The sequence below is a fragment of the Alexandromys fortis genome, unplaced genomic scaffold (genome assembly GCF_014885135.2).
Source record: "Alexandromys fortis isolate MF-2015 unplaced genomic scaffold, M_Fortis_MF-2015_v1.1 scaffold_159, whole genome shotgun sequence".
NCBI lineage: Eukaryota > Metazoa > Chordata > Mammalia > Rodentia > Cricetidae > Alexandromys > Alexandromys fortis.
The window spans coordinates 2446301-2589001 of NW_026068031.1; the positions used below are offsets into that span (position 1 = coordinate 2446301).

Genomic DNA, 142701 nt, shown 5'->3' on the forward strand with positions numbered 1-142701 from the left:
AGTGCTGTTTGCTTTCTGCTAGCGAATGACATGTGACCAAATACTGCCTTCCCACTTCAACTTGGACTTTCCAGAACTCAAAACTATCAGAAATTTCTTTATTGCCAGGAGTTAGTGGCACACGCCTTTAATCCTGAAAGACCCCAGCTTAGCTGCTGTAATGCCATTTTGCAAGGCTTTCACACAAACAAGTGTAAGTTCAAGGTAAAGTCGGTACTCCTAGGCGGCCAAAACAGGATATCTATGGTCAGATATCAGGCCTAGGAGGGGAACAAAAAGTTCTAGGAAAAACTAAATGTGCCCTAGATAGAGCCAAGTCAGCTATTATCATATCTTCACGTCCCCGAGGAGCTTGTCCCCAAGTGAACCCATCGCCTCATCTGAATTGAGGGCACGCAAGTCTTCCAAAGAGACTGTGACGCCCGCAGGTACCTGTGTACTCTCAATAAAAAACCTCTCGCAGTTTGCAGCCCGTGGTCTCGGATTGTTCCTTGAGTTCGGGGTCTCCTCCTGAGGGAAGGTCCTCTCTGAGGGTCTTTCAATCCCAGCACTTGGGAAGCAGAGGCAAGTGGATCTCTGTGAGTTCGAGGCCAGCCTGGTCTACAAGAGCTAGTTCCAAGTCAGGTTTTAAAGCTACAGAAAAACCCTGTCTTGAAACACCCCCCCAAAAAAAATCTGTTATAAATTATTCAACGTTACATATTTCCCTAAAGTAGCAAAAGTAGCCTAAAATGAAAGTAAGAGTTGTTTGTTTTACAAAAACACTGCTACCTAATCTACACAAGGGCCGGACTTTGCCCCATCTTCTTCACCTAGTGTCTGTGTCTCTACCAATCCACGTGAGCAGAATCTCGTGGCCTGACTTGACCCCACTGCTACTCTGACCTCCCCTGTCAGTCTGCAGACACCAGCCCGTTTTCTGTCTCTATTTTCCCTGTGAAGCGCGACCGAAGGCTCGGGATCTCCCAGAGACCGACCAGGACGGCTCCACAGCAGGCCAGGCTCCGCTCCGGACTCGCGTGGAGCTCCCCAAGGCCTCTGGTTCCAGCTCCAGTCCTGGCATAATGGCAACGCTGAGCCTGGAGCCCGCGGGCCGCAGCTGCTGGGACGAGCCGCTGAGCATCACAGTGAGAGGCCTGGCCCCCGAACAGCCCGTCACGCTGCGCGCCGCCCTGCGCGACGAGAAAGGCGCGCTCTTCCGCTCCCACGCGCGCTACCGCGCCGACCCCCACGGCGAGCTGGACCTGGCGCGCGCGCCCGCGCTGGGCGGCAGCTTCGCGGGGCTCGAGCCCATGGGGCTGCTCTGGGCCATGGAGCCCGATCGGCCGCTCTGGCGTCTGATCAAGCGCGACGTGCAGACGCCCTTCGTGGTGGAGCTGGAGGTGCTGGACGGCCACGAGCCCGATGGCGGGCGGCTGCTGGCGCGGGCGGTGCACGAGCGTCACTTCATGGCTCCCGGGGTGCGGCGCGTGCCCGTGCGCGAGGGCCGTGTGCGCGCCACGCTTTTCCTGCCTCCAGGTGAGCAGCCCCCAGGTCCGTGCTCTCAGCCTAGACTGGTCTCTGTTCCTGAGTAAACCTGGAGGAACAGTCACATAATTGTGGTACTTCCGCATTCCAAAGCCTGCCAGTCGTTTTAAATGGAAAATTTTGTAGCAAGTCTCATCCCTTAAGGCACCGCGAATACCTCATTTTTATGCTGAAGAGGGCATTCAACTTTAGAGTATTGAAATCCACTAAATGCTGCCATGTGGGTGCATTTCAAGTACCGATGTAATCAATAACTTATGCCTGTAGTAATAGTGACTTTGGTCTCCTTTCACATCGAACTTTCAAAGATCCTTACACCCACAAATGAAGACTATGTACCCTAATCATTAAAACGCATATGAATGTCCCTGGCGGTCCTCCCCCAACTGTAAACAAGCTGAAGATGCTTCTCAGCCTAGGGTGACTTTTGCCCGTCCATGAATACATTTAGCAATATCTGCAGAGATTTTTGTTTGTCAAAAATGAAGGCAGGAAACGCTGTTGTCCATCTAGCTGGTAGGGTCCAAATACTGAAAGCCTCAGAACAAACCATCTTGTTCCAAATGGATACAGTGGGCTAGGGAGATCGCTTAGTTGGCAAAGTGCTTGTTTGGCAACCATGAAGACTCGAGTTCAGGTCCTCAGCCCCTCAGGACCCATGTTAAAAGCTGGGCCCCATATTCGATGCCTATAACCGCAGCCTGGAAGAACAGACAGAATTCCTGGGGCTTGTTAGCATACCATTCCGGCCTGCCGGTGAGCTCCAGGTTTAGAACTAGTCTCCAAAAGTAAGGTGAAGAACCATTGAAGCTGGGCAGTAGTGGCGCATGCCTTTAATCCCAGCACTTGGGAGGCAGGGGCAGGGGGATCTCTGTGAGTTCAAGGCCAGCCTGTTCTACACAACTAGTTCCAGGACAGCTAGAGCTTTTACACAGAGAAATCCTGTTTCAAAACAACAACAACAAAAGAACTATTGAGGAAGATACCCAATATTGATCTTTGACCTCTACACACACACACATACAAACACACACATACACACACACACACACATTTGCCTAGGGGTGCCCTGGTGAAAAGGAGATGGGTGTGTGCTGGGCTAAGGTTCATCTGGTGATCCTATCTGCAACAATTGGAACATTAGGTATTTCTTTTGTATAGTCTGTTCCTGGGTGGTACCTGAGTAGTCTCTGATGAGCTTGTCATAGCTAGGCCCTACAACACACACATCAGGACACACTCACATTCGCACACACGCTCAAATACTCACATGCACATCACATACATACACAAGTGGATTGCAGTGATTGGAATAAAATGGCTGCCATAAATAAGAGGTGTGGTCTTATTGGAGTAGGTGTGGCTTTGTTAGAGGAAGTGTGTCACTAGGGAGTGGCCTCAAGCTCTCAGAAGCTTAAGCCAGGCCTTGTGACTCAGTGTCTCTTTCTGATGACTGTGGGTCCAGATGTAGAACTGTTGGCTCCTTCTCCAGCACCATGTCTACCTGCATGCCACATGCTTCCCACCGTGACAATAATGGGCTAATTTGAACTGTAAGCCAGCCCCGTTAAGTGTTTTCCTTTATAAGAGCTGCTGTGGTCATGGTGTCTCTTCACAGCATGGAAAGCCTAACTAAGCCATGGATACTGTTCTGATACTGGCAAACCCTGATCTGAGAGAATAGGGTGCAGTCCATGTAAAGCGTGGAAAGACAGTCACTGGCATACCCCTCCCATCACAGAAAAGGGCTAGAGTCACGGCGGTACACAGAATTTTGAAACTGAATGTGGTGGTTGTTGTACAAAGGAAGAGAATGTGCCTCTTTCTTACAGCCCTTTCTAACCTGAACTAGAGGCTGCTTGGTACAGCGGGAACTCTGCAACCGAAACGGAGTCCTATTCCATTTCTCTGTCTCCGTTTCTGGAGACTTCCACATGACTTTAGAAGGAGCTCTGTAAATCACCCTGACTGATTCAGTCTTCCATTAAGAGTATTTACCCTAGCCACTGTCCTGCTGCTGTGAAGAGACACCGTGACCAAAGCAATTCTTCTGAAAGAAAGCATTGAATTGGAGTCTTGCTTACCTTTTCCAGGGTTTAGTCCACCATCATGATGAGGAGCATGGCAGCGTGTAGGCAGGAGCTGGAGCAGTAGTTGAGAGCTACATCCTGGTCCATAGGCAGAGAGGGCAACACTGGGCCTCGTGTGGGCTTTGGAGACCTCAAAGCCCACTCCCAGTTACGTGCTTCCCCCAATAAGGCCACGCCTCCTAATCCTTCTCAAATAGTGCTACCCACTGATGACAAAGCAGTCAAGTATATGGATCTCTGGGGCCCATCCTATTCAAACCACCACAGTGTTATAAAGTCTTTCAGTAAGAACAAGTAAACGACATGATTTCCAAGTAAATTATTTAAATAGTGTGGTGGCATACATTTGAAATTCCAGCACCCCGGAGGCAGGGGCAGGAGGATCAGGAGCTCAAGATCCTGGGTTACCAGGCTGGAGAGATGGCTCAGCGGTTAAGAGCATTGCCTCCTCTTCCAAAGGTCCTGAGTTCAATTCCCAACCATCTGTAATGAGGTCTAGTGCCCTCTTCTGGCCTGTAGGCATACATGTAGACAGAATATTGTATACATAATAAATAAATAAATTAAATATTAAAAAAAAAAGATCCTGGGTTACCAAGCAAGTTTGAGGCTAGCATGCACTGCATGAGACTTAAAGAACAAGAGGGAAATGAAGAAAAAAAGAGAACGAGAAAAGAAAAACAAACAGAAAATTTCAGAGAATTTCATTGTCTACTGTGTGACCTGAGCTGGTTTGAATGAGCATGGCCTCCATGGGCTTATATATTTGAATACCTTGTCCCCACTTGATAGAGCTGTTGGGAAAGGATTAAGAGGTGTGGCCTTGGGCTGGAGAGATGGCTCAGTGTTAAGAGCATTGCCTGCTCTTCCTAAGGTCCTTAGTTCAATTCCCAGCAACCACATGGTGGCTCACAACCATCTGTAATGAGGTCTGGTGCCCTCTTCTGGCCTGCAGACATACACACAGATAGAATATTGTATATATAATAAATAAATATTAAAAAAAAAGAGGTGTGACCTTGTTGAGGGAGATGTGCCACTGCGATGGCTTTTGAGGCTGCAAAAGGCAGCAATATTCTCCGTTCTCTCCACATTGTGCTTGTGAATCAAGAAAAGAGCTGTCAGCTACTGCTCCAGTACTGCCTGCTGCCACGCTCCCATATCAGCCCCTCCCGTGATTATCATATATTCCAACTCTCTGTAATTGTGAGCATCAGATTAGATCCTTTCTTTTATTAGTTGCCTTGGTCGTGGTGATTTTATCACAGCAATGAAAAAGAAACTAAGACAGGATCTACCAGAATTTGGGGCATACTTTATAGCATGATAGAAATTACTCTTATCCAGAGAATACAGTGTGGCAGGTACTCTGAGAAGGACATGCAGGCTAGGGCACCAGGGAGAACACATCTGAGACAGTCTAATCCAACTCAGCCTTGGGTACACATTGGAAAGACTGGAAGGGGTTGAACCTAAAGTGAAGTCGGCAAACTGAGAAGTTGAGCAGGTCAAAGTCAGGAGAGAGAGAGAAAAACAGCACAACCAGCAAAAGAAACAGTAGATATAAATATTCAGGGGTCAAAACAACTTGGCAGGTGCAGGGTGCCCTTCTTTAAAGGTAGAAAAGATGACAAGGAGAGGGGAAGACCCTCTAGTAGCCCCGGGTGAACATATAGAGCATTCGCAGATACTCTCCGAGGAAACTGAAAAAAGTGGTTGGAAGACATGTGCTATTTTTAAACTTTATTTGTTATTATTTATGGCAAATTCTGGGGGGGGCATTTTGTTCCACTTTTCTCTGTAGATTATTAAAAACAGCCAGCCAGACACAGTGGTGTACACCTTTAATCCCAGGAGGCAGAGGCAGGCAAATCTCTGTGAGTTTGAGGCCAGTCTGGTTTATATAGTGACTTACAAGCTAGCCAGAGCTACATAATGAGACCCTGTGGAAAAAAAAAAAAAAGAGCCAGATGTGGTGCCACACATCTGTAACTCCACTGTTGAGAGGCAGAGGCAGGAGGGTCAAGGCCACTGTATACAATGTAGTAAGATCATGTCTCCAAATAAATAAAGTAGGAGGGGTCCTGATTCTCAGATATTCCCAGCCACTGCATCCCTGACTTCAAAGATTTTTTTCTTGTTAATTGCCAAAATCTGAATCCCCAAATCTCTTTTGAGCAGCTAAGTGGTTGTGATGTGCTATGTTGTGCTCCGCAGGCAAGGGGAGGTTCCCTGGGATCATCGATTTGTTTGGAAGTAGCGGTGGGCTGTGTGAATACCGAGCCAGCCTCCTGGCTGGGCACGGTTTTGCTGTACTTGCTCTGGCTTACTTCAGATTTGAAGACCTCCCTGAAAATTTGAGTGATGTGCACCTGGAATACTTTGAAGAAGCCGTGGCCTTTCTGCTTCAGCATCCAAAGGTGAGGCCCAGTGCTGTCCTTAATACAAAGGAGGGGAGGGGACTCAAGGCCAGAGCCAAAAGCCTTGTCAGGTCGCTGGGTGTTAGAGAGGGGAAGGGAGAGCCAAGCAGTTCCTCAGCAGTGGCTAAGACTATTCCTGTGTCTACCCATCTTTCCTATCTCTGAATATTTACTGTTTAGTTTCTTTCCTAACTACCATAACTCTAAAGCACTGCACTAAGAAACCGCTAGCCATGGGCTAGATAGATGGCTCAGTGGTTAAGAGCACTGCCTGCTCTTCCAAAGGTCCTGAGTTCAATTCCCAGCAACCACATGGTGGCTCACAACCATCTGTAATGGGATCTGGTGCCCTCTTCTATATAGCAGGCAGGTAGGCATACATACAGGCAGAACACTGTATACATGCTATGTGATGAATATTATTGTACAAGCTAGTTTTATGTCAACTTGACACAAGCTAGAGTCATCAGAAAGGAGGGAACCTCAACTGAGAAAATGCCTCCCTAAGATTGGGCTGTAGGTAAACCTGTTGGACATTTTCTTAATTAGTGATTGATGGGGGAGGGCCCAGCCACTTCTGGTGGTTCCATCTCTGGACGGATGGTCTTGGATTCTATAAGAAAGCAGTCTGGGGCTGGAGATATGGCTCAGAGGTTAAGAGCACTGCCTGCTCTTCCAAAGGTCCTGAGTTCAACTCCTAGCAACCACATGGTGGCTCACAACCATCTGTAATGGGGTCTGGTGCCCTCTTCTGGCCTGCAGGCATACACACAGACAGAATATTGTATACATAATAAATAAATAAATATTTAGAAAAAAAAAGAAAGAAAGAAAGCAGGCTGAGCAAGCCGTGAGCACAACTCCTCCATGGCCTCTGCATCAGCTCCTGTCTCCAGGTTCCTGTCCTGTTTGGGTTCCTGTCCTGACTTCCTCTATGATGGATTGTGATGTGGGAATGTAAGCCAAATAAACCTTTTCCTCCGCAAGTTGCTTTTGGTCATGGAATGATAACCCTGCCTGACTAAGACAATTATTATGCTTTTATAAAGTATCCGATAGCAGAACATTTATTTTAAATATTTTCTGTGAACATAAATGGAATGAAACAAACCTTTGCTGCCATCTAAACTGAGAGTAAGGAACATTCTAATGTTAAGGGTTAAGATGTTTTGTAAAGACTTCAGGTACTCTCATTTTGCTGAAGTTCAGGGACAACTCTAGGCAGAGCTATTAAAAACCTAAATGAGCTGGGCAGAGTAGTCTGCACCTTTAACTCCAGCCTTTGGGAAGCAGAGGCAGGAGGACCTCTGTGAGTTCTGGGCCAGCCAGATGATCTGGGATTGTGATGGTTTTATTAAGGGGAGATAAGGCCCTAGAAAAATAAGAGATCAAGAGTGGTTCCTGGCCTAGGACCTTTGTTTTACATTACCACACAATGGCCTTCCTTTGGCTGGACTCTTTCCCATGGGGTGAGGAGTCTGAAGAGCCAAGGAAACTTGTCTGCTTGGAACTCATATGCTCTTAACCACACTCTGGTGGTGCGGAACTTCCACATCCTCTGGCTGGCATCTCTGACCATGTGTCTAAGCCGTTGCCTCTTCCCTTTGTTGACCAGAACACATGCACCTAACTTTAAACATGTCAGCTGTGTGTCCACACATGATGGAGGCCCTTTAAGGTGCACGGAAGAAGCAGTGATGGGAAGAGAAGGAAGGTGGGCTGGGATTCAGGATCTGGGGTCCATGGCTGACTCTTCTTGTTACATCAATATAGAACTATGAGTGAGATTGTTTTGTTTTGATACAGGGTTTCTCTGTATAGCCCTGGCTATCCTGGAACTCTCTCTGTAGACCAGGCTGGCCTCAAACTTCAGTTATCCACCTGCCTCTGCCTCCCAAGTGCTGGGATTAAAGGCATGCACCATCACTGCCCAGCAAGTTCTAAGAGTTTAAATTTAGCTTGGTCATCCATACATACATGGATATACACATACAGATGAGATCAGGAACAACGAGATCTTTGTAAAACAGAGGGTGCATTACAAAATTAGAGCATCCTAAGTAATACCTGTGTTGGCCACACAGGCGTTGATAAGGACAGTGGCCGTGCTGTTCCTTAGGAAAGCAACCATCGAGAGGCACGGGTCACCGCCTTTGGAGAAACCAAGAAGGCCGACATTCGGGCCTTTCACCTGATGAGGAGAGAGAACGAGTTGTGGTCTATTCATCAAGATAGAGAAAATATGTAACAGTTTGTTCATTAGTTTAGTTGATAAGGGCCTTTATAAACATCAGATGGTGCATATACTCAGAAATCAATTCATTTGTTTATAACGGGCACGTTTCAATTTTGTAGAGTATTGAATAAGGAGGACAAAGAAGTTATAGCCGAGACAGGTACTCGGGGATTATAAACTCACTGCACACTTTCCACTCGTGGTACACTTGTTCTCTCTCCTCAGGTGAAAGGCCCGAATATCGGCCTTCTTGGTTTCTCCAAAGGTGGTGACCTGTGCCTCTCGATGGCCACTTTCCTAAGGAACATCACGGCCACCATCCTTATCAACGCCTGTGTGGCCAACACAATAGCTCCTCTGTATTACAAAGGTCTGTCTGTTCCTGATCTCGGCTGTGACATAACAAAACAAAAGACCATGGAGTCAGGCCTTTTGGATTTGGGGGATATTTGGAACAATCCCCTGGAGGAACCTCACCACCAAAGTCTTATTCCACTGGAAAGGGCCCAGGGACCCTTCCTGTTCATTGTGGGCTTGGATGATCATAACTGGAAGAGTGAATCCTATGCTCATATAGCCTGTGGACGGCTACAAGCCCATGGAAAAGGCCAGCCCCAGATAATCTACTATCCAGAAACTTGCCACTGCATCGACCCACCTTACTTCCCTCCTTCCAGAGCTTCTGTGCACGCAGTGTTGGGTAAAGCACTGTTCCATGGAGGTGAGGCAAGGGCTCACTCAAGGGCACAGGTGGATGCATGGCAGCAAATCCAGACTTTCTTCCAAAAATATCTCAATCGTGAAATACCTGAGAAGCGCAGCAAAATATAACATTACAGCTTTAAACCAAAAGCCACGTGTGAAAGCTCTAATCATGCGAATTCCTTTGGACTTCCAGAGTACTAAGGAGGCTTTTTTTTTTTTTGTAGTCTCATTCACATCCTTGTGTAGACAAGGATGACCTCGAACTTCCGATCCTCCTGCTTCCATCTCTTCAGTGCTGATACTATAACCATACACTTACTCTATCATGGTTTTCTGGGTATACACAAAACCTCTCACCAAGCCAATTCTAACTAATAAAAAAAAGTTTCCTCAGAGGTAACAGTGAGAGTCAACTGTAAAACCTTGAGTAATCATCCACTTTGTATTCTAGCTTCCTGTGATGTGAACTCTGGGAGTTTCTGCTTCAACTCATCCCTAGGCAGGCCTGCTGCTGGAGAGACACTAGGGATGTCTAACCTGAACAGGTAGACAAGATTCCAACATCTGTAAAATAAGTGCAAAACTTAGAAATCCGTTCTCCCAAATTCTTAGTCATATTAAAAGCATCAAGTGATATAAAAGTCATCTCTTCAAAGATGCCTCCATAGTAGATCTCCACCTCAGGCTCTGCCGGTCACTATGCAGTTGCTCTTGAATAAGCTGCTAATCTCTCTAACCCTCCATTTCTTTATCTGTATAGTGGGAAAATAACAAATACTGCATTGAGATGTTATGATTAAACCAGACAATCCCCACTTAAACAGTTGACCTGCTTTTTTTTTTTCTGATGAAGCTATTGGAAGCAAAAAGTGTTGAGAAGCTCGTCTGAAGGTAAAGGTGTTTGCTGCTCTGTAAGGAAACCTGTTGACCTGAGTTCAATCACCAGACCCCATGGAAAGGGGACAGGAGAGAAATGGTTCTACAAAACTGTCTTTCGACCTCTATAAACACACATACATCACACACACGCACACACACAATTTTTTTTTTTTTACAAAATCTGGTTGGTGAAAGAACTAAATTAATCTACCCCATATCCCATGGATTTCATTGATTGTTTGACTCTATTTGTCCTGAGATTTTAACCTTCTACTAAAACTGAATTACATTGTATGAAGTTCAAGCCAACCGACAGCCACAGAATGAAGACTCCGTAAGCCAAGTTGGAGAGCTTAGATTCAAACATTTTAAAAATGATTTAAAAAAAAAAAGAAAGAAAAACGCTAATAATTTTCCCTAACACTTAGTGGCATGCAGCAGAGGTGGTAAATCTGAAATGAGTTCAGTGAGACTTTTCAAAAGGAAAACAGCAAACAAGTCGGAGTGTAAGAAGTCGAGACTATGGTTAACAGACTCTGGAGAGAGGAGAGAAGAGGGCAGGAAGAGGTGTGCGTCCTTCACGGCAGGGTGCTAGGAACAGTGATAACGTGCTGTGTCTTTTCAAAAGTTAGAAGAAAAGATTTTGAATATATTTTTTTGCCATGGGCATGATAAATATTTGTGGAGATATGGTTAACCTGGCTTAAACATTGTACGATGTATTTATGTATCAAAGCTTCACACATCAGTCCCTTTCTGTTGCCATGACAAAATACAGTGGCCAAAAGAAACTTATGGCTTCCAGTCCCACAGGGCAGGGAGGGCACGAGAGCAGGGGCTGGAGCAGGAAGCTAGCTAATCACCTTTCTATCCGCGTGGAAGAAACCTGCACGTGCACACACGCGCACACAAAGACAGAGACAGAAAAGGAGGGTGCTGGGAGTGGGGAGGCTACAGACTCTCAAAGCCCGTCCCCAGTGACATTCTTACTCCATCACGCCTTCATATCCTGTAAGTTCCACAACATCCCCCAAAACAGCAACTGGTGACCAAGTATTCAAATATGTGACTCTATGGGGGACCTTGTCCCATCCACATTATCACAGCATGGTACTCCCAAATATGTACAAATTCTTGTTTTTAGACACTTTAAAATAAATTTTTAAATAATAAAACCAAATAATAATCAAATCCAACCTATTGTCATCTTTTCCTTGATAAACGCAATATTCTTGAATGCACATCTGGCTGGCTTTTGAAAAAGGCTAATGGACAATCCCAAAAGTAAATACATGTCTGGGTTAACCACCGGCTATTTAAAAAGATCTGTGCAGCTGCACTTGGTGGTCCTTTAATCCCAGCCTCTTGGAAGGCTGAGGCAAGACTTCAAGTCCACAGTCTTCCTGGGTTACAGAGCTAGTTGAAGTCCAACCTGGGTACTTAATTGAAACCTAGGCTCAAAATGTCAGAATAAAGGAAAGTGGCTGCAGATGTAGCTCAGTGGTAGAGCACTTGCTTTGGTCTAAGTCGCTATACGTTCTAGACAACTGAAAATGCAGACTTCTTTTTTTCTTATGTATTATGTATACAATATTCTGCATGTATGAGTATTCTGCATGTATGCCTGAAGACCGGAAGAAGGCACCAGATCTCATTTTGGATGCTTGTGAGCCCCCGTGTGGTTTCTGGGAATTGAACTCAGGACCTCTGGAAGAGGAGTCAGTTGAGCCATCTCTCCAGCCCCCAAAAGGCAGACTTCTTATATCTTCTAAAGTATCATTTCTTAAGTTAGGCTATTTTATATGCTCATTTTATTTAAATTTTTTTTAGATTTATTTTCTATGTGTTTGGGGTAGAAGCGTCACTCCAGCCCCTGGCATTCATATACCCAAAGAGTCTGGGATATTCAAGTTGGGACTCCAACCCAAGCCTACTCCCCTGGAGTTGCTTCTGTCCATACTCTGACTTCAGCAGCGGGAGATTCCCATTAACCAGGAATTAAACTTAACAATATGTATGAGTGTTTTTGCCTGCGCGCGCGCACGTATGTGTGCGTGTGTGTCTGTACACAATGTGGGGCCACATTTTACTCAAAACTTAGCAGGAAACACAGATTATGTATATAATAGGCACATTCCTCACTGTATGAGTTTCAAGAAGTGCAGAAAAAGTAGCATTTCTCTCAGCTCGTTTCCCAATCACAGCTCTCTTCCAAGGCGGCATACTGTGAAGTGACAGTCTTGCCCTAACTTCTCTTTGTACCCACTTAAGTGCTTTTCAGCCCCTGATCACTCTGAGCAGTCACGTCCACTTTGGCAATACATCCGGGACTTTCCGTGACCCTTACCATGTCCAAGATATAGAACCAAAATGACTTCTGAATGTATAGCTTCAGCAAACATTACCATGTTCCCCCGACCTACTCCTGACAATGATGTGACGGTTCTTCTGGGTTTTGTCTTTTGTTGTCATTGTTTTGTTTTTTGCCTCCATAAAAGCTGTGCCCCTAGCCTGGCGGTGGTGGCACACGCCTTTAATCCCAGCACTTGGGAGGCAGAGGCAGGCGGATCTCTGTGAGTTCGAGGCCAGCCTGGTCTACAAGAGCTAGTTCCAGGACAGGCTCCTAAACCACGGAGAAACCCTGTCTCGAGAAACCAAAAAAAAAAAAAAAAAAAAAAAAGCTGTGCCCCTGAGCTTTGAGCTCAATAGTTCTTTGTGGCAATTGCCTACTCCCAGTCACTAGCTAAAACAAAGGACTATTATTTGGCCTGAAGTGCATGGTGGTCTGTAACTTTCTCAACTGACAATGATACTGTTGCTAACTTGATAAAAACCCCTTCTAGAGCCATTTTTATACACATATAAGAATAGGACATGTGGTTTTATTCTGAGGGTTCAATGCCTTCTCAAAAACAAAATCTACTAAAGTCATATACCATAAGTGTTTGGGTCTTCTTACATATACAAAACAATGTACTAATACCTGTGCCTGGCGACAAGAAGACAGAGTGTATTTTTTCAGAATAGCCAAAGTTGAGCCATGCAGATGTCTCAGTGAGTAACACTTGCTGCCAAAGCTGATGACCGGGGTTTGACCCCCAGGACTCACACGGTGGAAGGAGTGAACAGGCTCTCCTCTGACGTCCGCACACAGCACCCACATACCCACACCCCTAAGCAAATGAAGGTAATCAAACTTTAAAAACCACCCTATCAACTGAAACAGCCCACCAGAGTTTGTGCCTTCCTCAGCTAGACCAGTTTTGAAACTTCATGGCTTTCAAGCCAGAGGACTTCCTCTGTACGTTTCTGTTACGTCACCCTGCTGCCTGACCGCTCAGTTCCGTGTCTCATTGAACTGTTTCGATGTGAACTGTGATGGTCTTTCTTGGACATAACTTGTCCTAGTGCCTGGGTGCCTCCACTGAGCACGTTTAGGGAACAGTGTCCCCTGGTGGCCAGAGAGAGATTTTAGAGCCTGTGGCCTGCAAATATTTTCTGTCAGAAATCACTGCTTCCCTTCCCCCACCTCTTCTCTCTGAACAGCAGGCTGGGTATGAGATCTGGAATCTCGCATGCTGTCCCGCGTTAGGTAAAACATAAACACGGTCATCCTCATCCAAGCCTCGCTGCTCTTTGTGCAGCCCCTCAAACTTGGAAAACAGAGCCTCAGCTTTCATGAGACAAACTCAGCTTTAAAAGCAACCCCGAGACAACAAATTATCTTAGTGGATAATTGTGCGATCAGTCGCGGTCGCTGAGCTGTCTATGAAGGCGTGAGCTGCGAGGTAGCCAAGCAAGCTACAGTTCCACCTGAGAGTTTGTTCTCGCTTTCTGCTGTGTGGGTTCCATCATTTGACATTTTAGCCATGCTCACCAGAGGCCAGATTTTCTGAACTTCGGGAAACTATTTCAGTAATATTTTAAAATTTTTCTCTCAAATTCCTTTTACCCACTGAATAATTACAAACCAACACAAGCCACATTTTCTGATGAACAACTTTTAGGGTCTAGTTAGTGATTTTGATGGATAAAAAAAAGACAAGAAAGAAGAAAAAGGAAAAGGGAAAGAAAAGCTCTATTGTATAATTCATTTGTTTCTTAGGGGGATGTGTTTAGCCTCAGAAAATCTGAAACCCGAAGCATTTTTTATAGTTTGTTTTTTTTTTTTTTTCGTTTTTGAGACAGGGCCTCTCTGTGTACTCTTGGCTTTCCTGGAGCTCACTGTATGAGCAGTAACGAAACCACTGGCACAGTTCTTCCGTGATTAAGGGGAAGGTTTTGTGTTGTAGAAAAGAGGAAGAGAATAGCCAGAGGCATCTGAGGGAGTCTGCCTTGGCTACCTCTTGGACAGAGAGAAGCAGAGAGAAAGGACAGGGAGAGGAGCAGACGCAGTTGCTAGGGCTACAGGAGCAGAGAAGATAGGAAAAAATGGTGGGAGGGTCCTGCTTGTTATAAGGGGTTCCGTGGAGGCGGAGGAGGGCAGGCTAGCTGGTACGGCCTGGGAACCAGCATGGGCTCTGATCTGTTGGAGGCTTGTCTGAACAACAGGCCCTTTCCAGAGGTTGGGAACCTGTAGGACCAGATAAGAAAGTAATGTCTTTTCCTGGCAAACAGAAAGCCATTTTACAAGGTTTCTGAGGAATGAGGAATGCTTATTGGGTCAGAGTCCAGCCTGAGCTGAGTCCAGACTGCCATTCTGGGGCTTAGGATCTGACACTTGCTATTGTTGACCAGGCTGGCCTCAGACTCACAGAGATTCCTCCTTCCTCTGCCTCCTCAGTGCTGGGGTTAGAGGCATAGGCTTTCCACACACCTAGCTCAGTGTTCTTGATATGAAATATGTCAGATATGCTGAGTTAATTTGCAGAGACACGCACACATCTGACAATATGACGTTGGCACAGCGGTAAATGTTTGGAGTGGAGGGTTCAGCACAGATGTACAAAGTGAGGACCTGGTGGCTGTTCCAAGAGATCGTTGACGAGAGGTTTGTGATGGAGGAAGGGCGGCCGGGTGCCGGGGACGGAGCCCCGCCGCTCTTAATTCAACAGGTTTGTTTTTTCATTATTGTTTGATTGGGTTTTTTTTTTCTTTTTCTTTTTTTGAGACAGGGTTTCTGTGTAGCCCTGGCTGTCCCAGAACTCACTCTGTAGACCATGCTGGCCTACGAACTCAGAGATCTGCCTGACTCTGCCTCCTAAGTGCTGGGGTCAAAGGCGTGTGCCACCACCCCCCGGCTGAGGAGAAGGCCTTTATTGTAGTTATGAGGGAGAGTACAGACAGAGGCATCTACAAGAGTCCAGAGAAGGGAGAGAAGGTAGTAGACTAGATATAACCTGCATATTGAACCAGACTATGAGAACAGAGAGAAGAGGGAGAGAGGAATATTCTGCTGGCCATCTAGTAGGTTTGAGGACTGGATTCTCGTGCAAACAAAGTTGGTAAGGGATTTTTGACAGGCAAAGGGGAAGTCTAGCTAGTAGGATGGGCAATGTGATTGGTCTTTGGAAAAACAGAGGTTGGATATGTTACAAAGATATGTTTTTATTTTATTTAATGGATATTTTATCATTCCTTATTTTAAATGCGATTGCATTATCTTTCTCACACTGAAATTTGTTATTTTGAAATTTAAAAAAACACACCACAGAGCAATCAGACACACACAAGCAGTAACATTGTATTAGTCAGTCTGAGCTGGCATAATAAGCGTCCCTGGGGGCTGGAGAGATGGCTCAGAGGTTAAGAGCATTGCCTGCTCTTCCAGAGGTCCTGAGTTCAATTCCCAGCAACCACATGGTGGCTCATAATAAGCGTCCCTAAATTAAGTGGCTTCAAGAACAGGAATTTATTTTCTCACACTCTGGAACCTTGAGCTAAAGATCAAGGTACTAGCCAAGAGTTCCTGCATGGTTTTTTTTTTTGTATTTTGCTGCCGATTCTCCTAGTGTCTCTTACTCTTTATTTTGTATTTTATTTTATTTTGGTTTTCTGAGACAGGGTTTCTCTGCATCGCCCTGGCTGTCCTGGAACTCACTACATAGACTAGGCTATCCTGGAACTCACAGAGATCCTCCTGCATCTGCCTCCCAAGTGCTGGCATTAAAGGTGTGCGCCACCGCTGGGCTGTGTCTCTTATTCTTACAAGGACATGTAATTATAATCCCATTCAATCTTAAAATCCCTGTTTCTAGACACTGTGACATGGACATTAAGACTTCAGCATATGAATTTTGAAGCGACACAATTCTCTGGATAACAACTATTACATCTTTATAATACCCTTTTAAAAACGTGTTTCCATACCTTCATGTGCACTATATAGGTCTTAAAGAGGATCCTATCATTTATTTTGCCTGGCAACTTGAATTTTCACTTAAAATACCAATACCTGTCTGGCCATGAGGACTGAATCAAGCTGTACTGGGCAATAGCCCCTGGCCATAAAAAATGGCTTAGCCCCTACCTGACCATTCCACTCCCCCTGCAGAATCAATAGGCCCTGATAGCGACCCTGCTCCCAGTATAACCGCAAAACAAACAAACAAACAAACAAAAAACAGCTGTAACTTCCCAGTGGCTACCCATGTATTTATACATGTCCATCAGCCCTTCTAAGTGAGCTAAGCCTTCATTCCAGGAAAAGGCTGGAGCCTTTGCTGTTCCAATATTTTTACTCTTTTCATATGAATAGATGTATTTTCACACCATTTTAATAGAACCATTATCCCATCATTTGTATGTTTAGTACTACTTACCTCACAAATTCTCTTTTGTGAACATTTGGGTTTTCCTTTTCCTGTTTAAGACTTGGAACATATGTGTGTGCTGGGGTGTTTACACATGCACTTCGTTGACCGATCTGGATGAAGATAAACTTCTAACTTGGTCACAAAGGTACAGAAGGTTTTTTGGTTTGGTTTGGTTGGGTTTGGTTTTTTTCGAGACAGGGTTTCTCTGTAGCTTTGGAGCCTGTCCTGGAACTAGCTCTGTATGTAGACCAGGCTGGCCTCAAACTCACAGACATCTGCCTGCCTCTGCCTCTCGAATGCTGGGATTAAAGGCGTGCGCCACCTCTGCCCGGCTGGTACAGTTTTTAAGCTCTTAAATACACATCACTAACAGCCTTCCCAGAAGGTGGCATAAATTGTTCGCAGCTGTGTATTTGTGCAACTCTATTCTCTGTGCCCCTAGCAACTCTATTAAAATATGTTTAAATTTTTTGACTTCTTAGTGAAGAAAAAAAGATAACCCCGGTTGCACAAAACCAACATTTTGGAATACTTTTAAGTGTGCAGCTGAGATTTCAGGCGCCTGAGTTTTCCTCGGAGGATCTAACGTAAGGAAAAGAGAAGTTCAGAATGTAGCTCTAGGTATACTGAGTTAGACTGCAAAGCAAATTGCCGAAGACAGCTGAACCTTTCCCGTCGGTTTTCCAGGGAAGGACTTAAAAAAAAATTCTTTTATATCAGAAATGCCAACGCTATCAGGAGGTTTTTAAGTTCAAGCTTAAGGCATATTGGCACTGGGAAAGCACGTCGACTATTCCCCTACTAGTCGAGTTCTGGTCTACACCAGCATAGGCGCTGCAGAACGGGATTGGAGGACCCGGGGGGTCCGCCAGCCGTCCCACAATGCCCCGCTCGCGCCACCCTAAGGGCGGAGAGAAAGGACCGCTGCCAGTGCGGCCGACTGAGCGCTCCTGAGGTGCGCCTGCGCACTGACCCCGGCGGGCCCTAGCAACCAGAGCAGTGACGGTAGCAACCGCCGGAATGGTGAGTACCCTCCAGGCCTCGCAGCCAAACCCGGGAGGAGATTGGGAGTGGAAAGAGGGGCAGCTGTGGGGTGTGGAGGGTGGCGGGGCGCTGGCACCACGGATGGGAGTTAAAAGGGAATGCTGGCTCCGTGAAGCCGCAGGCCCGGGGCCGGAGCAGCCGGGGCAGGCGGTGGTCTGCGGAGAGGGAGGCCGGAGGCTGACAGGAAGTTGGGTTAAGCTGGAGGGACTCTGAGAGAAGAAAAGGAAAGACAGCTGGAAATTCTCGGGAAAGCGCACTGGAGTGGGAAAGGTGATGGGATGGGGGCTGTGGCAAAGAGATCTCTTCGTGTAGCCGTGATTTTAACTCTGCTCACCCCCTGGCGGGATGGAGGGGCGGGGGGCTGAGGGCTCCTGCTGCAGCGGCGTTGGTAGGCTGTGGTGTGCCCGGTTGCTCTGTTGGCTTTGGGTGTGAGTCCTGTTACTAGGTGATGGATATATGGATATATTAGGCCAATGTTCCTCCAATATGAATAGTTATGAGTTCGATGGAATGCAGATTATTGGTTTTTAATATGACTGGGGTTTTCAGGAATGTTTCGGCCATACACCTCAAGTAATTCAGACTTTGGGGAGCACTCACCACGCTTTGAGAAACGCTACTGGTTTAGGTTTGCAGTCTACCAGTGGTCTGGGCAAAGTTCTCATGAAGCCACGATTTTAACTAAAGATGCTTGTCAACATAGAAAACACTCGCTCTTTTGCTTACATGCTTGGTATTTCAAACTATTAGTTTGAAAACGATTTCAGATTCAGCCCAGCCAAAACTATTTAGCAAAGTACGAGGTTGCTTTCCGACTGGAGCTATTGATAAAGGGTGAGTACTGGGGTCTGAAGATGTAGCTACGTTAAGAGAGTTTGCCTAGCATGCATGAAGCTACAGCATCAACCTCCAGCGCCGCATGTATCAGGCATAGTGGCACGTATCTGTTATCACTGCACTCAGAAGGTGGAGGCCGGAGGTCATCCTCTGTCTGAGATAAATACATTGTTGGGGGGGGGGGTGTGGAGTAGAACTATACCTCGCTGGTGGAACTAGACCCTACGGGTTGGATCTCTAGCACTGCACGAGAAAAGAAAATAGCAAAACAGTATAGTTATCAGTGTGTGGTATGTGTGTGTTTCCAGGGCTATATCAATGCACAGAAATTAAGCCCAGGATGTGAAAATCATGAAGTCGTGTACTCCCTCGTACTGACTGCATACCGGTAGGCCTGATCCCTTCAGAAATGCAGGCCCACATAGTACTTGAACTTTTTAAGTATGTGCCACCATATCCTGGGACCCACATGCTGGAGGACGAGAACCAATTCTCAGAAATTGTCCTCTGACTTCCATGCACTGTTACTCACGTTGTTACACACATACAATTGAAAACAAACTCAGGTTTCTGGTCTTTCTGGAAAATAAGAAGTGCCATGTTTCACTATGGACATAATTTTTGTTCACATTTAATATTATTGAAATATACTTTTAGATAATTGATGCCATTTTTTGTTCTCTGTTTTTGAAGACAGGGTCTTCTGGGTAGCTTAGGTTTGCCTTGAATTTGTCATATATTCTTGGCTGGTCTCAAACTTTTGATCCACTGCCTCCTGAGTGCTAGGATCATGGGCATATGTCACCATGTTTGGCAACTCTTCTTTCTTAATGGTTTATGAAATAAGGGTATTATTTAATTAGTGGAGTTTTTAATATTTGGGGAAATGTAGTATTTTTTTCTGCAAGTTCCACCAGCCAGAATTGTCTGGAGCTGAGTAGGAATTATATTCTTTACCTGAGCTCCACTCACCTGGTCAGCTCCACCCCTCATAATGTCCACTCAGGAATCTTTGGCTCCTGTCTGTAAGAGGAACCAGTATCCTATAGATCCTATAGCAACTTATATTGTAATAAGTAGCTAGATTGCCTCCCATTCTGTTCTAGCAGTGTTGTGAAAGTGTTCTTTTATGTGTCCCTTTTGTATGGGTCCAGGCAAGGACTTCACCAGGAAACAAAAACAAGAGTGTGCAGTCAAAGAGTCTATGTGTACTTCATTTCCACGTGCAGAATGAGTAGAGCAGGTTTCACTTCCCCCACCACTGCATACCAGTTCCTCTTTCTATATAATCTGGGCAACTTTTGCTAACCTAAAAATGCATATGTATAATATATTATATATATGCTATATATACATTTTTAGATTGGTATAATGTGCATATATGATATTCTTTTGTTTTACTTTGAATTTTTCTGATTTTCAATTAATACAATTTTTCATAGTTATATTAGTTACCTGGGTTTGGCTATTTATGTCTTGTTAATTCAGAGTTTAGTTTTGCTAATTAAAAATTTTTATTTGTGAATTTTGGTAGTTTCTTGTATATAGTAGATGCTGTCATAGTCTTTTTATTGGTTTCAAGTGGAAACACCTTCTCCCGATTTGTACTAACAGTGATTCATTCTTTTGGGTTTCCACATAGACTGCCACCTGCACTTGGTGACGGTTTAGTTTCCTCTTCAGATCATTCCGATTTGTACTTCTTTTATTACAGCATTGACAGAGCAGTGATAATGGGCATCCTTGACGTGTTTGGGAGCCTAGAGAAAAGTATTTTAATGTTACTGTGCAGGTTAGTCTAGGTGGACCATCTTATTTAAAATAAATGTCCTCTACTCATAGATGCGTATAACCTGAAACCATTTACAACCTCAGTGTCCCAGTTTTTTAAAGAACTTTTACCTTCTGTTGCATTATTTACTTTGCTTATATTTACTTATCTTTTTATAGTTATTTATTTTACATGCATATAGTATACCTATGGTTATATATATCAGATTTGTGCATATTTTATATACATATATCTACTTGTTTTAATAGATGTAAGTTCTAGAAAGACAGAAATTGTTTTGCCCAATAATTTGCCAAAAACAAATAGGAAGCCAGGCATGATGGTGCATACCTGTCATCTCAGTGTTCAAAAAAAAAGAAAGAAAAATACAACATAGAAGAATGCTTGTTACATAGTAGACACACAATGAACAGTTGTTAAACTAAATGAATTCCCCCGAGTATAGTATTTGTTTCAGCTTCTTTTTGTTGTTGTTGTTGTTGTTTTGGCTTTTGTCAAGTGGGGATTTTCCTTTAACTCTTAACTGAGAGCTTTTAGTATCCAGTGTAGACATTTATGTTTTCCTGCACTTTCTCAGATAAATGTGACCCCCCACACGCTTTAATCCATTAGTTAATGATTGACAAAACAGATTGATCTGTTTTGCTCCTTGCATTGTTGGGATAAACTTTAGGGGAGGGCAGCCCCTGAGACAGTTTCTCTGTGTAGAAACATAACTGTCCTAGAACTCACTCTGTAGACAGGCTGGCCTCGAACTCACAGAGATCCACCTGCCTCTGCCTCATGAGTGCTGGGATTAAAGGTGTGTGCCACCACCGCCCAGCAGGATAAACTATTCTTGATCATGGTCATTATACATCACTAGCTGATGTTGTCTCCAGAATCAAATCTGTATTGAAAAATAAAGAGAGCTTGGTGATGTGGTTCTGACACCGGTTTAAAATAGCCTCATAGATGTGCAGCTTTCCCACATTTTTCTGGTTTTTGAAACAGCTTGTAAACAAAGACTACCTGTTCTCAAGAGGATGTTAGGACTCACCTGTAAACTGTGCGGTCTTGGAGCTTTGGGAGGAGAACAGGCTAAAAGCTCTGATTGGCATTTGAATGCTTTAAATATTGGAGTCTGTTCAGAGGGTTTGATAGTTGGGGCCCTGTTTTTCTAGGAATACATATCTTGTTTAAGTCTTAAAACTATGGCCATATTTTGCTCCTAAATATTTTAATTTTAGAATCTCTGTAGTATGTAGTTATTAATACTTCTTTTTTTTATTTGTATATCTTTCATTTTTGCCCAGTCAAGCTTGCAAAATATTTAAGAACCACCTTTTAGTGTTATTAACCTTTTCTGGGTTTGACTTCTTTTTTATTTTTTCTGCCTTCTTTTGAGTTTTCACTGATATCTTTAAAGTATGTCGAATGCTTACCTCATTTCTTCCTTATTCTGTCTTTTCTGGCTATACACATGAAGATAGCAGTTTCTTCCTATCAGATTTTGTCCTCCCCGTCCCTCCAGTGGGCTCACCATGGAGGGGCGCCACAACATTTTCTTTTTTCCTAAGAGTTATTAGTACAGTATTCTACTTCCTAGATACAGTCGTAACTGTTTTTTTTTCTTTTTGCTCTTGTTTATGGTTTGTTTCTCTTTTAAAAAATGAGCCCCAATAGTAATTCATAAGGACATCTTCCTTTGTGTTCATTCAAAGCTGTAAGTATATGAAATTGAATCAAAGATGCTATTTTCTTGTAAGATGAAACCTTTTATGTTCTACTATGAAAGAAGAACAAATTGGAATTAAATTATACCAGATTCTCTTTTATCACTTAGAATTTTTATTTTGTACTGTATTGATATTTTATATTTTAATAAATAAAACTTGCTTAAGGACATCCTATGTTATTGCACTTAATTTTTATTATGTTTAGTGTGTGTGTGTATGTGTAAGTGGTCAGGGATACCGATCCCCTGGAGCTGGAGTTAGAGATGGTTGTGAACTGCTTTGCATGGATATGGATGCTGAGCACCAAATTCAGGTCCTCTGATCACTGAGCAGTCTCTTCAGCCCTCTTGTACTTAACAGAGCTCTTTACTGACTACCATTTTACATATATTTACACATAATAGTTTTTTGTCAGGTTATCCTTTGTAGACATGAAAAAGGAATATATATTAAATAAAATTAGTACTTTTCTAAAATGTTACCACAGTTATCATGCCACAGCAACTGTAAATTGTTCCTAATTAGAATATACATTCATTTTTCAATGTTAAGATATAAAAAAGGGCTGGGTGGTGGTGGCGGCTCTCACCTTTAATCCCAGCACTCAGGAAGCAGAGGCAGGCGGATCTCTGTGAGTTCGAGGCCATCTTGGTCTACAGAGTGAGTTCTAGGATAGCCAAGGCTATACAGAGAAACCATGTCTCAAAAAACAAAGAAGATGTTAAAAAAATGGTATAGATTCAGTGAAATAAATTTATTTTAATATTAAGTACTGGAAGCACTTTATAAACTAAGTTGGAGTGAAGTGTTTGGCCATCATACAGTAATTTCTGTATTTTCTCTGAGAGGTATTTAAAGAAATCATTTGGCTCTCGGGAGGTTATCGTGCTTGTATCTTAGAGTTTCAGAGAAAGAATTGAATGCTTTATGGTAGAAGCCGAGGCCGGGAGTTACTGCAGTAAAAGTGAATCAACAAACCACAGCCTTTCCCTTTTTTTTTTTTTTCTTCTTTTTTAGGCAAAAGCAACAACAATTAAAGAAGCCTTGTCCAGATGGGTGAGTACACGGGTTTTTCCTCCTTTTAGAAACTACAGGGGAAAGTCTGAGCTGTTGTTTACATCTGACTATTCATCACAAGAGATTCTTTTGATCTGGGGATTGTTTAGCTATCTTGTCTGTGGTGATAGATGCCTGAGCCTACACAAGTAATGAAATTGTATAGGAGTTAACATATAAAAGATGCACACACACACACATACACACACACACACACACACATCTCAGGCAGCAGACTGGAGAAGTCTGGATAAAGTGACAAGTGTTGTAAATAGCAGTACCCTGGTTGTGATATGTTACAGTTCTGCTGAACATTACCACTGGGGAAAATTGGACAAATGATCTCTGGGGATTGTGGTGCTGGGGGTGGACGGAGCCCAGGGCTTTACGTATGCTAGGCAACTGCCCTACCATGACACACACACCTAACTCATGAATCGCTGTTCTCACCCCTGAACCAGGCGTCTCTCCTGCTCTATAGCTAGACTTTGAATAAAAGGCTTTCAGTAGCCTGGGCATCTGAGAAAATAGACAAAAGTGAGTAGAGTAATGAGGTACTTGAATTTTTATTCTAGTGCCTGTAACTTTCTCTATTCCTTCTAACTGCCTTTTAAAGAGTTCTTCTTGGGGCTGGGGAGCTGCTCGGTTGTAAAGTGTTCACTGCACAAGCACGAGGACCTGAGTTCAGATCCCTGGGGCCCACAAACAACACCAGGTGCAGCAGCTCCTGTAAATCCCAGTGCTGAGGATATGGAGACAGGACATTCCTGGGGATTGCCTCCAGTCTAGCTGCATCTGTGAGCTCCAGGTTCAGTGGGAGACCTGTCTTAAAAATGAAGGTAGATTCTGGGGATGAAACTAAACTGGTAATGGAGGATATGTAGGGTACCACTCGTCTACGAAGCCTTAGATTTGATCCGCAGCACCACATTAAATGGTGCACCGTGGTGCATGTCTATAGTCTCGGCACTCGGGTGAGGGCAGGATGACCAAAAGTTCAAGAAGATCCTGCCTGCCTCAAAAAAAAAAAAAAAAAAAAAAAAAAAAAAACCTAAGTAGATATATAATAAGAGAGCAATTGAGGAGGACACCCAGCATCAATCTCTGACTTTCACAGGCACAATCATACACGCATACCAACACACATGAACATACACATATACCACACACACACACACACATTTCTGCTGGGTTAAATATTTCACAAAATTTGTTAAAGAGTATAGACTAGACTCAGATTTAATCTTCCTTAAATTGCATTTTAGGAAAATACCTTTTATTCATAATAGCTAGATTTGGTTTTATTTTGTTTTTACTTCACTTTGTTTTGGTTCATAGATTTTATTTCTAGTTACATTATGGCCAACAGTCATTAAGATCTTTGAAGACATTAAACATATTCTTTTTTAAAAAAAGATTTTATTTATTATGTATACAGTGTTCTGTCTGCATGTACACCTGCAGGTCACCAGATCTCATAGATGGTTGTTAGCCACCATGTGGTTGCTGGGTCTCGAACTCAGGACCTTCGGAAGAGCAGACACTGCTCTTAACCTCTGAGCCATCTCTCCAGCCCCCTAAACATATTTTCATTAATTTAACCCATAATTCTCTTTTTAACATATAAAAGTCTTAATTGGCATATGATTGTATGATTATGGAGTTACAGTGTGACATTTTGATACATATTTAAAGCAGATAATTATTATATCAAGGTAATTATCATATCTCTGATCTCAAAATTTTTATTACCTGTTTGTGGTAAGAACATTCATAGAATCTCCTTTTATAGTTCTTTTGAAATATATACCTAATCTATGGCCGTACCACCCTGATTGGACACAATCTCATTTGAAATATACAGATTTATCATAACCACTCTCCTATGCCAGAGAACACTCCAGCTTGCTCCTCCCATCTGACTCATTTTGTCTTTCCTTCATCCCGTTCTTCCCAGCCTCTGATAGCCATTATTCTACTCTTGACTTCAAAAAGATAAGGTCAAGTCTTACAGCCTCCGTGCATGGGTTAGAGCATGAAATATTTGTCCTTCTGGGCCTTTTGCACTAATGAATCCTCTAGGGCCATCATGTTGGCACAAATAACCCAACACTTACTGAAGACCTACTAAGTGTCAGTTTCCAATGACCTAACCTATAAATGTAATGAAAATAAGCACAGAAAAGCTGGGGAGATTACTTGATTGGTAAAGTGTTTGTTGCCCAAGCGCAGGGACCTGAGTTCAAATCCCCAGAAGCCATGCAGATTGCTGGGTCCAGCTCTTGGGGTTGAAGGGTGAAGACATGAAGATGCCAGCATATCCTCCCGCCTCTGCCTCCTGCGTGTTGGGATTAAAGGCGTGCGCCACCACTTCTCAGCTATTATTTAAGAGACTCTTAAAGAATTTAAAATATTACAAATGGGAGTTCTTTTCTGCTTATTGTCATTTGTGAGGACTTTAGAGTTGTCTGGCCTGGGTGTGTAGGAACATGGTCACTAAGGCCAACAAGTACAAATGCCAGTGAGTGAGTGGTGAATAATAACCGGAGTTATAAAGCATAATAATTATTCAAAGACAAACACTAAAAGGCCTCGTGAAATTCTGACCTCTTTTGTTCCACGTTATGACCAAGGATGATTTTGTGCCACATTAATTTTTTCCATAGGAAGAAAAGACCGGTCAGAGGCCGTCTGAGGCCAGAGAGATAAAACTGTATGCCCAGATCCCCCCGATAGAGAAGATGGATGCGTCTCTGTCCACACTTGCCAACTGCGAGTAAGGCCCCTCTCATCCTCCTAGTATTGCTAAGTTTTCCTTCCTTTTCGTACACAAACTTGTTTGCTTTCTGGGGTCTTTATTGTTATTGTTTATTGAAGTTTCTCCTGACAAAGCAAAATGTGAAAAATTATTGGTTTATGGGATTATTGATTGAGTGATACCAAACAGTACATTTTTATACAGTTTTTATACAGTGTTTATAGATAGAAGTTACCTAGTCTTTTGCAAAAGCTAAATAACACAGTAACTTGTTGATTTGTCTGCTTCCTAAGCAGGGGGATGATATTGAAAGTTAACCTGGGAAATTTATCAAGTCTTTCAAAATAAAAACAAAAAGGGCTGGGGAAGGAGACTGGAGAGATGGGTCAGTGGTTAAATTAACATCAGCCTACATTGCCAAACATTGATAACTGGAGGTCACACCTCCAGAACCCACATCAGTGCTGGCGAATTCCAACCTCAAGGAATCCCCAGAGCAAGCTTTCAAATCAGTGAGCTCTGAGTTTGATTGAGAGACCCTGCCTCAATGGAAGAGTAATGGAGAATGATTCAGAAGCATGATTCCTCAACATTAGGCCTCTACCTGTGTGTACACATGTGCACACCAAATGCATACACAAATGTTAAAAAGAAAAAAAAGTGGGCTGGGGGTCATCAAACTCACTAGAACAGTACTTGCCTAGCTCTTGAGTCCCGCCCCCAAACAGCAGTAACGTAATGAAACAAAATTTAACAGTCTATTGCACTGTCTTGTAAAGTTACCTACTAAAATCAAAGTCGTGTCTCTTACTAGATACCTAAGACATGCCTCTTAAAGAAAAAAAGAACTTTAATACAGTTCAAAGTACCTAGAAAATACAATGAATATGAAAAAAGGGATTAACGTCAACCTAAATTGCAGTACATTGTGGGACTAGTATTAGCACTTTGAAGTAATCCTGGTTAGGCTGGGCATGGTGGCGTATGCCTGTAGCCTCACCCTCCGGAAGGCTGAGGCAGGAGGATCATTAGCACAGGGTCAGATAATGAGATACTATTTCATAAAAACAAACGAAAAGCTCAAATTGTTATCAGATTATACTCACTTTGTAATCTTATTTCCCAGGACTTTAAATATCAGGTTGATACTAATTCTTATTTTCTAAACGTTCTGTGGGTAACCTGGAAATTGTATTCTGATGCATCGTATCCATGTTTTCACACTTCCTGTATCTTGTCGGGACTGGAGAGTACTCCAGAGTTCTTGGGGTTCCTTCACCCTGTGCTTACCTAATTGTGACCCTTTTACTTGCCCTTTCTGTAGGAGATTAACCCAATCCCAGTTTCACAGAAGCAGAAGGTCTGCTAATGAAACCTTAGTGTCTTATTTACAGTAAACAAACTGGACCATTCTTGGACACATATCTGCAAAGCTATTAGACTAATATCTTTGGATCAAAAGGAAAAGCAAACATGTTTAGTTACCGAGTGCAACTTGTTCCATGTGATGAAAGCACAGAACAAAAATTGTTTTGCTTCAAAGTAATCAAATATGTTTTATCCTAAAACTATCTGTGTCAACATGTTTGAGGCCTCTGACCTACATAAGCACCTCAGAAACCACTTAGAAAGAGCCAGGCTGTTCATATTTTTTGCAGGCATCTTGGGACAGATTGCCTAAAGAGAAATTAAAGAATTCTTTTCCAGTCATAGCCTTCGACGTAAAGGCATCCCTTTTCTGTTGGTAGTGCTCAGGAGTGGGCGGGTGAATAGGAGGCACGCAGAGTTGGCCCTTTACTTACCAAGTGTTTATATAGTAATTGCCTTTGCTTTTTCAAGCAGATTAAAAATGAATAATTCCTCTTCAACTCAAATCATGAGGGTAAGATACATGTTCTAGGGTTTTAATTCTGGCCCTGCCATTTTGTAACTATGTAATAGTGGGAAAATCGCTTAACAGCTTTGCACTTCAATTTCATTCATAAAATGCAATACCAGTAATATCTCGGAAGACTATGAAATATTCAATCAAAGAATACATGTACTAAAAATTTGATAGATAACACCAAACTTCCCTTTAAAAGTTTGTTGTTAATTCTCTATAATGAGTGTATATTAACTTTTATAATCATTTGGGGGTAAAATTTCAAAATGAAAGAATAAATTCTATGAGTGAAGGGGAAAATGTATTAAGTATAAAAAGAAACATGAATTAAAAATCTTCCATGGACTATCACTATTAAGAAATAATTTCTGACATTGCACTTAGGTTTTTCAAAGTAATTAAAGTTTTTGTTTGTTTTCTTAAAGGAAGCTTTCCCTGTCTACAAACTGCATTGAAAAAATTGCCAACCTGAACGGCTTAAGTAAGTGATCCCCAGGAACAGATGGTGCTTGGGTTTCTAGTTACTGGAGCAAACATTCCAGAGACATGTGTCGTTCCAGATGCTGGCACCTGTTTTAGCCGTAGTACGTGTCAGATGACGGAGACTATATAACCATGTCCTGAGTTTGGTTATCCAAAAAGAATGAGAGATAGTGTGAGACCTGAATATTTTTAAGTCCCTTTAAAACCTTTATGGAGTTGAAGTTGAGGTGACTGGGACAGCCAGATTTTCTGTTGTCTTTTGTTGTGGTAGTGTTCAGATTTGGCTTGTCTATGTTTTGAACTTGCTGTATTTAGATTTTAAGTCCCCACTGTCCCATGCCCTCTATGCTCTGCCCACCCTGCGTCTGTTTCTTACTTTCTCAGTTAGTTTCCAGTGACAGAAGTGTATTTTCTACAGTTTTAGAAGCTGCAAATATGAGCGAAAAATCAAGCCTCCCTCTGAGTCTTTTCGGAAGACTCTTTCTCCTGCTCCTTCCATTTTGTGGTGGCTGCCACATCCATTGGCTTCTGACTGCATGATGCCAACTTCTGCTTTTGAGGTCAAAGTAGCTCCTGTTCTTTCTGTGCTAAGTCCCTGCCTCTCTCCCTTCAGGACATGTGGACACTTGGCACACCAGATAGGAAGGATGATCCCCTGTCTGAAGATCTTTCCTTTCTTTTTTTTTTTGGGGGGGGGGGGGAGTTGAGACAGGGTTTCTCTGTAGCTTTGGAGCCTGTCCTGGAACTAGCTCTTGTAGTCCAGGCTGGCCTCGAGCTCACAGAGATCCACCTGCCTCTGCCTCCCGAGTACTGGGATTAAAGGCGTGCACCGCCGCCCAGCTTCCTTTCTTTTTCTTTTCTTTTTTCTTATTTGTTGTTGTTTTCCAAGACAGAGTCTTCCTATGTATCCCTGTCTTAGACAGAATGTAGATCAAACTGGCCTTGAACTCACAGAGATCTGCCTATCTCTGCCTTTGGGTGCTGGCTCTATCACAAGATCTTTGGACACTTCTACAAAGGATTTTTATTCCATACAAAGGCACAGTCACAGGCTCCAGGGATTAGCATGTAGGTATCTTTGGGGGAGCTATTATTTAGTCTGTGGCACTGCCTGCCCCACCAAGCCCTGCTCCAAGTCCACCATTGAGCCCTGTTTCCTGTCTTCTGTGAAGGTCCTCTCAGATGACTGCTGCTTCCCATTGCCAGGAGCACACCCCTTATGTAGAGCCTCATTAGCTCCCCGTTAAGTCTTGCAGGGAAAAATACATTTGAACTTATTTTTCTTTTCTATAAATATACAAATCAAATGTACACACATAAACTGGGATAGTTTGGAAAACAGCATATGCCCTGTAGTATAAGTTCTAGTGTGAATTTTAAAATGTGGAGTCTTTCTTTAATGTCAGTCCTAACACACTGAGTTTGTACACCTGTGTATGTTTTGGTCAGAGGCCAACATTGGATATCATTCTTCAAAAGCCATCTTCTTTTACTGGCCTGGGGCTGGCCAAGTAGGCTAGGCTAGCCAGCCAGCCCCAGGGGTCTGCCGATCTTCGCCTCACTGGACCTGGGGCTACAAGTGCACAACACACCAGCTGTGCTTCATGGGTTTTTGGAGTCAGAGTCAAGTCTTCATGCTAGCACTTAAATACCCACCCAGCCCATAACACACTGCACTGATTTCATGACCTAGGAACGGCCTTTGATTCTTGTAACAGCATCCACAGTGATCTTTTCTGTCTATCTCTTCTTAACTGTCCTCACTGACACTAGAGTTCTCGTGCTGATAATACCATTCTCCCAGATCAGAAACCTTTTCATCATTCCTCTTTGCCTAATAGAAATTTAATGCCTAATGCCGTCAGAGTCATCTAAAATCCTGTACTGCCCTAGTCATTCTCAGACATAAACATACCGTGCTTTTGTTGGTTAGTTGGTTTTCTTGGTTTGATTTTTTTTGCTTGTTTCTTTGTTCTTATTGTTTGAGACAGGGTCTAACTATGTAGCCCTGGCTAGCCTAGAATTTGTTGTGTAGACCCATCTGGTCTCAAACTCATAGAGATCTAACCGCCTCTGCTTCCAGGGTGCTGGGATTAAAAGTGTGCACTACCATGCCTGGCTGTACCATTCTTTTTTGTGCATTTGCTTAGATAGTGCTTCTCATTAAGTACAGGCTCATCATCTCCCAAGAGAAACCCTGTAAGAAATTAAGGTCAGGATTAAGAATGCCACATTTAAATGCCCCCTCCTCTCTAGGACTTCCCAGAACTCCGCCATCATGATCATAAATTGAGAATGTTTATAATAATTTACCTTAGATTTTAATAACATTCAAGTGAGTCAATATATATATAGAATTGTATATGGTACATCTACAATGAAGGCTAAAGCTATGTGTGGTAGTATGCAATAGAATTTGAGCTATTTGGGAAGCTGTGGAAAGAGCTTTGAGTTTGAGGACAGTATGAGCAACCTTTGCAGGACCTTGTCCTAAGAATAGAACTTTTTTTAAAGGGGGAAAGACTGAAGCTAGGCATAGTGGTGCATAATGTATAATCTCAGTACTTGGGAAGCTCAGGCAGAATGATTACTACAAGTTCAAGGCCAGCCTAGGCTACATAATGAATTCTAGGCCAGCCTGGGCTACAGAATGAACTCTTGTTTCAAAATGGGAGGAGTCTGGTGATAAACTTCAGTGGTGAAATGCTGGCCTGACATACATAAAGCCCTAGGTTAAATCTCCAGCACTAAAAACAAAACAAAGCAACCGAGTAAAGATTAGCAATGGCTATAGCTGGGAAAGTGTTCTTTGGCGCCCTCAAGAGGAATCATTGCAGCCTGGAAGCTTTCCTATCTTCATGTCGGTCAGACTCCTTACCCCATGGTGAATGCCAAGAGAAACTATAGCAAGGAGGAATTTTTGTGGCTAATGGGTTCAGAATTTTCAGTCAGGCTCATCTAGATTGTTGCTTTGGGCCTGAGGCAAGGTGGACACTGAGGCAGGATGTCACTGCTGAGGAGAGTTGGCTGTGCTTCCCAAAAGAGAGAGAGAAAGGGGCCAGGAACAAGGCATATCTTCCCAGGGCGTACCCACATTGGCCCGCTTCTTCCCCTTGGTTCCCACTTCCTATTTCCTGCCACTTCCTGTTAATGCCATGTATTATGAGTCCATCATTGAATTAATCTATTAATGAGATCAAAGCCACCATGCCCCAGTCAGTTCCCCAAAGTTCCACCTCTGAACACTGTTGATGTGGAACCAAGCCTTTAACACATGAGCCTTTTAGGGGGATGTCTCATATCCTAGCCTTAGTGTCCATCCCAGTCCACTCTGCACCCCTATTCTTCACTGCCATTGAATGTGCAGGGGATGTGTTAGCTACTCCTAGACTTGTGTCTAAGATGGCGCCTGGTTCCCATTTCTGCTGACTCATTAACAATTTAGGCTATTTTGGGTTTTTCCTCTGTAACTGAAGTAACCTGCACAACTGTGGAGGTGAGAGGAACTGCTTGTGGGGTCCACTCCAGTGTGGGTCCTGAGCAGTGACCTCAAGTCATCAAACTTGGCAGCAAGCGTCCACTAAGCCATCTTGCCAGCTCCATTACCTATTTGGTAGTAGAGCCTTTGTAACTCACTGTGTAGAGGTATTAATTCTATACCATTTCTTAGGGCGTTGTTCTACTAGACTAAGGATAGTTGCATGTATATTTCTCACAAACAAAATGCCTTTTTTCCACAACAGAAAACTTGAGGATTTTGTCATTAGGAAGAAACAACATCAAGAACCTCAATGGACTGGTAGGTTATTGTTTTACTTTTTAAAAAGTATATATTTTTTTCTTATAAAATAATGGTTTTCTATTGCAGAACTTTTACAGTTATAAAACCAAATAGGACAAGTACCAACAAACCACTGACAGTTTGAAACTGCTCGTGTTGGCTTGGCTGCTTGAGGAGTTTGTAAAGTGGAATTGTACTGTGCATGCTGCTTTGTATCTTTATTTTATTCATTTATTTTTACATTATATTTATTGTGTGTGTGTGTGTGTGTGTGTGTGTGTGTGTGTGTGTGTGTTTAGGCTTATGCCATGGCATGAATGTGAATGTCGGAAGACAACTTGAGGGGATCAAGTCCTTCCACATCTAGGTCCTGGGATTTAACTCAGGTCATCAGACGGGGAAGAAATGTTTGTGCCCTGAGCTGTCTCACTAGCTCTGTGTCTCCTTTTAAAATTTAATATACAGATTTTTTTTCATGTAATCCACTAAGTGAATCCATTGGCATGTTTCCTGAAGGCCTACATTTGTTTGTACGTGTGTTCACCATGGCATGCTGTGGAGGTCAGAGGAGATTGTTTGGGACTCAGGTCTCTTCTATCATGTGGGCTTTGGGATTAAACTCTGGTTATGCTTTGGGATTAAACTCTGGTTATCAGGCTTGGCAGTAAACCCTTTCACCCTTTTTCCTGCTGAGTCATCTCACTGGCCTACGTGTGTGTGTGTGTGTGTGTGTGTGTGTGTGTGTGTCTGTGTGTGTCTGTGTGTGTCTGTGTATCTGTGTGTGTGTCTGTGTGTGTGTCTGTGTCTGTGTGTGTGTGTCTGTGTGTGTGTGTGTCTGTGTGTCTGTGTGTGTGTACAAAGTTATACATGGCAAAGTCAGAGTGCAACTTGCAAGTCACTTCTTTCTTCCACCATGTGGGTCCCAGGGATTGAACTCAGGTCCTCAGCAAATGTTGTTGCTGGATGAACCATCTCTAGGTAGATGAATACTGCTCTGGTGAAGCACAGTTTCTTCTTGAACATGAAGCTTGAATCTGGATTTAGCTAGACTAGAAAGAAGCCAGCAAGACTCCAGATCCTTCTGTCTCTGTGCCCTCAGATCTGGACATTTGCAGGGATGCCTGGCTTTGTTCATAGGTGTTGGGATCCAAACTGCTTCTCAGGTGGGGGTCCTGGTTACAGAACAAACACTTTTAACTGTTTTTAACCTCTCTAACCCTGTGAATACCTGCTTTAAGCAGGGACTGGTCTAAACACTAGATAAATGACAGAATTAAAATCTTTTTTGAGCCAGGTGTGGTGGCGCACACCTTTAATCCCAACACTTGGGAAGCGGAGGCAGGTGGATCTCTGAGATCAAGGCCAGCCTAGTCTACAGAATGAGTTCTAGATCAACCAGGGCTACACGGAGAAGCACTGTCTTGAAAAACCAGAAAAAGGGCTGGAGAGATGGCTCAGCGGTTAAGAGCACTGACTGCTCACAAGCACCTGTAATGAGATCTCGTGCCCTCTTCTGGCTTGCAAGCATACATGCAGAAAGAACACTATACATAATAAATCAATCTAAAAAAAGAAAAAGAAAAAAGAAACACCAGAAAAAAAATAAAACAGCCTTTGCTCTCATTGAACTCACCTTATGGTCATGAGAGAAATACTAAACAATAACTGTGCATCAGGTGTTAATGAATGCAGTGAGGCAAACTGAGGTAAGACCTCTGTAACCTAGGTTGGCTTTGAACTTACAGCAGTCCTCCTGCCTCAGCCTCCTGAATGCTAGGAATACAGACATGAGGCATCACACCTGTCTACAGTGTTCAGAAATTTATACCAGAGCCCAGGAGGTGGCTTAGTGAGTGAAGGACCCAAGTCTGGACCCCAGCTTGTGAAGAAGCCAGGCGCAGGACGCACTTGTAGTCTGAGAGCTCGGCAATAAAGGCAGGAAGATTCTGAGGACTCACTCGCCAGCCTAGCTTAATGGTGAGCTCTAGGTTCAGTGAGAGACCCTGTTTCAAAAAATTAGGTGGAGACTAATAGACACTCAACTTGACCTCTGGCCTCTACACACATACACGCATGTGCACATAAACCAAATGCATAAAGTTCACTGTCTAATCCATCTAGAGTTTATTTTTATGTGTATCTAAGGATCAGATGGTATTTCCTTCTGTTTCTCTAAATGACTAGCCATTTACAGAAACGTCTCTTTGGGGGCTGGAGAGATGGCTCAGTGGTTAAGAGCACTGGCTGCTTTTCCAGAGAACCTGGGTTTGATCTCCATTCCCACATGTCAGCTCACAACAGTCTGTAACTTTAGTCCCAGGGATCTGACACACTCTTCTGTCCGCTGCAAGAACTGCGTGCTTATGGCGCACAGATACACATGCTGACAGTATACATAAATAAAGATGAGGGTTTGTTCAAGCCCTCTTCCCACGGTTTGGAAATGCTGCTCACCAAACTCTTGTACATGTGAGTGTGTTCCCACTTGGCTAGAGTCCTCTCATTCCCTTCATAAAGTCCTGCTACCTGTCTGCTGCCTTCTTTCTTTAGCTTTATATTATTTGGGATATCTACTAGGACAAGTCTTCTCTCCTTTGTAAAATATTTATGACTTTTCCTGTGTGTTTACTCTGGAGAAATTTGAGAACACTTTGTCATAATCCTGTGCATAAATCCCTTTGGAAATTGTACTGGAAATGCATTAAATAGATGGATTGAAAGAATTGATGGCTTTGTAACAATAAATTTTTACAGGAAGATTTGTGCATTTTATTGTTCTTTAGTAAAGTTAAATAAGTTTACGTTCTATAAGACCTGCTACATTTCTTGAGCAGAAATGTATTCCTGGGAGTTTGTAGTTCTCATTGCTGCAGTGAATGGTGCGACTTTTCTTCCATAAGTCATGGTAATGAGGTAACCGGCTGCTTGTCTCGGGTGGGGCTGTAACTCAGTGTTAGAGCACTAACCTGCCCTTGTAAGGCTCAGTGTAAGCCCCAGAGCCGCCTGGTGGGGGCGGGACTATTTGTTTTGTATTCCTGAGTAGTAAGTCACAAACAATCCTCAGTATTTAGAAATCATGCATTCTAAAGTCTTATAAACAATATTATATTATCTGAATTCTTTATACTAATCAAACAGTAACGATCTGTCACTGTATGGTCCAAAATCAAAGTCTTAACGACAGCCAATAAAACCTTCCTACTCCCAGAAGCTCTGACATACTCTCACAAGGGGAGACCCTTAGTTGTTCTGTTTCGGTACTCACAAGGGGATACTGAGGATCGAACCTGGAGCATGATGCATGCTCAGCCACGTCCCACCCTGGCTACAACTCAGCTGGGCCTAAGTCTTCTCAGTATTTAATGTGTGGTTTCTGCTACCTCATCACCCTTAATGGAGACATGAGAAAGACAGGAGTCTAAGGCAGTAAAATTGTATAGATTGAAATATAAGTTATCTGAAGACTAATTCTTTTGCTCTAAAAGTTTTGTGTGATATTGTAATTAGATCCTTTGGGAGATGTCAGAACATTAGTTTAGAAAACTTAGTTAAGTCCCAATTTCCTGATACAGGAGTGCCAAGATAGAGTGGTTAAAAGTATTCCTGTGCTTTTTAGTTGGGAAGTTAAAACTGAGGTGAGATATGGGGGTTGAGATAGAAGAGTTAGCACAGGCTACCCTGTTCTCACCTTTCCTCCCTGGTTGACCATTATGGAAAATGCATTAAGGATCTTACTCTGTCCATAGTCTTTTAAGGGACAATTACACAGAGTTTGACCTGGGCCCACCAGACATTACCATGTGAGTGCATGTAAACTGTAAGAGGCAAAGGAGACACACTGCAGAAACAGAGTGAGCCCTGCCTAGTACTTTGTTTTAAAGGAAAAGATCATTGCATTTGTCTAATGTCTACTGAAATCTTTGTGCAACATTTAAAAGGCAGTATAATATAACTTTTATTCTGTAATAGAAAGACTAAGTGTTTAAAACTGAATTTCATATATCAAAATAAGATGAGGTTGAAGAGACAGCTTAGATGGTAAAATATTTGTTCCACAAGGATAAGAAGGTTGTATTTGACCCTCAGAACCCACTTAAAAAGAGCAACTATATATGATTGTAATCCCAGAGATGGGGGCACAGAGATGGGATCCCCGAGGCTTGCTGGCCAGCCAGCCCAGTCAAATCGGTGATCCCCAGGCCAATGAGAGACCTTGTCTCAAAGAACAAGGTAGGCAGCTCCTCGGGAATGATGCCCATGCACAGTGATGATGGGTAGATAGGATAGCTCATACTATGTTCTGGATCTGTGAGCTCATAGAATGGAAAATTCTCTTAATGTTTTAATAATTAATCTTGGGAAAAGTCTGAATTTTAGAGCAAGTTCTGGGACTTAATGTAAATGAGATCTGAGATAGTGCCTTATATAATACAGAAACTAAATTGGTTTGTCTACTTTTAAGTTTTCTTAGGACCAAATATTATAGCCTGTAAGAAAGTAATTTGAAACTACGATTCAGTAAACATGATGGAATCCTGCCGTTACTTCTCCTTTTGGTGATTTCAGTAGCTATTCTTGAATGTTCGTGAAGCAATCAGAGAACAGAGTTCAGAGCCACTTAATAGGGTAGGGAATGTTCTGTTTTGTCCCCTTCGTGAACTGGAACTTCCAGAGTGTCAGCTCTTCAGGAAGTGGGCAGACAACTCTCAGATCTCTTTAGAAGCCATTCCATATGTTTGTAAGGAAAGAGGCACAATGGGGTAAAAAATGAGAATGTCAATCAGATGCTGTCTTTTCCAGGAAGCAGTAGGAGACACGTTAGAAGAACTGTGGATCTCCTACAATTTCATTGAGAAGCTGAAAGGGATCCATGTGATGAAGAAACTGAAGATTCTCTACATGTCTAATAACCTGGTAAAAGACTGGGGTAAGCTGAGAGCAGCTCTTGCTAGTCTCCTGCGTCCTGCTCAGCTCATAAAAAACAGTCAGCAGAGCTGGTCTTGCATGTGATGTACCCCACACGCAGGATGCCGAGGCAGGACAGAGCTTGAGGTAGTGAGACTTACCTCACAGCACACTAATAAAAAGAGAAAGCACCCAATTAAGGGAAAATACATAAAACAGGAACCTTCTTTTTGTAAAGATTTTTTTTTTATTATGTATAGTGTTCTTCCTGCATGTATGCCTGCATGCCAGAAGAGGGCACCAGATCTCATTATAATGGTTGTGAGCCACCATGTGTTTGCTGGGAATTGAACTCAGGACCTCTGGAAGAGCAACCAGTGCTTTTAATCTCTGAGCCATCTCTCCAACCCCAAGAACTTTTATTTTTAAATGCAGAGAAAAACAGCTTTGGGAATAACTCTAGGAATTCCCCAATTTTAAATATAAGAAGTATATAGAAATGTATATTTAGCTATTTACTTACGCCTAGGAAAATGGCTTCGTGTCTCACAAACATGAGGACCTGAGTTCAGATCCCCAGGACCCATGTAAAAGCTGGGAATAGACAATGGGCATCTGTAATCCAAGTGGTAGTGGGGAGGTGGAGACAGAATCCTAGGCTTGTGAACAGTCCGGCAAGCTGGATCAGTGAGCCAATGTTCAGTGAGAGACCCTGCCTCAAAAAATAAGGTTAAGAGGATTTGAGGAAGACACCGAAATACCAACCTCAGTCACCACATCCATGCACATGTACATGCGAGTGCACACACACATGTGCACACATACACACACACACACACACTGACTTTATGGTTGCATAGGTCCTGGCCATGAAAAAAGTGTATTATCCAAAGCTAAAGAAAGTCATTTAAATTTAATAAACGTGAAAGACTGATTTGCTGCCTACATGGCTTTGCCTCTTTTTGTATGTTATTCTTTCAGCATGTTCTAATGCCATGCTGTATACAACATGAACTATGCCAGATGCTTGAAAAACATGTGGGATGTGAACATTATTCCAGCTGCTCAGTTCACAGCTGAGAGGGAAGAGAGGAAGATAATATTTGTAAACTGTTGTAGGTTCTGTAATAGGGATTTGAATGAGTTGCTCAAGAACTCGGAGACAAAGGCAGGCTGGCGCATCCTCCACAGATGCAGTACCTCTGAGGCTAATTCACTGTCATTTTCAACACTGACCTTCTCTGTCTATCCCATCGTGAGAAAGGTAGAAGAGATAGTTCCTCATTCCCTCCCTGAATATCCTCAAATGATGACTTTATATAAAGTTCCCATATTCTTCAAAAACTTAAACCACAGTCCCGCATGGTCACAAATGGAGTCTGTGATTGAATTCTGTCTCCAAAACTGTGTGAGTATGACCCCAGTTTATCAACGTGGACGGTGTTCTGTGTGCTTGCAGCTGAATTCGTGAAACTGGCAGAACTGCCATGCCTGGAAGACCTGGTGTTCGTAGGCAATCCGCTGGAGGAGAAGCATTCTGCAGAGGGCAACTGGATCGATGAAGCAACCAAGAGGGTGCCGAAGCTGAAAAAGCTGGATGGTAAGTGGCTCGGGCTCGCTGGGAAGTGTTTCCTGGGTGTAAAACCTGAAATTCTGGATAGGATTATGAGAAAGAGCAAAACTGGAGAAAAGGAAGGTTGTCTCTCATTGTTAAGGTCATTTCTGTTCTGTGATTTGATCATCCAGTTTTAGGCCAAATATAATGAGAAATTCCTAGGAACTTTAGACTGGTACAAAGACCACCCTGGGCTTAAATCCTGTAAGAAACTAGGCTTATTCCCAAGTTCTAAGACCGTTATTTTGTGGGATAGTTGGGCATAAATGACAAATAGTTGCCCTTCACAATTTAATCAGAATTCTATTGTTCTCCTTACTTTCTCCCCCGTGACTTTAGTTTCCTAGTCCCTGAGATCCATGTCATGTCAGTAGATACCCTAACCAACTGGGCCAAGTCCCAGCTCGAAAATTATGCTTGCTAATGAAGTTTATCAAGCCTTGTTCATTTGTAATAGAAAAGCTAAAGACAATAATACCATTAGTAATCATATTAAAGGGTATATCATAGTGTTGTTATGAGGATTAAGAGAAATAATCTGTTAAATATTGTCCTTAGCACAAAATATTAAATAATACATTGTAATTATCTTAAAATATTTAAATAATCCAGAAACTCAAGCATATTAAAAATATCTCAGTATAAATTTATTTTGGCTTTGAACTCCACCTTCCAATTTAATTCAGCTGGGCTATCAAGAAACTTAGTATGACATTCATTTTTGTTTTTTGGGTTTTTGTTTGTCTTTTGAGACAGGGTCTTACTATATAGTCTAGGCAGGTCTAGAACTCCTGATGTAGTCTAGGCTGACCCAAACTCACAAGTTCTGGGATTAACGGTACCACAATCAGCTCTAGTAAGACATTCTTAATATCTCTCTGGATGATGCCATCATTATAGCAGGTCCTGAGGAAAAGTTGTAGGTCAGCAGTCCCCAACAAGTATAACAGAAGCATCAATTGTCCCCATTCCCGAAACTCCTGTCATGCTGTCCACCTGCGTTGTGGAAGTGGCCTTCCTGTTTGCTTGGTTGGTTTTTGTTTTTGAATGAGGTCTATGATGACCACAAGATTCTCTCCTCAGGCATTCATTCCCTCCTAGTAGTGTTAAAAACCAGGGCCAGGGGTCCCCTGTTCTAGAACTTCTCTCCTGACATCCTCGGGAAGTACCTTCCTAATTTGGGAGGCGTCTTCATGCTCCTTCCCACTAACAGATTCTGCTCAGCCTTCTGATGTTTTTCAGAGACAAAGCAAGTCTGTGGTCTCTTTCTGCTTTCATTTCTGTTCCTAAAACAACCCTGCACATGACTGACGAGCCTGACTGACTGACTGGGAGAAAGGAAGAAAGGACGCAACTGCTGCGCCGTCCCAAAGGCGCATTTCCATGTTGTCCTCATCGGTGCGCTCACACTGACGATCCCGCAAAATAAAGGGTCACCTTGCTTCACCCTGCTCCACTCTCGCATCCTGGGCTGTGACTCTTCATCCCTTCTTTATAACCACTAACGCCCTACAGTCAAACCTTTTATCCGCAGCAGGTAGCTACAGCCTTTCTTAAGTGGGGCTCCAGAAGTGGTTCTCAACCTGTGGGTCACGGCCCCTTTGGCAAACTTCTGTCCCCAAGAATATTTACGTTATGATTCATAATAGCAGCAAAATTAGTTATGAAGTTGCAACAAAAATAATTTCCTGTTTTGGGTCACCACAACATGAGGAACTGTATTAAAGGGTCACAGCGTTAGGAAGGTTGAGAACCGCTGCACTAGAGGAACCCTGCAGAATCTCTGAGGAGAGTAAGAAGATGTATGTAGTTAAAAAATATGCACAGGTTATTCTCATATGTCTCCCTAAGGAAGAGAAGTGTTCTCTGTTCTTGTGATGGGAATTAGAGCCTCCACAAGGTCCTCAAGTATCTGCTTTCTGTACCCAAAACAAGAACCAACTTAACTAGGGTATAATTAGCACAATTAACTTGACATATCCAAAGTAGAGAGTTTGATAAGTTTCAACATGTGTAATCATCACCATTGTCAAAACAACAAACATGTACTGGTGTGATGGCTCAGCTGGTCACGTGCTCGCCTTACAAATATAAAGCAAGTATAAATCCTTACCTAAGGACTTGCATTTGATCCCAAAACCCGTGTGAAAAAGCTAGGTGCTTGTAGCATAAGCTTGTGGTTCCAGTACTCCAGGCTAATGAAGGATCCTCTCTCTCTTTTTCACACACACACACACACACACACACACACACAGAGAGAGAGAGAGAGAGAGAGAGAGAGAGAGAGAGAGAGAGAGAGAGAATGGAAGATGGAAGGACTGGAAAGGTAGCTCAGTGGTTAAGAGAACTTGCTATATAATCATGACAGCTGGATTCAGATCCAGGCACCCATGTTAGCTAGGCATCCCACAAACACATATAACTCCAGTTCTGAGAGGTGTGACACTTATGGTCTCCAGGACACTATACTCATGCTCACAAACCCACAGGGTCTATATTAGATTAGGGGTTCTGTTTCATTCTTTTGTTTATTTTTTGAGACAGAATTTTGCCATGTAAAAATAAAAAGATTCAATAAATAGCCAGACATGATGGCGCCTGCCTTTAATCCCAGCACTCAGGGAGGCAGAGGCAGGCGGATCTTTGAGTTCAAGGCCAGCTTCTTCTAGAGAATATCAGCACATCCAAGGTTATCAAGAGAGAGGGACAGATTGGGAGAGAGGGGGGGGCCTGGTCTACATAGCAAGTTCTAGAACAGCCAAGACTGCATAGAGAACCCTGTCTCAAAAAATAGAAAAGAGACAAGAAATAATATTTTTTTCTCATTTTAGGTACTCCAGTAATTAAGCAGGAAGAGGAAGATGAAAACTAAGGCCGTACTTTACACTTTGTGTTAATTTATTTAAACGTTATGAGAACAATAGATATGTTTTGTATAATTGTCTATTTTAAAGATTATGTGAGAGCAGAGTTCTGAAGATAAAACACATCTCTCACTCCCATCCTAAAGCCCCTTTCAGTGTTCCCCTCAGACCAGCAGCGCCTGCTCCAGTGCAGCCACCTTCGGAAACTGCAGATCCCCGGCTGTGTCGTTATGGGCCACACCACCTGTCCCCTAAAATGTTCATGCCAGTCGTTTCAACAGCAGAGGGACCCCTTATCTGTTCTCAGCTGCTTAGTATCGGGGTGGGGAAGCATTTTAAAGGTATACTTTCAAGTCTGTAAAGGTTCATGTCCTTATAACTCCAAAGCACAAAAGCATCGATCTCCCCACGGGCTCGGAAGGCAGCACGCTGATGGGAAGTGTTCCTATTAGAACACAGCTGGACCTAGAACCAAGGGTCCAGTGTCTAATGGGAAACACCGGTGAGAAAAGGAAGACTGACTGGCTTGGAGTCTCCTTAGCTCCTGTTATATTTACTTATTCTTTTTCCAAAACTGTGTGCACTGCCAACTGGAATTTAGGTTGTGGTCCATGGATGCCCACTGGAATCATGTACAACCAGACACCCCTGACCCCCATCAGTGACTAATGCAGCTGGCATGATCACCCCTTTGATAGTCATGTGACCACATCAGCTCTTGTGGACCTTGCCTTATGCAGATTTTAAGACATAATTTCTCATCTGTTTAAAGCAGTAGTCAATAGTTCTAACTACCTACCATTGAGATTGGTAAAAAACTTTTCCCTAATAAGTTATCCCAGTGCCCTTTGCTTTATGGCTATAAGGGTACAAACTTAAAGACTGAATTTGGTAGCTCTAAATAAATGGAATAGTTTTTCAAAATATATTTTTGAGACGATCTAAGTTAAGCAGCTTGAAGTGTATCATGTAAGTGGTATAGAGGGAAGAGAGATGTTGTGGGATGGATCCCAGGCAAATGGCAATGTCTGGAGATGTCTCCTGTGGATCCCTGGAGGTGTCCTAACCTCCAGTCTGCAAAGCAATAGTTAGCCGTGGAGATTATCATTTCTCATGTAAGAAAAATATCCTGAAAAATGTAAAAGGTCATCAACACCAGACGAAGTCTTCAGTGGGCAGTGATAAAGCATTGACTGCAGAAAAGAAGTCAGGACCCCCTACCAAATTGTGCCTAAAGTCTCAAAAGAGGCTCCCAATTCCTGTTCCTGTCTCCACGTGATTCTCCTTATTTTAATGATCACATTAGTCTTGATTTAAGAAATTTAATAGCTATCATTTCAATAAGAATGACTTCAGTCCTCCAAGAGTCAAACTGATCAAAAGGGACCACTGCTTTGACAATCATCAAGAACCTCGTCTTGGGCTGGAGACAGCTGAGGCTGAGACCGCTTGCTCGAGACCTGAGTTTGCTCCCCAGCACCCTATGGAGGTCACAGCCGCCTGCATCTCCAGGGGATCTGACACTGTTTTGGCCTCCTGGGGTACCAGACACACAAGTTACACAGACATACATGGAGACATACTCATGAAACAATACATTTTTCAAAAGAACACCTAGCCTAATACCTTATGTACTTTGAAGTTGTTCTGATGGGAAGAAACTACCCTGCCAGGCTTAACCATTCAAAACCATCGACATTGCTATTGTGAGCCGCAGGGTGAGACTTCATTCTCCTCGGTGATGCCAAAGGCCCACAGCTGCGAGGGACATGGTTGTTACTGTAGTTTGCACTGTTTCTATGCACGGGAGTGAGCATGGGAAGTGAATGGCTTCATACTGGATCTGTGAAGTGACTTACAGTATATGTGGTTTTTTTTTTTTTTCTCAAATTCTGTAATTGGGAACGCCCCTCCCCCATTTCTTAATGTCTTCTAATCAGGGGTGGTTCTCAGAGATATGTGAGGTGCTTTTCTGTCCATTTCACACAAGCATCATTTTCAGCTCTTATCCACAAATATTGAAATGATCTTGATGCATCTCTGTTTCTGGAATTAAAGCCAAATGCACTCAATTAGGAAGTGGAGTAGAAGGCTGGATATATGAAAACATTAAGGATATCCTGTCAGATTATTCCTTAAGCCATCTTTTCTGCTAAAACTGTAGTGGATATAGGATGCTCTTGGCTTATGCCATTCAGATTGGAGACTGGAGTAGATGCTGTCTGCATTCACGTGAACTTCTGCTGGTCTTAGAGTGGGAGAGTGCTAAAATCAGCCCAGTATTTTCATTTTTCACAGTCGGTATGATGTTGGTAGATCAGAATTCTGCTTTCTGGGTTTCTTAATTCTGAGCTATGGCCATATTATCTAGCCAGGCCTTGGGAGACTCCTGTGCTCTCTGTTCACTGCACCAGAGGTCTCAGTATCCCCGCGGTTTGCATTTCGGACTGTGTAACTCACTGTTGTGGGCTATTCAGCCACAGCCCTGTCTCCTATACCCTAGACGCCAGTAGCTCTTCCTCCCCAGTTATGACAACAAAAGATGGCTGCAAACATTGCACGCTATGCCCTGGAGCAGGGGAGAGCACCAAGTTCTCCCCTAGGTAAGAACCAATGTTTGTTGTCCCAGCGTGCCTCTGTCTGTTGGCCACTTTAGCTCTGTAGTGGGCCCACCAGAGTTATGGTGAGAAGGTGGCATCTTTTACCACTGTGGCTGGAGATGGTCGGTAGTGCTGCCCCTTGTGCAGTGCCCAGTTTCATGTTCCACACAGTCCTAGAAACTCGGCTGGGATTTCAGCTTCAGTTATGTGATGAGCGGGGGTGCTCATCTTAGGACGGTGACTGAGGGCTTAGCCTGTCTCTCTTACCGAAAACAAAATCCAACTTTATATTTTGTTTTGTCTCTAAAGCTTAATATTTGGAATATACTTTAGAAAATGTATCATCATGCACAATTTTTTTTGTAGACTGTGTCTTTTAATCTAGAAAGCATGTGTTTAACTGCTCATGCAGGGAAATTAGCCGGTGCAGACTTCTGGTGCGACTGTGGGCACAAGGATGCCGTTCCCTAACTGGTCAGTAACTCGGCATGCTTCCCGGAGCTGCCCTGCGTGCAGCCCTAGCTCTGCAGTGGAAATAGGTGTTGTAGGGGTTTCTTCTGATACCTTTGCCAGTGGTCTGAAAGCAAAATAAGGAACAATAAGACCTAAATCTGTCATTGGCTGAGAACTGGGGACGTGGAAAACAGGATTGGAATCTTTTGCCCAAGTTTTCCTTAAGGTTAGCATGAAAAAGCCCAGAAAGTTTGGATTTCATCATTCACTTTGAAAAGGGGGGGGGGGGGAAGTGTCGTGAGGAGCCATGGTCTCTGGCTGAACTTGTAGTTCACAGAGGCTGTGAGCAGTGAAGCTGTGGTAAAGGAAGAAAACCAGATTGCAAGCCTTCCCCACAGTCGGCCTCGGACACACTCTCTCTGTGTGAGCTGATGGTCTGAGAGTAAGGAGCTGGGTCGGAGCTGTTTGCAACAGCTGACTTGTCCATGTTCCTTTATCTATACCTAGTGTGGCTTACTCACCCATCCCATGAAAGTAGAAAAGGGGAAATTTTAAAACCGAAGGTTACATTGAGAAATGCTAAACTTTTAGAATTCCGTGTTTATGTATCTATCCCTGCCTTTATTCATCATGAGTAATAAGAAAGGAAACCGAAAGGAAAAACTAGACTTCTAGCCTGATATAAGTTGGTTCACTTGATATGTGGAGAAATTGTAATCATATTCTCATTAATTTCCCATATTGGGCAGATTAGAGAGACAACCAAATTATGATCTAACAAATTTAGCAAGGAGGTAGAGAAAATAAACTATTTTTCTAGTAGATTTGCACTTTAAAATTGTGAGTGTGGCTGATGGTGAAACTACTTCCAGAGGGGAGGTGGGTGCGAGCCAGCTGCACACAGGTGGGCCAGACTCAGAGACTCCAGCCCTTCCTTGCCTCTCTGCTGATATTGCTGTCTGTCTTCAGGTCCAAGGTCATCCCTCTGGGAGGTGCAAAATAGCATTCCTATTCAGAATAGAAACTGTGGGTATTTCCTTTCCATATCTAAGTTTCTTTTTTCTTTTGGTTTTTCGAGGCAGAGTTTCCCTGGCTGTCCTGGAACTCACTCTGAGGACCAGGCTGCCCTTGAACTCATATCTGCCTGCCTCTGCCAGTGCTGGAGTTAAAGGCTTGTGCCACCATGCCCAGCCCCTATCTAGATTTTAAAAATTCATGTTGGTGTTGACTACATTACATGGGTAGGAGTTTAGCTTCTGGATCACTGGGAGACCCTGTGGGAAGAGAGCATTGCGATGCTGCCGCCCAGTGGGACCACTCCTGTCAAAGGCCGGTGAGCGGAGAGCAGAAGACAACACACAGTCCAGCTGCTTCTCCCAGGTGCCCGTAATGGCCAGGAGCATCATTCCAGAACCATGTTCATTCTGAAGATTTGAATATCTGTACTGCTTTGGTAATAGTCTTTTCTACACAGGACTTTTGTAGCATGACTTTATGACTAAACTTTGTGTGTTAAATTATTTAGTAATATTGAGTTTCTGAATGTTATTTTGTGAAACTTGTTTTAAAATAGTAATAAATCATGTTATTTTATAAAAAAAAAGTCCTTTAGTTATTGTGTTTGAGTTAACAGAGTGACTCCCATGATATCTGATTAACATGTGACAGGGGCAGGGAGGAGAGAGAGATGGTGGGGGAGGAAAGAAAAGGGAGAGAGAAAGCAATGGGGTGGGGTGAGGAGACATTTAACTCGTTTTTGTTTGTTTTTTGAAACAAGATCTGTGTGCAGTAGTCCTGTGTCTTAGAATAATGTATACTCACTATATAGACCAGGCTGATCTCAAACTCAGGTCTGCCTACCTACCAAGTGTTAGGATTAAAGGTGTGCAGCACCCGGCTGAGCTAATTTGCTTTCTCACTTCCTACCAGTAAACACATTCTTTCCTTCTTTCCCGACTTTAACTCTCCACAATACATGTCCACTGAAGAGTGCTTCCAGGAACGGCAGTTCCTCCTGCACTTGGCCATCCCTAGAGGAGAGCCGAGAGGCCCCTAAGAATCGGGGAAAGCCAGCAGTATCGGGGGCATCATACACTTCGCCAGGATATAATCTGTGCCATCAGCCAAAACATAATTTTGTTACAGAATAGAACTTCCATGCAGTTTCTACTATTCCACAGTTCTTTGAATATACCTTTCTGAAAAAAGCAGAATTTAAAAATTCCTGAACTTATAATGAGAAAACCTCAAATCAGGTCATGGCTACTTTGAATTCACTGATTTTTTCCTAGCTCAATGGTGTGGTGACTGAGGCAGGAATTCAAGGATAGCCTATGCCACAGACAAAGCTCAGCTCAGAAAGACTGGGGGGGGGGCGGGGGTGAGATGAGCATCTGTGGTCCTAACATTGCTTTATATGTTGTACTAACCGTGGATGTATGCTCATGTGGGCATGCACAGATGTTATATATGGTCACATAGTAAAACTACCTTTCCTCATAGGATGTAATCAGTTCTACAGCTATGAAAAGAAAGTATAGGCTAAGCATGGTGGAACAAGCCTATGATCCCAGCACTGAAAAGGACGAGGCAGGAGATTCTAAGTTCAAAGTCAGCCTCAGCTATAGAGCAAGTTGTAGGACAGCTTGCTTCCTCTATACAATGTAAAACTATTTTTATAATAAATGGATGGGGCTGTGGCGCAGCGTAGAGTGCTTGACCAGCACACGAGACCTTAGATTCAGTCCTTGCTGCTGAACAAAACGATGTAGCGACCATTGATTGAGGTTCCATTGGCAGGATGAGGTGGGCTGGTGGGAGGACACAGCCTTTACCACCAAGGCTGCCAACCTGAGTTTGATCCCTCAGATCTACATGGTGGAGGGAACTGACTCCTGCATGTTGTCCTACGTCCTCCACATCTAAGTGTCCACCCACAAAATATGTACTCTGTCCCTATGTGAACCCAAGGACGCTGACAACACGAGGTATGCAAAATCCATGTTTGTTTTTAAGAATGTATAAGTATAGGAGTTGGGAGTGTGGTTGGTTAGCACGTGGTAGCAACGTGTGTGCACATTTAAAGTTTAATAGAATCTTATGTTGAGGGACCCACATGGTAGCAATGTGTGTGCACGTATAAAGTTTAATAGAATCTTATGTTGAGGACCCACATGGTAGGGGATAATGGACCTCCACATGCATACCCTGGCATGCACAGCCACATACATACATACACTGTATTTTTTTAAATCCCCATTCTCTGCTTGAGTTATCCCAGCAGAGCCTCAGGGACAGTCATGTGGTTTACAGTGTTACACCAGCTCCACTCCTAAACCCTAAGAGAAAGTGTGGCCGCACTTCCAGATTTATGCCGCTCGGGATCTCTAGAGTCAAGTAAAGATGGTTTTAAGCCGGTCATTCCCTTTACTCATCCTGGCATACAATGACCGCAGTGAAGCAAACCCTCACGTTGCACATGCGTGACTTTGCCGTACTTCTTTATTGAAACAAAGCCTTAACATTAAGTCACAATGTGTAAAAGGCTGCTAGAAACCTAAGCCCCATTTCAAATTTCTGTCAAATTTCATAGAAATATATTTTCACCTCTTCAACCATCATCACATGCCTTGAGGAAGTCATGTGAAACTGAGCCCCCTAAAAGGTACTGCAAAGGCTGGATGTGATGGCCCCGGGAGGAGGCAGGGAGACCACAAGTTCAAGACTAGCCTGTGCTAGTCTAGATAAAGTGAGCCTCTATCTAAAGGAAATAGTTGGGTGTGGTCCTCATACCTGTGACCATGGCACTGCTGGTGGGGGAGAAGCGGGGAGGGGGGGGGGTGCAGGAGGCTGTTACAAGTTTGAGGCCAGCCTGGGCTACAGAGTGAATTCTAAGCCAGTTCCAGCTACACAGTGGGGCTGTGAAAAAGAAAACAACCAAGGAACCAGCAACACAAGAATATGCAGACAATGTTGCAATTTAAGCTCATAGGAAGGGGGTTACATTTTTTTTTGACATGAGCAAAAATCTTTGTAATAGAAAAATGTACAGAGCTGAATTACACTGAAAATTTTTATACATGTCAGGAAAAACAATATGAGAATTTTCAAATTTTTATTTGTATACATCTATTTAAACTTCAAATTTAAAACACTTAGCGTCAACATGACCAATAACTAAATGACAACTATTTCAAGTGGGGGGAACATAGCTTGTTTATGGAGCTTCCCCCTATGACCTCTGTCGCTATTTTACACCACGAAAAGTTGACTGTGTGGCTCCATAAAAGCGCATTTTTCCAACACGCCATTTTCAGTCCTAGAACACTGAGCAGGAAAACTGATTCTGACGCTGAGCCGAGAGAAATTAGAAATGTGAATTTTCAAGATGAGTAGTATCATCCAGTAGGCTCACATTCCTTCCAGCTATATAAATTAGGGACAATGTACAGCAAAACTATCCACAATATTAGTAACAAATAGAACAGTTTGTGTCCTATAGCCTGTGAGGCAGGCTTGCACTAAGCGTCTGAACTTGCAATTTCCCAAGCATCTTGACAGGAAGTGTCGCAGCTTCAATTTTTTCACAGCGTCAAAGCTGTCACCAGGAGGGCTCCCGTCAAGCATCTGACCCACCTCTAGCATTAGTTACAGCTCCTGCCAATCACACAGTTCTGTGACTGTGAGGCGAATATGCAGGTCCGACTCCCCTGGCCCATCCCTCAGAAAACAAAACAAAAACAGGAGCTTAGGTCTATACTATGGGAGGCAAGCTTGTAAAACCGCACAGGGATAACAAAAGCAGCCAGGCCAATCCAGGGACTCAGAAATGCCCCTCCAGGCCTAGCTGCAAGAGGGCCGCCTCAGCCTCCTCCTCCTCCTCTTTGGCTTCCTCCTCTCGAATCTGCACCAGCAACTGGTAGAGGTTGGGTGCCGGTCGGTTGCCAGCCCTGGTCAGCCACAACTGCCTTCGGATGGCCCCACTGTGGTTGGCCCCAGCGATGACCTGCTCCAGGCGAGCCTGGTTCACGTTATCTTTATCAATGGCCCCCTTTTCCACTACCTTCTGCAGCAGAGGCTCCAGGCGAAGGACGTAAGACGACAACTTTTCTCCTGGGTTCTGGTAAGTGTTCAGAAATCTGACCTGTGTAGCTCTAGAGGTCTCCACGCTCCCAAATACCTGCTCCAGAGCCTTCAGGCATTCTTCGGTGGTGATGGCAGGGTTGTTGGTCTTGAGGATGCGAATGACGTCAGCAGCAGGGCCTCGCAAACTCTCCATCAACCGCCGTCTCTTTTCCATATCAGACACCGGCCATTCCTCTATGACCTCCTTAGAGTGCTCCAGCCAGGCATCAAAGGTCTCCTCGCCAGGCCCGGGAATGTCCCTCCCAGAGAACAGCGTCAGCTTCTTATACCATACGGACTCAACAAGAGGTTGAATAACATTATCCAAAATATAGTTGAGCATCTCTGCTGGCATTTCTGGGCCTGGATCGGGATCAGGGTTCTGAAACCCAAGCACACGAGCAACATCTTGCACAGTCCACCCTTCCCTAGCTAGGAAGAGGCGCAACCTTTCCAAAAACTCAGCATCGGAAGTGGGGGGCTTAAAGAGCACTTTCCAGAGCCCCCCTTTCCCTGGCAGCTCTCTAGGGATCAGGGAGTAATCCACTGCCCCGGTGAGCTCTAACAAGGCTGCTTTCGCATTTTCTTCCCTCCAGAACATTCTCCCCAGTACTCGATAGGGCACCTGGGGCATCGCAGCGTGGAGGGTCTCTTCGATTTCAGCCTCATCGCAGTTCACAGGGATCCCCCAGACCAGCAGAGCTCGCTGTGCGTTCACGTCCATTCCCCTGCACCAGTCTTCCAATAGTGCCATAGCCATTTCTACTAAAGGTGCCAGTTCTACAAACACCGCTTGGACCTGCTCACGGTGCTATAGGACCTAGAACAATACAACATAACATGCCTCCCTCCCCCGGGTAGGCCTGGAGGCGACAAGCTTCAAGCAACCACGATTACCAAATGACACCAGAGTCCCGTCTTGTCCCTTCTGGATCCCAAAATGAGCGCTGCCAGCTTCGGGGGTCGCTCCGCCTGTCACGTGAATGTCGCCCTCTTTGGTCCGAGCAGGCGTGGGCTGGCTGCAGCTGAGCGTGGCGTCACCGCGTGGAGGAGAGAAACAAGGCTGGTGGAAGGCGGAAGGCTTCCGGTGGGCTCCGGGCGGTAGACGGCTGGGTGCGGTCGCGGGGCGTGGCAGCTCCTCCCGCCGCTCCCGGGCCGGCCGGTGGTAGGCACCGGCATAGGGTCTCCCGAGGGGGTGATTTGGAAGCCGCGGGGAGAGGCGGTACTCAGGTTCGGCGGCTGCAGCGGCTTGGGAATATCTGGGACCGAGGCCGCAGGAGGCGCGGAAGCCGGAAGGCCGGCTGGACACAGCTCTGCTCAGCTTCTACAGCAGCGCGCTCCCGCAACGGCCGCCGCGCAGCTGCAGTGCAGGGCGGGACCGGCCTGCGCGCCAGTGTCGCCGTGGCAACCGTGTCCATGCGCGGGCTCCAGAGGATCTGGCGGTTGCTATGGTACCGAGGGGTTTGAGGCGTCTATTCTGTGATGGCGCATTTCTTCCCCCGCCCCCTGTATTTCCTAGATTCTTTCTTAACAATAAATATTGTTAAGCATCTTTTTGTTTTGTTTTTTTTTTCCGAGACAGAGTAAGCATATTTTTGTTGTTGTGTTTAAATCTAATCTTGCTGTGAATTTAAGTTGGCGTTATTGATATGTATCCACCATGACGGACTTGTTTCAAGATGCTCATCCCGTCTGTGCCCATGGAGACCTGCAGCGCTCTGACTTCTGTGGACCATTCGATCACACTCTGCCGAGGCTCTGCTCTTCCCCATGAAAGCAGGAGGGAGAATGCCATCTATAGGCTCCTGTGAGAAACTGACTATGCATTCTTGTCTAAATTTTGTATATAAAAAAACCAAAACCCTGTTACTACTTTTTTGTAGCCAGGCAAACTGCAAACATTTTCTTTCCCTGGCCTGAGTATATATGATAACAAAACAAAATTGCTTAAGCCCCAGAAACAGTGGGGTAAATTCCCTTGTCAATCCCAACTGGTAAAAACACCCCATAAGAATATAGCATTCAACAATGAATTTTTTAAAACCTTATTTAATAAAAGGTCTTAAGATACAGAACATTCAAAAGTAAATAAGTTACATAGGTACATTACAATCACATCAGCAAGATTCTCTTTAGTGTATTAATTTTTTTATAAAAAGCACACAAAAAATAAAATTTTCAGTCTGGTCTATCACAACTGTACAGCAAAAGAGGTAATATTTATATATATGTACACTATTTAATATGTAACAGTCTTTTTTAAAAAGAGTGCCACAGGCAACAAACACACGAAAGGCAGTGTCTGATCATTTTGTTTCAAAATAAAAGAAATATACTTATTTTATGCTATTAAAATATTTGTACAGTAATTACAGTCTATCAAGGCTGTCCTGGGCTCTGTCCTCTCCAACAAGGCCTTTGACTTAAGAGACAAATGAGGAAAAGTTCCAACAGCTGCAATTTTTTTTTTTGAGGCAACAAAACACAGCCAAATGTGGGTTAGACACAACTGTTTTATAAAAATATGCATACTTCCCGTGAAAACCTAAGGAGTTAGGCTTTGCCAGGCTAGTAATAAATAAACCAGAAAAGAGAGGCCCAATAAAAACATTTCAACAGCTGAGGCTTGAACATCTTTAACAACCGGCACGTGAGAAGAGAGGTCAGGTCACTGAGGCAGTTAAATATAGGCAATCCCTTTAGACACGAGCAGCACAGGACCTCTGTGCCAGGGTCGGAGGTGGGGGCAAGAGGGTAGGTACCTTAGCTGGGGAAGGGGGGGCTGCTGAAGGCGTGGAGGACAGGAGTTAACGGTCCAGACCGCAGGCACTACGTCAGTTTCATACCCTTCGCTGAATGCAGGTGGAGCTGAGAGACAGATAAGGTGAGATGGTCTAGGCAGGCTGATGGCAAGCTGAAGTCGTTACTTATTCTTAAAGCAAAAAGCTCCGAATAGGAAGGAAGAACAACAAAAACCAAGCCCAGTGTGTTCATCTGGAAAAGCACCAGTAAGGATAGGCCTGCGCCAGCCTCTGTGGCTTCTTGCCACAGTGCATCTGCCCTCGAAACAGTGCAGGTTGCACACTGCATCCCGGAGCATGGGCTCTCCTTAAAGTGTCTCAAGAGATCGCCACCAAAAGGTAGCATCTTGATTTTTTTTTTTTCTGGCTATATTCATCTGGTCTGGTCTCTGTGAACTTAGAAAAGTAGAATCACTTTTTATTAAGATTTTCCAGGACTGGTTGGTCTCATGTGGCTGAAGATGTCTGATATCACATGCCCAAGGGGCCTGAGCCAAATATGGTTTAAATAGAAAAAAACCTTGGGAACCATAAGTAGCACTTTGGGGCTAAGCTGTGAAGGCACTCATTATACAAGTGATTTAGAGGAAAGCCTAAATGTGTTGCCCTCTTGCTTCTAGAGGGTACCAGGTTTCCACAATCTCAAGACTTTTGAGTCTGTAGGAACCTATGAAAGAAAGATGCTAACAGGGAAGCTGGAGGTTTAGGTGGAACCATCCAGGTATCTAGGGGGACATTTGTGTTACTTCCATAGGCAGCTCTCATAGAACCATACTAATATATAAATGAATAAAAAAAGGCCAAAAAACAAAAAAAAAAAAACAAAAACAAACAAACAAAAAATACCACCCAATAGTGCATAGCTTAAAAACACATCTATTTCCAATTTCCAGCAGGGCTGAGGCTACTTCCTAGAGAACCGGGGAGGACCCCTTCTCAGCTCTTTCCTCAGACTCACATTCACTTAGACTTCCTTCTGCACAACCAAAGTCAAGTAATGATCAGAAAAATAACTTAGGCCCCCTATGGAACTGGCAAGCGAAGGGGCCTCCAGAACATTCCAGCCCTTCAGTAATTTCATGCCAAATATGGTTTCTTCAAGCCAGAATCCAGGCTGATAAACAAAACTAGAATTCTGGCCTCCTGCCAGCTCCCTCAGGCATTTTGAAAGTACAGAAAGGGCAAGCCGGAGATCTGCCCCCTTCCTGTGACTATGACGACACGCCCCACCTTCCCAGCCCATTCCGTACCACTACCATTCCTACTGGCAAGAGCAACAAGCTAAGGGACCACAGAGCCTTGGAACTGGGGGGTGGGGGTGGGGATGCCTTATTTTGGGATAAATGCACTTGAACCTCTGGAAAGCAAGAGGCCCCTGGTCCCTGAGGATGTTAAAAATTAAATATTAAGAATAAATAAATAGTTCCCAAATGACACAGGTCAAGGAATGAAGGCTCCTGTCTTACCTAGTTAGGAGACATCCCCTCCCAGGGAAGGATCCAGAAATCTCCAGCATGCAGGATGGGGAGGAGAGGGGGAGGCTATGAATATCAACATTGAGTGGGGTGCAGTGGGGTCAGGTGGCAGCTACTGAGAGCAGGGACAAGCAAGAAGGGAGCTGGCACCCAGGCCAGGCCTGCCCAGGACCTACTTGAGGCTCCCTCAGCAGCCCCCGGGACCCAAAAGTATAAAACGGTAGGCAGCAGAAAGAGTCACCAGACTTGTCACAAGACCACTCGAGCCTGACTCTGCTTCCTCTAGCCTTTCCTGTAGCAGGATGACAGCGGGGACACGAACACCGTGTGAGAAAACTTTCCCAGCCCCAGACGGGCTGTTAACAAGCAGCAAAGAGGTTGAAACTGCCCTCCGAGATACTCCTAGGGAGGTGGTGACCTGAAGCCAGGTCACTGGAGCAGCTCTGGCCTGGATGCAGTTGTGATAAGGCCACCATTCTCTAAGGAGTCCCTTGGTTTGGGGCTTCGAGCAAGGTTTACACAGCCTTCCAGGTCCAAGAGGAATAGCCTGCCCTGGGGGGAGCTTGTGCTTGGCTTGCCATCGGCTTACTAGGGCCCTGGGATGAGAAAGACAGAGATGCTAAGAGACTGGCAGATCTGAGAAGCAGCTGTGGAGCCCTTCCCCCCCTCCCAGGGGCCTGGCCTCTCAAGGCTCCAGGGAAGCAGAACACTGGACAGACCAGATCCTCAGAACTGGATCCTGCAGCCCTTAACACTGTCCTCGGCCTCTGTACATAAAAGAGCCTGTTTATTTTTCATTATCGGATTTGTTTTGTAGAGCAAAGTCCACGTGACCCTCTCTCCTGGCTCCCTCTACGGGTTCCCGGGTGCAGGGTGCAGGGGGAGGCCGTGAGAGGGTCCAGCAGAATCTCAGCCCTTCTCTCCCTCGCCGCTCTCTTCCCTCAGTGTCTGCTGGTGCGCGGCGGCGGCAGCTGCAGCCTCCTTCTCCTTCAGCCTCAGAGCCGCGGCCTTCTTCTCCTGCTCTGCGTGACTCTTCATGTGAGCACTGCGGCTCTTCACCTTGTAAAACACCCTGCAGCGGGCAGGAGGGGCTCAGGTGAGAGCAAGCCACACCACGGTGGGGTGTGGCACCCTTCACTCAATATTCCCTCAAACTCTAACGGGTCCATTTAGTCCCTACCTTCCCCCCTCTCACTTGGAATGGTGCTTCCCCCCCTTCAAACCATGCCTGCCCCGTGATGTCATTACCCTGGAAACCCACTGAGCCAATCAAAAGCCAGACCCACGGTGCCCCAATCCCAGCAGCACACCTATACCCCACATGGTGTCCAGGTCCCCGTGGAGACATCTTACCTGCCGCATTTTTTACAAGGGAAAGTGTTCTCCTGGTTTTGGGTTTTATTAAACGCCTCGGGTTTCTTCTTCTTCTCTGTGAAAGGCAGTGCCCTTCTTGACTTCCCTGGCCCCTCCCTCGGCTTCTCTGAGGTCTGAGCACCTGCAGGCCCCGGGGCATTGGGTTCGTGGCTCCGGAGGATGAGGACATCATTGGCCTGTGGGCAGTCAACAAAGAGGGTGTGGGCTCAGAATTCTGACACTTCAATGGCCAGAGGGTCCTAGACACTCATACATTCCTGCCAAATGGTCACCTAGTATCCCCCTTCCTGTGACAGGGCCCCCTGGCTGCCTCCAGGAGGCCACTGCAGCTTGGGCTGGCTCTAGTTTATCACAAAGTGGCTGGCACAGTTATTCCGGCCACACCTTGGCAGCTATAGGTCTGAAGACTTCTGGCTCTGCGCTCGTGGTTTCTGGTGTTTTGTCCAATCATGGATGTGCCAGGTGGAAGGGAGACAGGTCCTCGGGGAAGCCCCGTCTCCACAAGGTCGCCAGTGTAATGAAAGGGACACATGTGATGGCCCCTTGCTGAGGAAATGCTGGTAGGGAAAACCAGAAGAGAAAGAACCCACGGTGCGCACCCCAAGGAGGTCACTGCTTTGGCCTCCGGCCAGGAACCCCACATGGCCTGAGTCACCCCTCAAAGTGTTCACACAGACAGCACGGACACTGCACAGCCCCGACAGAAGAGCAGCCGAGCGGAGGGGGAGCAAGCAGCTGTGTTTAGCAGACAGGTGCTCTGCGGGCATTAAGTGTAGAAACACATTCCAGCCATCCTGATGGGGCCACAGCGAGATGCCTTGCTTAGCCTGGGAAGAGCCCTCCACTCAGTACAAAGACTTGGGGTGTGCCTTCAGGCAAGTGAACCGGTATCTCTGGACCTAACCCCCATCTGCTGTTGTGAGAAATTAGCGCGATAATGGACATCTAACACCCAGCAGACAACATAAAGGGCCATTATTGGCGGTGTCATAGGCCCAGCTCTATCTCAGACATTCTTGTCAAGCACATGCTCCAGGATCGCCGTGACTGAGCTACAGCTTATAAGTGCTTCCCCCACGTGCACACATCTACTGGGTTCTCAAAAGGCTTTTTCCTCTGAATATGAGACACAGAAATGTGTGTGTGTGTAATATATATGTATAAACACGCATATTGCAGACAAGTTGCATCACCTCCAACCTCAGTTTCCTTATCTATAAAATGGGGCTCATAATAGCCCATACCACACACGGTTGAGACCCAAATAAGTTAAGAGCACAAAGTATTTGGTCCATTTCCTGAACTACAACCACAAGAACCACTAGGGTCTGGCTCTGTACCCCCACCCGCACCCCCAGGCCTAGCTCCACCTTCCTGGCCCTGCTGGGAGAGTGAAGGTGAGGGTCACTTACCGCCTCATTGGCCTGTAGTGTCTGTGTAGCTTTGACAGCAGCGGCCCGGCGGCTGCGCTCTCGGCCCTCTTCCTGCTCTCCCTTCTCCTGGGGTTCTGGCACCTCCTCCTCCCCCTCCTCTTTGGGCTCTTTCACTTCCCTCTTGGGCTCCAGTCTCTCTTCACTTGGGGGCTCTCTGCTGGAAGGAGGCACCCTTGGGAACTTCTGAGATGTCTATAGGAGACAAAAATGAGCCCAGTCAATCCAGAGTGTGGACTCTGAATCCAGTCAAGGCTCTGAAGCACCTGCTGGTCCCGCAGCCCTGTCTGGGCCATGTCCTAAGTCACAGCCCTCCCATGGCCAGTTGGCCTAGAAACAAGGTAGTCTTGACCCTGGGCACCCTCAGGATGAGACAGAGCCAGGGCTAGGGAGGGAGCATGCCAAGACCCACAAACCACCTGGCCTTCTGGATAGATGCCCAGAATCTTCTGGGCACCCTTTGGGCAGAGTGACCTCAGGGTGTGCCAGGCAGGAGCCCTGGGCTCCTGTTTAACTATCTATGACATTTTCTGTATCTCTACTTCCCGTTCGCAATATGGGGACCAAACTACAGCCTGGTTTCAAAGTAGTACGCTGCCAAGTATGGACTTGTGACTTAGAGACAATATCGAGGGGATACATGGCAAGGAATGAGATCACAGCATCTTTCAAGGACAAGGTCGGGGTTGGTGTTAATGTGTCCCTTCTGCTTCCCTAGACCTGGTGATCTGTTTACGAGAGAAATCGGCCCTGTGTCTCAGAGCCCTAGCAGGCAATTACAGCATGGAGCTGGCGTTCAGTAACAGTGGCTTTCATATGTGCTTATTTTTCCCAGTAACTCCTATGACAGGAAACAATACTGGCTACCTATTTATGATTGTAATACAAGGCTTCCCTTTTGAGAAAAAAAATAAGTTGACTTAAAAAAAAATTAACAAAAGTAGTATGGGACATTACAGAAATAGTAACAGTGGCGCGTGCTAAGGCACGGACAGAGCAGAAACCATAACAGCAGTGCAGGAGCAAGAGCTGGGGAGTGGCTTCTGAGAAGGCAGGGCGGTGAAGCTGGAGCCGCTGACTCTCCAGTGTTCTGCATCGGCACCATCTACCGATCCCAGCCGTGGATGAGGGAGACCGCAAAGGGCCAGGGCCTGGGCTACCAGCCTCTGGGGCTGTCAGGGACTCTCTTTTCCTCTGTCTACCCTCTATAAACGCCAGGAGTCTGGCCTCGAGCTTCCGGCTAGGTCCTGGCCCCAAGTGCTACCAAGCATGAGGCAGGCAGAGGCCGCAAGGACTCACCTTAATGTCTACTTCAACTTCTTCCTGGGCCGACTTCTCATCGCTCGTGTCCACGTCGCCAAAGGTGAGCGTCCCGTTGCGGCCAATTTTCACCTGTTTCTTGTAGGTGTAGTAGAACTCCACACACTGGGCCACAGTCTTGGTCTGGATCTGAAGCAAAGCCAAAACTGAGGTCAGAGGGAGCCGCTATGGCTCACTGTTCTCATCTCTGCATCTTCCCTTTAGCCTTAGGCAAAAAAAAAAAAAACTAAACCCAAAACCCCACTTCTAGATGCCTGCTCCTCAACAAAGTCCTGACCAGAGCAGTCAATGGTGGCTTCTGCACCGTTTCAATGAATAACACCTGAAGGAGCATAGCAGCATTTCTGGGGAGATTTGACTGTGGACTAGACATGAAGGGCTGTGCCATGAGAGGCCACACTGGGCCAGCAGGGTCAGCAGGGGCTCAGGTCAGCTGGGTCACAATCGGCACCCTGCAGCATGACTGAGCTTCCTTATCCCTCATAAACTTCTCAGAAGTTCGCACGGCTCCTCCCAGAGTTCCCGGGTGAAATGGGGCTCACCACCCTGACCTCTGCTTTTTCACTTGTGAATATTAGTGAAGGATGTGGGAGCCACTAGCTCATCTCCGTGGGCCTCTTAATATCCAGTTTAAACTGACTGCCATTGCTTAGGGCAGTTTTATTTAAAAATAATCGCCCTGCCCCTGTACTGGGGATTGAACACGGTGCCTTGAACACTTGAACATGCTAGGCAAATGGTCTACAATTAAATAGTACTCTCACTCCTCCCATTTTTTTTTTTTTTTTAATTCTGAGTCCCACTAAGGTAACTAGGCTGGCCTTGAACTCTGAATTTATGACCCCTCTGCCACACCCTCCCAGACAGCTGCAATTACAGGTCGATTACCCTCCAGGCCCAGCTGTAGCTAACTTTCAATGATTAGCTGAGGCAGAGGGAGGATGAAGAGGGAGGTGTGTGTATTTCGTGGGTTCGCGTTTAGTTGCAGACAGAGAGAGAGAAGATAAGGGGACAAACAGTAAGCCTGGTCAACCTCAGCAAGGCATTTTTAATGGGCGTGTGTGGAGCTGCTCTTCTCCGTTTGGTCGATTTCAAGCTAAAGTAAAGAGTCTCTGGGTATCCCTCCACATACAAAGCTGGACGGAATACAGCAGTGCAAACTTCCCTCATCAACCTGGGGAACGGTTTCACTCCTCTCCTGGAGTGGAGCCAAGTAAAGAAGAGCAATGTCACGTCGGGGAAGATTCAGGGAGGCTCTCCTAGCCTTGCTACTAACTGCCAACAAAGGGCCACGCATCCTAAGGCCAACCACGTGTGAAGGGCAAACAGTACGATGTCAGAAGCATGAGATCACCTCCATGGTCCTCTTGGACTCTGACATCTGCCCTCCCGTTTCAAAGATCTATTTGACCACTGGGTTTGGGTCTAGCAATACATTCCCACACATTTTCTCTTGACACTTGTCCCCCAGGTTCGGCCACATCTAGCCTTAAAGTCCTGTCCGGAGAGCTCAGAGGTCAGTGGAGGATCCTCTGTGCCAGCCGTGGTTGACAAAGCTGTTTCTGAAGCTACCTGATGGCAGTGATGGGGCCGAACTCAGACACTAGGCAAGCACCCCGCCACCTGGGCACTGGGCGAGTGACTACAGGACCCTCCGCTTGCCCCTGCTCACCAGCTTCTGCACCAGGAAGAAATCTTTCTTATAGATGGCAATGCCCTTGTTGAACAGCTTCCTCTCAGCCATCTTCCACTGGTCAGAGCCTGAAAAGCAAAGAGGGTACCAGGTTGTAAGTCGGGGAGGAACATGAGCATCTGTACCGTGAGCATCTCTGACCCACTGAAGGTGGGAGGCCATCCACATCTGTTTTGGCCACTCATTACCAGCTTCCTGAAGCCTCACTCCCCTTGCTTGTCAAACGGGAATGAACACCAGAGCCTGTCTTTCCAGGTTCAAGAAAGACTAGATGCTATACAGCAGAATGACCTTTTGGGGCTCTGCCTGGAGATGTGGGTCTAATAGAGACCGAACAACAGTAGTTACTGGGATTACACGATTGTATCAATGTCCCTCTTACAGGACAGCATCTAGAACAAGACAAGCACTGCAAGGTCCATGTTGCAGTTACCTGGAATCAGCTGATTGCACTCCCTAGGCTGCCGGCTTTTCTACCTATGACTTGGGAGTTTTTTGGCTTGGATTCCAGCCTACCCATCTGATGCTTTCCCCGTAAAGTCATGGGGAGCCCCCACCTGACCTTCATATTAGTTTCCTTGCTCTGACTTTTGGCTGGCTCTCCCTATCCCCACTCACATTCAGGGCTGTGACTAAGCACTGAGCAGGGCCCCACCTCTGCTGGAGACCCCTAAGGTTCTGGACCACATGACCACCCCAGTCAGGCCCACCTGTGTAGTGATAAGTCGCCAGCGGATGATTGTGGGGCCGCACTGGCTTCTTCAGTAGCAGCTTATTCAGTGTTTCCTGGAGGGGAAGAAAGGGCTGTCAGGAAGCTAGCAACAAGTCGCAGTGAAGGATGAAGTATCCCAGGCCTGGGCAACATGCAAAGGACCTTTGCAAGCTCTGGAGAGAGAAAGCACGCATGCACTCTTGCCTTAACTGCTGTGAGACAGGGCATATGGGGGAAGTGGGGCTGCTGAGGATTCAGGCCACGAGACTATTGCGGGAATGCTCAACCAGAAAGCAAGCAGTATGGACAGAGAATGCCCTTGGTGACAATGCAGGGAGGCGGAGCTACTGACCCAGAAGCCAGGACTGGATTCAACAGCAGAATCTTGCACACCCAGCTAGGGTTTGCAACTAAAGTTCCCTTAGGCCAAACTCCAATACCCTCTACCATGGTAAGACCCTGGCAACTACCTCAGATCACCATGCCAAGTCACCTGAGTGCTCAGGAAGCCAAGGCAAGGTGGGCAATCGTGATTGTGAGGAGAAAGAGAAAATACCCCCCATCAGAACATACGCAGAAGAGCAGATATAAATCAACAAAATTTTACACCACTAGGCCTGGTCCTGGCAGCAGACAGGGAGGGATCAGTACCTGTTTTCCTAAGGGACCCCCCTCCCCAAATTAAAAAGGCTTACTTACCAGGATGTCTCCCCGAGACTCATGCAGATAGTGCAGGGCCAGTTCCTGATTGGTGCCAGCACCAGGGAAAATGCTCGAACACGCAGCCGTCAGCAGGTCATCCACTGGATTCGCCAGAGCATCGGGAGGGCAGCAGGAAATCACGTTCAGTGCTGGGCCTTGTGGGACCCAGCCTGCCCATCTGCCCACCAGTCTGCCATGTCCGGTCACTGGAGACCTCTCCTTACCTTGCCTCTGCTTCTCCCAGCTGTTCTCAAGATGCTCCCATGGCTGCCACACCAAGTCAGCCTTATGGGGGTCTGCAGCTGCCAGGGCACGGTCTCTGATCACGGGGATTTCTGCTTGGAACCGGGTACCAACGTTGATCCGTCTGCAGGGGCAGAGAGGCAAGGAGTGAGGACTCACCTTGTGAGGTCAGCGAACCTGACTCTGTCCTTAGGATGTGAAAGAAACTGCAGCTGGCAGGTGCTAAATGCAGCAAGGCCATGGCTGGGTGAGGGAATCTGGCATCTGGTGTGATCAGAAGGGCAAAACCCAGAGCTGAAGAGTGGACAAGCAACTCTACATCTGACAGACAGAGAATCTCTTGGACACCCACCCCGACCTAGCTCTCCCTAGTGGCAAATTCAAGCCAACCTGCTCCTTACCCTTCCTCTCCCTGTAACTTCCACACAAAAGCTGGCAGAAAACACAGAGCCCAGGAAAGAATACAGAAGCCCAAGGAGACTGTGTCTGTGCAGGCCCCATGGGACCCTCCTCCTGCTCCCAACACTAACCTGCCACACACTAGGCCCACCTGGCCACCCACATGCACGGGCTTGGGGCAGGGCTGCACTTACGGTTCGATGCTCACGGGGGTGGCCTCCCCCATCACAGAGAGGACGGGCGGGGTGACTTCAGAACTATCTATGGGCAAAGAACATATTGGTAAATGGCCCCTGCGTCCCTTCAGGAAAACACTCCCATCCTAGGCGGCTATCCTGCACGCATAAGAGTCACCATGGTGACTCACTAAGAACACTTGGAACTCAGGTACCCTCTGTCCCTGCTCTGCAACCTGATGACAGTGCAACTTGGGGCCTTTATTAACTATGCGGGCAACTCAGTTTTCCCATCTGCAAAAAGGGGTTATTTCTTTGTCTCATGACTAGGGATCATGAGAATTCTGAATTAAATAAGAGCCTGGTAACGCGTGAATATTCGTTACACTGTCAGCAGGACCACCAAGCCCAGCTCCTGCTCCTAGAAGCCCCCATTTCCCACAGGCTTCAGTTTACAAAGAGGTTGAAGCTGGAGGCACAGCAGGGATGATGGGAAGGGAGGGTCCCCTTTTATAACTGTCTTCTCATTTCCTCTCCGGATTTTTCTGCCTCACTCTCGTTCAAGTTCATCTTAGAGTCAGACTAGATCAAGGGCACTCACTCCCTCAGAACAAAACAACACACAAAACCTCTGCAGCTTGAGACAAAACCTGAAACCCTCAGCTCTCTAGGCAGTTCCCCATGTGTCTGAACCTCCCACAGCCCAGACTCTGGACCCCAGAGGCCTACTAACCTCCTGGTGCTTGTTCCCTCTGCTAAGCCCCATTCCACACTAGCAGCACCCTGCCCGCCCCTCCCTCTCTCCGTCTTAGCCACTTCCCAAATTCTTTCCTTATCTAAGCAGGCTAGAGCCTGAGGTCAGCCCCATTCACTGGGTGCTGGGCCCACCCTGCTAGGAATCACAGCTTTTCTGCCTCTCAAGCTTTCTTGTCAATTCCCTAATGATCCTGCCCTGTACTTTCTTTAGACTGGATAATGGCTTCTGGAGCCTGCATCACAGGATCCAAGTTCAAGGTCTTACACCCCAAGTGGTGGGCAGACTGACACTTCCTTGGCTCTTTTCTGTGACTTCCAGCACAAACCGAGCCAGGGAGAGAAACTTCCCCAGGAAGCAAAGCCTATGCCTGTCAGCATTGGGCAATTTCCACCCACAGACAGCAGGAGGCACCAGAGAACCACAGCATGGTGAGCTCTGAGGTCAAGGTTAACTGGGTGAAGACTGCACCTGTGTGACTCCACTGTGGGCGATCAGGTGACTCCATTCTCCAAGGGAAAAGAACCCCTTCTCTCCGTGAAATGTGAAATGGTCAGTTTTAGGCCTCGCTGTTTGTGAAGCCTGCTCTTGACCAAAATGACTGCTCAAACGGGCCCAGGAGACCAAGTCAGTCACCTAATAAAAACAACGCTAACCTATGTGATCTCTACCACAACCCAGGGAGGTTGCTACTAGGCTAACCCAGAGGAAACTGCTGTGTGTGGATCTAATAGATGAATATCACAGTAACTCCACCATCAGCTCTGGAGGAGGCAGGAGGACCATGCCTCACACCACCCGCCCGCTCTGGAGGAGACAGGAGGACCAAGCCTCACACCACCCGCTCTGGAGGAGACAGGAGAGTTCCTTCTTCCAGCCGCCAGCCGCACAACCACCCAGAGACTGCACGGCCTTTCCCCTGCATTCCCCACCAGTACAGCCACCAGGTCACTTACTAGAACGGAGCAGGGTACGATGGGCACTCTTTGGCGTGATAGGAGGGGCTGGGATGCTGTTGGTTGATATGATGGCATTGAAGTAGAGGCCGGACCCTTCCCGAACAGGGCTGAGAATGGGGGGCGGTGTGTAGGGGGGCAGCTCAAAACTGCGCTCAGAGGGGTGGTCAGCTAGGCGGACAGGAGACCGCAGGTGGCTCTGGTAGGGGGTGATGTTGGAGTAGACAGGGGGCGCGATGAAAGTGCCCGCCTTGGTGGGGATGATGAGGGGCTCCGGCCGCGGCCGCTGCTTTGGTTTCCTCATGGAAGGCTCCCCCTCCAACTTGGCGTTCAGGTCTTCAGCCTAGACACGGAAACAGAAGCTCAGCCTTCTGTGTGTCCCCAGAAACCTGTAGTCTTGACTGGAGCCTGCCGCTGTCATCTCTGAAAATTATCTGCCCGCTGTACCCACCGAGACAGCCTGAAAGAGGAGAAGGCCCAAAAGCCCAGCCTAGTGTCTCCTCCCAGCAGATTCCGGCCAGAGCAGTGTAGGTCTTGGGAGCCACCTGTTTCACATCTGAGACATAGGGAGGAATCCTGTCAAACCCTAGAAATTATTCTCAGTCCTAAATCTGGGTCCCGGGCCATAGCTCCCATCAATGCTGCGATGTATGCACTAGGGAAAGAGTCCAGTTAGGAAGGGCCCGGATGCTTGCTACACTGCTCGGACAGGATCTATCACCCTTGCTGGCTATTTACAATGGCGGATTGCCCACGCGCGTCTTCCCTTTTTTATATATATATAAAAAAAGACTGAATTTGTTTTTACTTATGTGCACACATACGTCTGTGTGAGTGTACCCAAGGAGTTCACAAGGGAGTAGTAGCCCCTGCAGCTGGAGGTACAGGTGCTTACGAGATGCCCCAGTAGTGCCAGAAACCCATCTCCCGTCTGAGGAAGAACAGCAAGCGATCTTAGCCGCTGAGCCATTATGCCAACCCACTGTGAATGCGGAAAAGGAGGAGACAACACCAGACCTGGCAGCAGTGAAGATCCAATAAGCTAGCAGGTGGAAATGAACAAGCCTGCTTGCCTTTGTGGTAACGGAGACCGAATCCGGGGTCCCACGTGTATGAGCCAAGCACCCTACACTGAGCGCCACCTCCCACCCACAGGATTTCTCCCTCTCATCTGACATTCAGACCCTCAGCCTGGAGAGGGCAGCAGAACAAGGATGGCTCAGCCTGTAGAGTACTGTGAGCTAATCTGTGGAAATCGATCCTCTGCAGCTGGAGTAGCATTCCTGTTCTAACGAAGGACCAGGCTCTGCATGGGATAGAAGCCTGCACCGTGTGCCAGAACCCGAGCTGGGAAGGAACCCACAGGATGCAACAGGAGTCTGCTCCTGCAGAACGTTAACTTGGATTAGGTCTGCTACTGTCAGAGGATAGCCCACCCATGTTGTCAGTGTGCCTTCCTAGCTCACACTTCGCCTATGTGGTACACCTGTAGCATGGTTAATTAAAAAAAAAAAAAAAAAAACCCGAGAGACAGATATCAGGGCTCAACCTGAAGGTCAGAAAAGCAAAACAGCCAGCTACTGGCTCTTACCTCGACCTCAGCCTGAAACAGCGATCCTGCCTTCAGGAATCTCAGAATGAGACTGTGCCTGAGAGCTGTCTTCTCCCGTTTTACATCCCTTTCTAGTGCTGGGATTAAAGGCGTGCACCACCACCTCCTGGTTTCTATGACAAACTAGCACGGCCACTGGGATTAAAGGTGTGTGTGTCACCACTGCCTGGTCTGTAAGGCTGGCCACTGAGGCCATTTTACTCTTTGATCATCAGGCAAGCTTTATTTATTAAAATACAAATAAAATGTTTTATGGGCTTCTATACAGAATAAAAAGCAGGGCCATCAAGAAATAGCCTAACCCTCTCAAAGGGGAAATAAACAGCTGTCATGGGTAAACAGCTCCTAAGCTATCTCTGGGCACACAGTAAACCTAGCCAGACATGTTGTCTGAGAGAGAACAGGCCCTCCCTACTTCAAGGATCCAGCCAAAGGGGCTCTCTGCTTCTGAGGCCCTGGCATGACCTTTACTCTGTCCTGTGTGCCCTCGTTTCCCTTCTACTAATTAGGATGAACTGAGACCATTCATTCTTCCGCCTTTAGGGGAACAGTCTAACTACACAGGAAAAAAGAAAAGAAAAGAAAAAAACCACAGTTGACCTATGCTCGCTGTCAACTTGAAGCAAACCAAACATATCTAGAAAGAGAGACTCTCAGCTGAGGAACTGCCTCCACGGATTGGGCATCTGCTAATTGATGTGGAAGGGCCCAGGCTACTGTGGGCAATCAACTCCTCACCAGGCAGTGTAGCACCAACAATAAAAACCCAGAGTCAGATATTGGGGTTTAACCTGAAAACCAGAAAAGCAGCCAAGCCACTAGAGAAGTCTCACCTCTACCAAGGTTGAGTGATTGCAGTCAGAGCCTTTCTCTCCTTCCATTTTATATTCCCCCTAGTGCTGGGATGGGATTAAGGGTGTATGACTCCCTAGGACTGCGATTAAAATGTGAGCCACCAGCACTTGGATTTGTTTCTGCATTGATCTTGGGTAGCCCAGGTTTACCTTGAACTCACAGAGATCTATCTGCCACTGTCTCCCAAATCCTGGGATTAAAGATGTGTGCCACCACTGCCTGACCTCTAGTGGCTTGGCTTTGCCCTTCTGATCATCAGGCAAGCTTTATTTATTAAAATATAAATAAAATATCACTATGGGGTGGTCCTGGGTTCTTTAAGAAAGCAGGCTGAGCAAGTCAGAGGGAGCAAGCCAGTAAGCAGCGCCCCTCCATGATCTCTGCACAGGCTCCAGCCTCCAGGCTCCAGTCTTGAGTTCTGTCCTGACTTCCCTTCACATTGGACTGTAAACTCTAAGATGAAACAAACTCTTTCCTCCTCAAGTGGCTTTGGATCTGTGTGTCTATTACAGCAGCAGAAAACTGCTTAGAGCAGGAGCTAAATGCCTCCCCGAGGTGCTAGGCAATCCCTTACAAAACCAGTCCAACTATTTGTAGGGAAGAGACTTAAATTGTTACCAATATTTCTGACTTTTAAGATGTGATAATGCTACTGAGACTATTTTAAAAAGAAAGGAAGGATGGTGACAGGGAAGGACGGAAGGAGGGAAGGAAGGAAAACAGACTGTATGTATGAATTCAGATATAACCTAAAAATATTTGTGGGTGAGATGATACAATGTGTTAAATGTGCCTCAAAATAATTCAGGGTCATGAAAGTATTGCTGAAATAAGACTGGCTGTATTTTGATATAACTGTGAAAACTGGGTCACGATTAAGCATTCTTTCACTGGACCCCTCTCTGTTTTTATGCACGATTGGAAATGTCAATATTACAATGAAACATACAAAATAAATATAAACAAAAGATAAACACAAAATGGGACCCCAGAAAGCAGACAGCCTCGGGCTGACTACCCTGCAGTATCTCACGGTAATCTCGGAGCCCGCTGGTATAACGGACACCCTCACAGGCAGAAACCCAGAAGATGCAATCCAGGGTCAGCTCTGCCGTTACCTGGTTGTATGACCTTAGGTCAGTGCCCAGGCTCCTTCCTACCCACTCTCAAGACAAGCTGCCAGGCCTCAACGTCCAGCCTCTAACACAAACTGAAGATGGGCAAGGAACCTGGGGCCTGCACATGTTAGGCAAGTGCCCTACCACTAGGCTGTACAGAGTCACCAGCACTAAGGTTGAGAGTACTTGGCACCCCAAGAACACACTCATATGGGGATTTAATCCTCAAAGCCCGATATCAACAGTATTAAGCAGGAAACTGAAACCCAGATGGTATGTAGAGGCAGGGAGGTGACTGATTAGGTTTAGATACGGTCATGACAGCGGAGCCACCGCTGTTGAATCCTGGGTGGCCTCAGAAGAATGCAGTTAGAGACCAGAGACAGACACATGTGTTCCCTATCTTTTTCTCTGTGGGGCTCTGCAATTATCTCCAAACTCTGCCTGCAAGATGATTATCGCCAGAAAAGGCCCCTGGACTTTGCGGCTCTGGATCAACAAGCCAAACTAAAGCTCTTCATTCTGTGAGCCTGCCTTGGGTCTTTGGTCAGAGTGACGGGAAGCAGATTAATACAGTCTCTAGACTTTTCTGGACCTGTTGCCTCACGTATGAAGCGGAGGTGCTGACTAGGTAGTTGCTCCTTCTTACCCACTCTCGACACAAGCTGCCAGGCCTCAACTTCCAGACCCTAATGCGAACTTTCCCCCAACCACAGAACAAGACCTTAGAGAGCTGATAAACTTTAATTAATTACCTCACAATAATCCTGAAGGCCCTGCCCCTTCCTTGTTCCTATTATGGAGAACAGGCATACAGGCTAGCTCTTCAACCAAACAGACAGGAAATCTGAATTGAGTAGAAGAGACATTCCTGAAGATGTCAGAACAAACAGCTTGATAAAATTAAAGATCTGGGATAGGTGTGGGGTCAAAAAGGATGAAGTCCTTCCAAGGTGGGGAAATGTTAACTGAGCAATACTGAAGGAAAAAAGGTTTCATAGAAAAAATAAATACAGGATGGCTGGCAGGGCGGTGGTGGCGCTCGCCTTTAATCCCAGCACTCGAGGCAGAGGCAGGCGGATCTCTGTGAGTTGAGACCAGCCTGGTCTACAAGAGCTAGTTCAAGGACAGGCTCCAAAACCACAGAGGAACCCTGTCTCGAAAAAACAAAAAAATAAATAAATACAGGAGGGCTGGGGAGATGGTTCAGCAAGGAAAGTGCTCGACACGCAAACAGGACCTCAGTTTGGATCCCCAGAACCCACATAAAAAAGCCAGATGTAGTGGCAAACATCTGTAATCCCCAGACGTGGAAGGGGGAGACAGGAGGATCACTGGGGCCTGCTAGCAGCCAGTTTACCTAAAGCATCAAGGTCCCGGTTCAGTAAGAGACCCCATCTCAGAAACTACGGTGAAAAGTAACTGGGAAAGACATCCCTCTGGCCATCATAGGTGCACATAGGCAAGCATGCACATTCGTACACGTGTGCACATGTACACACTCTAACACACAAGTACTGAGTTATTATCCATTTTCAAGATACTCAGTGCTAAGATAACAGAAAAATAAAAGGGTCTGGAGAAATGGCTCAGCAGTTAAGAAAGAGAACTAGCTGTTCTTCCAGAGGACCCAGCTTCATTTCCCATCACCCACATGGTGGCTCACAATTAACTGTAACTCCAGTCCCAAGGGGACCTGACATCCTCTTCTGGCTACCATGGGCACCAGGCCCATACACTTTACATTACATAGACATACATACAGGCAAAACACCCGTTCATATATAAACAACAAATGGGGAAGAAGAGGCAGCAGCAGAAGTATCAGGAGTAGCTGGGTCAAAGAGCTCCTGAGCTAGCCTGCATTGCACAGCCTTGCTTTGTCTAAGCCGTGGCTGGGTCACTATGCAGAAATCCAAATAAGAAGCCCTACTAAAGTAACCACTGAAAGAGAAATAATTATACATAGTTAACAAAGGGGAGTTAGGAACGACAACCCCAGTCAATTTAAAGCATGGGAGTGGGGGGACAGATGGCAGCAAAGACAGGATGATGTAAACAGCATTAACAGCAGGTGATAGAGTTCAACCACGGAATATCAGTCATTACATTAAGTAGAGATTCTATCAGTGGAGTCTAGAAAAGTATAGCTCCATGCAGACAGTAGAATGGCTGTTGTCAAGGGCTAGAGCAGGAGTGAGGCCTGGGAAGAGGATTAAAGGAACAGTTTCAGAGGCCTATTGTACCTCAATGGCTTTCACACTAACCGTATTTCTCTCAGAAATACTGCTAAGAGACCAGATCCTACATGCTCCCACCACAAAAAAATAAAGACGTTAGTTAATAATTATGCTAATTAGCTTGGTTTAGCAGGTCTACTACTACATACATACACACACATATTGACTACATACATACATACATACACACATTGACTACACACACACACACACACACACATATATATATATATATAAAAAGCATCATATTGCAGACCATGCACACAATTTTTATTAGTAAGTGAACAAAAGAACAGAAGTTGTATTGATGTTCTTATTAAAAGACAAAGGTTGTTAGGCTAGAAAATGGCAAACCGCGATTGTACATGACTTGAAAATATTTCTGAAGGACACAGAGAAGAGGAAAGCGGAAGGATAGAAAAATACATGCTGCCAACACTCATCAAAGACATGCTAAACACCAAACTCTGAGAAAGATGAAGAGAAACTTCTCACACTCTCATCCAGGTCTGAACACGTACACACTCAGAACAGCCTATCAGAACGCACAAGGACAGAAAAGACAAAAGACGAATGCAGTCTTAGAGGGAGGTTCCAAGGTGCTCAGCTCAGAATGGAACAGAACAAGCAAACACTGCACCTCAGGGGCTAGCTCGCGGCCTTCTCGAGGAGCCAACAACAAAAAGATTCACATCCTAGATTCTCTGCAGTGACCACAATTTCAGGTATGAAACGGTCTCATGCCCTCTGTGTTCCTTAGTACAGTTTGATTTGGAAAAGAAAAATAGTATCTCCCTGACAACTGGAAAGATGGATTTGTGGTTAAGAGCCCTTGGATGCTCTTCCAGAGGACCAGCTTTCCATTCCAGGTACCCACATGGTGGCTCCTACTGTCCACAACTACAGTTCTCCTGGACATTGCATGCATGTGATAAACAGACATAAAATAAAGAAAGAAAATAGTATCTCCCTGGATACTCGAAGCATCTACTGTTTCCCTTGGAGTCTTTGTAGCTAGAAGCTCTGGGCACTGGGGAGGATACCTGAGCTGGAGCATCCGTCCCGGGAACTCGGGTGGACCGCCTGCGGGTAACGATGACCGATGGCTTGTGCTCAGGGGGGTACTGTTCAAGACCCTTCCCGTCCTCATCACCACTTCCCACTTGGGACACCTCAGCTGGACCCACCGTCCGCACAGGGACCGACACCGGGATGATGAGGGGCACCATTCCACTCTCCTCTCGAGCTCGCTTGGCAGCTAAGGCAGGCTCAGAAAACTCCACCCCACACTTGGCAGTGGAGGCCAGCACACTTTTCCGCTTCTCCTCTGAGCCGTTGGCATCCTGGAGAGGAGGGAGATTAGATTAGTGAGGAGGCAGTGAGGTTCAGAAGATGAGACCCCATTTGTTGATCTAGGACTCCCATGCCCATTCAATTCAGCAACGCTACCACCCACTCCCTGGTCTCTGACAACCTGGCATTTCTGGACCACCCCTCTTCCTCGACATTTCGGATACTATCCACGCCCCATTCTGCCTAGCTGTGCCACCCTGGCCTGAAGCAGGTGATTCCAAGGGGTCACTTCAGCCCACAAACAGCTTCAGCTGCTTAGCATTCAGAGTACAGGGTGCGACCCACAAGAAAGGGCCTTGCTGTGGCAAGCTGAAGGAGGGAGGTCTCTGAAGCTCTTTTCTCATGGCTACCTGACTGGAGGGAAGGCCCTAAAACTCTGCAGCCTCCTATGTGTCTACTTGGACCTAAAGACAACATTAGCTGCAACTTCTAAGGAAGAAAAGAGTAAATACTGGTCAAATACGAGGTGTCTATACAGACTACACCGTCCTGCAAGTTCCTAACTGGTTCAACTTCTTTACAGGAACCTGGGACAGGAGATCTACCCTTGCTGTTGTGTTTGATGAGAAGTTACATTTGAGCAAGTAGAAAATAAAACTGAAACCCCAAGGTAACACAAGTGCTCAAATTCTGTTTGGTTTTCCTCCCTTTAAAAAAATACCTTTACTGCAGCGTGATTTACAGCCAACCAAGCAAACCTACTTTAGGTCCCACCTAATGACTTTGACACGCATCGTCTCTGTAACCACCTGCACACCCTCGAAACTTAGAATACTGGCTCTCGGCACCCCCTGCTCCCAATCCTCATTTCATGTGAGGAAGCCAACAAGGACTTTCCTGCCCACCAACCTCCCTGTGTAGAACACTCAGCATTCCTGCAGGTTGTTCGGGTGCCTCCTGCAGAGGTTTTCAGGATGCAGAACTTTCCCTTCCTTTAAATAGCCGAGAAAACTGCCCAATAAGTCTAGCATCGTTTATTTCCCACCCCACCCCAGCCCTGCCTGATGGGATGCCAGGTGCAGCCCTCATTCTCACCTGCAGTGAGGCCAGCTCCACCGCCTTCTGGGCCAGTGTCAGCAAATTAGCCTCCTGGGACGCCCTGCGCCTCCGTCTAGTGCTGTGGATCACCCCACCTCGCAGCATCTGTCCGCAGTCTCCTAGGCCCCCCGCCCTCATGACCTCCTCATTACCCACGGCAGGAGCCTCCCGCTCCCGACCGTTGGGTGCCAGTCTCTCCCCATCGGCCAGCAGCTGAGACTCCCTTAGTTCTAATGAGAATCCCAGGGCTTCAGAATGGGGCTGCCCCAGGGAGCCCGGTGGTGGCTGCTGAAGAGGCCAGTGATGTAGAAACAGATTGCCTGTGGGCTCCTGCCCAGGTTGGGTGCCAGCTCCGTCGAGGGAGTTGGAAGGCAGAATCCCCTCCTTGGAGAGACGGCGGGAGCGCCGTGGGAAGGCCATCTGGGGCTGAGGTAGCACAGGCTGTGGGGCGGAGTCCTGTAGGAGGGCCTTGCGTAGTTCGGGGTTCATATCTGGATTGTGAGGAAAGGGGTAGGGGGCCATGCTGTGGTGAGCCAGGTGGGTCTGTCCCAGTGGCCCACCTGGTGCTAGGCCAAAGTCCTGGGGTTGCTGGGAAGGCGGCTGATGCATGGAGTAATAGTTCTCAAACAGCTGCATCTGGGGCAGGGCTGCCGGCTGCTGCTGCTGCTGCTGCTTCTGAGGCGGGAAGGAGGTGGTGGGGTTAGAGGGCTGCGGGCCCTGTCGGAAGACCTGGCGGTTCATCTGGTGGCCAAATGCCAGCTGGAAGGGTTGCAAGGGCAGTGTCTGGTTTGGGGGTTTCTTGGCTGCATGGAAAGAGTTCAAGGGTGCCTGGGGCCTCCCCACGTCCAGCTGCATCTTCTGGGGCACCATGGGCTGCACTGCATTTCCATAGTGATCCAGCTGTGGACCCCCAGGTTTGTTCCCCTTCAATGCCTCGGGGTGGTTATAGTAGGGAGAGACCCCTACGCCTGGATGAGGGCTCCCTTTGGGCCCACTATAGAGGGACAGGTGGTTCCATGCGGCGTGGGGTGGAGGCTGGCCAGGTTGTTGCTGCCAGCCACTGTCACTAATGCCTCCACCTCCTGCGCGCTCCAGGCCCCGCCCCGGGGCCATCACAGAGTTGGGCCACTTCACTGAGCCTACTTGAGCTTGCTGGGACAACATGGCCGCTGTGGTTCGCTCAGATCCATAGACCACAGAGTTCAGCAGAGCCAGGTTGTTGGAAGGAGACAGCTCCACAGGCTGGGTGGTGGAGGCAACCCCTGCTGGGCCTTCGTGGGCCTCGTACTGCTGTTCCTCCTTTGCTCTGAGGGACTGTGGTGGCGCCTTCAGGGGTGGTGGCTGTTCCTTGGAAGCTGGGTCCTGGTCCGCAAAAGGGCAACGCTTGCGCTTATTCTGAGCCTTGGGCTGGGCCTGGAGGTTCATGGTGTGGCCAACTAAGCCCTGGCAGAGACGTCCTTCAGCAGCTGCCCATCCCTCGGGAGAAGGTCCTGCTGGAAGACTGGCCACAGTCCCAGGCTGGTAGCCAGTAAGGGCAGAAGAGGGGCAGAGGAAAACACAGGAGCCAAGTAATGTCCGCAGGTCCTTCCTCTTCTGGAGCGGTTCTTGGGCTCGGCTACGCGCCCCCAATCATGTTGCTGCACCAGATCCTGGAGCCTGAGGAGGAAAAAGGGATGAGAGCCATCAGCCACAGGATCCTTGGAGATCAGCACCAGTGTCCCCCTGCCTCAGGTCACACGGGGGCCAGGAACCAGGGGGAAGCTGCCGGGAAGGCAGCAGGAACAGCAGTCTCCTCGGGTATACCGTCACTCTCCCTTGTCCCACCTTCTGGCTAGACTCCATGCATTCGGCATTTGAGTGTGTAATTTGTGCCCTGTAAAAACAGACATGCTGAGGGGCCAAGTGGAGCTGCCCTGCAGTCCAAGCCCCAAGGCAAACCGAGAAAAGGGAAAACAGACAAAGACCCTTGTCCTATTAAACCTGGTTCAGGCACCGGACAGGCCGGGTCTGGTCCTCCTTACACATCTGTCTACACAAAAGCCCCTGACCCACAGGTCACCGCCACCTCCAACACTCCACTTGAAGACAAAGGAAGTTAGGGGACAGGGACTATTTATTCCCAGTATGGCCACCCATCCTTTGTAGCTACACCAGGCTGTTGCAAAGCCCAGGACCCAGACAGAGTTAGGCCTGTAGCCTTTTCTGCTGAGGCATGTAGGTGAGGCCCCACCCCTGGGAAGAGCTGCTGGGTGGGGCTCTGGCTGCCAGAGTCTTTCTCAAACTAGCACAGAACCTGTTTTGCAACCCTGGCTGGATGGAGGCCCAATTTAGTCTAGTGGCTGGTCAGCCAGCAGCAGCTGCAGGGCGGCTGCCACCTCCTTCCCCTCCACTGCTCAAGAGCGGCTGGCTAAAGCTGAATTGAACTAAGAAAGGGTTCAGAGTTCCAGAACTTAGGCCCCCAACATGTCCCGTGATGTAAAGTGCTCAGCTTTCCTGCTTTACCATAGTTTTAGGGATGGGGTTGCTGGGATGGGAGCTTCCTATATGTTAAGCACATGTTATACACGTGAGCCAGACCAGACTCCCCCAACCCCTCTAACTTGATGTTCAAGACGATTGTTATATGGACATTGCTACAGAACAGAATCCGGGCCTATATTTTACAACATGCAGAGCCGCTTGCTAGATCGTTAATTTTTTGTTCTTTCTTCAGAAAAAAAAAAAAATTGTGTTCGTTTCTTTGTTTGTTTTCTCCCTGGGAAATTGGTAGGAGTGGGAAGTACAGAGCCCACTTCTTTCCCCAAGGCTCTGGCCTTGAGTCTCTCAGGAAGGCTAGAGGCGGGCAAAGGAGAATCTGCAGATCCCCAGAAGCTCTGAAAGCAACAGACACCACGTTAGCAGGTGGGGCAGTTCCCAGAAAACCAGCAGGGAACAGACCGGGCGTCACAAGTCCTGCCCACAAGAAGCCCTGCCTGCACCTACCCGGTTCCCCTCCCAGACACACGGCGCTATCGCGGCTCTGCACGTTTCCGCCGCTGCCCGGGCTCCCGGACCGGCCTGCCAGCCAGCTTGGCTGCCTGACTCACTGGAGGGCCCCCTCCCGCTCTTTCACTTTCACCCAGCACCCAGAAGGGGAGTAACTTCCTCCTCCATTTCCTTCCTCGGCTCCTGGGCCCCGAGGACAGTAGAGCCCCTAGCCTGGATGCCTCTTTTGTTTTCATTTGCTTAGAAATTTCAGGGAAGGAGGGACAGAGAGGGCTCTGAGGCACCCTAGCCACAGCAGGAAGGGGAGAATTTGGACAAGAACTCGGAGCTAACCAGAGTAACAAGGTTTTTGAAGAAAAAAACTATTGCTTTTTAAACCCCCTTTCTTGAGCAGCCAGACCAATTCACAGCAGAGAACCAAAAGGCAGCCAGAGAGGGAAAAGCCCCCTGGGGCCTCCATGAAGCTGAAGGGTGGGACTGAGGAGTTCCACCTCTCTGAGGGAGACCCAAGCCCGTGTGTCTGTAGAGGAAGAGAGGGGATAAGAGACTGGGGAGACAGGTCAGAGGGAACCCCAGCAGGCCGTGTGCCTCTAGGGGGCTGCAAGCTCAGGGAGGCTCACATTCATTTGTGGGAGCCACAGCATGGGCTTTGGGGGCCTGAAAAGGGGGAGGCCCACATGGCAGGCAGGCATGGGTGCACACACAGAGGGGACCTAGGCAGGAGAATGGCTATTCAGAGCCTGGTGCTGGGTTTGGAGGGGAAGGGGGAGGGAGCTCCAGGGTTTGGTTGCTCTTGCCCACGAGTCTGAGGGGGTGCTGGGGAGATGTAAGTCAGAAGGTTAGACCAGTTCTGTCCTGCTTCCTAGCCTGCACACTAGGCAGAACCCACCATTTGGCATACGACAGAAGAGACAGGGACAAACTAGGGGAGGGGCTGGTTTGGGGAAAGACAGAATCACCCCCATAAGCTTCTTGCTGCAGAGATCTCTACCGCAAGGCCCTTTCTGCCCTGCAAGAGGGCCACAGACACAGGCCGAGGAGAAGAGGGGCCTATGGGGAAGTGGGAAGGGCCACCTGGGCAGCCTGAACATTAATAATGTGTCCTGCCTGTACCAGAAGGGTCCAAAGTCCTTTGTATTTTTTAAAATTCCTGTTATCAAGCATGGATATTTTAAACCCCATTTTGTAGGTAAGCTGGTAAGGCTTACAGGAAAAAGGTAATTTGCCTATGGTCACACATGATTACGTCACCAGGACTTGAAGCCAGGCATGTCAGACTCCAGATGAAGTCCTCAACACACACCGCTCTGATCTTGGGCCCTGTATGTTCACCTTTCCTTTGGGCCCAGGGCAAGGGCTTGCTGGATACAGACAGCCTCTTCTCTAGCTCCGGGGAGTGCTCGCCTATTCCTATTTGAGCTACGGCAGGTAAACCCTCTTACACTCTCCTCAAACATAACTGAGACCCTCAATCTTTTTATTTGTTGATTTGTTTGTTTTTTGAGACGAGGGTCTCTCTGTGTCACAGTCCTGGCTGTCCTAGAACTTGCTTTGTAGACCAGGCTGGCCTTGAATTCACTGAGATCCGCCTGCCTCTGCCTCCTAAGTGCTGGGATTAAAGGCGTGCGCCATCACCGGCCAGCTGAGACCCTCAATCTTAAGAGAAGCTACAAGAGCCGTGACGCCAGTACTGGCTACACTGGCCCACCCTATGCATAGGCTCCCTCACACAGGCACCCCTGGCCCTGGTTCAGTCTTGGTGGTTGTTGTGGGGCTTTCAGCTCTTAGAGTACCCAGGCACCTCCCACCCTCACAACTCTAACAGGCCTGAGCCACTTCCTCTGTTTTTCCTGACACGCCCTCGTTTCCTCAGCCCTTCAGGTGTAGGTCAGCCTGACCTTCCTCACAGTGAGGAAGAAGGAAGCCACCTTCTCCAAAAGTTGCCAGTCAATGGGCCAAATCCCCAAGGTTCAAAAAGAGGGTGTGAGGAAGAACCCCGGCTGGCAGGTCACCCCTGGGACCAGCTGCAGGGCCTCTGACAAGGGTTGCAAGAACCCAGCAGGAGGAAACCCGCAGCCACCAAGAGGCCCAGACTCTGCAACCACTTTGTCAGTCTATGCGACTGTCATGCTCCCTTCCGTGGTCCCTTCCTCTAGAAGCTTCTCTGCTGCCACCAATCTCTGACCAGAGCGCTGCAGGTCTGCCTATGCTGAACACAAAGCATTGTCAGTGGCCTGGGCCCAGGGAGGCTCTCAGAGAGCTCTATGGTGAAAAGCACTGTCCTACAGAAGGGGAGGGGGGAGTGCACCAAGAAAAAGAAAGCTGTGCTGAACCCATGTGTGGGTTTCACACACACGAGAAAGCTCTGGAAGTCCTTGGGGTGCTCTGTGCTAATGGTCACTCTACTCGAAAGGGAGAGCAGCGCCTCAGGTAGCACAGTAGCCCACCTACATGCCCAGCTGTGACTGGCCCATCCAGGAGAATCTATTGGGCCCTTCAACGCAGGGGAGAGGGACCAGTTACGGCCACTGAGAGGGGATTGGGCCACTCATCAGCCAACTGGGCCATTCGATTCGTTCATCTGACACACAAGACTGCCGTGGGTCACAGAGACCAGGGAGGAAGTGCCCAGCTTGGTCCAGGGTCACAGGGGTCAACTCTGAAATGAAGGCAAGAACCAGCTAGAAAGCCCTCCTAGCCCTTAGAGAGCAAACGATTTATTTTGAGGCAGTCTCACTAGGAAGCTCAGGCTAGCTTTGAACTCTAGACCCTCCTATCTTAGCCACCTGAGTACTGACTATGAATATGAGCTGCCACCCCAGTCCTGCAAGCCCAGCTCAAGAAAGCATGGGAATATGGCCTGGGGTCTCCCACCCAAGAATAAAACAGCAACAGGGTGGGTACTACAAGACCCTAACCTCCACGCAAGTCGTATTTCTGAGCGCTGAAGAGGTTGCCTTGGGGCAAAGTCTGAGCTACCTACCCTGCCCAAAAAGTCCCCAGACTCTGGCCCCTGCCGTCTCTCCTAGCACTTCATGCATGAAGGATATGGTCAGGTCTCATCAACCGGCTTTCCCATTGTGTGAGGCTGCATCCCTGCACTTCCACCCTTCACACTGACACGACCCTTTAGCCACTGCTTCCTCTGGGAAGCTCTCTAACCCCAAGGCCAGGAGAGGGACCACGCAGCGAGCTTATCTCATCACATGATTCCACCACACAACTATTGGCCTGGTTCCTCCCCATCTCTGGTGCAGACCCCTGTGCCTTGACACTCAATCCGGACCTGCCCAGTGGGGAGTTCAAGACTGCGCCCAAGATTTGCACTTTAGAACTTAACCAAGCAAAAGGGCTCACAGCCAGGTATCCAGACTGGGGTCCTGCCTAGTCCCGAGGCCCGTTTTATCTCCCTGATAGATAACAGAGCTCCCCAGACTGCTGAGGCGATTACAAAGGGCCCACGTTAGCTCTCCCAACAAGACACACAGAGCCCGTGTCCTCTCCAACAAAGCTGACACAAGTCCACCTCCAGTGGGAGCCCATTGAGTCATCTGCTCCTGCACCGTCATTCACTGCCCCGTTCTACACTCGAGTCACCTGGAAAAGTACCAGCTCGCCTGCCCCTGAGGCTGCTCACCCCTGCCTGGGCCAGGAACACAAGCCTTTAAGTCTGTTTACCTCGTGTCCTGACACGGTTGGACTGGGTCTCAAGACAACAGATCTGTCTAAAACATTAAAAGGTCCATGCCAAAGGGTCCAGCATGGTCTAGCTGGCCTCCTAGCCCAGGTTCACTCTCTGAATGGCTCTTCTCAGATAACTGAGGTCTCTGGCTACAGCCAGACTCGCTAAGTGTTCTGGAAATGCCATCTTGGGGCCAGTCAGAGTTGTGAGGTCTTGGATAAACTTTCCCTCTAGATGCAAAGTAGCCATCAAACTGCCATTTGTTCCCCACTCCAGGGCAACAAGGAGTTCACAGTCAGGCCAGAGAGGCAATTTCTCCAGCCCACTGGACACAGAAGCTCTGTTCTCAAGGGGTTGCATGACGGTGAGTAAAAAGGCTTTGATCGGAAGGTGCTGACCTGCCGGCCACAGGGACCGGGGAGAGCAGAACAGGCAGGACGGCTGTGGCAGGCCCATTCCTCATCCAGAGCCCCTGGGTCACCTTTTCCCCAGACTAAACTTCAGCTCAGAGATGCAGAACCTAGGTCGACAGGCTGGGGGGGGCGGGGAGTCCCCAGGGTCTCAGTTATGAAGTTGGCCAGGCTCAGAAACTTGGCCAACGTTCAAGCTGAATACAGTATGAGCTTTGACAGAAAAAAAAAAAAGTCAACAGCTCTTAAGTGTGAGCGGGGAATCCTCAACCTGATAAGACATCTTAACTGTCTCCCTCTCCCATTACCCCACAAACACCAGCAAGCTGTCCATTGGGGGACCAGGATGACCAGTTTCCTTTTATGGGAGGAAACTCACGCCGAGAGAAGGGCTATTGGGGCCAAGCAGAGAACCAAGCATCCACACTCAGCACAGCCTCCAGTGAGGAAGTGACTGGCTGCGTGCCTACTAGACAAGGGTCACCACCTTGTCTATAAAACTCTCCTCAAAGAACAAGGACCAGAAGCAAGGGGTGACGGTGCCACACTCTGTAAGAAAAGACAGGGCTGGGCACGTGGTTCCATGAAGTGCTTGCCACTCAAGTAGGAATATCTCCACTTGGATCCCCGGAGCCCATATCAGAAGCTAGTCATTGACAGCTTATATGGCACCCATAATCCCAGCATTGGGAGCTGGAGACAGGAAGACTCCTAGGACATACCGGGAAGCCGGTCTAGTCAATCAATCGTCAAGCTCCTAGTTCAATAAGATATCTCACTCAAAAATCAGGTCAAGATCCGAATGTGGAGGACACCAACCTTGACCTCTAGCCTCACAGTCACACGTGCACACACACCCTCAACTCCAGAGACAGAATGACAGCTGTCCTCGGGTGGGGGCCTCTAGTCTGTGCCCCGTGATGGTCACACCACCAGTCTGTCTGCTATAGTCCTTCCCTTCTGGAAAGGTCTGACTCCCCCGTAGGTCTAGGGCAGGGCTCTCTGGAGGTTGCCTGAGTGCCCCGGTGCCAACCTCGGCCCTGAGCCAAGATACAGAGGAGGCCAGTCACAGGGGCCTTGCTTAACACTGCCTGCCCTGCCTCTTCCCCCAGCGCACACACCCTGCCGCAGCTGTGCAGGTCTGCCTGGGCCCCTTCATCCATTCAACGGGCATTCGATGGCACTGGCTGCGTGCCAGGCTCTCGGGAGACACAGGAGACAAGGCATGGTTTTCTACCCTGTCGAGCGTCTAGTGAAGTGGGCAGAGAAAGACACAGAGACGCATAACAACTATAATACAGGGGAGAGGGAGGGCTGGGGTGAAGGCAAGGGACGGGCAGTGACCCTCAGGGAGTTCCCTCTTTGAACCTCTGCTAAAGCTGCCCCTTTGCTTTAAACTGTTAGCTCTGCTGACACTCTGTCTCCAGCGCACATGGTCGTCGCCCCTACTGATGCATCTTGCTGGTCCATGATTACTCCACAGTGCTTCAAGGTGTTAGAAGCGGATGGAGAAGGTAGTGGACGGCTTGCCAGGGAACTAGGTACCTGGTTCAATAATCTCCATTCCCCGGTTCCTGCATCTGGGGACTTCAGACAGGGAATGGGGAGGACAGGAAGCAAAGAAAGACCCACGGAACAAGCATCGGACCCACAAGACAGGACCATCTGTGTGCCCAAGGTAAGCAAGTGCTGTTTACTTATACAGACACTATTTCCCCACTGAGGCCTAAGAGCAGCCCGCCCCAGGATTCACTGGTGAGAAACCAGCCTGCGGACTCCAAATCATTAGGCTGCCCCTCATTAGGCTCTGTAGTCGGTCTGCAGCCTGCCGCGATTCTCAAACCCACCCTGGTCTGAAAGAGGGAAGCGAAAAAACAGAAGGTATATCCATAATTCTTCGTGAAGAGCCCAAACAGTGCCAAGTATTGGAGCCAGCGAGTCAGGACCTGTGGTGACATTTCCTAGGGACCATCACTGCCAGAGTAGTATTCTGTGTAGAAGACACCAGGATCCGAAAGAGCCCAGGGCTGACTTAGTTTAGCAAACCCTAGGGATAACTGTGACTCTTATAGAGCCCATGGTCGACCCGGGCGCCCATGGTTATGGCGCTCTTAAGGTGTGGGCAGCATCTCATTTAACCTTTTTTTTTTTTTTCGTTTTACAGGCCAGGAATGGCATACTCAACCAAATGTAACACAAAAGAAGGTAGTAATGGGGAAAGTATAGAACAAGCCATAAAAATGAAACGGCAAAAATGGGCATAAATCCTACCTTATCAACAACTATTTAAAATGTCAATGTATAAAATGCTCCAATTAAAAGAACAAACAACAACAAAAAAGGCAGTGGTTGGCAGAATTTCTTAAAGGTGATCCAGTGACATATGGTTTACAAGATACTCTTTCTGTTACAAGACTTAAATACGTGGAAAATAAAGAAATAAAAGAGACAACAGGCAGAGGCAGGAAGATCTCTATGAGTTCGAGGTCAGCCTGGTCTGCAGAGGCAGTTCCAGGCCATCGAAGGCTATACTGTAAGGCTCTGTCTCAACCTCACCCCGAGAAAAAGGAAAGGAAAGAAAAGGGAGGAGCCAGAAAGATAGACAAGTCAATAAAGTGCTTGCTGTAAGTGTGAGGACCTGAGTTCAGATCCCCAGCACCCACACACAAAGCCGAACACAGCAGCACACGCCTGTAAGCCCAGGAGGAGACAGAGGATCAGTGAGACTAGCTCAAAAATAAGGGGGGCCGGGTGGTGGTGGTGCACACCTTTAATCCCAGCACTCGGGAGGCCGAGGCAGGCGGATCTCTGGGAGTTCGAGGCCAGCCTGGTCTACAAGAGCTAGTTCCGGGAAGGGCACCAAAGCTACAGAGAAACCCTGTCTCAAAAAAAAAAAAAAAAAAAAAAAAGGGGGGGGTGGAACCAACTGAGGAAGACATCTGACCGTGACCTCTGGCCTTAACATATATCTAGCAAGCGTGCATGCATGAATGCTCACACACACACACACACACACACACAAAACCCCACACTCCTGCATACACACGAACACACCAAATAAATATATAAAGGATAAAAGAACAACAACAACAAAAAAAATACCATGCAAACAGTATCCAAAGGAGAACTGATCTTTAGACAAAAATTAAAGACAAAGCAAAACATTTTGTCATGGTAACAATGATGGTCCATCAAGAAGCTATCACAGTCATAAACATGTATGCACCTAACAAAAAAAACAAAACAAAAGAAACATAAAGCCAACACTGTCAGAATTGAAGGAAACGGTCAGTTCAACTGCTACCATCAAAGACTTCAATAGTCCACTTTTTTTTTTTTTTTGAGACAAGGTTTTACTCTAGCCCAAACTAGTCTAGAACTTGATGTAATCCTTCTGGCTCAGCTTCTCAAGTGCTGGGATAACGATGAGAATCCTTAAACCCGGTCTCAACAACAAGAAAAAGAAAGCTTGGATAAGACAAAGCAATTCTATCTGAATTCTACCACCTATGCAACACCTGCCAACAACACCATATAGTCTCTTCCGAGCACATTCACTAGGTCGGACCATAAAGCAAGTAAGTTTGGTTTCTTTTTTTTGTCTGTTTGGTTTTTTTTTTGGTTGGGGGAGGGGGTTCAAGACAGGGTTTCTAAAACAGCTGTCTGTCCTTTTAACTCTCTCTGTAGACCAGGCTGGCCTTGAACTTGCAGAAATCCACCTGCCTCTGCCTCCTGAGTGCACCACCACTGCCCAGCACAATCAAAGAAATCTTAATAAGTTTAAAAGGACTGAAATTATACAAAATATGTTCTTTGATCAAAATGAGCTAAAATTCAAAAGCAAATAATAAATTTGAGAAATTTCCAGAAAAACCAAGGTTCAAAGACCTGTTCATACTCTCCTAGCTTGTGCCGGACACTTCCTCCTCACACGTTCTCCATGCATGGCAGATCTTGAACATTTGCAAGCCCGCAAGTATCTTCTTGCCCGTTCCTTCACACCAGACACACTGATTCTGACCCCAATTGAAATAGCTTGCAGAAAGCCAGGTGTGGTGGCACACACCTTTAATCCTTTTAATCTCAGTACTCAGGACACAGAGGCAGGGGGATTTCTGTGAGTTCTAGGCCAGCCAGTTACATAGTGAGAGCACCTTTAAAAAGAGAAAAAAACCTAAATAGCTTCAGGATGAAGCAGCCTTTGCATCACAACAGGCCACCTTGCTTTTCCCTGGGGAAACACCCTGTGGTATTCTCACTCTGTGGCCTAAATGCACTTCCTTCCCAAGACAGGAGCTAATATTGACAGGACACTCTTCTGAGTGGGGCACTTTTTAAACCCTGGCTCATGACAATCCATCCTTACAAACCACACAAAGATGGATCCTGTCCTTGCAACAGAGGGACACTTAGACTCATCCAAATGCTGTCTGCCTCCAAGGTCCCGCCTCTTTCCACCTCCCTACAGCTGCAGTTCCCAGAGGAGTGAGTGAACAACACTTTTGAGAACCCTACAAAGCCAGTGTGGCCTCTGCCTTCCCTCCCACTCCATCCTAAGGATGCTCTTCCTGGGGGACATTTTCAACCAGGGTGTGGTACATCACACTCCTCTCAAGAGAGGATCCAAATCTTCTAGAAACAGATCCCTATTGGGGGTGCTGATGAAAGGCCCCTCAAAGTCAGGAGAGCCCAGAGGGTACACAGGCAGTGGGGAGAGGGGAGCCCACAGAGGTAGGCTGGAAGCTACAGCTCAGAGGGACTTTGGTCAGGTAAAGGTCTCCCATCACATCAAGACGGCTTGGGCCTCTCTCCAGAGCCAACTGGCAAAGCAGAGCCCAGCTGGGAAAGCTGAACAGGTTCCAAATATCAAGGGATGTCCACGTTCACTCAACCTAACTCCTCATTCAGCACAGTAATCCAGAGAAAGGAATTTGTCTTAGGACATACACCCAGGGGCACAGCAGGGTTCCAGTATTAAGGACTTAAAAACGGACACTTCATGCCTCCATTTAAGAAGGCCCCAGCTCTTGGGAAGACACTGAGGAAACCTGAAGCCAAGGTTAATCACGCCACTACACAAATACAGCTTTATCCGTGCCTTTAACACCCATGCTTCAGGAGCTGCGGTGCAAGCTTGGTACTAAGAATTCCTATTTAATCTCCCTCTTTTCCACCAATAAACCTCAAAAGTTCCAGGGGGTCAAAGGTCAGAGGAGCAGAGGCAAGTCCAGGACTGGAGCCAGCGCTGCCTGTCTCAATAACTTTCTGCAAACTTGAGTCCCAGGCTCCGCCTCCCATTTGGAGGCCACACAAAGCAGTTTTGAAACACCAGGTGAACAGAGAAGCCTCCAAGACACAACTTCTCCCTGAAGACTGTGAAGACCACCCTGATGTTCCAGAAGTGTGGCTGGCTGAAAACCGCCCAGTGGGTGAGTAGCTCTGAGAATGATCCCCATACCTAAGAATCCTATGGAAGGATCTGTGTGTTTTCCTTCTAGAAGCCACATGCTTCCCATATTCTCCAGGGCTACATCCACAAGCACTCTCCAAATAAAGCCTGCTCTCCCCAGGCCATCAGATACCCCAAATGCCCAAAAGGTTCTTATCCCTTCCCCTGATGCCCCGAAATGTGAGTCCATTCAGTTCTAAGCTTTAGTTCTCTGAGCACCTATGGCCCCCAGTACCCAGGATGCCGAGCAGCAGGCAATCACATGTCTGCATGGGGTTCTACAGCTTCTTCTGAGAACTTTAATTTTTGAATGAAAGCTGTTCGTGGTACATGCTAAACAAGGGAGAGGGAGATTAGTAAGCCTACATTCCAAGATCACACTGGAAACCCAGTTCATGACTGATCAGATGACAACCCAGAGAAGTAACCTGACTGTGAACCCATGGTCACTTGTCCCAAGGACCTACAGATTACGACCTGAGTAGAGTCATGGGCTGGCATGTGGATGCCCTCGCATGGTGCACCTGTCTTAAGTCACTGTTCTGTTGCTATGAAAAGACACCATGACCAAGGCAAGTCTTAAAAGAGAAAGCATTTTATTGCGGGCTTGCTGACAGTTTCAGAGGTTTGGTCCCTTATCAGCATGTTGGGCAGCCTGGCAGGCATGGTGCTGAAGAAGTAGCTGAGAGTGCAACATCCAGATCCACAGGCAGTAGGAATAAAGAGACAATGGGCATGGCTGGAGCTTTTGAAACCTCAAAGCCCACCCCCAGCACAACACTTCCTCTAAAAGGCCAGCCCTACTCCAGTAAGGCCACACCTCCTAATCCTTCTCAGACAGTGCCACTCCCTGGTGACTAAGATTCAAATAGATGGACCTTGGCAGGGGAGGACTTCTCATTCAAATCACCACTTCCCCTCTTCAAACCTGCCAGGTCCTCAGGGACGGTCTGGCTCACCTCTTCCCAGCTCTGGGGTGAAGCTGGCAGTCTGGGGTGTGAGGTCCTAAGCCTTCACCACCACCCCATCCTCTGTCCGATCAGCTCTATAGAGGGCCAAGACTCATCTGGTTACCAGGTGTGGAAGTGACTGTGTTCCCTGGTCCTCCCGGTGAGCAAGAAGCACAAAACCAGGCTGCCAGGAGAGCAGGGTTCACAGCAAGGCTGCCGAGTAGGTGCAGAGAGCAGCCCATCTCTCTCACACCAAGCACCCTGTAAGCACCGGGCTCTTTCTCAGGCCCGGTCGAGATTCAGGACCTCTGCCAAAGGCTGGCGCATTCCCTGCATTTCTCCAGTCTCTGGGCAGCTGCTGTAGGCCCTTTTCTCCTCTGTTGATTTATTCTTTATTGTTCCTGAAATACACCCAGAGGCCTTTGGCATGCCACGCCAGGCACCCGCAGAACATTCAGCCTAAGCCCCAAGTACACACCAACCAGGCACTCTGGGACCTGGGCCAAGCCAACAGGAATGATAGGCCCTAGGGTCAAACCCAACAGTCAAGAAGACCCAAGATCCCACCTAACCCATAGTCTCTGGTCTCCAGAGCTTTTCTTAGGACAGTAGAGCCTGGGGCACATTTGAGAGGGGAGACATCTGGAAGACCTAAATTAAGCCTCATTATCCCCTTCCACACATGTGTGAATGGCCCTAAAAGCCCTAGACCGAAGCTCAAAACGGGGCTTCTGGTTGCCCCATTAAGTGTAACAGAGGGATCTTTCCTGCCCTCCTCTGCCCCAAATATCTCCTCTACCAATCAGTCCAGTGACGCCCTAATTCTTACCACCTCACTGCATTCTGCGGGTGCAGCACTGTACCCTGTGCGCACGGAAACAGCCACACGAAGAGTGGAACTGTGTGGTAAGAAGGCTGAACAGGGTGCAGTGTGCAGCCTCTCCCATCGCTAGCCTTGGTAAGCCTCCGCTTCCTTATCAGTAAGTGGGCACCACTGTATTAAAGCTACTGTGGGATTAGATGAGGCAGCACAGAGACAGAGCGCCTGAACACAGCGATCACTCGATACAAGCTATTTCCTTCCCCCTTTGCTGGGCCTGGGAGAAAAGAATGGCTGGCCTCTTCTCCTGCACAGCTGGCTGGCAGCAGCTCTGGACAGGCCGGGCAGAACAAGGAGACAAGGAGTCCCAGCAACAGCGTTCAGCTCTGCAGACTGTAAGACATCTGGCCAACAGGCCCAGGAGAGAGGGCTAGCGAGAACAGCAGAGCACACACAGCCCAGGCCTCCCCTCCTCTAGACTCAACTGCGCCAGCAGAGGCTACAGGGACACAGTAGGACATGAGTATTCCCCAGAGAACACTGGCAGGGCTTTCGGGCCCACAAGGATGAGCGGCCACCCTCCTGGACTCGCTCGAACAAGAGCAATAAAAGGGAAGGCGCCAGGGCAGGAGAGAGGCTGGGAAGGGTGGCCACAGGAAGTAAGACAGAGATGGCACATGTGACGTCTGCTTCAGAAAGTAAGCGAGCCTGCCCAGAAGCCAAGGCAACAAGTGTCCCACAAGTGGAAGTACCCGCCTGGTTGTTTTTGGCACTTCGGTCCAGAGCCGGCAAGGAAAGGCTGCCGCTAGTAGCGTGTAAGGGCTGTTTACTCTCAAGTGTGCAAGCCTGCAGGGGCAGAAGGCACACCAGCAGCCACCATGTGCAAGGGCCTTCACCCCCTCTTCGACGCCTAGCTGTTGCTGTGTGTGCACTGTGCAGCGTGAGTACTTCTGCTTTCCCTTAGATCCAGCTCTGTGACCAACCACACACACCACACACACACTCCCCCACACACCACACACATACCACACACACACACACACACACACACACACACACACACACACACAGTGGAGCCAGTCCAAGGCTGAGCCACACCCAGAAGCTGAGACAGTATTCCTCTGCCTCCTTCCTGCTCTGGAGTCAGCCCTTCCAACTTCCAAACTGGGAGGACAGTGACCCTGAGGACGACACCGGAAGTAAGCACGTCCCCCCCCCCCTTCCCACCCTCCCAAGGTGAAATGGGAGCGAGCAAGCCCGGACAACTCACGGCCTCTTGGCCTGAGCCAGATGCCCTCCAAGTGTTTTTCAGCTCTGGGATAATTCCCCAAAGCTGGGGAGCCCAGGATTATGAACTTCGGCCAACTGAGGCTTCAGATCCCGTGAGGTCACGTGAGGTTACAGGTGTTTGCCCCAGGCACTGCCCCAGGCTGAGTGCAGCCTCTGCAGAGAGGAATTTGAAGGCCAGGCCCACCTGCTCTGCACAGGGCCCTTTCGGCTCTCTAGTGGCCTTCCCTTCCCAACTGGCAACTTCTGGCAACAGTGGGCTGGACTAGGGCTCCAGTCTACCCAACTTGGGAAACACCCGCTGAAGCCCAATCCTCTTGCCGCATTCCTCCTTCTCCTGCGTGAGTCCATCTTCCCTAACAATCTGGAAGGCCTCAGGGAATCCCCGGCTGGCTCCACGCCTGCTGCCCCTCCCTCCCTTCCAGCTTGGGTGAACAGATCTCACCCAGGCTGTTCCCCTCCCCCTCCCTGAAACTTGGAGGAAGAAGGGAGGCCTGGAAAAAGCACCCTCAGCCACAAGCCTCCCTGTGGTTGGGAGAAAGGCAGAGGGGACAGGGAACACCTTCCCTGGCTGAGGGAGTGAGGAGAAAGAGCCAGAGCTGCAGAGGAAGCCACGGGTCACTCGCCCCGCTCTCTCCAGCAGTCCTCCACACAGTTGCTCCAGCACAGTGAGCAACAGGCTCTGGCAGGCGGACCCTCATCCCACCCAGGAAAAGCTGACACATGGCAGCTTCCTTCCTACAAACTATTTCAATGCTTCTCATCCATGCTCTTGCGTGGGACAACTCCCACCCCAGCTCCACCCTAAACCTCCATCCAGGTCACCCTGTCAGGTAAGTACTTTGTCCTAGGCTGCAAAGTACCCAGGTGAGCCACTCAGTCCGAGGCCTAGGATAGGCCCCCAGAGCATAATGTGACCTCTGGGAAACTGAGTCCTTAACCCTCTGCTCCAGGGACAGTCTCTTCTAACAGCAAGGACCTGGGTAGCCTAAAATCAACCAGTTGTAACCCAAGACCTAGGGAATTAGAGAATAAGGTCCATTTGAGCAAGCTAGTGTTCCCCCCTCATTATTTCCCACAAATGGGGCACCCTTCATTTCCTCTTCCCCAGTAGAGGCAAAAAGTAAACTGGAGCTGGACCTGCACCCGGTGACTGGATAGCCAGCATCTATGACAGACCTACTTACTATCTGCCCAGCGATTTGCATGAGTAATCTTGTTTCGCCTTTACAGCCGCCGTGCAAAGTACTAGCCTCCTCTCCATTTTACAGGGGAGAGAACTCAGGCTCAAGAAATCAAGCAATACACCAAAGCTGTGTGCAGAGAAGCTAGAGCCTGAACCCGGGTGCTCGGGGGCACTCCCATGCACCCGCCAGGCTTCCTTCAACCAGCGGGGCGGGCAACTGTCCACACACCATCCAGGAATGGCGTTCCAGTGTGGAGGCAGAAGTGGGTGTGGACGAGTTTTGCTTGATGGCTCTGGAATTTGAATTGATGCCCCCCCAACTGTTACAGTTCCCAAGTGTGACTGTGAGAGCTCACGCAAGTGTGCAAGTGGTGGGGGTGGGAGGAGGGTGATCTGGATTCCAAAGAGCAGCTTCCAACACAGAAGTCATGTTGTCATGCGTCTGATTCATAAAATGACCTCACAGTCTCTGTGTCCCGAACACTGCTTCAAATGCAAATGTAGATCCCTTACTAAGAACTGGGCATTTCAGTATCCCTAGTCCCAGCCCTAATTTCCTCCAGCCGCACGGAGTTAGGAAGTGCAGAAGCAATTTCTCCAAAAAATCACCACTGGCTGCATTTCCTGCAGTCTCCAATGAGTCAGGAAAAAGTAGAGATCCACCACCACCAGCAGCTGGCCCTGTGCATGCACATGCACACACATGCACGCGCGCTCGCGCATACACACACATACACACGCACACACACACACAAAGGGTGCCAATCTGCAATCTGTCCTAGCCAAATGAAATGGCCAGTTTAGCAGATCATCAGACAGGAAGCTCTACAACTCTCCTTCTGAGGTCCCCGTGGGGTCAGGATGACAAAGACACAGGTTCCCAGAGGCTAAATGCAGGGTAGTGTCAAGAAACAAGCTGTACCAAGCAAACCCAGTATGGTTTGTGGTGGACTGAGCCTCATGAAATTAACGAGGCAGTCAGGTGGACCCTACAGGAGAGGAAGGATTCACTGGACCTCCACACAGCAAATCTGTTTTTCTTTTTGAGGCAGAGACCGCGTAGACCACCCAGGGGAGCCTGAACTCCTGAGCTCAAATAATCCTCCCACACCACCGACCCACACCCACCTCCCAAGTATCTGGGACTAAAGGAGTGTGCTATTAACTTTGGCAAGTACTTTGGGTAGGGGTAGTAAAGATCTCTCTCGTCCACCTAACACATACTAAACTCTTAGTGGATGCCAGGCATCGTGGAAGCAGCCCTAAGCTTACACTAAGCAGAAGCTATCGATGTTCTGTATGTTTGATTCCAAGAGTTCTCACAGCAACTCTGAAGGAGAGCCTATGCTTCTGATACAATATATGTGTGTGCAAATAAAGCAGCAGTTGGGAGTTCAGAAGAAGGCCTTGAGCAGTGACCTGCGAAATAAGTAGTAGTCTCCCTGCCACTTAGGTCCTCACGGACATCAGCAAACTTTTCCTTCGGGTGACATGCTATCAAGGCTAAAGATTTGTGATCCGGGCTCACAGGAAACAAGTCAGGTGCCTCTCCATCTCCTACCCTGTCTTTTCCCAGAGGCCTTGGCATCAACCAGCCTTCCCCCAGGTTCTGCAGCCATGGGCAGCCCTCATTCGATTGCATCTCCAACCGTTTGTTGCCTCCTCCTCTCCTCTTATTAAAAGCGGCAGCCTGGACTTTAAAACTAGGGCCATTTTTAAATCTCAGGTTTAAAAAGTTAAACTTCCATCCATCCGGGCATTCCAAGGAGCTCCTTGAATTGAGGATAGGGGTTCTAGCTGGTGCCAGAAGCTGCCACAAAGGCAGCTGACAGGCCTTCCCAGGGCATTCTCCGGGTTCTCTCAGCCCTTGACCCCTGAGAGCTACAGACCAGAGAAACCAGGCAGAGGCCAATCCAATTAGAATGGAGACTGGGCCAGAGCTGTGCAATGAGATAGTTTATCACAGTAATTGAATGTTTACACCCCACAGAGCTGCAGGAAAGAGGGGCCCCATAAGTTCTCAACTCAAAGTCTGTCCGTCCCTTTTGCTTCTGGAATCATCTGACCTCGCTAAAAAGAGGGCATTTCTCTGATGCTAAGGGTGCATAGAATCGTACTTTCCCTGGGGGGCTCTGGGCTCAGACAGACGGTTTCACCCCCTCAGCCGAAACACCCAGGCTGGAGTGGGGGGGGGGGTCCGAGACATAATTCCATCTTCAGCAAACCTAGTCCTAAAACTTCAGGGTCAGGATAACCCAGGCCTCCAGGAGGACCAGGCTCCCAGTGCTGGATGAAGTCACTTGCCCCCTCCCAAGCCACAGATTCCACGGGGATCCCCTAGACTCACGTGCCACGGTGGCCTCAAAGACCAGCCACTGCTCCCCTGTCCTGCCTCCCCTGAGCAAACGGGTCCGAAGTGGGATGGTGGAAGCAGGAAGTAGCCGCCGACGTCGTAGCCAACAAAGTTTAAAACGAGGCAAGAAACTTCCCCTTTCATCTTTCCAGCAGCTCGGGCCAGAGATGGCTTTGGAACACTCAGTGGCCTCCCATTTGGGTGCAGGCGCCTCCTCCAGGTCTGCCTTGGTGCTGTGGCTTAACAGCCCCAGGAAACCAAAGTTCCTCAGTTTCCCATAGTCTTTCCATTAAGGCGTGGGTGGGGGGCGCAGCCGAGGTCCACATGCCCCTCATTGTGAGCGCGTGAGGCGGGGAATTATTAACTCCAACGAGCCCGCCATATGCAGGGCCCAGACGAACCCGGGCTCCAAAGCTCACGACAAGCACCATGGAACCCAGCACCCGGCCAGGGACGCGGGCGTGCGGGGGCGGGCGAGCCAGATGACAGGTCTGAGGTGCACCAGCAGCGCCGGGCGCGCGGGGTGAGGCGGCTCCACGCTCGTCGTCCGGCCCGCGCGCTCAGAGCTCCCGCCTAGGCCTCTCCAGCACTGGCCCCAATTCCCCGCCCCCACACACCCCCGACTCCGCCGCAGATCTGTCCCCGCAAAGTCCCCGCGCCGACACAGAGCCCCGCACGCCGGAACGAGAAGGGACGCCGGCTCCAAGTTCTCGCAGCTCGCGAGCCTCTCGTCGCGCCTCCCCGGCCCGTGCCGCCAGCGGGTCCCTGCGGTCACCACGTTTCTCGCGCGCGCGCAGGAGCAGCAGCCGCGGTCCCCAGCCGCTGGTACCGGGGCTGGCGAGGCTCGGGAGGGCTTTCCAGCCGGGGGCCGCGCCCGGGTGGGCGGGCCGCGGGCGAGCTGCGTAGCTGCACAAACACGGCGGGGCTGCGCTGCACACGCAGCTGCGGGCGCGGGGTGCGGGCCGGGCGGAGGCGGGCTAGGGCGGCCCACGCACCGGCTCCCGCCGCCCCGCAGGCCGCAGAAGTTAGCTGCCGGAGGCCCCGCGTGTGCAGAGCTGCAGCCACCTCCTGCACGATTGCCCCGGGGTCCCCTCGCTGGCCGCGCCGCCTGCAGGCCTCGGCCGTCCCCGGAGCAACACCACTTACCCAGCTCCCGCTCGGCCTCCGGCCCCAGCAGTCTCCCTTCCTTCCGCCGCCGACCGCCGCCTCGGGTCGCCTCCGAAGAGCCCAGCCGCCTGCACGCACTCCCGGATTTTTTAAAAACAAACAGGCGCCGTCGCCTCCCCACGGCGTTCGCAGGGTTTTCGCCAAGCCCGCGCCTCCCGAAGCTGGGAAGTTTGCTGGCAGGGCCCGGGCGGGACGTGCGTGCTGTCACCCGCTGCTCACGGCACGGCAGCCTCGGCGCGCCCCGCGCCCTTACAGTCCGCCTCGAGAGCGCTCTCCCTCCCTGCGTGTCACCCCCAGTCCTGCGATGCAGTGTCAGGATTGCACGACTCTGACTCATCGGTTGAGCTCACAGCTTGAAAAAAAAAAAAAAAAGAGGAGAGAGAGAGAGAGGGCGAGAGGCAACAGGAGGAGGACTCGCTGGCGTGCTACAAAGGATTGCACAACTCGAGCTGGGAGCGCCGAGCGCCCAGTGGCCGGCGCGCGCGGCACGGCGGCGAGCAGGAACCAGCTCTACCACTTCATCAGCACAACTGTCTCTGGGGCGGCCTCCCCGCCTGCAGGCTCCGCGCCGCCCACTTCCTGCGACCAAATAAGGCCGGGGAGGCGTCTTTAAACCTCGGGCGGCTGCCGGGCTGGGGATTTCCAGCAGACCTCACCTCCACTGGCGAGGCTGCGGCCACCCTCCACCCCAAGCCTAGACCTGAGCCCGGCCCCGGTCTCACCCCCCCACACACACCCGCCGTGGCGCTTCTGTAACCAACAGGCCACGCGGCTTGTTCCTTGCACACCAAGGTCAGGAGGAGACAGTGATGAAATGTTTGGAAACACATCCAGCCTGCCAGGAAAGAGAGAGAGAGAGAAAGTGTGTGTGTGTGTGTGTGTGTGTGTGTGTGTGTGTGTGTGTGATGGTGGAGAGGGCACAAGTCGCTTTCCTCCACAAAGAAAACCGTGGCTTTGGAAAAGCATGCAGGGTCCTCTCTGAGGCATTTTATCAATAGCCTTGCTGCTGGGTTTCGATTTCTAAGCCACCAGCCTACCCATAGTGTGAAGGTTGTAGAAAAACTAGCCAACTAGCCCTGTCCCTATAAAGGACTCACGTGACCATTACTTAGGCGATGAAAAGCTCCAGGGTTGAATTCTCACAACTCAGACCTAAGATGGGCAGTGGTGACTCTAGGCCCGGCCCTTCTCCCACCCCCACCCCCACCCCCACCCCCCTCCGTGCCTTCCTTAAACAGCCCTGACATAATTTTCTGGTCCTAGCCGGCGATGCCCCTTTTCCCGTTTGGTGGATGATGGGAAACTCAAGAGGCCTTCCAGAGCTGAGGGAAAGTCAGGTGTGTTTTGCTGTCTGGATGTTGTTGCTTCTTAAGATGAGTCAGAAGGTTTTTCCTTTGAAGGAAAAACCACTGAGGAACACGCTGTGTTCTGAGAGACACTTTCCCCTGCCACCGGTCCCAAGTGTCAGGTTCTCACAGAGACTGCAGGGCCTGGGACTTCACCTTACCTAGAGAGTGAATGACACCGACATCCAACAAGGAAGCTTCATAAAAACCTGCAAGACCTAAGAGGCATGGCTTCTCCACCACCCTCTTCTATCTCTTTGCTGGCTTCATCGCTACCTGTGTGCACCTGCACCTGGAAGGTACTCCTTCCCCAGAGGACAAGGGCCTATTTGTCCTAGGTCATGACAGACAGGTCGAAGAATTTTAGCTACAAAATACCAGTAAGCATGCCTGGGAACCAGATCAGATGGCCTCTTAAAATCTCTTCTGGTTCAAGATCCATGATTCTGTGGTTGTGAAAAATTAATGAAGGAGTCTGGGAAATCCCTTTCCGCAAGGAAAAGTCCAGACTCCCCAGTGTAGACTAGACAAGTCTCCAAACCCTTCCCCACCCAGCGACTGAGCAGCTGTGTGAGTGTATATGAGTACTCATTCATCAGAGGAGAATACAGCATCAGAGAGCTTGCATGCCTTGCAGAAGGTCACGGGTAACCCAATAATCTGTCACCTCTCGTCCTCGGCTCCCAAACAGTAAGTCACTGACCAGTTGAGGGACTGGGGTTCTCAGATACATGGTCCTACAAGTACAGGCTAGCCTCTCAGTGCTCCTGCCAGAGGCTGGGTTTAAAAGCCATTTTTTCCAATAGCAGGTTTCTTCCTTCCTGTGGCAGTTTATCCAGGTGAGAGAAAAATAAAAACAACCCACGTGGTCTCCAGTGTCCACCACTGCTAGCTCCTCCATTAAACCTACAACCATCCTGACCTTCCTGAAGTGTCCCTGCAGCTAGCCAGGGCCAGCCCAGAGGGAGCCCTTGAAAGAGAATACAAACCAGTCCTGGATTATCCCCCCAAATGCCCTAGCTGTGGAGCACAGTCCTGGAAAAGTCTGCCACCATAGAGCCAGGTCCTGGCCTCACAGAAACCACTGGGAGCCACTGCAAAGAACATGGTTCAGCCTGGTCAGAGAGGACTTCCTCTCCCCCCACATAAACTGCCGGGCCTGTCCCAGAAGTCGCATGAGAGAGAGGCAGGTGGCAAGATGCACAAGAAAGAGAAGTCAGTGACCCTGCAGGAGCCACTTGCCTTGAACTGCACACTTCTTCACTCAGCTGAACTTCTAAATTTGGGCCGGCTCCGAAACGGGGAGAAGGGGCTGTCCTGACACGGTAGAAGCTTACCTCCCACCAAGCAAAGAGGGGGGCGGGAACAGAGGAAGCTACAGTCTTTCTGGGAAAGCCTCGGAGGTCAGTCTTCCTGCAGATATGACAAAGCAGAATCACTGAGTTGTGAAGCGAAAGTTTTGGTTTTAGAAGCTCTTCAGTCCCTCCTGCAAGCCTGTGGGGCAACCAAGAAGGTCACCTTTGAGAGCTTGGGGGGGGCGGGGCAGAGAGGTTCCTGAGACTTTTCCCGCTATCCCACTTCTTCACGAACACAGGGGAAAGAGAAATACAGAGCTCCAGGTCCCTGTGTATCTGCTATGCAACACTCCAGGAAGCAAAACATCCTTGGCTGGATTCTGAGCTCTGAGTCCACCTGAGGTTTCCTGGGATGATGTCAACACAGAGTAAGACAGCACTCTCCTGAGTGGCCATCACCTATGTCCAGCCCATTAACCTCTCAGGGGCTGGTGGGGGTGGGCAAGGTGAGGCCAGAGAGGCCGCTCGGCAATTAAAATCACTTGTTGCTCTTGCAGAGGACCTGGGTCCGATTCCCAGCATCCACACGGTGGCTCACAGCCACCCATAATTCCAGTTCCAGAAGATCTGACAGCACAGGCACTCATCTGGTGCACACACACACATATGCAGGCGAAAATGTTCACACAAATAGAATAAAGAAATTATTTTTAAAAATTTCCCAAGGGGCCGGGCGACGGTGGCGCACGCCTTTAATCCCAGCACTCGGGAGGCAGAGGCAGGCGGATCTCTGTGAATTCGAGACCAGCCTGGTCTACAGAGCTAGTTCCAGGACAGGCTCCAAAGCCACAGAGAAACCCTGTCTCGAAAAACCAAAAAAAAAAAAAAAAAATTCCCAAGGGGGAATTTTATGGTACATAAGTTAAATCACAGTAAATATTATAAAGAATGGGAAGAGCTTCTAAGAAGCCCAGGGTCTTACTTCCCACCTCGCTACCTCCTTTAACTTTCTGTTGACATTGTTCACTGCAGAATAAGGAGGAGGTTTAGGGCTGGGGTGGAGCTCAGTCTGTGAGGCCTTGCTAGGGGAGGATTTGAGTGAAGAAAGGGAGGAGGGAGGAGTAGGAGAAGAGGCGGCACACTCCTATAATCCCAGAACTCAGGAGGCAGAGGCAGGAAGACCAAGAGTTTGGGGGCAGCTTGAGCTATAAATACTGTTATAAAAAAAAAAAAGTTTTCTTCTCTCCAGTCCCCAAATTTGCATGCTTGTTCCTGCCCTTCTCCACCGAAGTCAGCACACATGGAGTGTTAGTGCCCCTTCAGCGGGGCACAAAGACTAGTGAGGGTACCGTAAATCCACAGCGCCAGGTTCCTTATGTCCCTACCGTTATTTCCCTTTGGAAAATAAAGATTCTATCTTTAGGGCCTCCTTGCCTAGAGTTATAAGAAAAGAGACAGAGTTGTGGGAAAGATAGGAAACCAGGACTGAGTCTGGATCCTGTCTAAACCTGCTGTCCAATCTTGGGACAATTGTCAAGCGCCTTCTCTGAGTACTTTGTTGTTGCTGTTTTTGTTTCGTTTTGTTTTGCCTATAACAAATCAACCGTACTCTAAGGGGTTATAACTGTTATTTCTTTGTATTTATTCCTCCCCAGTACTTTCTCCCTTTCAAAAACTTAACTCCAGGAAATATCCTTATACACACTCCCACCCAAAATGGTCCCACTGGTCCCAGGATAATACTCTGCTGGGCTCCACCAGAGGGACTATCTCCAGCATCAATGTGGTGTCTTATCTGAGATGTCCCCCCCAAGGCTGCCCCTAATCCATGCCTTTCGTATCCTTTCCACTGTCCTTCCCATGATACTGAGAGCCTGAGTTGATTAGGGACACCCCTCTGATGACTGTGTCTCCTCCTCAAACCTTACCAGGTCCTTTCTGAAGGAGTGGACAACTGAAAACCAACCCAATCATGAAATGAAGCTGAGAAGCCCCTACACTTTAATCTCTTTTACCTCTGAGAACCAGGGACCCTCCTCTTTGGTTCCCAGTTACTTCACCTGTTCTGGAGAATGCCTGCCACACCAGCCCCCAGCTGTCTGCATCCCAGGGTACTTCCCACCTGCCCCTCCCCTGCTGGCCTAGCCAGGTTCTGAGTGCCTTTGTCAGGCCTGAAAGAGAGCTTCTATAGATGTCCCCAGTTGCTGCTGTCACTCTAGGAGAGACATCTGGCTGTGTGCAGGGAAAAAAAAAAAATAGCGAAAGCTGCCAGCAAGGGACAAAGACACCCTTTCTTCAAGGGACAAGAGCTGCCAGCTTCCCGGATACCTCACTTCAGCATAGTGCCGGGCCCACTGCAGAACCAGCCCTGGACAAACTCCCTTATCGGCTGTTGGCTAGAAGTCAGCTTCTCTACAATGAGCCAGGAAGAAAGGGATCCCCAGCGATCCAATGTGTGCAACGGAGCATGCTTCGAAATGAAAACAAATACTGTTAAGTCATGGACTGAAATCCAAAATTCACAGTCATGGGAGTATCCAGGTTAGCCCGAATCCTGGCTCACACTGGCCTGATGACCTCGCGCAGGTTACTTAAACACTCTGCTCCTCTGCAAAGTGTGGATGAGAGAGTTTTAAATGTCTGGCCCCACACTAGGTCTTTGATTTGTGCTGGCTATCATTTTCCTCACCACCTTAACTGATCTCTGTGCTCCGGCCAAACACACCGTATGATCCACAAGCCATCAGAGCGCCCACTCCTTAGTAGTCCTACTACCTACTACACTCGCATTCTCGGGCCACCTAACGCCATCCGATTTCCCATCTCCGGTCCTCACCCAACACAGACAGATGACCAGAGGTTCCCCAAGATGCCTCCTCCTTTCTTTCTGTGCCCCATAAGCCTCTGCTGACAACAATCTAAGACAGACCAAGTCAAACCGAATTAGAAAAAGCCCAGGTTTAATGGATACAACGTTCCCGGATGATTTTCCAAGGGCTCCAGGAAGCCCATGTGTCTGTTTTCTGGGGGGCCTGTAGGAGTGGTCTTGAGCATCTCTGGGGGCAGGGTCATCATTTGGCGAGCTTTCTGAGATGCAGCAGGGTTTGGAGAGAGATGGAGGATGGGACTTGGAATGGAACTTCCACCCAAACATTCCAGACTCTTTGGATTTTTGGATGCCAGGGGCTGAGGTGAAACTTCCGGCCGAACACTCCTCACTCCTGCTCCTCCTCCTTCCTGCATCTGCAGGTAACCCATGCCCAGGTCTCCCTGCAGCACTTCTAAGAAGCCTTCCTTCATTCCTCCGTGCAGAGGGAGCTGGTGCATACATGATGGTATTAGGGTTCTCCTATTTCACCAGGCTGGCAACCGAGTGCTGGCTAAAAGGTCTCCACTGGTCCTACCCAAAGACAAGAGTGTGGCAGTCTGTGCTGCAAGGCTGCCTGTGGGCTCCAGCTGCAATATCATACCTTGCTTAGTTAACTTCTGCTTCCCTTCCTCTTGACAGTACTTCCTCAGCAAACCCCTGATGCCCTAACCCCTCTTAGGTCTCTGCTTCTACACAGTGGCCCTTGGGTTATCTACTCCATCATCTACACATCACCCTACTCTGCTGACCTTCTCTGGGCCAGAGCATCATAGGCCAGAGCAGAGTTCCTCAAAGGCACAGCTTACATCCTAGTAACGCTGACGTCTGGGCAGGATCTGCACTTGGTGGGCACTAGTGAATACTTTTGGCGAGAACTTTAATAAAACTATATAGAGAAAGATCACAAGTAATCAACAAATAGATCACCATTTAACTGCTACTTTCGTTGCTATTCTATTTCACTGGTTCTGTGATGTATATTCCACCCATTTTAGCCACTCTGAAACCAGGATGCTCGTGACAATGGATAACGTGTATTTGCTGTAGCTGTTTGGTTTGGTTGGATTTTGGATTTTGATTTCTAGGTGTGAGAGGGTCTTACTATGTTGACTCCTGGGTTCAAACCATCCTCTTAATTCACCTTCAGTACCAGGTCCACAGGCCTGTATGTATGATTTAAGTAGCAGAATTTTCCCTTTCTAAACTTTTTATTTTGTTATTTTTAAAGTGTGTGTGTGTGTGTCTGTGTGTGTGTGTGTGCGTGCACACACGTGCGTGCATGTGAGTACAGGTGCCCAGAGAGTCCAGAGAAAAGCACTGGATCCTCTGGAGCTGAGCCACAGGTGGTGTGAGCCACCTGATACGGATGATGGAAACCCAGCTCAGGTCTTCTTCAAGAATAGCATGCACTCCTAATTGCTGAGCCAGCTCTTCAGCCCCATTTTCTCTTTTTAGCTCGACACAAAATAATAGTACTTATTGGAATCAGTGGCTCCTTAGGCTCAGGGGTTTATGATATTATTATTTCTAACATGTGGTCTTCTGGGTCCTAGAGCCTACAACATGAAGTCCACTGGGTTACGAGAGGCCTCGTAACTAAGCTTGGTAGCTGGTAGGTTCTAATAAAGTAACCTGCAATTTTCCATGGAAATGAAAGACTCCTGTGTCCCGGTACCTCAAGAGATCCCAATGAAAGCAGGTCTATAGGATGTGGGGCAGACTCCAGACTGAGGAACGCGAGCAAAGATCTAAGCTTGATTCTCCCTCAGTTTTCTGTATAATCCCACACAGGACCTACCTAACACCTATATCTACGACATGCCCAACCAGCACCCTGGGAGGAAGCTGTTACCCCCATTTCATAGAAAAGGAAGCTGAGGTTAGAGAAGGCGAAGCTGCTCTCCCAAGGTCACACAGATGGAATTCGACCTTGGACACAGATTCTGATTTTCCCAAATAAGGAAGCTGAATAAAATGAGGGGGTGTGGAGTGGAGCCTGGGAAGCCATTCTCCCTCACAGATATTTCATCTGACACACATATTATCTTTTATTTTTAAATGAATTTACTGCCAAGGTTTTTGTTCTTGTTTTTTAATCAGGAGATTTAGGGACTGGAAAAATGACTTGGTAGCTAAGAGAACTGACTGCTCTTCCATAGGACCTGGGTTCAATTCCCAGCACTCCCATGGAAGCTAACAACCTAACTGTAACTCAAGTTCAAGGGATCTGAGGCCTTCATCTGGCCTCTTTGGGCACTCTAGTACACAGACAGACATGCAGGCAAATCTCCATATGCATAAAGTAAAAATAAGTGCACCTCAAAAAATTTTAAATAAATCAGGATATTTAAACTGAAAATTGGGGTTTCTGGTTTGCTGTAAAAACAAACAAAAAACAGTTGCAGCCAGGCCACGATGGCACTGCCTTTGATCCAAGCACTCCAGAGGCAGAGGCTGGCAGATCTCTGTGAGTTCAAGGCCAGCCTGGTCTACAGAGCAAGTTCAACGACAGTCAAGGCTACTTAGAGAAACCCAGTCTCTCAAAAAAACAAACAAACAAACAAACAAAAAACAAAAAAGCAAATAAACAGAAAACAATCAGTTGGAGCACTGACTACATCTAGCTCTCCTTGGAACAGAGCGGTATTGCAGGAGGCATGGAGACACTCCACATGACACGCTACACATTCTAATGCTCTTCCTGACCCTTCCCAGGTCATGGGTTACGGTCATTTATCATCCCACTTGTACCAGCTTGTCATTTCACTTTCCCAGTTCCCTGCTGGCCTTTTAAGGGCATAACCCCTGGGCCAGATGAGCTCCAGGACGGTCTCCAGTTCTAAAGCCTGAGGTTTCTCTCCAGGCACTCTCTGGCAACCACCCTCCAAGCAGGTCACCTCTGAGCCTCTTGCTGAAGCTCCCCAGACAAGCCCCTGCCCCCCTTTAACCTCCTGCCTTTCTACCTCTATCCCAGGGCTCCCCCACCCCAGGGCCTTGTACTCCAGCAGAAGGCCAGAGTCACCTGAGTGGTCAACCCCTCAGGTGTGAGCGTGAATCAGACAAGGTTGTGAAGTAGGCCCCACCTAGGCGGGGAAGGAGGAAGGAGCCTGGATTTCTCAAGAGAAAGGCAGGAGATACAGGTGAGCTGGGGTTTCTGCAGTTGAAGGCGGTGAGCAGGGTTTGACACAGGCGGAAACGCAGAGAGCAGATCAACAGGAGGGAAAATGTAGTCTCAGCAGCGATGTTAGGATATGCAAATTAGAGCACCATTAAGGCCCCATAACAGCTGAGTCAACTTGAAAATAAATAAATATTTAAGACAAGAAAGCTGCTGTTGGGAGGGCTGTGGGGAAGCAGCCATGTGCACACTGCCAGGCTACAGGAATCTGCTTAACCCTGCCTAGAATGGGATCTGACATTGTGCTGCAAGAATCTAAGACTCTGGTCGGGTAATTATGATTGGGAGACTATAAAAACAATCCGAAATACCATCAGCACAGTCGGAGACGTTCACGGCAACTGTATATCGCGCCGAGGAAGAGAAGTCTACTTTGATTGTGATATGGTGTGATACACCCAACACAGTTGGAGACGCTCGTGGCAACCGTATACAGCGCCGAGAAACAGAAATCTACTTTGATTGTGGTCTGATACAGCAACAGGATGAAATGTGAATGGGCGCAATACACCGACCAATCCAAGGAAGTCACGTGAAGTGACAAAATTAGCCCAAAGAAATGTGTAGAGCAGACTTGCAAACAGACGCCCACGGGAACATCAGACGCAATCAGGTGAGGAGTCTGAACAGTACAAATTGTTGCTGGGTAATGTTTGTCCTATCAGACTGATGAGGACAGTTTAAATAATAAGGACTGATGCCGATCCTGCCCAGGATGGGGAGCCACAGATCAGATTTCCTCAAGGTACAAGACCCAGGGCCAAGGTCCCATAGCCACAAATAAGCGCAAGCCCCAGGCATCTGGATGAAGACAAGAAAGGAACCCAAACAGCTAGAGAAGGGGCAGAAGGACCCCAGAACTTTATCTGGACAGCTCTGAAACACCTGTCACAGAAGGAGTGAAGTCACCCAAATAAACCCACACGGTTTAACCTTCAGCTTTCTCGAGGCTGACTCTTATCTCTGTATGAGCGCTCTCAATTTTACTAACACCACATTGCAGCAGCTTCGAGGGGGATACCGGGGCTCTTTATGGGCTAGCCTAGGAACCCAGAAACCATTTATAGCATTGTTTCTATGGAAATGTGTTTCAAGCTTTAAAAAAAAAAAAAAAACTGAGCAGCTGACAACCCTGGGGCACACACGTGGTCTCTAGATTAGGGAACTGAGATGGGCTGGTCCTGAGCTCAGGAAGATGGCTGCTACTTAGATCCTGCAGTAATTAATATTCAATCACTATCAGTGAGCAGAACCGAGCTCACTGTCGGGATAGGGTGAGGATGGAGCCGGAGCACCTGGGAAGGGGCATCATGTGCCAGGAAGAAGTGATGGACCCTGCCTCCAATCACACTCACGAGCATTGCTTGCCCCAGGAGACATGAAACTAGCCTGACTATCCCGCCTGAGCATCCAGGCAAGCCGTGAACCCACGCTTCTTCCAATTCCTCTTTGAACCCTGGCAAACCTCCAGCCACAAGGCCTTCAATCTGATCACAGACCAAACAACTCCCAGGTCTTCGACAGTTCTGCAATTTGGTTCTAGCAGACGTATGCTTAAGATAACAGGGTCCTAGATAGGCCTTGGACAGAACCAAGCCCCCTCTCCAAGTTCTGTTACAGAGGCCCTTGTTTTAGCAAGCTCCAACCTGCCCAATCAAGATCCACCCAGAGCTCTCTAGCCCCACCCACCCTAAGACTTCAAAAGCCCGCCAACCAGTCTCCATTTCCTGCTGGGGTCACAATCCAGGGCTGGTCACAAGGAAAGGACAAAGAAAGGGTCTCTGAACAAAATTAGCATGTGTCATTAAAGTTCCCACTCTGAAGATGAGGCTACACCTAAGGGGCTAATCTGAGAATGGCAGGGCCATTGTCAGGGCACCACAAACTCAGAAATGCCCTGATTTAACAAGGTGGTCAGGAAAAGGGCGGCTCTCAGCTGCAGCGCGGCAGTAAGTGGCCAGCTGGTGACAATATGGGGACGCAGACACTCTCTTTGATAAGCCAAGGGTGGACTGGAGGAAGGTGGAGGCTTCGTATGGCCAGCACTAAAGAACAGCTAACTCCAAGTTTAATACTAAGCCATGAACAACAGTGGACACACCCAAGACACTACTTCACTAGGGCCCCACCTGGCTGACACTGGGCCGTGGAGGTCAGCTGGTGGAGCACACCCTCCCGCTACCAATTAGAGAGTGCAGAAGACAGAGCTGGCTCTCGCCACCTGTGGCTAGGGCTTGAAGTGAGTGGGTGGCTCAGAGTCTCAAGGGCTATAGGCTCATCCTGCTGGCTGGTTCCCTGGAAACTCAGCTGTGAGTGACCTTCTGGATCTCTGAGCCACCTGGGGTTGCGGGAACCCGCGCTGTGAGCCCTGAGGTTACACAGTTAGTCAGCCTGTGTGGTCAGGCCAATCTGAATTCCCCAGCCCCAGCGTGCAGCGACAGCAGTTGATAAGCCAGAGCAGTTGGGCCTTCCTGACGGTAACAGATGGGAAGCTCCAAGGCCCTCCCCGACTTTCCCACCCATTCCCAAAGTCTTTGATGTTGCAGCCTAAGCTTTTGAAAAGTGTAAATGCTATACATCAAATACACAAGCACTCCAAGCAGAACCTCTTCACCTACACCCAGCGTTTGCACTTCGTCAATTCATACTATGGCCAAGCACTCCAGATTTTATGATTCACCTAGTTCATACACAGGCAGTTTCACGTTCCACTGATTTTCACCAAAATGTATCCACATTCCCCCATGAATTAGCATCATCTTCATATTAATGCAGCACAATACTCCCCAGAGTCCAGGTATCATAAATCATGTAGTCATATGAAACCCTGAAGCCGTGAACAGTTTTCTTTTTTTTTTTTAACAGTTTTCTTGTTATGTTATTAGACTGTCCTTTGCAACAGACAAATCCTAGTCTGCCCTAGTTTCCTCCTCCTCCTCCTTCTTCTTCTTCTGTATATTTGTGCTTTTGCCATGGGTGTTGGGTCCCCTCCCCTAGAACTGGAGTTACAGTTATGTGGGAGCTGGGAATTGAACCGGGGTCCTCTGGAAGCGCAGCCGGTGCTCTTAACCACTGAGCCATCTCTCCAGCCCCTTGCTAATTTAAAACAGTATTGCCACACATACCTTCATGCCTATAACTCTCTGTTCTATTTTAGAACTACTTCCTTAGAATTAATTCCCAAGAGCAGCCCTAAGAGGTGAAAGGTAGTTAGCATTTTTTTTTTACAGCTTCAAGCTTGGTATTTAAAAATATAGATTGTTCCCTGTGAGTTACCAGGATTGTCTATTTTCCAAAGTTCTCTTGACAATACTCTCAATTCCAGCAATAGGGTACACCCCCCCTCACCCCGCCTCTGCCACCCAGTGCTAGGATTAAACTCAGAGCTTTGCACATATCTATCACTCCTTACCAATGTGTGTGTGAGTGTGTGTGTGAGTGTGTGTGTGAGTGTGTGTGTGAGTGTGTGTGTGAGTGTGTGTGTGCACAGCCAGTATGTCCCAGTGATCCTCCAGCCCATGCCCAGACCTGGGTTTGAAAGTATATATGGCCAGGCCCAACCTTTTATGGGAGTGTTGGAATCCAAACTCAGGCCATCATGCTTGTACAGCAAGTGCTCTTACCCGCTAAGCTATCTTTCCAGCCCCTGGATCTACTCTTAACATGCATGTTTTCTGGAGTTGGGGAGATGGCTCAGCAATTAAGAGCACTGGCTGCTCTTCTAGAGGACCCTGGTTCAATCCCCACCAGCACCTACATGGCAGTTCACAACCCTCCGTAACTCCAGTTCCAGGGGATCTGACACCCTCATACAGACACACATGCAGACAAAATATCAATGCATATAATAAATAAATAGTTTTAAAGGGCATGTTTTCCAGTTTTGTGGGCTGGACATCTGGAGTCATATTCCATGACCGAATGCCCTAGAACATTGGAGCTGGCACGACTGATTTGTTGATAATATATATGGATATAGAATTGATACAGAATGATAGATATTTAGAGGGCTGAAGAGTAGAGGGCCGGATGGAAAGACAGAAGAGAAGGCACCACAGAGATAGAGACTGAGGCTGTGTCCGCACACTGGCCATCCTAAGATAAGCCGAAACCTCTCTGGACACCAGACTCACACTGGCTGCCCCTGGTCTGATCTGTCAAGAGCAAAGATGGGCTCCTAAAAGGCAGAGGAAACAGCACGGTCTTCCGGGGTTTGGAAATCTATCCAGGAACAATGTAAGGCGTGCACTCACCACTGGAAAACAAGGAATGCACTCAAGTTCTGCCCAAGGTTGCCTCAGCTTTGAAAAAGACAGTTCAGTTCAGCAACCATGGTAAGGAAGATGCTTCCCACAGTACTCTCCAAGGGACATACAGGCCCAACGTGTCTATCTGGGGAAGGACTGCCTCTACAAGACCTCTGGTTCCCACGCAAGGCACCATGGCAACCACCTGGCAGGCAGCATTCACAGGCTTGCGGCATCTCCAAATGGGCAGGACCTCACGTGTTTCAAATCATTTTACAGACACACAAGGGCCCCACATTTCTGCTTTGTGGCTCATGCAACACTCTGAAGTCACTGTCAGGAAGACAAGTTTCTCCCCACCCTCTAACAGGAAGAGCAACTAGACTGAGCAGGGCCTTCCTCCGAAGGCGACCTACTCTCTCCCGACAGTGGGCTGACCCGTTCTCCCTCATTCCCTCCGTGTAGAGCCAGCAGACTGCCGAGCAAGAGAACTGAGGGGCCTCTCAGGGCAGCCAGGATGTGTGCTTCCTCAAGTGAGAAGGCAAGACTGCTACCTTTAAACCAGTTCCTCGCCAGAGACACCAGGTCAGACTGGGATGAGGGGGGCACTGTCTGGCAGACGACTGACTCCGCATGCACACTGAAGCACCTGACCACCAGGTCCCCTCCCACTGCACCCAGAGCCCCTCAGGCTGCCCTAGTGTCCTCCCTGTGAAACGCCTACTGTGTGCCAGACACAATTCTGGGCCAGTGAGACTCCAGGCACACCAGCATCTGACTCCAACATCTCACAGCTGGAAAGGAAACTGATGCCCGGAACTCAAAGGAGGTGGCTCAAAAGGGCGGTGTGGAAGCAGGTGACATCTAGCTGGCTCTGTGGACCTCTGCCAAGAGGGAAGAGAGCAGGGAAGACGTTCCCCACTGAGGGAACAACGAAGGGCAAACGCAGGAGTGATAGAACCAGGAGCAAGGAGGACTTCCTCCAATGGAAAGGATTATGCTAAGGCAATAGGGGTGCAAGGGAAGGTGGGCTGGATCTTAAGGGCCTTGGTGCTGTTCTGAGGAAGGTGGGGTTTCTCCTGCAGGATGTGGGTAGCTCTAAAGGCTGTTAAGGAGGGTGACATGACCAAAGCTGTATTTTAATAGAATAACTCAGGTCCCTTGAGGCTTCATTTCCGCTTTAATGTTGCTCTTGACACATTTTATTTCATCTGGATATATGGGGGGCCAGTTCAGTGTAAATTAGCTCAAAGTCAATATGGCCAGGAAGGCAACCTTTCCCCCACCAACCTGGCAATCCTGACCCCCACACCAGTCACTAAGCTTCAGCATCAGGAGGAAAATCCTGAACCACTACTGATGGTCGCCACAGCTAAGCACTGCTAAATCCAACACTGCAATTTTCTTTTCTTTTTTTTTTTTTTACAGATATTAGTTCATTTGTCCAAGGTTCCTGGAACCAAATGACCACATTTTTTTTTTCGTCAAGGAGCCCTTGCTTCAGAGAGATAATGGGAGGACAAGAAGGGGTCTGGAGTTCACAATCACTTTTGGAAAATTGAACAAGGATGTGGCAGGCGATGCTGAGGGCCCAGGCAGACAACACCCTAGCGCCTATCTCAGGAAAAAAACGCTCAGTAGAACATTTAACCTAGACTGATATCTTCAGAACTGCAGGGTGCCCACTGCTGGGGTAGCAGAGACCTCCACCGTTTCACTAACCAAACCAGAGGCCAAACACTAACCTCAGGTCTGAAAGCAAGACGGTACCCTCCCAAACTCCTAACGATACTATGGGTCTCCCGCAGCCTTGGGAGAGGAACAGAATTCAAGTCGTAACTGTTACCGAGAGGGCGCCATACCTTGGCGTCTGTTCTCAAGGGGCAGCGCTGAAGGTTTCCAAATGCAGTCAAATGTGCCGGCCTCCCCACACGCTGGGCTGCTCACCCTTCCCCACTGGAATGGCTCCAGTTCCAGAGAACAAGCCCAGTCGCTAACGAGACACTTGGCTCTCCAGAGCACACAGGAATCCTAAGGCTCAGCCGAAGGTTAAAGATTTGGAAAGATGTCCAAAAAGATTATGATCAAGAGGTGGATGTTTTAAAAGCCCAAGAGGGATGTTCTGTCTCTCTCTCCCACATCCAGCACTTCCAAACAACCTAATCTAAACACTAGAACGGGCTCGGGACTCGGCGGGACATCTGTCTACTTAGCACGTGTACCCCTGCCTCGGTTTCAGACACCTGGCACTGAGACCCAGGGGGGGGCAGAGTTCCACCCACCACTGGAGAAGCCACAAGTTCTTGAGCTTGGCACCTGGGGACCAGCAACCAGCATGCAAAAACCTAAGGTAAGCTGAGCTGACTGAATGCCCAGCCTAGAGCAGCAGTTCTCAACCTGTGGGTCAAAATCCCTTTGGGAGGTCACATATCAGATATCCTACATGTCAGATATTTACATTCTGATCCATAACAGCAGCAACATTCATTTCATGAAGAAGCAATGAAATAATTTTACAGTTGGGGGTCACCACGACATGGGGAACTGTGGTAAAGGGCACAGCATGAGGAAGGTTGAGAACCACTGGCACAGAGACTGAGTGGTACCCAAAGGCAGGGGAAGTTCAGAACTCATTCTGGAAGGGGCGGTGCCATGTACCATGCGGGCCTGCTCTCAGCAATAATCCCGGGCCAGTGTCTTCATCACCGCGGCTCTGATGCTGGCTATCCAACTTCCCACAAATTCTGATTGATTTCTGAACCTTCCTCCAGGACATTCAATGAGACGCCAGATAAGCTTCCAGTAAATTTCACTTCCGCTCTGCTAGGGTCACCTTCCATTCGTAGGCCCGAGAACTGAATTTACCTTAGTTCCTCCCATCTACACACAGACCCCTGTGGCCCATAAAACATTTCACTCAAGCCTCTGGGTTTCAGTTGGGGATGTAGCTCTGTGGAGGATGTTGGATGCTTGCTTGGCTAGCACACGTTAAAACCCTTGCTTTGATTCCCAGAATTGGGGGGTGAGGGGGCAAGGGGAAGAATGGGAAGGGAGAGAAGAGCTTCCTCTATTTTTCCCCTGCCGTGAAGAACCTAATTAAAACACCTATAACCATCCCAAAAAATCACAGACACCTGAGAATAATCAATGTGGCAAGTGCTATAAAGTCCGGATATAATTCTGGCTCTCAATCTGAACAAACACCCTGCATTAAAAGTATTAGTATTGTCAGGCAGTGGTGGTGCACACCTTTAATCCCAGCACCCAGCACCCAGGAGACAGAGACAGGCGAATCTCTGTGAGTTCAAGGCCAGACTGGTCTACAGAGCTTTTAGAAAAGCTACAGAGAAACCCTATCTCAAAAGACAAAAAAACAAAAACAACAACAGAAAAAGTATTAGTATTAGGGCTGGAGAGATGGCTCAGCAGTCAAGAGCACTGGCTGCTCTTCCAGTGGACTTGGGTTCAATTCCCAGCAGCCACATGGCAGCTCAGAAGTATAACTCCAGTTCCAGAGGATCCAATACCTCTCCATACGTGCAGGCAAAACCAATGAGCATTTTTTAAAAAGTATAAAAAAGTATTAGTATCAGAAATAAAAAGCATCCAGCTGCCTTGGACCCTCCTCCTCTACTTCCTCACCAGCTCAGAGGAAGGTGGACTTGAACCAAGGAAGCCTCGGTTGTACATTCTGCATACACACCATCTCGGGGCAGGTGAGGGCCTGCATTTTTCAGAGAAGCACACATGAGATGTCCCCCTCCACGGCCAAGCCTCAACACCCTAATTCCTTAACCGATAAGTCTTTCCAACGCCCTTCCTTGACTTCCCAGTGATCAATGGCGTGTTTGCTTTAACCCAATTTCAGGAACACTCACGAGGAAGTCTCGCGAAGTGCAAGGCACCCTCACCTCGCACACAAAATCAATCCTCGTTCTCATCAAACGCCCGGCTTTCTCTCCCTCTGGCTTTCCTGACATCTCATTTTCCTGTTTTCTTCCTTCCTCACCTCACCGCCTTCTCGGTCTCTGCAGCCACAGCCCTTAACCAGTGATCTCCCCACTTCCTCCTTAGATGATGTCATTTTTTTTCTGTGAGCTCCCATTGCTTTCTATGTACTGGTGATCCCCCCAAAATCTGCTCCCGAATGTCTAACAGACCAAAGAGGTTAGAGGGATAGCCAGGCTTGTCTGGAATGACAGCCATCATATTTACCTAGAGGCTGGGTCTTTGGAGTAGCCTGGTGGAAAGTCAGGTGGGTTACTGGACTGGAAGGGCCAAACCCCACAAGCCATATTTGGGGGTTTCCTTCCCCAGACCAGTTTGTCCTCCTCTCAGACATCCCACAGGCTACTCCACCTCAGTATGACTAAACTCACCTCAAATCTCCCCCTAAAATTAGTTTTCCCGTCTATGTCTTGAGCAGAAATCTGAGCTCACCTTTTAGCTTCTTCCTTGCATGGGTCCCTCAAGCCAACACCCTGACGTCTCCTTGTCCGTCTTCTCCCTCTCTCAGGGACTGTAATATCTCCTCCACGCTGCCTATTGGGCCACCTTCCCTAACCTCCAATTAATCTCCAGGCTGCAGCGTAAGGAAACCCTCATCCACCCACACCCCTACGCAGCTTCGTCCCCCTCCCGCCGCCATCTAGTTCTAGCTGCTCCCCACAGTAGTCTCAGGAGCGGTCCAGACCTCATGCTGGCACAGAAAGTCAGCCCCTGGCCTGGCTGCCCACGTCCACCAGTTCTCAGCGGTCTCTGCCACTCACAATTTGTTCAAGATAAAGTTTCTCAGTGTAGTTCTGGGTGTCCTGAAACTCAGGCTGGTCTTGAACCCAGAGATCCACCTATTTCTGCCTTCTGAAGGCTGGGACTAAAGGCGAGCACCACCACTGCCTGGTGAGCCTCGTCTTCAATTCCACGGCAGCCTGCACAGCACACACACCCTGCAAGGTGTGATGTCTTTCTAGGCCTTTCCTGTCTCCACTCTCCCTTGACCCCAAAAGAGTTAACTAGTCCTGAACACTGAACTGTCCCCTCACAGACTGTAAATGTGGACAGGAAGCCTGAACTCTTCAGCACTGGATCCCAAGTACCACGGTACCTCACTTTCTCCATCACTGTGCCCTCCGGAAGTGAGTAGCGTGAGAGAAAGAATGCAGAGAGAGGGGGAAACACTGTGTAAACCACACAGTCGCAAAATTACCTCTACTATGGCTAGGACCAATTTTCTTCTCCACAACGGGTGAAGTCAGATTCGAAATGCCATCTGCTAGAGCCCCTCAGAGAGGCGGTAGAAGAAATCTTGGGCCTTGACCTCCTCTAGTGTGAGACAAGGTCCAGGCATGGCTGCTGGCTCCTAAGGTACCCCAGAGAGGGTACGCCGGAGAAGACAGACATTCAGATTGGCCACTTCTTTGCAAGCCTCCTGTTGGCCTTTAGAGGGAAGGTCAAGGAAGGGTAGAGGCAAGGAGAGGGTATACAGCAGGCCACAGCCTTAGAGCCAGGCAGCCCTGAACATGGCGGTGTGCCCTCTCAGCCCCACATAAAGGACAAGCAACCCAAACATAAGGTTTTCGTCTGCATCCCAGGTTTTCAAACTACAGTTGAAAACCTGCTCTGTGGGTCTCCTTCCACTATCAGCTGTGTACCTATTCAAAGAGCTTTTGTTGCTTAACCCCACATATATTTTTTAAATGTGTAGCCCAGGCTAGCCTCGAACTTGTGATCCTTCTGCCTCTGCCTCCTTCAGCAAATCCTACTGGCGTGCGCCACCACAACTGGCAACCCCATATTATTTATTTCCTAACTTAGAGCCCCACGATCTTCCCACAAGGCACACAACAATGGGCTCTTGCCATGTTCATTTACATGATACAAATTCAAATAGTCAAGTTTATTACAAGGAAGGAGGTGAGCAGGACAGGGGAGGGAGCGAAGTGGGGGAAAGATAGAACACAGTAGAAGAAGGGGAAAAAATAGCCATGTAAACCCTTGTTCCAGTCAAGGGGAAGCATGGGCTAAGGAGCCCCGAGCTTGCTGAGATGGAATATCAGCATACTGTGGGACCTGACAGCATTTAAAGTCACCCCCATTTCACACCACACACCCCTCTTCATCGGGTGTTCGGTCTTGGCTACTGCTCTGCTTTCTTTAAATAGAGGTTAAGACAAATTTCAGTATCAGGAGCCCATATGATCCAGGCATCGTGGTGCATACCTGATCCAGACACCGTGGTGCATACCTGATCCAGGCACCGTGGTGCATACCTGATCCAGGCACCGTGGTGCATACCTGATCCAGGCACCGTGGTGCATACCTGATCCAGGCACCGTGGTGCATACCTGATCCAGGCACCGTGGTGCATACCTGATCCAGGCACCGTGGTGCATACCTGATCCAGGCACCGTGGTGCATACCTGATCCAGGCACCGTGGTGCATACCTGATCCAGGCACCGTGGTGCATACCTGATCCAGGCACCGTGGTGCATACCTGATCCAGGCACCGTGGTGCATACCTGATCCAGGCACCGTGGTGCATACCTGATCCAGGCACCGTGGTGCATACCTGATCCAGGCACCGTGGTGCATACCTGATCCAGGCACCGTGGTGCATACCTGATCCAGGCACCGTGGTGCATACCTGATCCAGGCACCGTGGTGCATACCTGATCCAGGCACCGTGGTGCATACCTGATCCAGGCACCGTGGTGCATACCTGATCCAGGCACCGTGGTGCATACCTGATCCAGGCACCGTGGTGCATACCTGATCCAGGCACCGTGGTGCATACCTGATCCAGGCACCGTGGTGCATACCTGATCCAGGCACCGTGGTGCATACCTGATCCAGGCACCGTGGTGCATACCTGATCCAGGCACCGTGGNATATTCTTTACCTTACTTACTAACTATCCCACCAGTGACAGATTCACCCTCAGGTAGCCCTACCCTGCCTGAATCTCACCTGGGCCACAGAGTTTCTATGAGCATACGGGACCCGCTTTGAACCCCTCCCTCATCGTGCCAGTGCCGAGAGTGCCCATAACGCTGCCCTATGTTAACCAGCCGTCCCAGGATGCCATGTCTATGTTGCTGGACCTTCCCTTCATGTCTCTTGGGAGCTGGGACTGTTTCTCTATCTTCCTGGTATTTATCAAGCCATATTCTGCACCTAGACTACACTAAGTCACTTTGCCGGCCAACTAAATGGTTTAGAAAGCTTGTGGGGAAGGGCTGGAGAGATGGCTCGGTGTTTAAGAGCACTGACTGCTCTTCCAGAGGACCCGGGTTCAACTCCCAGCACCCACATGGCAATTAAAGTCAATTAAGGGATAAGGGTATAGCCTTAGCAGTAGTTAGCATGTGTGAAGTTCTGGCTAGGATACCCAGGAAAGAGAAGGGAAGCAGAAGGAGGGAAGGGGAGGGGAAGGGAGGGGAGGGAGAGAGGGAAAGGGTGGAGAAGGAAGGGGACCAAGTAAACTCAGTGAGAGAACACAACAGTGAGCAGCCTGTTAAATACACATCCTGCTCTTTCTGAAGACTGCCCTTCCACCCCTGAGTTTTTCTTCCTAGTTTCTTCTTTTTAAATACTGCGCGCTGTCCTAAGGAATCTTTGGCTTAGAGAAAGACATATTGGACCCGATCCCTGTGATGGCTAAGACGATCGGTGCAGGATGGCCGATGGGAATGTCTGCTCAACAGCTGTGTGACCTTAGAGGCATCTCATCCTCTCTGCGCTCTGGCTAAACACGACAGCTCGAGCACGCACAGCTTCTGCAGTCCTAAACCTTTAGCAGCTCTGATCCTGGAGGATGCTGTCATCCCAAGTCCATTACTTTCTGAAACAGCAGATTCAGCTCAGAAACGGTGGTCTATGAAAATCTTAATCCCACCAGTATGGAGCCATAAAGAATTTCCGATCAAAAGTGACTCCGGTGTATTAATTGCAGCATCGTTTGCTGCTGCGGGGCTGGCAACAATCCAAGCAACTCTGTAAGAGGCCAGTGGCATTCACACAGCAGAGTACAGTCTAGCCCCTGGGGAAAGTGAAGCAACCTCACACAGACTGGCATAGAACATTCTCCAAACGTCTGTGCATGGATTCATAGTTTCCCCTGTTTGCTAAGGCTACCACCGGGAAGAGTAGCTGGAAAAAGGTCAAGCTGAGTTGTCTAACAGGGAGAAACACAGGGTTACACGCAGGACAAGCGTTAGATGGGAACCTCTTTTTCAAAACTTCTATAATCACATTTATCAAGTTTCCCAGTTTTGCATGTGTGTGAGAGAGAAGTATACCTGCATGTGTGTCCATGTTCACATGCACGGGTGCACATGTGTAGAAGTGTGTACACACATGTAAAGACCAAATGTCAGGGATTTCCTTCACCTTCTATACATGACGGCAGGGTCTCTCACTCGGTGCCAGAGCCCACGGTTTCACTGGCTAGCGAGTCAGTTTCCCCAGTGATCTCATCTCTGTGTTCCAAGTACTAGAATTTCACATGGGCCATTATGTCCTTAAGTGTGCACTAGAGTCCAAACTCCAGTTCTCAGGCTTGCTCGGCAAGTGCTTTGTCACTGAGCCACCTCTCCAGCCCCTATACTTATTAATATTTTATTATAGCTCCTGGGCTTGGTGTTTTTCTTAAGAAAAGTCTTCTTTCTCATAGTTAATGCATACTTTTTTAATTCTCTTTATTATATGTGTATATTTGTTTGTATGCATGTGTGCATAGCAATCTCTTTTGTCCATGCTGAGATTATTTTGAGACTTATTTTATACCATGTAACTTATCATTTGAATTTTGAACTGTGCATGTGTGTTAGCTTCCCAAATAGGAAATGGAAAAGTGAGGGAGAAGGAGGCTCTACCAAATTTTATTTCTAACTAAAATGTCAAAGAATCTACCTTAGATGGTATATTTTATACTATGTAAATTATATCTTGAGTATAAAAGAAAAAAGAAAAATCTTGGGCTGGTGATATGGCTCACTGGGAAAAGGTAGAGACGACCCTGAGAACCTATCTAAAGGTAGAAGGGGAGTACTGACCTCAAAGTTGTCCTCTGACCTCTGACCTCCACACAGCACCATGTCACACACGTGCATGCCCATACTCACACATACACACATCAGATACAATTTTTTTTAACATCTAATTTACGAGTCAAGGTTGCAAGTCACAGCCTGAGAATTGGGTGGAGGCAACGAATCCTCGCCATCAAGTCCGGTGTTAGAGCTTAGCCAGGACCACCCCCTTTGAGACACAGTTTTCTACTTTAGCCTAGTTTTATAGGTCAGTCCCTGATCGCACAAAACAAGCCTGCAGCCACCTGGGACACAGCCCATCTCAAGTCTTGCCTCAGGTTCCCTCAGAAAGCCAAGCAAACCTAGGAAGTAATCTCTCTGCCCTTGGGACAGGCCCAGGGCTAGCAGGGCATCGTGGATAGGACAACCCACCCAAATCAGGTCAAGGAGGAGTGAGACCCAAGGCCGGACAGATATTGTCTGACACCCAGAGGAAAAGTCGTGCTAAACATGGAGAAAATAAACAAGGCAAAAAGTCAGAAGGAGCAGAGAGAGGCAGGGGAGGCAGGCCTGGAGATGTGTTTGCAAGACTCGGAATCATGGTGTTGAGGCTTAGCTTACATGCAAAAGTAAACAAATTAAACTAGAGCCCTTTGTATCATTACCATCATCATTGCCATCATCCCTAACATCATCCTCACCACCACCATCATCATGACCACCACCATCATCACCATATTTACCAAGATGTCCTGTAAGTAGAGGAATATATATACAAAACAAGAGTGTCTAAATTAGTTCTAAATCAATGATTTTCATCCACCTAAAGATACATTTGAGAAGCTCAACAGCTATTCTGAGCGAAGCCATGCTCAAAGGAGAAGATGAAAACCCTTCCACCAGGACCAAGGTTCACTTCAGCAGAAGGCCCCAGTGGATGTTACCAGAGTCCCAGGCAGAAGCCCACAGGGTGGGGGCAGGGAAACGCTAAAGGAAGGAAACACAGACTGGGCGGGAAGAGAGCAAAACTGAGCCAAGAGGAAGAGAGGAAGAGGGAGGCACTCTGGGCCTCCAGAGAAGCATGAGAGGCAGGAATGCTTGCCACCAGTGGCTGGACAAACACCCACAGTGGGTCACTGGGTCAGGGCTGTGATTTGGGACAGAAGAACGACAGAGGCCAGACCTCTCTGTAGAAGGCCCTGACTACCAGCCCCGAAGAAGTTTGATCCTTACCACGGAGACAGTGGGGAGCCATTGAAGGCTGCAGAACGGGAGGAGGACCCTTGCGAACAGTCATTTAAGAAAGATTACGGAGCAGCCCTTTGTCTGAGACTTATTCAAAACCCTGTGTGTATTTCAAGTGGCACTTAAGACACAAAGTCCTAACACTTTGGCCCTATGTCGTGTGGACCAGAAAAAGAAGGTTTAAGGCTCTCACAAAGAAATGCCTCATTGAGAAGAAAAACCAAGGAACCAAGCCTGTGGTTCAGCACAGACAGCCGCAGCATCTGGGCGACTGCAGTGCTCTCTTTAGAGTCTGGAATGTCCTCTTCGGCAAGGGCTGCTCAGCCTCCTGTTTTGGAGGTAGGTTGTTGTGTCAAAACACTGCGTTGTGTGGGGCCTGAGGCAGCCAGAAGCAGCAGAGAACTAGGAATAGCAGTTTCAGCTTACACTGCAGAAAAGGCCTTCTGCTTCTCCAAGAGCATTTTGGGGGTTCTGCTTGTTTGTTTGTTTGTTTGTTTTTGTTTTCTTCTGGGGTTGCTAAACTACATAATCTCACACACACACACACACACACACACACCCTGCATTTCCTATTGGAGCAATAAAAGTTGACTCAGAGCTATTTCTAAGTGCAAGGCAAGGCGGCAGGCGGTGCCGCTTAGGGGGCTGCGGAGTCAGTGGCAGCATCTGCTCTAAAACAGCATTTGTGTAAGGCCGGTGAGGAAGTCAGGCCTGGGCTGCCACCACCGCAGGGTGAATTCTGCAAACAGAGGCAAAGCCTAGTAAGCCAGGGGCAGGGCCTAAGTTCTGTGTGAAGCTCAGCCAGGCTACACTGGAGAAGCAGACTGCTCCAGAGCACACCACAGTTCCAGGGAGCAGGACTTGCAAGGGGCCCCTGCCTTCCACTCTGCCAGTCAGTCGCACTAGGAGAGACTTTAGGCATTTCTAGTCTAGTCGTGCAACAAGGACAGGATAGATCATAAATGCAGAGTTCTCTTTCTCTGGGGGTCAGAGGGGAGCATGCTCCTCCCACTAACCTTGGCATCTCTAGGACCTCGTGGTGGCAGTTCTGGTCAGGAGATAAGGACCTTGACAGACAAGTTCTGAAAAAATTCTATATCCCTAGAACAAGGGGGTTGCGCAATTCAAGGTAACTCCTCCCATTGTGGGGCTTTTGTTCTAAATCTTATTCCCCTGCGGCTACTGTGGGACTAGACTACCCAGAACCATCTTGAGTTTTACATGCCTTCCGCCAGTCTCTGAAAGCACACAGATACCTGCCAAGGACTGTGCCCGAATGTTTTGGTCTAACAAACGGTCACTATGCCAATGGCATACAACCCGCACAAGACAAACCAACAGTTGGCGTCCAAGTCAAACTCCACTGTTTAGCTGGGGACACCAGCTATGAAGGAACCCTAGCATGCCAGGGGCACCGGTACCTGCCACTCTGAGAGGCTGAACCGCTCATGCACTTCAGGGAAGAGCACTGCCTGGTGACTCCTCAGCCCAGGACAGTCTGTAAGACTGACATCTGAGGTGACAGAAGGACAATCTTGCACAAACCCAGCACATGCTTCTTGGCTGTATCGTAGAAGACTTATGTTGTTCCTCTCCTACAGCTGAAGCTCTCAAGAGGAACCTGTTGGCCTTCTATGTGCAGGGCTTGGCCCCTGTGGTGGTCTGGATGAGAAGCGCCCCCACAGGCTCATATACTTGAATGCTTGGTCCCTTCTTAGTGGAACTGTTTGGGAAGGATTATGAGGTGTGGCCTTGTTTGAGGAGGTGTGTTGTTGGGAGTGGGCTTTGAGTTTTAAAAAGCCCATACCAGGTCCAGTGTTCCCATCTCTCTCTAACTGTTCCTTGTAGATCAGATGTAATCTCTCGGCTACTGCTCCAGAGACATGCCTGCCTGCCTGTCACCACTGGTCCCCACCATGATGGTCACGGACTCACCCTCTGAAACTATAAGTCCCCAATCAAATGCTTTCCTTTATAAGTTGCTCTGGTTATGGTGTCTCTTCTCAACAACAGAAAAACAGTCGGCTTCCTGCAGAGCACCATTTGGGTAGACAGAGGACCCCTGACCTGGCCTGGGCTACAGGCTGTACTCGGGACCTCACTAGAGAAACCGCGTGAGTCACCACCCTCTCCCCCACACCCATCGACAACACAGACACAGAGTCTCGAAGGCCCTGCACATTTCCTTTAGGCACTAAACAAGCTTCCCCTTTGCCCAGAACACAATAAAGGAATTAGGACCCACCTAAATCTCTGCAGCTGATACTTCAAGGCTCAAAGTCTGGCTGGCCAGCTCAGACATACATGACCTGTGATTCTTCTTTATAGCCAGCCCCAATCCTGCTACCGGTGCAATTCTGCTAATTCAAACAGCCCTTCCGTTAAGGCAGGGTTGATAGTCATCTCCTATCTCCTTTTCCTGCTGACGTCATCCCACATTTTCTCAGGACAAATGAAGGTATAGTTCCTGGCACAATGTTCAGCCTGCCTAGGATAGTCTATAGTAAGTACTAGAAAACGCCTGCTCTCCTGAGTAGGCTCCGAACTCTCAGGAGATCAGCAAGTTATCAGAGGTTAAGGGAAAGGCAAGGAAACAAACCAACCAGCCAAAGTTAAAGAGTAAAAAGAATTCAGGGACTATAGCTCAGGCCCAGATCTGTCGTGAGCATTTGCAATGCAAATCTGCGTTTTGTTCACCACCAAGATCTTGCACAATAGCGTGTGTATAAACATCCACGCCAACAAAGCCTGACTGTGCAATCACGCTGTAATTACAGGCAGGCAGGAAGCTGCTGCTGGGGACTTCACCATTCAACCTCTAGAACATCCCCTCTCCAAGTGTCCACGGCCTGTACACATTCCTGCACACATCACCACGTCCCTGCCGCAGCTGCAGCTTCAAGCACAAACCAGGGAGCCTGGGCGCCAGCCTCATGGCCTCGCCAAGACCCTCGCTACTCTGCAAAGATGTCATGAACTTCTCAGCTGTTTTTTTTTTTTTTTTTAAGACCTAAAGCCATGAGGCTACAAAGGACTGCAGGAACCACCATCAAAGTTCACAGGCACATTCCTGCAGCCCTAGCAGTTTTAGAACACAGAAAAGAACAAGATGCGACGGAGTCCACTGGAAGCGGCTTTCTGGGTTTTATATAGAAAACACTCACATATGTACGTGGGTGTGCTGACAGTTTTTATGGCTAAATTGCAAAGTGTTAGGCCTTAGAGAGCTTACTGTTGGGTTCGGGGCGTGGCGGGGAGGGAGGAAGAGTGCAGAGTCGGGAGGGGCTTGTTTCAAGGAGGCTTGGGAACAACTCGGGTTTTGTTTGTTGGAAATGGATAGGACTGTTGACCCAAACTTCTGAGTTGCTCGGCTCTTCGTCACTGGAAGGCCGAGCAAACAAAAGTAGAGGGAAAGTTCCTGTAACTTCCTTCCTGCAACCTGGTGGAGGGCTGCGTAGAGGAAGGGAACGTTTCCCAGGGAAACGCCGGGAAAGGCTGGAAAGGCGGTTGCCCGTAGCTTGGAGAAATGGGGCGCAGGGTGGAGGGCTAGCTCGGGACGCAGGTCCTGGAAAGCCCCTTCCAGGCATCTCTGCTCTCAGAAGTCGCTCCCGGAGAGTCGGGCCGGTCCCGGGGCAAAGCAGCCACCGCAGGGGCGCAACATTGGCCCAGATCTCCGCCGGTCTGCCCGTCTTCTGCACCCCCACCCCCAGCGCCCCAGGGCCCGGCCCGCGCCGCCAAGCCGGAACGAACCCCGGGTCCTCCCCAAGCTAGACGTCTGCGCCCCCGCGGCGGGAAGGACACGCGGTGTCTACGACTCACCAGCACGCTGAATCGCCGGGCAACTCCGAGGGGCGCGGGACGCGGGCGAGCGCGACCCGCAGACTCAAACTTTGTTGCTCTCGGGACGGCGCAGTCGTCACTTCCTTGCCGGCCGGGCGGCGCGGACGGGCTGTGACCCAGCAGCTAGCGCGGCGGCGCGCAGGGCCCTGCAGCCTCCCGCCCCGCCCGTGCCCCGGTTCCAGCCCGACCCTCCGAGCCAGGCGCTGAAGCCACTGGGGGAGCCACGCTCCAGCCGCCCCCTGTGCTCGGTGGAAGTGGGTCTGGAAGGTGGCGTTGGAGTGCAGGAGTTGAATTCAATGGACCCTAGAGAAAAAGTCCCCCACCGACTCCCCCCACACACACACACACTCATACACTCAGTCGAAAGGGAAGGAGGGAGAAAGGGAGGAGGTAAAGATTTTTATTTGGTATTTGGGCTAGAGAGGTCATGTGTGAACGCAGTGAGCTATTTCCCTAAATAATACTGGGCCTACTTCAAACTCCAGTCTCCTGTCCTCCGGCCCCTTGAAGGTCTGCACGGGTTGTTCTGTCACTTTCCGCGGGTTGTTCTTGCTCACGACATTACCATGCATTGTGTTTCAGGAACTATGTCATCACCCAAGCCGGGGCTGGGAAATAGTCATTCTGTTCCCTTTCTTCTCGGATTTCCACCTCTTCCTTTGGCACTCTCAGAGTCTTTGGAGCCTGATGCATTCGGGTGTCATCACAAGCCAAAAGTGATTTACACGGTGGATCCCGAAAGGAGGAGCTCCGGGCGACAGTAATTTTGAAGTTTATCATTGCCCAAAATAATCTTTCGCAGCGTATTAAAATTTACACCAGCAGAGCCTTTTGAGTCGCTGGTAAGCATTAACAAAGCAGTCAAACAGCAGTGCCCAAAGAAAGATTCCTAATTCCCTTCGGCTGCAGAGAGGACTAGGCTAGCCTTTGCTGTGGTTTTCAAAAAAGAAAAAAAAGCAGACAACCCAAACTACAGGGCAAGGCTTTCCCAACAGAAACATTTAGCCCCATTGAAACTTGCCCTGAAAAACAGGGACCTATAAAAGGCCACTCAAAGACCTCAGCTAAAGCTGGACAAGTGGTCATGTTGTCGTGCCCCCCCCCCGTCCTCCCCCTTCCCTACCCCCAATACTGCTCCTACCAACACACTGGCCTGATCATACCTCCGTTCCTTGCTTAATCGTCTCACTAAAGCCCAGAAAGCCCCAGACTTGAGTGAAGGTTTTGTGTCAAAAGGCAATGTGAGGCTGATAGAAAATGACATCTTCAGAATGCCTCCCCCAAGTCCGCTTAGCCGCACAGGGGAAGCCACAGACTTACTGGAAGGTTAGAAGCATGTAGACCCAAGCTCTCCTGGCCACATGAGTTCCTCCTCGTTGCAGCTGCTAATACACTGCTTCTGACTGACTTTTACTGGGACATTAATGTCCCATTACAAATACAAAATGTATGATGAAAGAAAAATAGCATTATTTTAAGAAGTAAGTCTGTCATTAGGCTTCAATATAATTCTTCGGCATTCTCACTACATCACTCTATGATGGAGCGACGGCATGGTGGAGGTGCTGCCCATGTTAATTTTGGAATAGCACGAACTCCTTACGGCAAGACGAGGCTTCAAAAGAAAAGGGTGTTACTCCGTATTTGCTAAAACAAGAGCAGAATATTTCTTTGTTCAGTATTGTGATTCTAATCCTCTGTGGCACCTTCATGAATATTCAGTATTGCTGCATGCCCAGGAGCAATTAGCCAGCTAACAAATGTGTGAAGGCCTGACGTTCACACATGCACACACACACACACACACACACACACACACACACACACTGCTTTGTCTCCGCAGAGTGTGGCATTTGCTGGAGTCCCGGGACATTGTGTGGAGGATGTGGCAGACAGCTCCCTGCCAATGCTCTCTGCCTCCTGGCATTCACACCCTGACACCATCCCTTCCCCTCAACTCCACTGGCTCGATCCTAACAAACGGAATGTGGCAGAAGAAGTGGTGCCACCTCTGAGACCAGCTCATAAAGAAAGCTGTGGCTCCCATCTTGGGTGCTCTCTGTCTTGCTCAGTGGAGGGGAAGCCAGCCTCCATGTTCTAAGGACAGCCCCGAGCAAAGGAAGTGAGACCTACGGGCAACCACTTGAGTGAGTCTGGAAAAGGATTATACTTCCCTCCCCTCTGCCCGCCCCCCAAGCCTTCCAAAGTCTCTTAGCCCAGGAAGCAACTTAACAACCTCATCTCAGCTAAGCTAAACTTGGATGCCTGACCCACAGAAACTGGACCAGGAAGAATGTTTGCCACAAGCTGTTCTGTGTGCACATGTGTGTGCATGTGATATGGGTGGGGGGGACTGAACCCAGTCCCTGTGCACGCTAGGCAAGCATTCGACCACTGAACTACCACAGCAACCTCAGCCAAGTTGCTGTGCCTTTCGATGGCCGTCCTACAGCTACGGATTACTACCACAGGCACACACACACACACACACACACCCCACTTGGGAAAAGGGCTGGGGAAGTTCAAGGAAATATGAGAGATATCATGTGTACATGGTTCCTAGGAAGGTTTGTTGGACATCCTTTTTAGGATCATCATCTGAAGATGCTTGTGACCGGCAACGCATGAGACAATGGGGCCCAAGGACAAACTCACACGCCCTTGGCAATCCCCCCTCTGCAAGACAGAATATGGGGAAGGAAACAAGGACCCTAAGCAGATTTAAGTATAACACCAAAATCTGAGCTTTCACTCCCTTTGCCGAACAAAGGTTATCTTTCCTTTTAAACTAGGTCAGAGGGTGTGGACCGCTGCTGCTCCATCCCTGGCAGCCCTGGTATTGGGTGTCACCTGCTTCAAAGCATATACAGATGTCTTTGAGTCACAAAAATCTACATCTGTACAGGCATCCCTTTCTTCCTCCTCAGAGCATCTACACAGGATTCTGAGACCTGGTACAAGGAAACTAGGTTCTAGAAGGAAAACAGACCAGAAGTGGTTTTACGCCTGGCAGCCAGAAGGGGTAGGTGACTGGGAAGGATCTGTAAGCAGAAATTACCTGGGGATGTAGCTCAGTGGTAGAGCTCTTGTCTAGGATTTTCAAAGCCCTGGGTTCAATCCCCAGGACCACCAGAAACAAAATAGAAAAATAAAAATAAGAAAGCTATGCTACATTGGGCTAGGGAGTATAGCCTAATGGTGCAATGCTTGTCCATCATACCTACAATCTGGTGTTTGATCCCCGGGCGGGGGAAAATCTCCACAAAAATGAATTAATTAACATAGTTAAGTTTGAAATAAAACCTAAAAGCCATACCTGGTGACACGGGCCTGTAAACCCATCTCAGGAGGCTGAGGCAGAAAGGTCACAAGTTCAAAACCATCCTGGGCAACTCACTGAAACCCTGTCCCAAAATAAAACGTTAAAAAAGGATATATCCCAGGGTGTGGTGCTTGGCTAATATCCCCAGGGCCTGATGTCTAATCCGTCCTAAGTACTGTGACAGTAATAATGATGATAATAATAAATATAAAAACTAGAAAGTGTGTGATCCTGAAAGCGAGTCACAGACTCACTCTGATAAAAATCACCTCCCTGTTGCTTCCAGGGCTCGGAAGAATAGGCTGCCCATGTGACCGAGTCTTTCACTAGCATACTTCCTCTCTGGCTGGAGCATGTTATTTACTTTCCAAATACAAAACAAAGTTTTCGGAAGCAGGAAAGATGTCACTCTCCTTTAGCCCTGACCAGGGCAAGCATCTGCCTGTGACTGCCCTAACATTCCGCCTCCTCAACCGCTCCTGCAGAGACTGGAAAGAGACTGGAAAGGCCGGCCGCCTCTGGTTTCCCTCCAGACACACTGGGCTCCGACTTTTCTCATGTGCAGTGGCTGCAACCGCTGTGTTGCTATGCCGTCATCTGGTTGCTATGACTCGTGAGGTGGTGAATGTGCCAGAACGTGAATCTATTAATTTAACAGGAACTGGGCTCAGCACATATATTCCTTGTTAGGTCATTTGCTTTGCTACCTAAACCACATCCAGTGTCCTCAGTAATGGGCATGTTTCCTAGAGTCTAGCTTTGCAAAAATGTCAAATGCCCTGGCTTTTAAGTGTTCTCAGTTTTATGTGCTTAAATCACCATGATGTAGATGAAGGCAAAGGGATCGGTTCAGGAAAAAAAAAAAAGGTGTGTGTATATGTGTGTGTGTGTGTGTGTGTGTGTGGTAATGCTTAAAATATCTACTCCTCGTTCTTTTGCATGTAGGTCGTCTCTGCAGGATAAGCATGTACTGATGTTTATGGGAACCCTTGGTAAACCCCAAAAGTACGGGTAAAAAGCTCCGAGCCACCCCACAACCAGTCCAGATGTTGTAGTACAACAAAAGGGATCCTGTCCCTTTCTTTTGTGTTGACCACACACACACACACACACACACACGTTTCCATTCAGCCCTCAGTCACCACTAGCAGAGTGACTGCTCCTGGGTGTGCTAGGGACTCAAAGATGAAAAGGACAAAGTCTCTCCCTAGTGGGAGAAAATGCAGCAGGAGCAACGCTAGCCTCCAGCTTTGCAGAAGGCAGGAGATCTCAGACAAGGGAGTTTAGTCTGGGAAGGCAAGCTCTAGTTCACTACCCATGCTTTTCCTTTAAAAAGAAGATAAGAATTACCACAGTGCGTTGTATCGAGTAAGCACTGCATTGTGTAGCGTTTGTTTGGGTAGGTACGATGTAGTTATGTATTTGGACAAGTGAGGATGTCAAATATATCTCCTATATTCAGACAAAAAAGTGTGAAGGATCTGAGACCGTAGAATGATATAACAGCCATGCACCGGAGAATCTCTGATGGGCTGGACATTAAGGTGCTGTCCCATTGCATAGTTTAATGAAGTGATTTTGCCTTCTAAATCTTCCATCCTTGGTAAATAAAAGATGGAGTTCCTTGAGGCCTCTCTTTCCAGAAGAAAGACCTTCCACCCAGTGAGGCATAAGCCAGTTCTGAGGCAGGCAAACACATCCCCTTTGTAGCTGAGCCTACAGCAGGAAAGGGAAGAGGAGAGAAAGGAGAGTCCAAAGCTCACTAGCCTTCTCCTCCCCCTGCTCCAGCTCTTAGATGGGCACCAGAAAGGTACAGCACCCATTGAAAACTGCTTCAGACACAGAGGGGGCTTCAGAACACTGGGGGTTCCAGAAGGAAACTGTTCCTAAGGTTGATTTACACCAAGCCAAGGACAGCCCTGTCAAAGTGAATCTGCTGGTCAAACCTAAGAAAACAGACAGAAGGGTTGGACAGCTTAGCAGCTAAGAACACTTGTTGCTCTTACAGAGGACCTGGGTTCAGTTTCCAGCACCCGTGATGGCTCACAGCCTTCCATATCTCCAGTTCCAGGAATCCAATTGCCCTTTCCTGGCACCATGGGTTGGAGACACACACGTCATCTTCACATGTGTGTGTAAGCTAAACACACACACTAAAAATAAATAGCGTTGAAAGAAAGAAAGCGGTCAGAATCCCTGACCTGAGCCTTCCTGGTGCCAGCACTTCCCACATGCTGGCACTGCCCTCCTAGGGCAAGATGACCCTGCAGCACGCTCAGGGGAGGATCATGGGAATTCAGAGGAAATCAGGGCTGCCTTGGGAAAAGGAGAAACAAACGCTGTGGTGGAGGGAGCATTGCTGGAAAAGGGATCACAAAGTTGCCCACAAAACAGCAAAAGAGCCCTGAGGAGTGAACGGAAGCTCGGGCAGCTGGTAGTTCAGTGTGTTGGTTAGGAACAAAGGTTCCTCACGGTCCACAGACTTCAGTCAGTCTTTAGTGAGGATTGTGTGACTGCGGGCAAGTTTCAAGCCACTCTACTTCAAAGGACTCTGTTTCAAAAAAGGAAAGGGAGAGGAGAGAGAGAGACCGGCCCGATGCTCCATGGGTTAGCGCACCTGCTGCCAAGGCTGACAACCTGAGTTCAAATCCTGGAACCCATCGTGGTGGAAGGAGCGAATCGGCCATCCCAAGTTGCCCTCTGGCTCCTGTGCACACACAAAATAACAAAGAAAGAAAAGGAAGTGAAAAATGGGATCATGAGTCTATTAACACAGGTGGTGTCTAGAGGTTAGAGAAGGCGAAAGAACAAACTCTCCCATAGAGTCTCATAAATTTTAGGAGCGTAGTCAGTACTTTAACGTTAGCCTGTTTATCTTGTGCTGGACCTTGGACCTAAAAACTGCAAGGCTGATAAAGTAAATACTAAACCCTATGCTATTTTAAGCTACCATGTTTCTAATAGTTTGTCACAGTCACTACTGTAGAGTGTGTAGTGCAGGGGCATTGATTTTCTAAATGTGACGTTTTCTGGAAAAGGCTTGTACCGTGTGTATCAAAAGCCCTTGTTTTCATGTTAGAACCTGAGCAGGAAGCGCTGGGTGGAACAGGTAGAACCCCAGGAAGCCGGGTCATTGGGAGATTTCCAGAGCACCAAGCTGTTAGAAACTCGGTGGCGTCAATCCCAAACCACATGAAACGATATTGAAAGAGCAATCGGGACGCAGTCTTCTGGATTTGGCATGAGCTTCAGGCATCACACGCTATGTCTTCAAATTTTTCTCAGACTTATTGCTTGTTGTGTATATGAACTATCCCACAAAGCCCCGTATGTTGAAAGTTTGGTCCCCTGCTCCTATCACTGGGAGACAATAGAACATTCAGAGATGGGTCTAGATGGAAGAAAATGACATCAGTGGAAACAGGTCTTAGGACACTAGCCACTTCCTGTCTTTCTCCTTGCTCCTGCCGGCCATCATCTTTAGATCCATGGTTCCACCATGACGGACTGTGTGCTACCAAAGGCCCAAAGCAACAGGGCTACAGAAGCAGGTACTGAGATCTCTGAAACCGCCAAAAATAAAACCTTTCCTTCTTTAAGTTGGTTATCTCAGGTGTTCTGACAGGATAGAAGCTGACTGCATTCATCTGGCAGGCCACAATGTGGAGGCCAAGTACAAGAACAGTCAATAGCCCTAAGCCAGCAGGATCAACATTCTGTGAGGTTTCTGTGTATTCAGCAACCCCAGGACTCCAGAGAGGCGGCACAACCTCGCAGGCTCCGTCATTGCGTCATTGCGTCTTTCCTTTTCTCAATGAATAGAAAACACAGAGTCAAGAGTCAAGGCGTCATGCACAGCATTCCTGGGATCCGGGCTGGCCAGCAATGCGTGATTCTCCTACAGTTGTACCACTCTCTTCTTCCTGGTTGAGAAGGGTGAGTGAGTGCTGGCTGGCCCAGCTCAAAGGTCAGCGCTCACTGCACAGCGGGAAGGAAGTGTTTCCCTAAGTATCCTCCATAAATGTTGGTTGTGGGACATCAACCTTACCATAATATGGGAGGTGCCTTCTGGGTTCACTGCCAAGAGGGCTGGGCATCTGGAGGTTACATTAGGGCCTATAGTTTCCTCAGAAAAGAAAGCCTCCTTCCTTGTATATGGTTATATCTGGGTTCCAGCAAGGAACCAGGTCTCTCTAAGCAGCTTTTGTGGGGGTGGACCTTTGTGAACAAAAGTTCATCACAGTAGCTTCTAAGGACCATGTGCGGAAACTGAAGTTTGAAATTCCTGGACAAAGCATAGCTCTGTATACCTCCTAATTTATCCTTTCCTACTTCCCAATCCAAATTGAGTTCCCCAGAAGTCAGTGAGGGTCACATGGGATGACCAGATCTATCTATCTATCTATCTATCTATCTATCTATCTATCTATCTATCTCTATATCTATATATCACTTCCATGTAGAACAGCCTGTCACATTCACAGGAGGATATGGATCCCCCATTGCCCCTTTTAGAATCTTTAGAGTTATTTCACTTGAATGGCCTTTATTCTGTAATGTTGGGCTCTGCCTGCCTGCCTGACACATTTTTTGCCCTTTGCACCAGTTAAAGGATGTGGTCACTGACTCATCTTCCAGGACCTTAAGGCCTGAGTCCAGTCAATGAGTTACCTCCCACCTGATGTGGTGGCAAAGGGCCTCAGGCCGTTCGGAATCCCTCTGTGAGCCAAACCCCAGGTTCTGCTCTGATGTCTTAGAGCTATCTCCTCTTCCAGACAGAGGAACATGGCAGCCAAGGTCCTGGAGCCTGGGTCTCAGTTATAGTTATAAAACATCTGCTTTAGAAATGTACACCAATTGGAACTGGAGAGATGGCTCAGCAGTTAAGAGAACTCGCTATCATTGCAGAGGACCCAAGTTCTGTTCCCAGTGCCCGCATGATGACACACAGCCATCTGTAACTCCAGTTTTAGGGGATCTGATGCCCTCTTCTGACCTCTGCTGCCATCAGGCACACATGAGTGCACAGACACACATGCAGTTAAAACATTCGACCAATTTTAAAATCATTTTAATCAATATCAATCTTAAAAATCTTTTTATAAAGAAAGCAGAAAAACGTAACCCATATTTCAAATAAAACCCTATGGTCAATCTCAACATGACTTCAGATGGCAGACAAGATCATGTCAGGAATCTTTTCTCTTGCATCCTGGTGACTGGCAAGCCTTGCCATATTTACCTTAGATGTTGATGGAGGTGATGCAAGAGATGAGTTGCGCATCCTACAATCAACTGCAATGTGGCAATCACGGATCTTCCCAGCATGCGCCATTTCCAGAAATCAGCTAGCATTTGGAAAGCTACAGTCTTCTCCCATCTGTGGAATTGTGGGCTTCTGGGGATTTTTCTTAAAAACACACAAAGCAATGACGTAAAAAAATTGTCTAAAGCCAGTGGAGACAGTGATCTGAGGGGTTATGGACATTAAATTAAAGTCAGACAAATGTCAAAAATCCCTAAACAAGCCTTCAGTTGCTCTTCCCATAAGTGAAACCAATACGAAGCAATATGGGAAGAGGAGAGCAGTCAACGTGGACACCTGCACCCTCTCCTCCATTCCTTGCCCTAGGATGCAGCAGAGGGCTGTAGGCTATTTCCCCATGCATACCTAACACTTGCATGTTTGCATGTCTGGAAAGTAGAGTCATGGGTGCCCTTGATTCCAGATTATGCTTTGTATAACTCTTTTTTCCAGAGCAAAGTGCAGCCTGCTTAACTCTCCATCACTGAGGAGTCCTACTCTCTAAACTTAGGATGTCACCCTGGTGGCATGCCTTACTAGGCCATCTTTGCTTCGTGAATCAGGGAGCGAGAACAAAGAGTTGTCAGTAATCTAACTATCGCTGCTGTCGTAAGGAAAGGTGCTTTGTTTGTTTGTTTGTTTGGTTGGTTGGTTGGTTGGCTAGTTTGGCTTGGTTTTTGAGACTGGTTTTCTCTATGTAACCCTGGCTGTTTTGGAACCCACTCTGTAGAGCAGGCTGGCCTCAAACTCACAGAGATCCTCCTGCCTCTGCCTCCCAAGTGCTGGGACTTAAGGACATGCACCACCGCTGCCTGTCAAGATGTTCATTTTTTATGTCCCCAGAAGTCCTGCATCCATGAGACTGGCAGGCCCATTTGCTAGCTTACAAGAAGGACAGAACTCTCAGCTCTCCACAGGTGTTGACAGCCTCTCCCGCCTTTCTCATATAACATACCTCCCTAGTCCACCGCTTAATCCCCCTCCTACCCGTGATCCCGAAAGCCACATTAGCAGTCTGAGCCAAGGGGGAAATGTTCATTCGGAACTGACGACAGATCAAATTAAAGAGCAAGACTGAAAGTAGGGCAGGACCTGGCGGCGGGCTGAGAGATCCGGAAGCTCGCTTTCAGCGCGGACGAGCGGAGGACCACGGTAATTCTGGACAGCTAGCAGCTGTATTGTCAGCTGCGCGGTCCAGTCAACGAGGCGTCTAGATTGGCTATGAAGGAAGTTGTATTTGACGCGTGATCTACGTTTCTCTTTTGACGGGCAGTTCTCAGCATGCTCCAGGGAACAAACGCACTGGTTTTCCTGCCTGCAGAGAGGAGTGAGTGGGATTCGGCTGTTTCCAAGGCATCCTCTCGCTGTGAAGTTCCTGTTTGTACATTTGCAACAGGGCTGTGTGGCATCCGCATTAGGCACTTGACCTAATTTAAGACAATGATTGCAAAGGCGGCTGTGATACAGAGGAGGGGAAAAAAAACCATTATTAGAAATGAAGACGCCTGAGCGCTGAGCCCATTTGCCACTCCTGGTGACATCGTAGACTAAGTCACCTTACTCAACCTGGAGGATTCAAGAATCGCGTGTAAACACAAAATAACTTGGCTGTACATCGTGAGGAAGTCATTCTCCTTGGATTTCTCGAATGCTGCCACTGAGAGGCTCCCAGTATAGTTCTGCGCATCTTCCAAAAGCCTTTGACACCTGCTTGCCCCCTTTTATTTTTTGTGAAAAAAAAGAGCAAAGTCTCAATTTCATATGAACCAAGGGAAACATGGGCCAGAATGTATTTTAATATTATCGCCCATGTCTTGTTGTTTTATTTACTTTTGTTTTGCTTTCTATAGGTGGCAGACGACACAAGTTTTCCATTCATGAAGATAATATAAGCTTCTCTCTAAAAGCAAGTTAATCATGAAAACTCCTTAAAATGATTAGGAAATGGCTCCAATATGTGGATAAAAAAAATTGTTTACCCCAAGTCAGGATTTTACTGTGTAAACCTGGCTGTCCTGGAACTCACTCTGTAGACCAGGCTGGCCTCAAAGTCACAAAGATCTGCCTGCTTCTGCCTCCCAAGTGCTGGGATTAAAGGTGTGTGCCACCACTGCCTGGCTGGGTAAGGAAACAGTTTAATGGGATACTCGCCCCTCACACCCAGACAAGTCTCGCTATTAGCCCTAGCTGTCTTGGAACTCACTATGTAGACCAGCTGTTCTCTGCCTACTCGGTGCTTGGACTAAAGGCACGTACCACAACACCTGACTAACTCTCTGATTTGAATGATTCAGTTTATATTGGGTGAACTGGATAACATGTGAATTATATTTCAATAAAGATGCTTAAAGTAAATTAGGATATGGGTATCTGGGTCATGAGAGAGCATTTACCTGCCATAAATAAGACCTTGGGTTCAATCCTAGCACTAAAATTCATGAATTACAAAGTGTAAATTACCTTCTGTTGGGCTTTTTCTTCTAATATGGGCTCCCAAGACTGGAAAGACAGCTCGGCTCTTAAAGGCACTTGCTGTCCTTCCAGAGGATGGGAATTCAGTGCTCAGCACCCACGTCTGAAACTCCAGCTCCAAAGGGATCTGACACCCTCTTCTCTGCTCAAGGCAGCATGTGCTCACATATTGATACACACACAATTAAAAATAAATCTCTACTACCAGCTTCCTGTTTAGATTTTGGCCGATTGTCTGGCACTGAACTAGTGCTGACCCTTGACCCCTAGAGACTTGGAGGGGTGTCTTAGGCCCCACAGTTCTTCTAAGATGGTTAATCCCCTGCAGCAGACTACTTTTCCCTTGTGCTACTGCCAGCCCCAATCCAAGCCACCACCTCTGTTGACTGAATGACCATGAGAGGCTTTTTGGTATCCAAGGACAGTGGGAAGTCCTTCTCTTCTCCAAGTCTAGGAAAAAGCCAGTTTTCGGAAGTGAAGTCTGATCATGGAACCTTCCTGACTATGTTGTAGCATTCTCCACTCCTCACCCTGCCCAACTCTGGATAAAGTATTGGCCTCTCAGCCTGAATTTGGGGTATCTGTGACAGAGACCTAATGGGTCATCCAGCCTCTCCTCTGCCAAGCCTTTTCTTCCTCTAAGACAGTGATATGACATGATTTACGGTCACTGACGGCTGCTAAGGGTGTGCTTGAGACATCATTGGGGCTCACTAACTAGTAGTCAGTGAACCTGCCTCTTCCCTCACCTTTGTTCCCTTGTCCTGGAATGTGTTTTTCTCTCTGTCGTGTGACAAACATTTCTTAGAGAGACACAACAATCATGTCTACTCACCCCAGATGGGGAACCCATGATGGACCAAAGTACGGGTACTACCAAAGTCCAATTTGGTGAACCAATGAGTTTTAGTAGGCTTTCTTACAGGGGCAGAAATGACTCAAAGACAGATATGTCACCAAGGCCCACCCCAGCAGGGGTGACAGCTCACAAAGCTGGGACCTCTGCACATAGCCTGCAGGCAGCTCAGCAGGTTGGAGTGTTCTTCCTGATGCCTCAGTTGATCTAAACCTCTTCCAGGCAACTGGTGTGGTCTCAGCCATCTTTGCAGCTCAGTTTCTGTGAGTCTTCTTGGCAGCTACGCACTTTCTGAGAGGCATCTTTGCAGCCTGGCTCTTATTAATAAATCAGAGGGGTTAATGAATCTGGTCACAGAGGGGTTAATGAATCTGGTCAGATTCAGAGACTTCCTAAGGCTATCTTGTTTACCTTCCTGTTCAGGGAGTTTTCCTGCAAGATGAAATGTTTCAATCTCAGAGGAAGCCCTTACCCAACACTCCCCCTTTATTCTCCTATTTCTGACAGATTCTTTTGGACTCTGTCCTGTGTTGCCTCTTCATGAAGGACTCCCTTGCCTCCTATGTCAGGTGAAACTCCATATTCTCAGCTTTCCTCTGTCATGAGCCTGAACCGTGGCAGGGCAGTTGCAAGCATAGGATTCTACAGCCAAACTACCTGAATTTTGGTTTGAATTTCTTTGGGTTTCTTTTGTGTGTGTGTGTGCATAAATGTTTTGCCCACATGTATATATGTGCACCATGTGTATGCCTGGTGCTCTCCAAAGTTAGAAGAAGGCATTGGATCCTCTGGAAATAGAGTTACAGACAGTTGTGAGCCACTATGTCGGTGCTTGGAATTGAACCCAGGTCTTTTCTTTAAGAGCAGCAAGTCCTCTTAACTGCTAAGTCAGCTCTCCAGACAAAAACTACCTAGGTTTAAATGCTAGGTATGCCTCTTGCCTCAGCTGTGTGACCTTAAGCATGTCACTTAATATCTCTGGGCTTCCATTTCCTCCTATGTAAGAAGGTGATAATGATGATACCGTGACGATTACAAGCACCCCAAACAATGTCTGCTCCATGTTTTCAAGTCCAGAGTCTGGCATATTGTGAACACTTAATAAATGTTAGTTGTTATTATTAGAGCATGCGTCATTATCTTCTGCAAATACCAGGTCCCTCCGTCTTCCTTGAGGGCAGGGAGTATGTTTCATTCACCATCGAATCCCTGAGAACCTCGCATGTCTCCCAACACCTGTGTTGTTGAATACAGATCTTAGAATGGGGGCTGGGAAGGTGTCTGATTTAGCACAGCTGTCTCAGGCTGATCCTGAATTCTCAAGACCATTTCCCTCACTCTAGCCTAAGGAGGCCACACCCCAAATCTCCATGGTGGCATTCAGTTTTCAGATCTGAATATCCAGTGTCAGTACAAGACAGGAATGCCCCCAGGTGGTGCGCAAGGAAAACCTCTGCCACACAGTTCATTACCTATATCCTCAGCTCCTCCACCACCCTCTGCTCTAGTTAGTCATGATGAGGTGCGGACCACACCCAAAAAGAACAGGTCACGCATCGCCGCCTCAACAAGGTTTGCTGGGCCAGGTGCCGCTGGGTGCTGAGGAGGCCAGGGAGGGAAGGTTTGGAACCCTGGTACCAGAGAGTTTCGCGTGGAGTGGCAGGGTCAGTTCACATCTGTGTGGCTAGGCCGAGAGACAGGGCTGGGTGCACACAGAAGGCAGGATCTGACTGGGAACCAGGATAGGAAGTCAAAGACGAAGGCAAGAGGTGAGCAATACAAACAGGAGGCCAAAGGGGCTGGCAAAGGTCAGAGTCCAGCAGGTGGCAGCTGCCAGCCCAGGGCCCAGCAGACAGAGGCCAGGGTGGGGGCTGTTGTCCTGGCTCACCATTCTTTCTTTCTCTCTCTAGATAAGAGATAAAAGACAGAGAGGAGGCTGCTCTGGCCTCCCCACCCAGTGGGTGAATAAGAAGGCAGGGGCAGCAGTCACCACAGGCCAGCCAAAGGGCTCCTGTCTGGACCTGCCTCGGCAAGGTGCGGCTGGCTGCTGGATGGATGGCCTGCTTCCTGGCAACCAGCAACAGGGCAATGGTGGACACCGAGGACGACATGGAGCACTGGGGCACAAGGCCTAGAATTGGCTACTAAACCCGTCCGGTAGCTTTGTATTCCCCTCATCCGCTGTGCTTTAGCTCCTCATTAAAAACAAAACAAAAATGAAGCATTGGGATAATCGGGATAATGCCCAGTGCTTGCAAACTTCTAATATAAAGACTATATAATGAAAAATATGATGTGGACATCATGAAATTTCAAAAAAAAAGAAAGCTGGGTGGTGTGGCACACATCTTTAATCCCAGCACTTGAGAGGCAGAGGCAAGTGGATCTCTGTGAATCTGAGGCCAGCCTGGTCTACAAAGAGAGTTCCAGGATAGCCAGGGCTACACAGAGAAACCCTGTCTCAAAAGAATAAACAAGTGGTGGCGCACGCCTTTAATCCCAGCACTCGGGAGGCAGAGGCAGGCGATCTCTGTGAGTTCAAGGCCAGCCTGGTCTAGAAGAGCTAGTTCCAGGACAGGCTCCAAAGCTACAGAGAAACCCTGTCTCAAAAATAAAAAATAGAAAAAAAAATAAAAAGAATAAACAAAAACAAAGAATAAAAGCAAAGCAGGCCTCGGTGTGGTGAGTGACCTTAGTCACAGCACTCACACTTGGGAGGCAGAGGCAGGGGAACCTCTGTGGGTTTGAAGCCAGCCTGATCTACACAGCGAGTTCTAGAATGTTTACTGGGACATCTACTGCTGTCCTGTGTAGAAGGACAGCATCTTTCCAAGCGCAGAGTCCCAGCCTCCACGCACAGTGCCAGCCTGACTCCAGCCAGCACAGAAGCCAGCTGGTGCGGAAGCTTCTGAAGAAAAGCAAAACAAAAGACAACAGCAAAAGAGCAAAAACCAACACTAGAACAAAACAAATGAGTAAAAGCAGGGGCCACCTAAACAGTAGGGCAGCCCTTCTCAAAAGTGTGCTTCCTATAAGAACTTCGGATCACTGATGTAGCGGTGATGTTGACATGCGTGGACAAAGTTTGAGAGCAGGATGACAGGTGACATTTGTCACTCTTTGGCCACTTACCTGTGGGATCCTTCTCAAATTCCACAGAAGAATCCATCTTAGGAGTAACGGTGGACGTTAACCAGCACCCCCATCCCCCACCCCAACAATTTCAGATCTGCACTCAGTCACTCAGGTGTACTGCCCTGGGACTCCGGAACAGGAGGCCACAACAACCACAGAACCCAGTGACAGTGGACACAGGGCTGTGTCAGCCTTGTCCAGATCCCAGAGGAACAGCGACTAGATCACCGTTCAGGCCCTGCCCCTGGGTTTATTGCAGCTTGTCAGGTCTCTGGAGGGCTTAGATGGCACTGCTTTGACCTCGTTCCCACTTATGCCCTGGCCCTGGCCCTGCAGCCTTCCCCCGAGCTCCTTTCCATAACCTCTCTCTTTTTAAAAAGAACTTGGGTCAGCCCGTTGCTGCTGCATGTTCAAGTCAGAGCTCTGCGCAATCTGTGTCAGTCTGAATACGAATGGCTCTGAGGAGATTCTGATCTGGATGTCTGTGCTCCGTGATAAAAACCACTGCATAGTTCTCACTGTAGACCAGGCCTGGTTCTCGTCCTTGTCATAAGGTAGCTGAAGTCTTTCAAGGTAGATCCATCAGTACCATTCTCCTTTTATAACTGAGATGCGGAGGAGTGAGTGACTGGCGCATGGTCAAGGGCCTACATCAAGGCAGTCCCACTCCTAGATTGGTGTTCATTTTTTGGGAAGGGTGTGTTTGAGATAGGGCATTTCTGTATAGCCCTGGCTGTCCTGGAACTTGCTTTGTAGACCAGGCTGGCCTCAAACTCAGAGATCCACCTGCCTCTGCCTCTGGAGTACTGGGATTAAAGGTGTGCGCCACCATCTGGCTAGATTTGTGTTCTTAATTCCTGTTAATGGTTGTTCCCCTATCACACAAACACACGCACACACTCTCACTCACACACGCGTGCGCGCGCACACACACACACACACTTTCCTATGTCATATATCTATCATTTTGCATTGCTAGGTATTATACCCAGGGCTTCATACATGCTACTTGAGGGCATCCCTAACTCTCTGCTCTCTGGTGTCTCTCTCTCTCTCTTTAATTTTTGAGACAGGGTTTCTCCGTAGCTTTTGGTTCCTGTCCTGGAACTAGCTCTTCTAGACCAGGCTGGCCTCGAACTCGAACTCATAGAGATCCACCTGCCTCTGCCTCCGAGTGCTGGGATTAAAGGCGTGCGCCACCACCGCCGGGCTTGGTGTCTCTTTTGAGGTTAAAATCCTCTCAAGTCAATCTGGAAACTAAAGAAAAGTAGTGATTTTTTTTATTATTTCAAAGTTGAATGAGTAACTGTCAAAATATCCACCAACCGCATTTCACCATTATCATAAACACAAGATCGGGCCCCAGCATCAAAAACTTTCACCAAGTCCTAAGGAACAAGACAGCTCCTCATTCTTCCTGTCTTCTCACTGCAGTGAGAAGTTCTCTGGATGGAGTTCTCCGGGTATGAAAGCAGAAAGCAGAGCAACCCACAGCTCTGATCTTCAGAAGGGACGTGTCCAGACAGACCAGCGCAGCCCTGCAGCATGCCCTTGACACACCCGCTGGGGCCAGACCAGACTGGCGATGCCACAGAAGCTTGTGGCTCGTGTGAAAGTCTGTACAAAACTTAGCCTAGAAGGAAGAAACAGGCAGCAAGATGGTTCAGCAGGAAATGTGTCTGCCGCCCAAAGGTGCAAGCTTGGTGGCATGAGCTCACTCCCTGGAGCCCGCGTAGAGGTAGAGGTGAGAGGAAAGAACAGGCTCTACAAAGTTGACCTCTGACCTCCACCCCTTCCCCCATCACACACATAATAATTAAACTAAAAATTTAAAAGATGGTTAAGAAGCAAAAGACTACACTGATAGAGATTTGTGAAAGAACACAGAAGTCAATGACAAGAGGCCAACAGCCGAGGTAGGGACAGGTTCAGAAAAAAAAAAATAATAAAATGGTTTTGGATATAACTCTTTTTTTAAGAAAAAAGATTTATTTATTTATTATGTATACAGCCTCTGCCTGCATGTATGCTTGCACACCAGAAGAGGGCTCCAGATTTCATTATAGATGGTTGTGAGCCACCATGTGGTTGCTAGGAATTGAACTCAGGACCTCTGGAAGGGTAGCCAGTGCTCTTAACCTCTGAGCCATCTCTCCAGCCCTGGATTATAAAAAAGTGAGTCTGTACTTATATAAATGTGTGGTGGTATTTATTTATGTTCAGTTCTGAGGACTGGACCCAGAGCCTTAAGCCTTACTAAGCAAAGCACTCTACCACTGAGCCACACCCCCAGCCCATGTACTTACATGAAGGTTTTTATTTAATAAAAGGTTCATTTTGGCTTTTAGCTGGGGGCAGTTTGCCTATGAGTAACGTGACTACGGCGGCCACTGGCATCCGAGGCCCTGTAGTCAAAGCTGCAGGCCACTGGGAGTCACCTGATGTGAGTGCCGAGAAGAGAACTCGGTCTTTCGCAAGAGAGGTACCCGCTTTTAACCACTGCACCCCTTCTCCTGCCCATATAAAGGTTCGAAAGAATGAAAACAAACAGTTCCTGACCAAGGTCAGCATCAAGTGTAAATCATGTTGACATTAGTATCTTTGATAGGTCATGACCCCAAATCCCAAAACCCAAGTCTACCCCATGAGGAAAACAAAACAACAAAAACAGTAGTCAGGTCCCATTAGAAAGCCATCCTGTAGGCTACCCCACCAAAGCCGGGCGGTGGCGCACGCCTTTAATCCCAGCACTCGGGAGGCACAGGCAAGGCGGATCTCTGTGAGTTCGAGGCCAGTCTGGTCTACGGAGCCAGTTCCAGGACAGGCACCAAAACTACATAGAGAAACCCTGTCTCAAACCCCCAACCCCTTCCCCAAAGATATCCCACCATATTTCCCAAGCCTACAAAGCCATCAAAAGCAAAAGCCTAGGAAACTGTCACAGCCAAGAGGATCACAGAGGACAGGACATCGAAGGTAAGGCGGCACCAGAAACGAGATTCTGGAACCAAAACAAAGCCATTGGCTAAACACTAAGGAGACTGAAACACCTGTTAATAATCTGTCTGCAAATGCTGGTCCATCCACCAGGACAGATGTGCCATTCCTGTGTAAGGAGAAAGAAAGGTCTGGAAAGGGAGAGGGTGAGAAGAGAACCTTAAACCAGCTGTTGAATTTCTTTGTGTATCTAATCCTTTTTTCTCAACAAAAGAGCACTAATAAAGATAATACAATTCAAAGAATTGACTTGCCTAACGTTACCGTGTAAGCCACTAAAATATCAGCACATTAAAGTAAGTATTTAATTTATTTATAGTGTTAAGGACTAAACAAGTGGGGATAGGTAACTTGTTGTATAACCCCTGCTAGTCTGAATTCCTGGGCTCAAGCCATGCCGTCTGAGCCTAGGATTGCAGTTGTGTACCACCACAATTATTGAACTAAATATTTTTCAAATGTTCCTTTTGAAATAGTTAAATATGCTGGACGGTGGTGGCACACACCTTTAATCCCAGCACTCAGGAGGCAGAGGTAGGTGAAACTTTGAGTTTGAGGCCAGCCTGGTCTACAGAGTAAGTTCCAGGACAGGCAGGACTATACAGAGAAATCCTGCCTTGAAAAAGAGAGAGAGAGAGAGAGAGAGAGAGAGAGAGAGAGAGAGAAATAGTGAAATACATTTTTATGAAATTCTAATCTCATTGACATCCCCCTGCCCCACTGCCCCAGAGTTACTGAACACAGTTTGAAATTCATTGAGCAGCCTTGATTGGAGAAAAATCAAAGAGAGCGTCCTGAATCTCTGCCCCTAAAACTCTCTGGATCTGTGAGATGGAGGGAACAGTACATACTTTCAGGCAAAGCTCTTAAAATCAACTCGGTAACTTCTCCCCTCCACCACCTCCATCCTAGAGACTCTGGGAACAACTGTTGGAGGCCGGGGCAGCAGTTGTCTCTGTCTCGGATCTGCCTGTCAGATCCAGGACTCCCCAGCCGTGGGCAGGACAGCAGGCTGGCATTAAGTGGGATAAGATGGTTGGGACGTGTCCTCTCGATGCTCAGCTGTACCGTCCAGCCTGCCAAGATGCGGACATTTTCAACATTTGAGGTCCAACCAAAAGAGACAAGTAATGATTTAAAATCACTTGCTGAGACACATGGCTAATACTGAAGTAGCCAGAGGAGAGTGTCGCTTAAATCCAGTGGGGGGACAGCAAAGAGCCCCCACGTGCCTCGCCGTCATGGGGGTCAATGTGTGTCCCATTTTCTTGCTTTTGGAAATGCCAGGTATTTTGGTCCAGTGCTTATCTGGGACGAGGATAGAGGGCAAGGCCTGTGAGTAGTTCCGTACCCCAGCCTTTCTTCCTGATTGAAATGGAAAGACTGTGTCCTTAAGACCCCCTGTTTCAGAGGCTTAAACAGCGCTTCACCATCCTGCAGGTTTTCCGTAAGTCTTGTGTGGATTCTGTCACATTTCCAGAGCCGCTTCTCAGCCCAGTCACCAGCACCCCATGACACGGGGCATCTCCAAAAGTTACTTTCTCGGGTCCCATGTTATTTTTCTGTTCCTGGTTCCAATAATCTCCCCTCTCTGGTTCTCTTCTTGACATCCTGCTCATTTACCTGACCCTACTGCTCTCCTAAAGTCTCCATTGCCAAGGCTACTAGAATCTTCTAGCTGCTCAATCCAGTAGGTCCCTTTGCTGGAGAAACAGTTACAGGTTGGGTGCACCATATGGCCCAGTATATTCTCTCCTCTCCCCCCGCCTCTCTGTCTCTCTCTCTCCCTCCCTCCCTCCCTCCCTCCCTCCCTCTCTCCCTCTCTCTCTGTATATCTCTGTGTCTCTCTGTCTCTGTCCTAGTTTCTAACTTTGTCTCTCTCTCTCTCCCCGCTTTTTTCTTTCTTGTTTTTAATAATGACCTTCTCTCCTGGTCCCCCCCCAGCCCTGCCACATATCTCTTTCTGATCATCTTCTGGGTCTCCTGAGCAGGGTCCTTGATTTATCAAACCTATCCAGGTTGAGGTACCTAAAGGCTTAGTCCTAAAATAGCATCTAATCTTTAGGGTTCCCAGATGAAGCCCAGAATGTCCAGTTAAATTTGAATGTTAGATAAGTAACACATTTTAGTGTAAGTATGGTCCAAATATTCTGAGATAGACTAAATAAGTATTCAACACTCATTTCAAATTCAAGTCTAACTGGGAATCCTAGATTTTGATTTACTAATTCAGATAACTCCAGACAGTTGTAACTCCAAATAGTTTGTTCTAAAAAGTCTGACCTAAATCTGCTAAAGCTTCTAAAGTGAACCAAACATGGTACATAGAGGACCATGTGGAGTGATGCCGTGACAACGGATCAGGTACATAGAGGACCACGTGGAATGACGCCGCGTCAGCGGATCAGGTACATAGAGGACCATGTGAAGTGACGCCGTGTTAACAGATCAGGTACATAGAGGACCACGTGGAATGACGCCGTGTCAATAGATCAAGTATATGCAGGACTAAGTGGAATGACGGGTCAGGAACATGAAATGACATCATGTCAACAGATCAGTAGTATTCAGACTTGAGAAAGCTTTGACATCCACCTTCCTCAACAAATAGTAAATTATGTTTTCTGTTTTCAATGGCCCCACAATACTACAGACAGAGTGAAATAAAAGAGATGTTTGTTTAGGATTCTGGTGCAAGATTCAGGAGCACATCTGGAAACGGCTCCCTTAGTGTAGTCTCTGCATCACACAAGAGACAGGGTGTGTGTGCATGTGTGGTGTATGTGGTGTGTGTTGGTATGTGGGGTGTGTGTGTATGTGGGGGTCTGTGTATGTGGTGTATGTGTGTGTGTGGTGGGGAGTATTATGATCCATACGTGGTGTGTGTGTGGTCACTATGAAAGTCAGCCTGGCTTTTGGCATCTGAGGTACACGGGACTCTAGTCCCAGGCTTCTTCATGCCTCCTGCCCTACACTGTACAGGACAGTAAATCCAAGCCGCACTGAGCTCCCTACAGACAGTCCTGAGAGAGTCTCCTCTCAGTAGGCCAGGCAGTGAGCAGCTGGGTCACGTGAGGAGAGAAGCTGACCTGCTACAGGGCCAGGTGAGAGTGGAGCTGAGTGACATCAACTACCATAGTAAGGGGATCTTCTGAAAAGGAGCAGAAATACTTTCGAAGGCAAGTTTCGGGGTGTCTTAGCTGGAGTTTTTATACCAGGAGGAAACGCCATGACCAAAAGCAACCTGGGAGGAAAGGGTTTATTTTGCTTACACTTCATCACAGCCCATCCTCGAAGGAAGTCAGGACAGGAACCTGGAGGCAGGAGCTGACGCAGAGGTCCGAAGGGTACAGCTTACTGGCTTGTTCCCATTATTTGCTCAGGCTGCTTTCTTATAGAATCCAGGACCACCAGCCCAGGGATAACATCACCCACAATGGGCTGGGCCCTCCCCATCAATCACTAACTAAGAAGAGGCTCTACGTGGCTGGAGAGATGGTTCAGTGGTTAAGAGCACTGGCTGTTCTTCCTAGGTACGGAGTTCAATTCCCAGCAACCACATGGTGGCTCACAACCGTCTATAATGAGATCTGGTGCCCTCTTTTGTTGTGCAGGCGTACATGCAGGCAGAACACTGTGTACATAACAAATAAAATCTTTAAAAAAAAAATAAAAAAAAAGAACATGCTTCCTACAGTGATCTTATAGAGGCACCTTCTTAGCTGAAGTTCCCTCTTCAAAACCACTCTAGCTTGTATCAAGTTGACATAAAACTACTAAGAGGGACAGCGATTGATAGGCAATGCCTTTTCTTGCTCAGAATGCTCTCAAGCAAGCAGACCTGGCTGCTGGGATTGATCTCCAGGATATCCCAGGGTGGCAAGCATACTTCAGGTCATGCTCCCACGATAGATTCTTTCCATCTCTGTCACCTTACCGTGAACCCACAGGGCAGCGCTTCTCACCCTACCCAACCCTGTGACCTTTTAAAACAATTTCTCATGGTGGGATGATTCCCCCGAACAACAAAATTATTTTGTTGCTACTTCATAACTGCAATTTCACTACAGTTATGAATCATAATGTAAATATCTGATATGCAAAATATTTGATATGGGATCACCAAACGGGCGTGACCCCCAAGCTGAGACCTGTTGTAGTGGGTTAATGACCATGGTTCCGGCTAGAGATCTCACATGGCCTATTAAAGTGCCTGTAACTACCGGGCAGTGGTGGCGCATGCCTTTAATTCCAGCACTCGGGAAGCAGAGGCAAGGGGATCTCTGTGAGTTCAAGGCCAGCCTGGTCTACAGAGCGAGTTCCAGAACAGCCTACACAGATAAAACCCTTTCTTAAAAAAAAAAAAAAAAAAAAAAAAAAAAAAAAAAAAAAATAAAAGCAAACAACAACAACAAAGTGCCTGTAACTTCATGGATGCACCTGGGGAACAAGTAAGTGGTTGAGTAAAGGAGTGGATGGGGCAGCCCTGGTCCTTTGTAGAGATGGTGGGTCCTCTGACACGACAAAGGCAGTTATAAAGTGTGTGTGGCACACATTTAGGTGCACTCACACACGTGCACGCACACACACACACACTCACACACACAACCCACAACACTGATTTTAGCCCTTGCCAATTTCGCCTATAGGGACGGAAGCCTTCTGACCTAGAACCAAGTTCCCTGAGGCAGCAGCACCAGATTCACTTTCTCAGGTGTAGAGACACTCACTTCCCCCTGTGGAAGCCAGCCTGGGCCACTTCCTGTTTTCACTTGCTGCTCAACTCTGTAGCGTTGTCTGGTGGTGTGCTACAGAAGCTGCCATAAGGCTCACGTCTCAGGAAGCAGATCACCTTGGGGGAGACCCTGAAGTCAGGGACATGAGTGAGGGTGGCCAAGGGTCTCTCCAGAGAGGACTGGTTATTTGGGAAGGTCTGAATTCTGTGCCATTCACACCAGACAGAGGAAAATGGCGCCGTTGTCTGCACAGTTCTCTTCTACCAGGCAAGAGATGCATACAAGGAAGGAGATGTGCCCGTGAGAACACCGGGCTCAGTGTGGAGGGTATCCTTGGGCCACCACGACGCAGAAAATGGGTTAGCTCTTTGTATCTGACATACTGCTATCAGAGTCCCTTCAAAGCCTCACCTCATGGGCGTTGACATATCTCATTTGACCTCTTATTGAAATATGTTAGGGACAGGGGAGTGAGAACAAAAATAAAGACTTAATCCCCGCCCGCCTAACCATATATCTTATTCCCCAAACATGGCTCTGATGGTTACTGGATGGTCTAAAAATTATTCTTCTATAAAAACTACAGGTGTGGGGAGGGCGGGGCCCACAGATGTGCTGTACCGGGTGTTGAATGGATAAACGAACAAGGCTGTCACACGCATGGGAACGTCAATTCTGTAATGTCTGTTAGACTATAGGAGCTGGGCTGGTGAGATGGCTCAGCAATTAGAGACACTCATTGACAGTTTGATGTCCAAGGT

At 47.9% G+C, this 142701-nt stretch overlaps 4 protein-coding genes across 12 annotated transcripts in view; 2 read left to right on the forward strand and 2 right to left on the reverse strand.

Annotated features, from left to right (window-relative positions):
- The window catches only part of LOC126515168 (acyl-coenzyme A thioesterase 1), a 151052-nt gene extending 140751 nt beyond the window's left edge, over positions 1-10301 (forward strand). For 3 of the 4 annotated variants that reach the window (XM_050164602.1, XM_050164616.1, XM_050164615.1), the window contains 2 exons: positions 5835-6037; positions 8499-10301. In XM_050164602.1, the coding sequence (XP_050020559.1) occupies positions 5835-6037; positions 8499-9104 (809 nt within the window). In that variant the 3' untranslated portion in view covers positions 9105-10301. Of the gene's footprint in view, positions 1-1382; positions 1519-5834; positions 6038-8498 lie in introns of all 4 variants that reach the window. The other variant, XM_050164609.1, reaches the window with a different exon arrangement.
- Positions 10302-17538: 7237 nt separating this feature from the next.
- On the forward strand, positions 17539-41409 carry Dnal1 (dynein axonemal light chain 1). Of its 2 annotated transcripts, none has more exons than XM_050164640.1 (8): positions 17539-17635; positions 23021-23059; positions 25726-25835; positions 28128-28183; positions 31929-31984; positions 36767-36893; positions 38331-38471; positions 41318-41409. In XM_050164640.1, the coding sequence occupies exons 1-8, from the start codon at positions 17633-17635 to the stop codon at positions 41356-41358; spliced, it is 573 nt and encodes a 190-aa protein (XP_050020597.1). In that variant the 5' UTR covers positions 17539-17632; the 3' UTR covers positions 41359-41409. The 2 variants fall into 2 exon arrangements, with proteins under 2 accessions (XP_050020597.1, XP_050020598.1); XM_050164641.1 differs by lacking the exon at positions 17539-17635 and adding an exon at positions 17750-17926.
- A 7091-nt stretch (positions 41410-48500) lies between these two features.
- Positions 48501-51260, reverse strand: Pnma1 (PNMA family member 1). Its single transcript, XM_050164562.1, has one exon. It carries the CDS (start codon positions 50285-50287, stop codon positions 49226-49228), a length of 1062 nt encoding a protein of 353 aa, XP_050020519.1. The 5' UTR covers positions 50288-51260; the 3' UTR covers positions 48501-49225.
- Positions 51261-51556: 296 nt separating this feature from the next.
- Mideas (mitotic deacetylase associated SANT domain protein) lies at positions 51557-119310 on the reverse strand. Of its 5 annotated transcripts, none has more exons than XM_050164560.1 (13): positions 119097-119305; positions 71776-73434; positions 70575-70730; positions 63563-63905; positions 61871-61937; positions 61259-61401; positions 61032-61135; positions 60331-60406; positions 59600-59688; positions 57907-58056; positions 56590-56802; positions 55157-55353; positions 51557-54875 (listed from the first exon to the last, which is right to left on the reverse strand). In XM_050164560.1, exons 2-13 carry the CDS (start codon positions 73201-73203, stop codon positions 54713-54715), a joined length of 3129 nt encoding a protein of 1042 aa, XP_050020517.1. In that variant the 5' UTR covers positions 73204-73434; positions 119097-119305; the 3' UTR covers positions 51557-54712. The 5 variants fall into 5 exon arrangements, with proteins under 5 accessions (XP_050020517.1, XP_050020513.1, XP_050020514.1 ...); XM_050164556.1 differs by having other exon boundaries at positions 70431-70730; positions 119097-119302; XM_050164557.1 differs by lacking the exon at positions 119097-119305 and adding an exon at positions 92047-92349 and having other exon boundaries at positions 70431-70730.
- Positions 119311-142701: the final 23391 nt, after the last annotated feature.

Coding starts and splice junctions, on each gene's coding strand:
- Mideas (XM_050164556.1), bottom strand. CDS start 73,203: ATGAACCTCCAGGCCCAGCCCAAGGCTCAGAATAAGCGCAAGCGTTGC. Junction 61,136..61,258: donor CTGGGAGAAGCAGAGGCAAG/GTAAGGAGAGGT, acceptor TGGCGAATCCAG/TGGATGACCTGCTGACGGCT. Junction 60,407..61,031: donor AGTCTCGGGGAGACATCCTG/GTAAGTAAGCCT, acceptor CTTCCCCTCCAG/GAAACACTGAATAAGCTGCT.
- Pnma1 (XM_050164562.1), bottom strand. CDS start 50,287: ATGGCTATGGCACTATTGGAAGACTGGTGCAGGGGAATGGACGTGAAC.
- Dnal1 (XM_050164640.1), top strand. Junction 25,836..28,127: donor TCCACACTTGCCAACTGCGA/GTAAGGCCCCTC, acceptor GTTTTCTTAAAG/GAAGCTTTCCCTGTCTACAA. Junction 28,184..31,928: donor TGCCAACCTGAACGGCTTAA/GTAAGTGATCCC, acceptor TTTCCACAACAG/AAAACTTGAGGATTTTGTCA.